The sequence below is a fragment of the Eucalyptus grandis genome, chromosome 6 (genome assembly GCF_016545825.1).
Source record: "Eucalyptus grandis isolate ANBG69807.140 chromosome 6, ASM1654582v1, whole genome shotgun sequence".
Taxonomy (NCBI): Eukaryota; Viridiplantae; Streptophyta; class Magnoliopsida; order Myrtales; family Myrtaceae; genus Eucalyptus; species Eucalyptus grandis.
In genome coordinates this window covers 11,475,689-11,618,301 of record NC_052617.1, presented here as the reverse complement: position 1 = coordinate 11,618,301, position 142,613 = coordinate 11,475,689, and the positions used below count along the sequence as shown (strand labels likewise).

General features: G+C 40.6%; 9 protein-coding genes, 2 long non-coding RNA genes and 5 pseudogenes across 13 annotated transcripts in view; 12 read left to right on the top strand and 4 right to left on the bottom strand.

The window, feature by feature from the left end:
* Positions 1-171: 171 nt before the first annotated feature.
* LOC108960441 lies at positions 172-1,843 on the top strand. The gene is made up of 3 exons (XR_001988244.2): positions 172-381; positions 475-550; positions 1,466-1,843. It is a non-coding gene; the product is annotated as an uncharacterized LOC108960441 (long non-coding RNA).
* Positions 1,844-3,390: 1,547 nt separating this feature from the next.
* LOC120295002 lies at positions 3,391-4,611 on the bottom strand. Its single transcript, XR_005552371.1, has 2 exons — positions 4,210-4,611; positions 3,391-3,666 (listed from the first exon to the last, which is right to left on the bottom strand). It is a non-coding gene; the product is annotated as an uncharacterized LOC120295002 (long non-coding RNA).
* Positions 4,612-9,856: 5,245 nt separating this feature from the next.
* On the top strand, positions 9,857-11,739 carry LOC108960439 (beta-1,2-xylosyltransferase-like). Its single transcript, XM_039315186.1, has 2 exons — positions 9,857-10,373; positions 10,497-11,739. Exons 1-2 carry the CDS (start codon positions 10,098-10,100, stop codon positions 10,608-10,610), a joined length of 390 nt encoding a protein of 129 aa, XP_039171120.1. The 5' UTR covers positions 9,857-10,097; the 3' UTR covers positions 10,611-11,739.
* An 18,154-nt stretch (positions 11,740-29,893) lies between these two features.
* Positions 29,894-39,894, top strand: LOC104448368 (probable disease resistance protein At4g27220). 2 transcript variants are annotated; one of them, XR_005552285.1, is made up of 5 exons: positions 29,894-30,024; positions 30,885-31,706; positions 34,116-37,118; positions 37,888-39,007; positions 39,637-39,894. XR_005552285.1 is itself a non-coding variant. In XM_039315986.1 (4 exons), the coding sequence occupies exons 2-4, from the start codon at positions 30,890-30,892 to the stop codon at positions 38,877-38,879; spliced, it is 4,812 nt and encodes a 1,603-aa protein (XP_039171920.1). In that variant the 5' UTR covers positions 29,894-30,024; positions 30,885-30,889; the 3' UTR covers positions 38,880-39,292. The 2 variants fall into 2 exon arrangements, 1 of the variants encoding a protein (XP_039171920.1); XM_039315986.1 differs by lacking the exon at positions 39,637-39,894 and having other exon boundaries at positions 37,888-39,292.
* Positions 39,895-41,741: 1,847 nt separating this feature from the next.
* On the top strand, positions 41,742-54,113 carry LOC120294311. The gene is made up of 4 exons (XM_039314335.1): positions 41,742-41,868; positions 44,973-45,782; positions 48,246-51,213; positions 51,935-54,113. The coding sequence occupies exons 1-3, from the start codon at positions 41,742-41,744 to the stop codon at positions 48,500-48,502; spliced, it is 1,194 nt and encodes a 397-aa protein (XP_039170269.1). The 3' UTR covers positions 48,503-51,213; positions 51,935-54,113.
* Positions 48,641-50,032, top strand: LOC120285984 (probable disease resistance protein At4g27220). The gene has a single exon (XM_039314334.1). It carries the CDS (start codon positions 48,641-48,643, stop codon positions 50,030-50,032), a length of 1,392 nt encoding a protein of 463 aa, XP_039170268.1.
* An 8,845-nt stretch (positions 54,114-62,958) lies between the features above and the next one.
* Positions 62,959-64,569, bottom strand: LOC104451480 (annotated as a pseudogene).
* A 160-nt stretch (positions 64,570-64,729) lies between these two features.
* LOC104448367 (probable disease resistance protein At4g27220) lies at positions 64,730-67,903 on the top strand. Its single transcript, XM_010062158.3, has 3 exons — positions 64,730-65,012; positions 65,103-65,569; positions 66,872-67,903. The coding sequence occupies exons 1-3, from the start codon at positions 64,912-64,914 to the stop codon at positions 67,870-67,872; spliced, it is 1,569 nt and encodes a 522-aa protein (XP_010060460.2). The 5' UTR covers positions 64,730-64,911; the 3' UTR covers positions 67,873-67,903.
* Positions 67,904-68,091: 188 nt separating this feature from the next.
* On the top strand, positions 68,092-69,396 carry LOC104451479 (probable disease resistance protein At1g12290). The gene has a single exon (XM_010066124.2). It carries the CDS (start codon positions 68,092-68,094, stop codon positions 69,394-69,396), a length of 1,305 nt encoding a protein of 434 aa, XP_010064426.2.
* A 20,200-nt stretch (positions 69,397-89,596) lies between these two features.
* Positions 89,597-93,469, bottom strand: LOC104451478 (annotated as a pseudogene).
* Positions 93,470-102,562: 9,093 nt separating this feature from the next.
* LOC120294310 lies at positions 102,563-108,530 on the top strand (annotated as a pseudogene).
* Positions 108,531-116,743: 8,213 nt separating this feature from the next.
* Positions 116,744-120,341, top strand: LOC104448365 (probable disease resistance protein At5g43740). Its single transcript, XM_039314333.1, has 3 exons — positions 116,744-116,866; positions 116,924-117,049; positions 119,461-120,341. Exons 1-3 carry the CDS (start codon positions 116,755-116,757, stop codon positions 120,339-120,341), a joined length of 1,119 nt encoding a protein of 372 aa, XP_039170267.1. The 5' UTR covers positions 116,744-116,754.
* An 852-nt stretch (positions 120,342-121,193) lies between these two features.
* On the top strand, positions 121,194-125,115 carry LOC104448364. Its single transcript, XM_039314332.1, has 3 exons — positions 121,194-122,454; positions 123,217-124,230; positions 124,882-125,115. Exons 1-3 carry the CDS (start codon positions 121,194-121,196, stop codon positions 124,980-124,982), a joined length of 2,376 nt encoding a protein of 791 aa, XP_039170266.1. The 3' UTR covers positions 124,983-125,115.
* A 3,003-nt stretch (positions 125,116-128,118) lies between these two features.
* Positions 128,119-132,194, top strand: LOC108960438 (annotated as a pseudogene).
* Positions 132,195-133,562: 1,368 nt separating this feature from the next.
* LOC120286178 lies at positions 133,563-136,625 on the bottom strand (annotated as a pseudogene).
* Positions 136,626-140,433: 3,808 nt separating this feature from the next.
* The window catches only part of LOC104451476, a 4,378-nt gene continuing 2,198 nt past the window's right edge, over positions 140,434-142,613 (top strand). The window contains exons 1-3 of one of the 2 annotated variants that reach the window (XM_039315350.1): positions 140,434-140,573; positions 141,465-141,954; positions 142,012-142,136. In XM_039315350.1, the coding sequence (XP_039171284.1) occupies positions 141,666-141,954; positions 142,012-142,136 (414 nt within the window). In that variant the 5' untranslated portion in view covers positions 140,434-140,573; positions 141,465-141,665. Of the gene's footprint in view, positions 140,574-141,464; positions 142,137-142,613 lie in introns of both variants that reach the window. The other variant, XM_018875776.2, reaches the window with a different exon arrangement.

The window sequence follows — 142,613 nt, the reverse complement described above, 5'->3', positions numbered from 1 at the left end:
GAAGTAACCACATCTATCTAAAATAAGGACCTCACCTCGCCAGCTGGCCAAATGTTATTTTTCCGGCCATTGGAACATGGGTATTTTTGTCATAAAAAGATGTACAAGTAGAAAAATATAAGCCCTAAAATTCAGAAAAACAACAAATTACTTTTTTTTCTTCTTCTCTTCCCATCTTCTTCATTACCTTCGGAGAACACCCATGGTCCATGATCTCCGATGCCATACGCACGACCTAGTTCACCATCACCGCCGTATCTCTTCAGATACTTCTTGATCGGTGTCGGATTCACCGCCAGATAGTGCGACTAGCTCCTTCAACCTCCTCAACACCTATGTGCATGAGACCCTCACTGCCCACACCGGCCTTTCCCAGTCTTCGTATGTTCCCATCTTCTTCCTTCCTTTACAATTGCTGCGTTCTCACTCACCCACTCTCTTTCTTCATAATTACTCTTTCTCTTGCTCAACCAGTGGTCTTTGCATCCTAAATGTGGAGTCGAAGCTTCTTATGTTGGCAGTTTCATTCATCTGCATTTTATACTAACAGGTATGCAATTTTATTGGCAGTGTCTCTGACCGGAACACCTCTGATCATGTGCAGAAATTGAAAAATATGCGTCTTATTATAAGGGTCATATAGAAGTTTAAATAGTACGTGCTCTTCTGCTCTTCCAGATTTTGGGACCTCTTTTGTTGGTCACTTCCTCAACCAGGAGTTAAGGCTCTGTTAGCAATTTGTGATGCATGTATTTCTTAGAACTAGAGTTCTAGTTGATAATTAGACAGAAGTTTTATATGAACTATAAGACCTTTAAGATTTAGTGAGAAACAGCTAAACAGTCAAGGTTAAAGAGTGAATGTGTGAAGCGGATTAGTTCAAGGCTTCTGGCGTGTGGAATGAATTGGAGGTAAATCAAGTATCTCGCATTAGCAATTCCAAATTAACCAGGAAATGACTGAATTAAGAAAAGCATAAAACATTTAATGGGGTATGGGCAATATCCTCGCCGTAACTTGTCTATCTTTGAGCTTCTTATCCTGGAGGACTAATTACTTGTCTTTTGGCTTTAAACATCTCGATCTGACCGTGTGCATGCCTATATCATTTATGTGGTTCTGTTTTCTGCCAAAAAAATAACCATTTAATTCAAGCCCAGATTTTGAGGATATGCCACATGTGCACGCGGCAAACACAACTCACACAGACACATTTCAGTATTTTATTTGTTTTTGGTCTGGGGCACTTACTGATGAACATTCATACTATTTCGATTATGATTTACTTGAAATTCTCTTATATTGTTGTAGACCCTCAGTAGTGGTTTTTAATATGGTTTCCAGTTAAACTGCTTTTGAATTTTTTCTGCTTGGCACAATTAATGATACTAATGAGTTTTGTGAAATGTGTGCCTTTTGTTGGCATGCAACTCTGTTTTTACCTATGTTAATTGAATTGTTTCAGAGGTGGTTGCTGTCAACTTATGAGATAGATGCTCAGATTGGCAGCAGAGCGCACCCTTGCAATGATCAACCCAACATTATCGTGTAATTTGAGTAGGGAGATGTAAAAAGAGATCAATTAGTCCTTGCCAATGGTGGATCGCCAGTCGCTTACACACCCGTGGCCAGCAAACCAAAAGGGTCCATTATGGGGTTATAAGATTGTCGGGACATTCTATCATTTAGTTGTGGGGAGTAGCCCATCACGGTCTTGGTCTATTTATAGTTACATATGGGGTCATTCTTGTATGTATGTTACCGGAAGGAATAACATGGGGTTATATAGTTGCCTAGATAGTCAGTATATAGGCTGGAGTTCCCAACTGAGTTTTCACTGATTCAGATAGGAGCTCCATGTCGATTTGTACAATTTTAAGTTTCTTTGTATCCAAGTTTTGCTTTCTCTGGCAATAACATATTTGATTGTTGCCATTGCCACTGTCTTGCTCATACACAAACTGTCTTGCTCTGCTCTGCTCATTTCTGGGCATTCTCGCTTTGGTCCAAGTTACTAATATTGAAGAATTCAAGCAAGGTACGGAGACAAAGAAAAAAGCTAGCTTCGGGCAATGTCAACAAATGAACAACCCATTATTGGTTCACCTTATTGTTTGTGTTAATGTGATTTCTTTGTGAAATAAGCCAAAATCTGAAAAATTACAAATGGAGAATCGATGCTACAAATGTGATGAAAAACAATTATTAAGGTCCTCAGGTAAATAGATATAGGGAACTTCAGTAATTGCACCACTAATTCACAAGGTGGAAGATATGTAAACATCAATAGATAGAGCTTGGCATAATTATCACTTCTCCCAATCCAAAAGATACATCTTGATTTATAAAAAATTTAGTGAATATTCTCTTCCTCGACTTGTCATTCTTATCGGCCTTGGGTATCTTCCTCAACTCCTCCTTGATTACATTGTCAAGATTAATTTCCATAGTCTTCTTGCTCGACATGTAGGAGCCCATGCAGTTGTCTTTGAGGGCCTGAGCCTTCACGATTCTTTTTATGTTTGCCTCCCATACTCTCTAGTCACCAGGCAGCAAGGCGAGACCACAATTCTGTCGGAGATGACAACCTTCCACCTTGTCCCGGAGAATGTCCTTAATGGTCTTGCACAGGTTCTTGCAAGACTTCTTTTTCTTCTCCTCTTCAGTCTTGTCGTCAAGTTTCAGTCCCTCATTAGGGACTGAGACCAGCTTCTTCCCATCATATTCCTTCAATTGGCCCATAGCATATTCATAAATGGGGTAACTGAGTAAGTCGAAATGCTTCTTCACAAGGTCCTTGATTTTTCTCTCCTCCAAATAATCCAACTTAACATCAATTATACTCAGTACCCGTTGAGACCACTATGTTACTCTGCTAAAAGCACACAAATGCTACATAATTCAATTGAAGATTGGAAAGTATCCTACTTCATCCTCCTTGAGGAACGGTGGGACTTTGTGTTAAGGAGTATAAATCAAAAACACCGACTGATATTAAAGGAGAAATAACAGAGGCTGAGATTAGAAAGAAGGGAGAGCTGCAAAGCAACAAAGTAAATAACACAGACTGGAGAAGACATGACAACTCAAATAAACGATCGTGATAAAGAGTGATATGGATCATCATCAACGGTTAAGAATTTGCGATGAAGACCGACAAGGATTGCCAACTCATGAAGACTCGTGAGCAGTTATTCAGTTGAGAAGTAAAACAGATTGAAAAACAGTCTTGTGAATTTCAGTTTTTCTGTTGTATCTTCGTCTTCTTCTATAGGAAAAATATATAAGGAGTCTTAGCAGAATCATTTGGTAGCTAAGCGAGAGAATGCAGAAAGATAGATAGAAGATTTCTGCAAACGAATGTTTTGCATTTTACAGACGAACAAGAGATAGAGAGAAAGAGCGTGTGTAAAGTTTAGAAGTTCAAATCTTCCTTGTTCATTGAAGATTCAAGATATACAGAGACTGTATTACAATCGTATTGAAATACATGAAATCAAAGCTTCTTGATTGATCTTCAGTTCTTCGATATATCTCTCCTTCTTCACATTGTCAAGTTCTTCAGTTCTTCAGTTCTTCAGTTCTGTTTCTTCATCTTCTCACTTTGGTTCCTCTGCCAAGTTGCTCTTTACTGACGTCCCTTGTGAGAGTGAAGGAAACTTTAGCCTGCGATTCCCAGAATTATTTCTAGTCGTCATTGTGCTTAATGGTCACAATAACTTTCTCAGTCACGAGGTAAGCTGAGTAAAACTCAACATCAAATTTTCCAATCATGCTAACATCAGCACCGGCTTGCAATGATTCCATATATTCCTTGGTCCCAGGCCTTGCGATCCCAGGTTACTCACAAGATCCGCTTAAAACAAAGAGCCAGAGCAGTAGTTGACAGCTATACACCAAAGTCAGAAATTCGTTCAAGGGCCTGAAGACGCAGGGGACAACTGTCTCTTGGTCTATGACTGAATATTACGAACTTCCATTATAACTGACTAGTTCTTCCCAAGTCGATGCAAGTAATTCAAGACGATAGTAAATTTGACCAATCTACGAGCTATCGACTTTCAAAATGACTAGTTCTTAATCTTTTAACCTTCAAACTCGTTCCACACCAGGTGTCCCATTCACTAAGCGACCTCAATGCAATGCAGGGCACGGATACAATCACGGACAAGCACTAATAAATAAACAAAAGGAGGCAGAGAGACGTACATGAGATCAGTTGTGGATTAGTTCGCGAAGGAACTCCTTGTTGTTGCAGAAAGTGTTGGTAATCAAGCTTAGGAGATAGTTGATCTCTGCCTGGAACACGAAGGTCTTTGCTTCGGCCATCTGCCACATCCTTGAAGACTGAGAAAGGCTGGTAAGGATCTCGTGCACAAAGGTGTTAAGGAGGTTGAAAGCTCGCCAGTTGCACTTCAACGACCTAATCCCCGGAAGCTACCTGTTAGAGATCTGGAGGTGAGTCTGATGCCGGTCAAGAAGTATCTGAAGAGATCCGGTGGTGATGGACCATGGTGACCCAGGTTGCGCGTATGGCGTCGGAGGCCATGGGTGATCTCCAAAGGTAACGAAGAAGATGGGAAGGAAAGAAGACAACAAAGCAATTTGTTGTTTTTCTGAATTTTAGGGCTTATATTTTTCTATTCATATATTTTTTATGACAAAAATGCCCACATTCCGATAGCCGAAAAATTCACATTTGGTTGGCTGGTGAGGTGAGGTCCTTATTTGAGACAAATGTGGCCATTCCAGTCTTTATTTGACATGAAAGTTTATTTCGGACACTCTTTTGAAAAAATTACCCATTTCGGGCCCTTATTTATAATTTTCTCATTAAATGATGATATCATCAAGGCTAAAGTGGTGTGATTTACCAATTGTCTGCTAAAGACTTTTTTATGGCGACCATGGATCCTTATGCTTCTCTGGAAATAAAAAACAACCCAGTAACCAGTTGCATGTTCATATATGAATCGTCTGTCAGCGGTTGATAAAAGGAAAGATCCTCGGAAAATTGTGTAATATTAGCCACGTCTAAGATGACGCGGTTGCTCCTTATCCCTCCTCCTGCTCGTAGTTCTCTCTCTCTTTCTCTCTCTCTCTGCGATTTCGCATGTTTCAATTCCGATAGTTAACGCGCTACTCTCTTCATTTCAATTGGCGGTGTAAAATGTTTATCGGGTGCGGGATATCCTCCAGTATCACTACGCCATGAAGCTTCACCTTGAATGGCTCTTGCCCTGCACAATCTTTTTATGTAGAGAAAGATTAACAGTGTACACAATTTTTCGGCTCTACATTATTTCTGTCCTATTTTGATGTTTGTTGTTGTTTCTCGGCTGCAGCTAATTCGCACGGAGGCAGATACCGTGACGTTTTAAGTGGTGGATTTGTTCCACCGCTGTGCAGTACCTATGTTTCCTTTTTATTAGAATGCCTCTGAGTAGGAGGATTTTGGTGAAGGGGCTCTGCCTGTAAGTATGCTATTACAATTGGAGATTCTCAGCTTTATCATTTGAACTTCCCACCTGAACAAGCTATGTAGATTATGTCTTGGAGTTTGTTGACTCAATATCTTGTTAATGGTTCTTTCAAGTATGCGCGTTTCCTTAGCGCCGCATAAAACATCACTTCTGCTAAATGATCCAGAAGAAGGATGGAAAAGAAACAGAACAAAACAAAGTGGGATGATGGGTTGAAGAATGTGATTAGTATGGGTTAGAGCTTTGCACACGCAATGCTTATTTCATGCCAAAGAATGATATTTGATTATCCCTTGTAACCTATGCTAGCACAGTGGGACATGAATTTTGTACAGAGCAAGCATTACTAAGTCCAGCAGAACTGATTTTGCCGCAAGATAGATCCCCTGGTTGGAACAAAATACGGTTCTTTCAGCGAAGGGAGCTATCCTAATGAAACTCTTCAGTTGAATTGAGTCTTTTCTCTCATTGTCATCTTTAGTACAGTAGTGTTTTGATACATCATTTTTAACCTCCCATGGTGCTAAAGCAGCTTCGGATATTTGACTGGATTGCTTATGCGTTTTTGCAGTTTGTGAGCGACATGGATGGAAAACTTGATGAACGACCTGCTATTTCGAAGCCCTCAAAAGTTGTTTCGACTGAACTAACTGGAAGTGAGTTCTGCCACAAGTGATGCATGGCATGCATGGCTTCCGACAACTAGAGTAAAGCCACATCTCACATTACCTCCTATAAAGCACTTTCAAGATGGAGGGAAGCACCACTTTGTTTTATTGATTCATTTATTTTTTTCTTCTTTTTTCGGAAGCCTAAGAAAAAAAGGACACGGCATATTGATGGCATGCTACCACCCTGTGATTGAGTAATTATTTCCGTTTTTCCTTATTTTAATACAAATTAATTGAATTTTGAGCCTTTTCTAACCTCCTCCCTTGGCAACGCTTGGTGCAAGTCTGTCTTTATTTATGAATTTGGTTGCAAAAACCTTTAACTTTGTGAAGATATGGAACAAATGAGGCATATCTCTACTTTGTGCTGTAATTAGATTGCATTGGTGAGTTTAATTCATACATTAATTATTCAATTGTTTGATGAATCTGCCTTCTACATGCATTGTGATTTGTAGTATCAGTGCAAGTCCAATGCTCATTGACATACATGGACTTCAAGGGATGTGCAGACAGCGCAGCAATTAAATCAAGAGTCACCCATGTCCCTAAAGCTTGTAAGGTTACATGCTTTAAATAGTTTGAAGGGTGACCAGAGACTGTCGGGTCTCTGTATCAATGTCGAACTATGTTATTATGCTCCAAAGGCAGTCATGGTTCGGAATCCTAAAGCATCTTAGCGTTCGTGCAGGCATATATAATGCCTGCTGGAATAAGAAGTAGTTTTTCTCATTGCTTTCTATCCACAGTGAGGATTCACCTGGTGATGCTTGCAATTCATCGAAGATACAACTTAGGGCGCGTTTGGTAACGCGTTTTATTCAAAACTGTTCCATTGTAAAAGGAAATAGAAAAAAGTGTTTCGTTCAGGAACAATTTTTGAATAAAAAGATGCGTTTGGTAAACTTGTTCCGGGGAATAAAAATGAATAGAAACACGTTTGGTAAATTTATGTTCATTTTTTGTTTCTTTTAATTTTTTAATATTTTTATTTTATTTTTCATTTTTTCCTTTCTTTTTTTTTTTCTTCTTTCGCCGATCGCCGGCCTCAATGCCCGGCCAATGGGGCGGCAGCCTTGCCCAGCCACGGCGAGGCTCGCCGGCCCGGCGAGGCTCGGCCTCGCCGGATCTAAGCGAGCCGAGCTCGCCCCGGCCAAGGCGAGGCTCGGCGTCGCCGACGCGGCGAGGCCGAGCCTCGGCTAGGCGAGGCCGAGCCTCGCCAGGCCGGCGACGCTCCGGCGAGGTCGCCGACCCTCGACGGCGTCGCCGGCCAAAGAGAAAAGAAGAAGAAAAGAGGAAGAAAAGAGAAGAGAGAGAAGAAGAAACAAGAAACAAAAAATCGTTTCTTCAAAATGTTTCTGGAACAAGAAACAATTTTTTTTTGTTTCTCATTTCTATTCTTTTTTTTTGAACGAAAAAAAAAAAAAAGAACAGAAACGCAAACAAATGCAAAAAACACAAAATCTGTTCATAAACACTTTTGAGAAATGAAAACATGCAGGGCCTTACTCACAAGATTGTAGTACTTATTTTGCTGGTCAAATGATAGTTATCACGTTGATGTACTTTTGCAACTAAGCATAATTGCATTGCAAAATATATCTATATGATCTGTTGGAGTATAGACTCATGTTTTGTACCTTTTGGAGGTATGGTGCGAGGATCAGCCAAGGCAGCAGAGCATTTGAAGCAAGACTGCGTGAAAAATGTCTGCCCTCAATTCTATGCTCTTTGAATCGAAGAAACAATTGATGTCAGTCTGATTTATTTGCTTATAAGTTACGTTTAAGACACGCTGTGTATTCCGAGCCATCGTGATGCCGCAAATATATGTCTTCTGAATCTTGTTTCGTGACAATTTGGCACAACTTTCTGAGAAATCAACAAGGAATGTGATTCTTAAAAGGTGAGCTCAGGTTGTAGTTGATCTTCATAAAACTTGATCGCCATGTTTCTTTTCTTGTTTGAGTATACGATAGTGATGGGTTACACAGCTAGGGGGATTATGAAATTGCTTGGATCGACGCTGAAGTTCGAAAGGCAGGAAACGGAATGTTATCTTTGCTTCCTCTGTCAACTTCAGCACCACCACATAAATCAGAACTCGTTGGTGATTTGAAGTAGGCAGATTTCAAACGGTTCCAAACCAGCTAACATGGCTTTTGCTTCTCCAACAGGAATAGCGATGATGGTTTTTTACCCAATGAGCAAGACAGTCTCACAGGACTTGACCCAGTCATATGTCGAACTTTCGGTGTTTGCAGGTAGAATTTGCAGGTACCACTCTGTCCCGAATCCCCTTCATCTCTGATCAAAGCAATCGGGACAGTAGAATTCTCCATGATTGAATTTGGCCGTGTCCGATTCATTTTGAGGGAAAGAATTATAAATACCTTCTACCTTTTGTTTTTCTACCCTGTCATTGATTCGGTGCATTCTAATCTTGCAGGGCGGTAAATTCGGCACTAAGCGGATTGTCCTCGAGCGACCTCTTTGTTAAGATTATTACAAGATTCGTGATTATTTGTAGTCACAATTTTATTTGCTTTGAGATTAGATACATATGTAATTCTACTCTACTTACGAGGTAAAAGGTAAGTGCCGTGTCAATATATTCTAATATGGGCTTATTTCTCATATTACCGAAGAGAAATGCCACCTCCACATGCTACTCTAGATGAGGTATGGACTAGTGACTAATGATAAGTATAGGGGTTAAAACCATGAAAAACTGTAAATTAGTACATATGTGACAAATTTATCATAAACTAATTTTTTTACCAACAAAAACCCCCAAATTGATACACAAGTGACAAATGTACCCCAAATTAATCTTTTAACAACAAAATACTCAAACGGATACATTTGCAACAAATTTACTATCAATTAGTTTCCATTAGATTAATACCACGAAAAATCACAAACCGATACACCTGTGACAAGCCGAGGATAAAAACCTAAACAAGTATATTCGTCAATTGCTATATATCATATAACTCAACAATTTGACAATAAAATTAAACGAAAATTAATGGAAGATAAATTTATCATATGTATATCAATTTTGAGTTTTTGTATTCAAAAATAATAATTTGAAGTAAATTTATCATAAATATACCAATTTGAGATTTTTCATGATATTAACTCTAAGTATAAATCTATAAACGGTGTGTGTATATGTTCTAATCCCATTAAAAGAAGTGGCACTCCACCATGGCTGGGAAACATCAATGGCCATCTCCACTATAGTGGATTCCATTCTTAAGTAGCACCACCACCTTAAGGATTTCACCATCTTTCTCTCTCTATCTCAACATGGACTTGTTTCTTCAAACGACCATTGCAAAGTAGTTTTCCTTGCATACTCGGAATCCTAGTCATGTCTTAAGTCTATTGAATGCTGGGCATAAGATGTTTGTCCCTTCCATATTTTCCAAACTAAGGACCCGAAACAAATGATCCAATCTTATCGGCTTCACATTATGTATGGTTGCCACGACATTGGCATTAAAAGATTATTCGAAATAATATTTTGAGTTAATATCACGAAAAATCCTAAATTAATATATATATATAACAAATTTAACTCAAATTAATTTTTTGACCACCATAAGTTCCAAATTGGTACACATATCACAAAATTTATTTTGTATTAAATTATGTTAAATTTTACCGTCAATTTGCATTATCATCTGTAATCACTACACCGCGACGGCAACTTCGATTCACCTGAAAAGATGGCCGATCCTCCTCCCCTCCGACCTCCCTGCTCCCCAAACCCTAGCGTCCGGCCCCCACTCCTGCGAGGCCTCCTTCGGCAACGGCTTCACTCGCCACCTCGACCTCCTCTCCGCCGTCGACGGCAGAGGAGGAGGCCGCGGGGGAGCATGGTTCCGGTGCTTCACGCTTGAGAGCTCCATCTGCGAGGGGAGGGCTGCCGAAGATGTCGCGGGAGAGGATCGGGATGGCGGTGGGAGGGGACAGGTTGGACGGCGTGATGGGGAGGAGCGAAGAGGAGGAGGAGATGCTGGTGTTGGAGGACGGCGCGTTCCAGATCGCCGAGGGCGGGGGTGGCCGCAAGTTGGGGTTTAGGAGAGGGCAGAGTCTCGCGAGCGATGATTTCTTGGAAAATTATGTGGACCAGGGTAAGCGGCATCCGGTTCGTAATTTGATGGGGTCGATTCGTGTTGTCAAACCAGGAGAGTCGCGGCGCGATCAGGTTATGCTTTCGATCGATCTGTTTGTCCTCGTCTCTGTTCTAGTTGTGTCATTTAGAATCCAATTTATCGAAATCTGGAATTTACTGATGGTCAATGGAATTCGACATTGCGCTTTTATACAGTTATATGGCAGAGAAGGATGTGATGATGATCAATGGCTATGGAGCTCCGAAGTTATGTCATATTTGTTAGGGGAGTGCAATGCAATTGCTTTGCATTTTTTGATATGGAATTAATTGAGTGCTATTAGAGTTAGGGGATCAGTGATAATGAAAAGCTGAATATGCTAACAAGTGATTAATTATCTCCTAGATTCTGGGAAAGATGGGAACCACACAGATTGGAAAGATCTAGATTCCAGGTAAATTCAGTTGGACTGGCAATCTTCTGCGGTAGGTCTTTCCATTCATCATTGATTATGTCTGCGTAGAACCAATGGTTATTGCAACACTTGAAAATCTGGCTAAACTGAAATTGCAATTGGCTGATTATGTATTTCCTAGATTCTGGGAAGGATGAGAACAAAAGTTTTGAGGATCTAGAGTCTAGACTGATCTGGTTGGACAGGTGGTTTTATTTCCTGCTAGCTGATTATCTATCATTTTACGTGGAATATTTCTACTCTTCTCTCTGTTTTCTCTGCTCTTCATTCCATTTTATCTCTCTCTAACGTTATCTCTCATGAAGCCGCAGTGGATCGAGAAGCCAATAATTCTTATCACCCGCTTTGAATATGCGAACTTTTCACACAGTTACTGATTGGTACAATGCGTGCATTTCCTCCACGGTCACTGCTTTACCGTATCGACCTCATGTTGTCTTTGTAGACGGCCATTGCATAGTATGAGAAGGATGCTTTGATCTACGAATTCATGCTCTGGTGCTTGTGAATTCTGCCTGTGTGGAATATTCTTGGGGGAGTATGAAATCATTTGTTATCTTCCTGTTTATAGCATAATGGGTGCATACTACACTGTTTTTAGCTCGTAGCACAGATTTTAGATAAAGTGGATCTATATGTGGTGGCATCATGCTGTAACAACATGGAGTATCCTGAAGTACAGAAAATCAGCTTTGGTACAAATGGAAAGAACCTTTGCTCTCTTTGTTTAGGGATTGTAGTGGGATGAGAGTAAAGAATTTTGGACGCATGTTTCTTTCAACAGTTAGTTTTTGATAGAGGATATAGATTGATCAAAGTTACCAGAATTATCTTCAGTCAAAACTCTGTAATAACCTTTTGAGTTTAGAGAGAATAATTAGTTAGCAAGGAAACTCAGTCTTTCTTACCATCATTATTCTTTCACGGTGTAACATTTGTATCCCAATTTGAGGAGTATGCTTGATATGCATTTTGTGCAGGTTTGTTGACACCTAATTTTGGAAAAATAAAATTGCATTTTGAACAAATAAAAGGAAGAAAAAATAAATATGGGGAAGATTGATTTGATTGATTATGTATGGAAGTTTGAAATTCTGATGAGTATTCAGATTTTGATAAATGTAGAAACAATTGAAAAATCAAGTGAATAAGATGCAAGAATTTTGCAAAATAAAAAAAATCTTAGAGGATCGGCGATGACGAAATCGCGTTCCGATTGCGAGCTTTAATTTAATGCGATAGAAGATGGAAAGTTGAAAGTTGCTATAAAAATGGCCATATGAAAATCACTATAAAAGGAGCCATAATTTTCGTGAGCCGGGGAGAGAGCGATTTTTGAAAATTGGAGAGCAAAAGGGTGAGAGACCTTCCTTCGGTTTTGGGGAGAAAAGAAAAGAAAAAGTCAAAAAAGAAAGAGCAAAAAGGGTCTGACAAGAAGGAGAAGAGACAAAAGAGAAGCGTAAAAGGAGAAGAGACAAAAGAGAAGCGTAAAGGCAGAAGAAAAGGGCAAAAAAGGGGGTGATTTGACCCCTACTGTTCATCGTCTCCCCAAGCTTGCTGCCCACGTTGCTGCTCCATCTGCTACGCCCGTTGCTGCTCCATCCGCGACTATCCAGAGCTGCTCCATCTCACCGTGCGATTACCGCCGTTCACCGCCACCGCCACGCCGGCGCCGCATCTCCGGTGAGGACCTTACGCCGAGCCGCTCCCTGCTGTCGCGACCAGTCTCGACGCCGGAGCCGATCGCCGATCCCTCGCGTGCCTCCACCTCGGTCAGAGCCCCTACCCCGACGAACCGAAGCCCCGACGCTCCACCCTCCGCGAGTAGGCCCGAGCCGTGCCACAGCCGAGCCGCCTTACCCACTGCAGCACCACCAGCAGCACCGAACGCCAGGCGCCCCGACGACCGCGCTCCTGCCCAGCCGACGCCGGAGCTCCGAAGCCTGCCGCTCCCAACCTCGCCGCGCCGCCGCGTCGCTCGCCTCAGCCAAGCACCCGGTGCCTTCGCCGCCCGTCTCCACTCACCGGACGCCGCGCCTGCACACCCGACGCTGCATCTCGAAGCCTGAGGCCTGCTCCGCTCCATTACTGTTCCGCAGCAATCGAGCTCTCACTGTTCACCATTGCCGCCGCGACCCACAAGCCCGACGCCGCCGCACCTGCTGCTGAGTCCTCCGTCCGAGCGCCACCCTACGGCTGCCAAGCCCATTTTGAGAAAAAATAAAATAAAAGAGAAAACACATTAGGTAGTTTTCTTTAGTTTGTTTTATTTATTTTATTTTATTTTATCTTATTCCTTTTAGTATAATTAGCCTTTAGTATATGATTGGAAATTCCAACATATTACCCGATTCCGCAACCGCGCCAGAGTTTTTATTTCATCTATAAGGCCTTAGATGAAATAATTAGTGTTTTAATAAAATTGATATTTTTTGATCTTTAAGGCTTAAGATCAATTTATCGATTTTATCGCGAAATATTACCCATTGATCTGAACGATAGGTAATATTTTTGATGATCTGTTTTGTCTTGATTGCTTTATTTATCTTGAAATGTGTTTGAGTTATAATATTGCATGATTTAGGATTCATATATTTAGAATAGGAATTTTATTTCGAATTTTAAAATAAAAAAATTAAAAAAATCAAATCAATCAATTTAGGTTGCTAGATTTTTAATTTGGATTACATGTTTAATTATTATTAATTTCGAAACTAAACAAAAAGAATCATCATATATATGTCATGTAGTGTTAAAGCATATTTTGCACGTCATTGCATATTATGACTAAATTGCATTTAGTTCAATTCTGGATAATATTTTTCCTAATTTGTTATAAGTTTAGGTATTTTCTAGATATATTGCATTTTAGGATTATTTTGGTTAAGATAATGTTTTAGTTTAAATTAGGATTTGGCCCAACCTAATTCCTAATATAAATTAAATAGGATCTTAATCTAATTAGGTAATTTTCACATTTCACCTGAAAAATACAAAAAAAATGTCATAGGTTAAATTAGTTTTATTATTTATGATAAAATGCATTCTCCTAGAAAAAAATGTCATATGCATGTCATTAGGGCTAGATTCACCGGGATGCATGTCATTTAGTATTTTTGCTAGGCCTATTTAATTAGAAATTGCATGTCATTAGAATTAGGTCATTTAGTTAATATTGTATTGCATATTGCATGATTTTTATTAATTAAGTGAAAACAAAAAGAAATTGTTTGTTAATTAGAAACCATATTCGGGGTTGTTGATGTGGTTTTTAACCTAACCTGCGATGCTTTCGTTGCTTTGAGGTAAGTTTTTGCAATTTATTTATTGTTTATCTGGGTGTTAAATTGGTGGATTGCGCACCCGCATGATCACCTCATATGTTAGGAAAATAGATTTAAAATCAATTTAAGCTGCCTGCAAAAGCATTTTTTGAAAATAAAAGAATGGTACCGAAAGGGCATTAGAGAAATCTAGTGTAACCAAGTCCCCGTACCCATAGTCTCTGGTTCGTAGGAGTAAAGTGAAACTCCCGTTACTTTACTTGGGTTTCTAATCGACCTACTAAAAAAATAGATTAGTGGCGACTCCTGATTAAAAAATCAATTGCATGTTAAGAATTCAAACCTAAGTCGCGAATTGGTATGGGCTTGGGAGAGCCCGAATTAAGTCTAGGCTTAATAATCCATTAACCAAATTTTAGGTGGTTCACACCTCGAAAAATTTAGGTCGCGACAGCTTGGCGACTCCGCTGGGGACTTGTGTTAAAACACTTAGTGGACTTAGACCAATTTTCTTCTTTTTGAAAAATGATTTTTGTTTGGCAGCGGGGATCCCAGGTACGTCCCTAACATTTAAGGTGTTAAATGTTTTTTGCAGATAGGGAGATATAAGGGGAGTAGTCTTTGCTAACCCTTGTCTTGCAGGTTGGAGTTAGGGATGAATGTTTTAAATTCAAGCTATTGAAGTGTTGTTTGATTTAAACTATTGTGCATGCCTTGCATCTTGCACTACACTATTGCACACACAACCTGTTGCTGGACCTGGGCCGCACTAGGATACATAGGATGGTATTGAGTTGGATACGACTTCGACCGCGAGGCCGCGTAGTAGAGGTTGCCCAACTCAATCCCGAAGTTTTCTTGGTGTCAAGAATGTTTACCTTTGCCCGCGAGGCTGCGTCGCATTAGGTATCATTCTTGACGAGCCGGAGTTAGGAGGACTTCGCTTAGTATGCGAGGCTGCAACTAAGTCATCCCACCCTTTTAACTCCACTTTGCTAAGCCGTCTAGATAGAAATCGAGCATCACATTTCATGTGCATGTCTATGAGATTGCCGTTGATTTTCTTTGGTGAAGTAAGTCTTCTATCCCCGTACCATGTAATTTATTTTGTCGTACTTTTGGGTCGGTCCATGACAATCTAGGACAATCATTGATTTAATCCATTTGTCAATTAGAAATGAAATGAGGAAATTGCCATGCAATGAATCATTTTTTTTTTTTAAAAAAGAGAGAAGAAAGTTTTGGAAAATTTGCTTTCAATTCATGTCTAGGAAATTTGATCTTGCTAGGGTGACTATTTTTCTAAATCTCTTTTAGGAAATTCCCTTATTATACAAACTTTTCATGAATAAATGAAAAAAAAAATGAAAAAAATCATATCATTGTCATGGATTGGCTATCTCTTTACACTTCGTGCTTATTCTTTTCATTTCTTCGAATTAGGTGATAACGGATCCTCCACGCTCACCCATCATCACACGATTAAGAGCAAGAATAGCCGACCAAAGCGAGATGCGTGATCGCATGTCCTCCGTGGAAGATCAACTCAAACAGTTAGCCGCTTCCATGCAGCTTATAACAGCTCAACTTCAATCCCTCCAAGTGAACCCGATTCCTCCACCCGATCTCCCTAAGATAGTAGTCCCGAGGCAGGCAAATAGAGCCCAAATGGGTGATGACGAAATGCCCGGACTGGAAGATGACATGGTCCTTGTTGGAAAGGCCAAGCTAGACAGTGTTCCAAAGACAGATCAGAATGAGCGCGTTGCAAAGCTGGAAGAGAAAGTGAGACAGCTGCATGAGTCACAAAGCTCACTCCCATTCGACCTCTCGGTCTATGACAAGGTTAAAATGCCGAGCAAGTTCAAGATGCCGGAGTTCGAGAAGTATGACGGGACATCTTGTCCAAAGTCTCATTTGCAGATGTATCACGTGCGCATGGCCCAGCACGTCAAAAATGAGCCGCTCATGATCCAATCATTTCATGCGAGTTTGATTGGGCCCGCACTAAACCGGTACGTGATGAAGAACGTAAACCTCCTTGAAACCTGGAACGAAGTGGCGGATGCGTTCCTTAAACAGTACAAGTTCAACATGGACATCACGCCTTCCCCAGAAGACTTGGAGCGGATGGAAAAGAAAAGAAGTGAGTCATTTAAAGAATATGCTGTGAGATGGAGAAACCTGGCGGCTCAAATTACTCCTGAGCCTACCAACAAGGAGTTGATGAAGTTGTTCGTGAAGACCCTTCCATCTGAGTTCCGTAATCGAATGGCTAGTACGTATGTCGAGAACTTCAATCAGCTTATTCCTGTAGGAGAACAGATCGAGATGGGGATAAGAGAAGGATGGTTTTCTGAGTCATCTACTAAAAGATTTTTTGCCAAGAAAGATAAGGAAGCTGTTGAGGATGTGAATGTGACCTATAGCCCAGAAGGTGCTAATCGCACCCCGGCTATCCAAATGAATCAAAGGCAACAACAAATTGCTGGTCGTCAATCATTTGCCCAAGCATATAATACAAGGCAATTCTCTTCTCTCCCTGGATCTCCATCTCAAGTGTTAGCGATTCTCCGAAAGAAAGGTTTGCTTTCTAGTGAATCGAAGCGTCCTAACCGCGAAAGCAATCGAGGTTACGACCCAATGAAGAAGTGTGACTACCATAGCGGTGAACTGGGGCATTCAACTGATGAATGTTTCACCCTCAAGCACAAGATCCAAAACCTCTTGGACACGAAGGCTTTTTTGTTTCAAACTGCTCAGCCGAATGTCCAAAAAAATCCGTTACCGGAGCATGAGGGTACGGTGAATGCTATCTTGGAACATGACGCCGGTCGAATCAAGAGCTTGAAGGTGCATGTGATGGACACCCTGGGGCAGCCTGAATGATGGATGGGGTCGCATGGATGAGCCAGGAGATGGAGAACCCAAATGATGTGCTGGAAGGGGTTACGAACTTGTTCGACGACCTCATCATAGGAGCTGTTGATGAAGGACCCCCTAAAGAGATGGGCCTTGGCCCATAAGAGTAACTTTTTTTTTTTTTTTTTTACTGCTTTTGCATATTCCCCTGCGTGGGAATTTCTATTATTTTCTAAGAGATGTTTTCAGTGATTAAGTGTGGCATTTTTCCATTCAATAAATGTAATTGATTGATGAATTTCAATGAAATTACAAATTTTAATTTGAGGGCATGATGAGGTATACCAAACCAGCCCGGTGATGATATCCAACTGATAAAAGAAAAGAAAAATCCAAGGAGAAATTCTGAGGCCTGGGCTTCATCATGCTTTCTCATGTCAAAATGTTTCAAAAAATGCTTTTCCAAATGCTTTTCAAAAACAGAAATTTTCAAAAAAAATTCAAAAAAAAAAAACTTGATTTACTCTGTTTGTCTTTTTGACCCATCTACTTTTTGTTTCAGAGACGGTTTTATAGCATGTAAAGGTGTGAAAATGGTCCAATCCAATTCTGGATCCTGGGGACAAGTTCGCTCCGAATTACAATGGCCCGTTTGTGGTAAAGAAGATACTTCCTTAATGTGCCTTGATCTTGGCATAAATGCATGGTCATGAGTTTCCCACTCCAATTAATTCTGATGTTGCTAAAAAGTATTATCCGTGATAGAATTTGCCATGTCATGTTTTGAATTGCAAGCGTTTCAATGATGAATAAATTGCTTCAATGAGTTCAATTGTTCAAATTTATTGCAAATCTTACATTTTTTCTCCCTTGATGAATTGTGTGAGATAAATTGAATGTGTCAAATGGGATACTTTGAAATGATGAAAGGCAAGCCTTGTTCCATACAGTGTTTCGTACACTAACCCTCAGTAAGTTGTGTGAAAAATTCCATGCCCGCAAGGAAGAGGGCTATCTCGCAAAGGGTACGTCAACCAAGGTGATGAGAGGCATTCTTTTCTCTATTCCAAACACTACAGGTGATCCATTGCTTAACCATTTTGAGCCCATACACTTATGAATATTCTTTTCAAATTACCCTGTCAAGAATCACCCCACATTGGGGCAAATGGGAGATGAAATGGCATCATGAGGTGAGAAAAATGAATTGAAATTTTCTTGCTCTCACTTGCATCAATCTTTAAATCGTGCTATTGCATTGAATTCATGGGTTAACTTAAGTGCCTTAGGATGACGAAGAGCATTTTTTTCTCTATCCTACATACTTATACCCTTTGCATAACCCACTTGAACCTGCAATTTTCATTTCTTTAAACCCAATTGGTGATCATCCCCCACCTTTGGGGCAAGGAAAGAAAAATCAAACCACTCAAATAGCATGATTTACAATGCTAATAAAAATGGAGACTTTGTCCAAAAAAAGTGCAAAAATGGGGCATGAAAAGCAAGTGTGCTCGGTAAAAGCAAGGCCAATGCCCAAAGAAAAAAATCAAACACTTGATGAAGTGAGTCGTATCCCCAACAAGGTGGTACAAAAAAAAAAATAATCAAATGTTAAGATGTTGCAATTGGTGGAGTTGTGATGTGAAGAAAATCTTCGACGATGGGGAGGAAAATTGTTGGAAATTTCCAGATGATCACCAACTTTGACCCCATAAACACTTTTTGAGCCAAATGATCCTTTCGTTTCTCAACCTATGAGCAAAGCCTACGTTACGTCCCTTGCAAAAGTCTCTTCAAATTAGGGCACTTGAATTAACCTAGGGGTTCACATGTTTTAAGCATCACTCGAAGAAGTGCGAGCAAGATTATTTCTTTCTCATTTTGCAGGGTTCTTGACTTGTAAACCCAGAGATGATTACAGAATATCACTCATTCTTTCAAAAGCCTTGACTCAAAGAGTCCCTTTTGTTAAGCCGTTGACCAAGCCCACATTACGGTCCTTGTTAAAGACCTCTCAGATTGGTAAAATCGTACCACTTGTGAGATTGCTCAGACCCTAGTTTGGGCATGACGATGGTGAGATAGAGTGATTGACAAAATCCTGCATCAAAAGTCAGGATTGAATCGCCATTTTAATGAGGATGAGAGAAAAAGTCCTTTCAGACCAAATGATCCCTCATTTGACACATCCATGACACTCATGTGTTGATTGGAATTTTCTTTTGAGATACTTCCCAATGGAAATTAGGTGATGCAAGATTAATGGAAATCATCATAAACCTCCATTATATTGATGCATGTTTATGATTACAAATGTATGTTGCCTCTCCTATGACCATGCTTTGCAGGAGACGTATCTTTGAAGATCGGAGATGTTACCAGGTAAGTACATCTCTATCCATATCTTGAATATTTGTCATTGCACAGGTATTCCCTTTTAAGCATACCGACACTCAATTGAGTTGTCCCATTAAAGATTTTTCCTCCAGATTCAATCTGATTAAGGCGACCGAAGAATGGTTCGGGTCCTGGTCGGATGATTTCTGTCGCAAGGCTGGGCGACCGAAGAATGGTTCGAGTCCTAGCCAAGCAAAACCTCGTCTAGGCGACCGTAGAATGGTACGGGTCCTAGACACCATTAAAGATTTTTCCTCCGATTCAATTTGATTAAGGCGACCGAAGAATGGTTCGGGTCTGGTCGGATGATTTACGCCGCCACCGAAGAATGGTTCGAGTCCTAGCCAAGCAAAACCTTAGTCTAGGCGACCGTAGAATGGTACGGGTCCTAGACACCATTAAAGATTTTTCCTCATTCAATCGATTAAGGCGACCGAAGAATGGTTCGGGTCCTGGTCGGATGATTTCGTCGCAAGGCCGGGCGACCGAAGAATGGTTCGAGTCCTAGCCAAGCAAAACCTCGCCTAGGCGACCGTAGAATGGTACGGGTCCTAGACACCATTAAAGATTTTTCCTCCAGATTCAATTTGATTAAGGCGACCGAAGAATGGTTCGGGTCCTGGTCGGATGATTTTTGTCGCAAGGCTGGGCGACCGAAGAATGGTTCGAGTCCTAGCCAAGCAAAACCTCAGTCTAGGCGACCGTAGAATGGTATGGGTCCTAGACAACCTCAGTTCAGGCGACCGTAGAATGGTACGGGTCCTGAAAAATCGTTTTTTCGTCAAGGCGACCGTAGAATGGTACGGGTCCTAGACAACCTCAGTTCAGGCGACCATAGAATGGTACAGGTCCTGGAAATTAGATCCCCGTTTAGGCGACCGTAGAATGGTACGGGTCCTGGAAAATCTTTTTTCATTCAGGCGACCGTAGAATGGTACGGGTCCTGGAAAATCATTTTTTCGTTTAGGCGACCGTAGAATGGTACGGGTCCTGGGAAAGCAGTCACTTTGTGAAGTCATGTTACTATTCTGGGCGACCGTAGAAGGGTACGGGTCCTGGACATGTAACACCAATCTATCTTGAGTTACTCCACCATCTCCGAAGGTAAGTAATTCCAGGTAAGTTCCTTTATCATTTGCATTAGCATTTCCATGCATCATATAAATTGCATTTCAAAATGGGATTCATCTTCCCACCCAAAAAAAAAAAAAGTCACTCAAGTACATTTGCATGATTAACATTTAGGTCTCAACTTATCTTTGAAGGCAACCTCTACGAGCTCACCTTCAAAGAGGGGCAGCCTGTTGACACCTAATTTTGGAAAAATAAAATTGCATTTTGAACAAATAAAAGGAAGAAAAATAAATATGGGGAAGATTGATTTGATTGATTATGTATGGAAGTTTGAAATTCTTATGAGTATTCAGATTTTGATAAATGTAGAAACAATTGAAAAATCAAGTGAATAAGAGGCAAGAATTTTGCAAAATAGAAAAAATCTTAGTAGGATCGAGCTGATTGCGAAATCACGTTCCGATTTGCAGGCTTAATTTAATGCGATAGAAGATGGAAAGTTGAAAGTTGCTATAAAAATGACCATATGAAAATCACTATAAAAGGAGCCATAATTTTCGTGAGCAGGGGGGGAGCGATTTTTAAAAATTGGAGAGCAAAAAAGGTCAGAGGCCTTCCTTCGGTGTTGGGGGAGAAAAGAAAAGAAAAAGTCAAAAAAGAAAGAGCAACAAGGGTCTGACAAGAAGGAGAAGAGACAAAAGAGAAGCGTAAAGGCAGAAGAAAAGGGAAAAAAAAAGGGGTGATTTGACCCCTACTGTTCATCGTCTCCCCAAGCTTGCCGCCCACGTTCTTGCTCCATCTCGCTACGCCCGTTCTTTGCTCCATCCGCGACTATCCAGAGCTGCTCCATCTCACCGTGCGATTACCGCCGTTCACCGCCACCGCCACGCCGGCGCCGCATCTCCGGTGAGGACCTTACACCGAGCCGCTCCGTCGCCGCGACCAGCCTCGACGCGGAGCCGATCGCCGATCCCTCGCGTGCCTCCACCTCGGTCGAGCCCCCTACCCCGACGAACCGAAGCCCCGACGCTCCACCCTCCGCGAGTAGGCCCGAGCCGTGCCACGCCCGAGCCGCCTTACCCATCCGCAAAGACCACCGGAAGAAGACCGAACGCCAGCGCCCGACGACCGCGCTCCGCCCGGCCCGACGCCGAGCTCCGGGCGCCGCTCCCAACCACGCCGCGCCGCCGCGCGCTCGCCTCAGCCAAGCACCCGGTGCCTCGCCGCCCGTCTCCACTCACCGGACGCCGCGCCCGCACACCCGACGCCGCATCTCGAAGCTCGAGGCCTGCTCCGCTCCATTACGTTCCGCGCAATCGAGCTCTCACTGTTCACCATTGCCGCCGCGACCCACAAGCCCGACGCCGCCGCACTTCCGCGCCGAGTCCTCCGTCCGAGCGCCACCCCAATTGCCAAGCCCATTTTGAGAAAAAAATAAAATAAAGAGAAAACACATTAGGTAGTTTTCTTTAGTTTGTTTTATTTATTTTATTTTATTTTATCTTATTCCTTTTAGTATAATTAGCCTTTAGTATATGATTGGAAATTCCAACATATTACCTGATTCGCAACCGCGCCAGAGTTTTTTATTTCATCTATAAGGCCTTAGATGAAATAATTAATTAAGCGGGAATAAAATTGATATTTTGATCTTTAAGGCTTAAGATCAATTTATCGATTTTATCGAAATATTACCCATTGATCTGAACGATAGGTAATATTTTTGATGATCTGTTTTGTCTTGATTGCTTTATTTATCTTGAAATGTGTTTGAGTTATAATATTGCATGATTTAGGATTCATATATTTAGAATAGGAATTTTATTTCTGAATTTTAAAATAAAAAAATTAAAAAAATCAAATCAATCAATTTAGGTTGCTAGATTTTTAATTTGGATTACATGTTTAATTATTATTAATTTCGAAACTAAACAAAAAGAATCATCATATATATGTCATGTAGTGTTAAAGCATATTTTGCACGTCATTGCATATTAGGACTAAATTGCATTTAGTTCAATTCTGGATAATATTTTTCCCTAATTTGTTATAAGTTTAGGTATTTTCTAGATATATTGCATTTTAGGATTATTTTGGTTAAGATAATGTTTTAGTTTAAATTAGGATTTGGCCCAACCTAATTCCTAATATAAATTAAATAGGATCTTAATCTAATTAGGTAATTTTCACATTTCACCTGAAAAATACAAAAAAAAAAAATGTCATAGGTTAAATTAGTTTTATTATTTATGATAAAATGCATTCTCCTAAAAAAAAAATGTCATATGCATGTCATTAGGGCTAGATTCACCGGGATGCATGTCATTTAGTATTTTTGCTAGGCCTATTTAATTAGAAATTGCATGTCATTAGAATTAGGTCATTTAGTTAATATTGTATTGCATATTGCATGATTTTTATTAATTAAGTGAAAACAAAAAGAAATTGCTTGTTAATTAGAAACCATATTCAGGGTTGTTGATGTGGTTTTTAACCTAACCTTGCAGATGCTTTCGTTGCTTTGAGGTAAGTTTTTGCAATTTATTTATTGTTTATCTGGGTGTTAAATTGGTGGATTGCGCACCCGCATGATCACCTCATATGTTAGGAAAATAGATTTAAAATCAATTTAAGCTGCTTGCAAAAGCACTTTTAAAAATAAAAGAGTGGTACCGAAAGGACATTAAAGAAATCTAATGTAATCAAGTCCCCGCACTCCATAGTCTCGGTTCGTAGGAGTAAAGTGAAACTCCCGTTACTTTACTTGGGTTTCTAATCGACCCACTAAAAAATAGATTAGTGGCGACTCCTGATTAAAAAATCAATTGCATGTTAAGAATTCAAACCTAAGTCGCGAATTGGTATGGGCTTGGGAGAGCCCGAATTAAGTCTAGGCTTAATAATCCATTAACCAAATTTTAGGTGGTTCACACCTCGAAAAATTTAGGTCGCGACAAGGTTCATTGATAGTTTGAACTTTTGGCAAAATTGAGTGTTTAACATGGTCTAAGTGCTCCACTCATGATTTCATTTTGTATTCCTCTTTGTTTGGTCAGTGTGCTCCTATTTTCAGCTATTGTGCTTATCCCCATCAATGTGGTTGTATCCACGTACTGGATAAAGTATAGCTGATATCGTGGGTAATGTTAAGAACCATGCTTACAAAACTGTGGGTACCGTTCCTAACAGTTAAGCTTTTGACAAAAACAATTTTGTAACATGTAAAAGAGTAGAAGAAGGAACTATGTCGATTTGGTCCCATGCTGTGAGGATTTAGAAACCTTTAAGTTTCCTTAACAGTAATTAACTAGAAAAGGTTTTCTGATAGGCTAATTTGAAGTGTTATTTCTTAAAAATTCCTTGACTCCTTGAGAATATTCAACACATTGATGATATACCAATGGATTTGTTCACCTTTGTGCTAGAGTATTATCACGATCACGTAGTTTTTGCTAAATGATGAGATTCTCATCTCTTTTTTCCCGGGGATTCTTTTTTTTTTCCCCTTCACTAATCTGCCTAAACATTTGTGGTAATAGTAAAGGGCCTAGCTAAATGGATCCTTTCCTTGCCATTACAAAGCAAGTTCATGTTGTAAATGTTCTCCAGGGCTCAATTAAGCAGGCTAGGGCTCTTAATGGCAAGCTTGCATTCATCTATACTACATGGAACGATGAGCATAACGACTTGACAAGAAATGTCAATTTGATTTCGTCCAGGTTCCCCAAGCATCGTGCATTATTCTCCCCTTCCTTCAATCTTGCACCGTGAATATTTCTCCTCGCCCTAATCCATCAAAACTAGGATTTCCAATAACAAACCTTTCCCAATGAACAGTATATTTCCTTTTCTTCTCCTTTTTTGGGCACCTGTAATAATTATAGTTATATATCTAGGGTGGATATGTACCTCATTAGCGTAATGAATCATGAATACTTTGTATCTATCATTCATTATAATCGTTCTTTAATTTAAAAAACATAGCGACGTTGTTAAGTAATTCCGGTAGCTTTGCGTCTCTGAAACAGTGTTTCCACTGAGTTTGTTCCGCGTTCAGAATTACACTGTATGATCGCGCTTTACTCTTTCTCGCTGTATGCGACTTCTTCTTCCACGAATATTTTCAGTCGCCTACGGAAGAAACATGGAAGGCATTGGTTTCAAGTATTGCAAATGCGAAAAATTTTCGGGGGTCGGTTTGCTTCCGCCATGCCACTAATGTCACCTTTGGGATATAGCGAAATTTGGACAAAAATAATATATGTTTTTACTCTAGTCCACGCTAGTATATTACGATATGAATATGATAGGATTCTGTAAATCAACGGAACTTAATTGAATGTATGTTAAATCTATAGCCACCGAAGAAAACATTCTTTAGTTATAAAAAAATCATCATATAATAATATCCAACGTGTACAAATTAGTTATGTCAAATTAATATTACTGGGAACCTAAAAAAGATCCCTCGATATTGACAATGCATCCCAACAAAATGTAATCTAGCCCAATCTAATCTTAGGCCCTAAAAAAGGTCACTGAGAGATTGTCATTTGACGAAGCGGACCCAATTGAAAATAATGCTCTAAATCCGGCCGGGGCAAGCCTAACTTTGGGCTATTTATTTTTATCCAATCTCGGCCTGGTCAAGCCTTACTCTACTCATTCTTAAAAGAACTTTTTTTTTGGTATGTTTGGGAAATTTGAAGCAGCTTGGCTCCGTTGTTTTACAAAAAATGAATGATTTGTAGAACATTTTCTTAAAAATGATTGTTTGTATCACTTGAAATAGTTAGTTAATAGAAAATAATTTTGTTTGTTATGGACAACAATTTATATTCTGATATTTTCATGGACGGTGAAATTTTTTTCATTTTCGTAAGAGATACGGATGATATTTTTAGTAAAATATTTTTTAAATCATTTATTCTTCGTGAAATAAACAGAACTTGAGTTGTTTTACATTTAAATAAAATTTATTGAATTAAAAGCGATGAAAGTGAGAAAATCGTATCATATTGGTGATCCCACTTGCACAATCCGACGGTGAATAAAGAAACATACAAAGAATATCTTAAAATCAAAATCCCCACACATTTTTTTTAGAATATTTCCCAACTTTCTTAGACATACATAAAAAGAAAAATCATAGGATTTTCAGATGTGCTATTGCTTAGTATAGTGAGGATGAGACACCGACCGGGTTATCAGGTCCGGGATTCATTTTTGGCAAAAAGCACATCTTGATAGCCGCTTTGGACAATAAGGTACAGCTGGACATTTTTCCCAAAAATGCAAAAAAAAATTGGTTCAACCCAATTTGGACCCAAAAATATCTAGGTTGGTTCGGATCAAACCGCATTCAAAGAATCCTTCTTTTTTTATTTTTTGTGCTTGAAACCCAATTGAAATTTTGGAATAGTTAGAAATATGATTTGACATAATTCTAATAACAGGCGTAGGAAGACTAGTGGATTGAATTTGTTTGTTAAGTCAAGTGATAGATTTTCTGTTGACTGGTTAAAAGATTTTGCTAATGAAAGTAGTTACTTACATATTGTCACTTCACTAAGTAATTAATTTACTAGGCAAATATTAGTGTCTCTAATGTTGGAACACTCCCTTCCTTCTAGAACTCCTAATTAGGAATGACCATGTCATGTTCTCCCAAATATGAAAAATTAGCATGCTCGTGGGGAGGGGCAATACAGTAAAAAAAATATTGTTTTTATTTACCATCCCAAAAGAAAAGGCGGTGGGTTTTTCATTTTATTTCTCGATTAAAGGGTAGTTCTGTCAAGTCGAATTGGGAAAAAGGGGCCTGACAGATGGAAATTAAATGGAATCCTATATATAAACTATGTAATTAACAATGTTAATTACCCCTACTTTCCTTGATTAAACCATTTTTACCAAATTTTTTATTTGAGAAAAGTTTTTTTAAAATTAAAGAACGACTATAATGAAGAGAGCCCTAGACAAATTACACCATTTGAGTCAGACGAGAGAGAGAGAGAAAGAGTTCAAATTCTTCCGCAACTCTTCTGTTTCCTCGCCTGCCTCAAGAAATTGCCGGCACACGTGCAGCCAGCCCTCGACCTCCCACCGCACTCCCCCAGGGAATGGCCACGGTGCCACCGCAATTGATGATAGCTAGGGTCTCGCACCTCTCCTCCCCATCTCGATGAAGCCTCACCTCATCGATTAGGATGGGAGAATTTTGGGCACTTAAATGTTTATTTGTGCCAAATTTTGACACTTACAGTATACTTTAGCCCAATCTTCTTTCATAGGGAAAATTACAACAACAAAAAAAAAAAAATCATGAACATATTGTAATCGTGCCAATCAATTATAAATTTATTTATTTTTTGGCTAATTGAGTCCTAAATCAATTACAATTATATTAATTTAGTTTGTTTATTGGTGTTGACGTGGAAGTTAGCTTCTACTAGTGAACATTTTTTTAATATTATTTTATTTTGATTTTTTATTTTTATTTTTATTTTTCCTTTTTCTCTTTCTTTTTTTTTCTCCTCCTTCCTTTGGCTTCAACAACTAGCCAGAGGGGGTGGTTGCTTGGACTAAGGCGACTCCATCGTTGGGCGGGGTGAGCTTGCTCTGGCTCGGGCGAGGCAAGCCCCACGCGGATCTATGGATCGGTGAGCTCACCCTCGCCTAGATCTAGGAGGGCTCGCCTTGCCCTTGCCCAAAGAATGGCGAGGTGAGCCCGCCACCGCGATCACCAGAGCTAGAGGAAGGAGAAGGAATGAGGAAAAAAAGGACAAAAAGAAAAGATAAAAAAATTTAATAAAAAATTTGGAAAAATAAAATAATATTAAAAAAATTGTTCATCGGCATTGGGGCATCCATGTTAATGCCAACAAGTTAAATTTGATCACATGAATTGAATTGGTATAATTACAAAAGATTTAGAATTCAATTTGTCAAAAAAATAAGTTTAAGACTCGAATCGGTACAATTATAATATATTTAGGGCTTTTTCGATAATTTCCTCTCTTTTCATAAATCCATTTTTTCTAGTGAACAATATGCTTCCATAAAGTATTATACGTATTTCCTCAATGTTAGATGCAAGGACAAAGGATGCTGTTGTGATTAGTCGACCAAGTAATTGTGGGCTTGTCAATGAGAATATGCCATCTCTTAGAAGAAAGCTGGGAGAGCGAAGCAATCGAGAAGTTGTCAATAATTGTTGCCATTGTAGCTTTCGAAAGTTGTCAACGGCACATGCTACATGATGTAGGGAAAGTTCACCCTTGTTAACAATAGAGCTAGTAGGCAAAGAAAGTAAGGTGACAAGATTTGTGATTATTGAGATTGTCATCGTTGGCACTTATGAAACGAGGGGAGTTGGCAAGAAAGCCACTCTAATGCATGTCCATAATAAAGTATTTGAGGATCCTACCTTTAATTATATGTTCCGGTCATTGTATCTCAGGAGTTTAGTGTCTATAAACTACAAGAAAAGATTGTCAATGTAGCCAGACTAGATAATCTCTCAAATGATAAGGATGTGAAGAGGAGGACGCGCGTATTGAATTTGAGAAGGATAATAATGTTATGGGCCAGTATGCCGATTGATTAGCAGCAAAGCATGGGAACACGGAGCTGCCGAATGGAGCTCCGGGTCAGCACAGATGTGTGGTCCGCCTCGCCAATTGCTGACGTCACAAGACCCAACCGCATTGGAGAGCGAGGGATGGCGGTGCATGCGCCGTGGGGCCGGCCGTCCTCCCACTCTCGGGCCCCACCACTGCCGTGATTTGCTAACTTTCTCGCAACCATGTCCCTATAAAATGTCTTGTCAAGGCGGATACACCCCCCTTCCCCGTTTCATTTCTCTCTCTCGATCTCCTCTGCTAACTCCCAACATAAATTTCGGTTATTGAGGAATTTAGTGGATGGCAGGGGAAGAGAAATAAAAATAAAAAACAATATATAATGGCCTGAGATATTCTCGTGTATTGAAATCTAAATTAAAATTAAGGATATGATTGGAGAAAAAGAACCAAAATCCATTTAAAATTAAAAAACACCTATCCTTTTTGCATTCGCTAAGAGCCGGAGGAATTTAAAACAATGATTAAATTTGTTGTTAGGTTAGCTGTTCAAGCTTGAAAAATAATGGTCAGTCAAGGGAGGCTCCATCTTCTCAACTAAGATTATTTATTCCGATATGATCCAGGAATGTTTTATTGTTTTCATCTAATCTTTTTTTTTTCTCCCTTGCTCGCTACCCATACTCTTCTTTGCTCTCTCGGCATATTTTTCACTTTCATTGTTAGGTATCAATCAATTGTTTCAGATCCTCCAAATTAAGAAGGTTAACAAAATCGAGAAGAAATACGATGAGGTCCTATTACCTTGGAAGTGGTGACTTCTCTGAGTTTTGGAAGCTTTCATCTCCCGATCTGAATCTAAATTTGTGAGTTCTTTAGAGGTGTTTTTGTGCTTGTCCAACCTCACTCTATCTAGATTTAGATATGGGAGCTTTTTTCAACTTGTTTTTAGTGTCTCTGTATCACAACGATGTAGAAATGTTGAGCGTGCATCGCCTATTGGATAAACAAGGAATTACGGTGGATGATGTGGGATTTAGTTATTGATTGCCCTTTGTTATGTTTTGATGCTAAGACAATTCCGTTCTTGTAAAATCAAAGCGTGCCAATCATAGCAACTTTGTGTTTTGTTGTTTTACTTTACTGTTTGGAATATGCTTTATTTTAAACTTCTTATATATCGTTTTGAGATATGAATAAAATATTTACTTTCAATAAAAAGAAGAAGAAGAAGAAATCCACTTTGGAAACATTTTTCCCAACCTGCCAAAAAATCAAGTCTATTCAACTTAGACCTACAAATTTCCACGTTGTTTTGGGTCAACCAACCTTGAGCGGACTCGTGAAGAATCCTTTTTTTATTTTTTGGTGATTAAGTGTTGATTGAAATTTTGTGATAGTCAGAAATATGACAAAAATAATTCTAATACTCTAGGCATATTAACATTCGTCGACTGAATTTGTTTGTGGAGTCATTAATAGATTTTTTTTCTAAAAAAAGGTGACAGATTTTCTATTGGGCAGTTAAAACGTTTTGCCTAGTCAGTACAATTCACCCATCCGGAATATACATACATATATGTAGATCACCTTTTTCTCGAGGCGTTTTAGACGTTTTCTTAATTCTTATTATTATAAATAAAGGCCCTACTTTCTACTGGCAGTCGAAACGTTTTACTTAGTCAACTATGGACCCACCCCTCCGAAATATATATACATACATAGAGATGACCTTTTTCTTGAGGCGTTTTAGACGTTTTCTTAATTTTTATAACTAAAAATGAAGGCCTTACTTTCTACTGGACAGTCGAAACGTTTTGCTTAGTCAAGTATGGACCCACCCATCCGGAATACATATAGATTACCTTTTTCTTGAGACGTCTTAGACGTTTTAAGATTTTTATATATAGATCGCCCCAGGCAGGTCTCCGATATTCGTCGAGGCGTTCGGCTCCTTCCTCTTCACGAAACCAGTTCTTCACTCCGCTTCAGCTATAACCTTGTTTTCCATCTCGGACGCTCTCTTAGGGTTTCAACCCCAAGCCCTCTTCTGGCCAGCTTGGAGGTACTCGCTCTCTCTCAATCTATCTACTCCCTTTTCGTTCTCCCATTTCTCTTCTGTGAACCCAAATTTTTGCACTTCGGTCTCTAGTTTATGTCGCTCCGTAATCGTCGATTTATGGGTTGGCTGGGTTTTTCGTTTATGTATTCTCTACTACATAATGGTGCCGGTGAGCCCAGAACGAAGACTTTTATTGCTTTATAAAAAATAAATCATCATTAGCTGAGTGGTCAGTCAAGTGTTTCGTCCCAGATGCTATAGATCCATGTCTGAACTACGTTGCAAATCTCAACTCAAACTAGCTTTTGGAAGCCACCGGTCAAGTCATACTTGACGCTTGTAAACTGGAGAGTTTACCATGTATCCTTAGAATTAGTTTGTAAAGAACCCAACCAAGTGAATGGAAAAACTTAAGGGTGCAGCTGAGCCCAGGCTATGAAATTTTGCTGAAAGCGGAGTCAAGGGGCAAGATTAGGGGCTGAAGGGAGATGCATGATAGAGATATTACCCAAGAAAGAGTTCGCAAGCCCATGAACAGTGAACAAGAAAGAAAACCACGTTCCCAAAGATAACAGTGAAAAAATAAACAAAAAAGTAGCTACAAATTTAAAGAGCAAAATTTCCAGAACCCAGTTAAACATGCCATCTTCATATCCGAGAGTGAAAAGAGAACTTGGGTAGAAATGATGGTGGGAGTCACTGAAGCAGGGCCTTTTCTAAAAGAATTGGGGATTGATGAAGATTTTGACCCAATTCCGAAGTCCAAAATTAATTAAATATCTTACAGGCCTCGGCGCCATTCTTCACCCAAAAATTCAAGGTCTTCCTTGAAACTTATCTGTCCATTCTTTTGTGGGATACAGAGAAAATGCCTAGAGAGACGGACCCCTTTTGGAAGTATGTGAAATTGCTGCCTAACAAACACTGGAACTGCAACTTCTGTGGGAATTCGTATGCTGGAAGCGCGACCAGGATCAAGGCCCACTTAGCTGGAGTTGGAGGATATGGGATCAATGACTGCAAGAACGTTGATGGCCGAGTGAGATCGGAAGCCCGGAAGGCGATGAAGGGTAAAAAAGTGGTGGAATCGAGCAGCAGACCAGATAACGATGAAGTGGGTCTGCATCAGCCTGTGATTGCAAGCAATGAAGATGGTCGGCCTGTGATTGCAAGCAATGAAGATGGTCGGCCTGTAATTGCAAGCAATGAAGATGGTCAGCCTGTGATTGCAAGCAATGAAGATGGTCAGCCTGTGATTCCAAGCAATGAAAATGGTCGGAGAGAGACTTCATTTGTTGCCATGCCATACCTGAGCTCTAATGCCATAAGCAATGGTCGGCCTGTGATTGCAAGCAATGAAGATGGTCGGAGAGAGACTTCATTTCTTGCCATGCCATACCTGAGCTCTAATGCCATAAGCACTGTAGGTGCAAGTTCATCAGACTTTCATCCATCGCATGAGATGAATGTGCCCAGTCAGTATCTTCCTACTCAAAACATGACGACACATGGGGACTTTTCATTCTGGACACAACCTCCTCAATCTCATGCCGTTGATTCTAACATTCAGCCATGGAATTTGAGTTATCCTGGTGGCGGCGGAGACCTTGCACCTGAAGCTTTGACTAACATGCCACCCCTAGTAAATGTAGAAGGGGGAGAACCCAATGCAGAGGTTCCACAAGGTATGTGCAACTTCGAAATTCACCATATGTCAAAAGCTCATGCAGGATACCGAATTTGTTTTCTAATCCTTACCTAAGAATTTGGATATAGCAGGACATTTAGATTCCTAATGGTAATAGAAAATGAACAGAGGAGTTTAAGAGTCGGTCAATAATACTCAATAGTTCTTTGAAAAAGAACAGACAAATGCTTTTCAAGTGTGACTTTCAAATCTTGAAAAGCCATGGCTCTCTATATCCCCTCAAATCACCTACGTGAAGACATTTACTTTTAAACAAATGAACAGAGTCGTGTGAACCATGGGAGCTTCGAGAGAGAGAGAGAGAGAGAGAGAGAGAGAGAGAGAGAGAGAGAGAGAGAGAGAGAGAGAGAGAGAGAGGGAGGTGTATAGGAGATCGCTTGATCAGTGAACTTTCCTTGCTAGTGGGCTGACTTTGGCGATGGACAATTATATCAGTTTGCATAGGCATCGGTTCAATTTCAATCTCATGTGCCAAAATTGTGAACATCATTTCATATTTCATCCATGTTTCCCTTTCGTATTACCAAAAGCACTTCCAAATTAAAAAAGAGGATGCATAGAAGGGGTAAGCATGCATTTGGTAGGCACTTTCCAGTTTTCAAAATATTTTCGATGTGTCGAGGGGACTGGTATTGTCTCGACGGCTTCACAAAATTCATGAAAATTTCCTTGTTTCCCCTTCAACGAGTCCAAATGTGTTCTGATCTCATATTTCTTGGCCAAGCAACGCATTTATAAAATTACGAGGGTTTATATGCTAATTACTGTTGGTGATTTAAAATAAAGTGCTGCATAAAAGATATGTCATGGGAACCTTTGATGTCTGTCAACCGCACAGAGATAGGAATTATCTTTGATCATGCATTTGATCATATCTAAATACTTTAATTTCAAACTAAAAAGTATTAGATGAACCTAAAATTTAAATTGACTGTTTCTCGATGGATCACAAAATATGTAATGACAGAAAAGAAGTCATCATAAACATATAATTATTTTCTGACAGCGTACAATAAATTATTTGCTCTTTCAATGATTCATACTTACCTCCAAATCATCCTTTAATTGATTGTTTTCACATTCAAATGCCGCCTATATGAGACTTTAACTAACAACACCTTCATTCATCTTAAATTTAAATGATATGAATATTGCTTGTTTTCATATTTTTGAATGAGTATGGTTGGAATTGTTGGGACATTAACGCAAGTATGATAATGGGACAAAATATTGTCATGCATTGTCTCCAAGCCATCGATAATATATGGTTCAGTTTTCTCCTGGTGCTATTAGTTACCATCGCGTTTGAGTGACGTTCAAATGGGTCACCCACCAATCAATGATCCAATTGAAAGCAAGAATAGTTCTTTTTTTATAGAACAGTTGGGATATTAGTCTTCCTACCTTAGATGTAGATATGAGGTATATCTCCTTTTTTTTTTAAGGTTTTAATTTCAAAATTCAACTTAGGGTCTGGTTAAGGGGACTTTTATTTTTAACTTTTGGGGTTGATCTAAATTTTTCTAGTATTGTACCGCTCAAACATTTTGAAAGAATAGATACATCAATGTTAGCATCTATAAAAATATATAATAACAAGCTCATTCTTGAGTGTTGCCTTTAGGAGTGACACTTAGGAGTCTAAATTGAAAGAGATTGCTTATTCTCTTTGCAAGTAGTATTTTCTTGCACTCTCTACTCATTTTGCCTTTAACTAGGATACTTACCCCATTCAATCCCATGAGTTTTATCCGGAAAAAGGATTAGTTTTAATAATCTCAATGTTGCAGATTAGCAATTATTGAAATCTCAAACATTTTTTATAACGCTTTTTTTTATAAAATATTTCTTTGAAAGATTTTATTATTTTCTCTTAATACGACAGTAATGGAGTTGATTTCATACACGTTTCTTTATGTCATGTAATAACTACCATGAAAAATTCCTAACTGTTATCAAGTTCATATATTTTACACTAACATATATTATGAACTTGGAATTGCTCTTTGTTTAAAACATGAAGATTCATATGAAATATGATACGTTTTCACGAGTAATTTATGCTAAAATTCATACTTCAATTTTCATTTGTTTATATTAATGTAAAATATAGGGAGAACCACTTTTCATACAGGCCTAAATATCAATTCAACCCATCCCATACAGGCCCAGATATTTCCTCAACCCATCAACAGCTCAAAGCAAACCGATAGCAACAGGGCAAGTGCTCTCGCCCAAACCCAAGGACCGCCAAACCCAACACCCCACACCCCCCCACACACTCTTATATATATTCTCTTATATATATTTACACTTCATCTTATTTCATTTTGTTCTGTGAACATTATGTTTCTAGAAAATACTATGAGTATTTCCTTGATGTTAGATGCGAGGACGGATGATGCACTCGTCGATAGTCAACCAATTGCTTGTGGGCTGGTCAACGAGAATATGCCATCTCTGAAAAGAAAGCTGGAAGAACTAAGCAATCAAGAAGCAGACATGGATGGGTTGGAGACATGGTGTAGGAAAGCACAAAGGATTAGTGGAGAATATTGGAGCACGTTCCAAGCATTCCGAGAAGGCAGATCTCTTTCTCCACAGCAGGTAGAAAGAGTAAATGATTTGAGCAAAGAAGTTAAAGATATTCTAGGCCACTGTAGCTTCCCAAAGGGGTCGACAACACATGCTGCTGGATGTAGGAAAAGTTTGCCCTTGGAAACAACAGAGCTAGTAGACAAGGAAAGTAAGGAGACAATCGAAAAGATATGCGGCTATTTAATGGAGGATGAGATTTTCGTCATTGGCATTTGTGGAATGGTGGGAGTTGGCAAGACAGCCATTTTAATGCATGTTTATAATAGAGTACTTGAGAATCTTGCCTTCAATGATGTGTTTTGGGTCACTGTACCTCAGGAGTTTAACGTCTATGCACTGCAAAATGAGATTGCCAATGCACTAGGACTAGACAATCTCTCAAAGGATAGGGACGTGAAGAGGAGGGCGTGCATATTGAATAGGCATTTGAAGAGCAGGAGAGCTGTCTTATGCTTAGATGGTCTGTGGATGCACTTTGACATTGAGGATGTGGGAATTCCAGTTGAGAATGCAGGCATTAGGTTGGTACTGACAACTCGATCACTAGATGTATGTCATAAGATGGTCTGCCAGAAACAAGTCGAAATAAGCCCTCTATATCGGCCAGATGATTGTTGGGTCTTATTTCTAAAAACACTTTGCTTTGGGAGAGACCTCCCTTCAGAAGTTAAAAAAATTGCAAGCTCCATTTTGGATAAGTGTGGGGGTTTGCCACTTGGGATCATTGAGATTGCAACTCACATGAAGGAACTAAAGGCAGTGCATGAATGGAAAGGCTTGTTGCAGCGATTAGAAAATTCGATGATGGAACTTAATGTGTTAAAGAAACTGAAACTCAGTTTCGTGAACTTGGGGAATCTTCAAGTGGAGCAGTGTTTATTGCATTTAATACTCTGTTTTGGAGAGTACTTCTCTGAAGATGAAATCATCAAAAAAGTTTTGATAGAGTCTTTCATAGATGAGGGCTTGTTAAGTGGAATGGCCACCCGGCAAGAATTGCACGATAGGGGAAACACCATATTGGACAAAATAAAAAGGGCTTGCCTGGGGGTTAATATAGACGAAGAGCGTCTCTTAGTACACCCCTTGATAAGGGACATGGCATTGCAAATAGTGACGAGCACAACTCACATGGTCAAGGCCAACATGGGATTGAAAGAAATTCCAGAGGATAAGTTCTGGACCGATCACCTAGAGAAAGTCTTCTTACAAAGCAACGATATAGAAGAAATCCCATACGGCATATCGCCAAATTGCCCTAAACTTATGAGGCTGTCATTGAATAACAATGTCTCTTTGGAAGCCATCCACAAATCTTTCTTCAAGCATATGAAGGGGTTGAAGGTTCTAGATCTCAGCAAAACGAAAATCACGGAATTACCGGACACCATGTCTCACTTGGAGAGCTTGGAAGCACTGTTACTTCGAGGGTGTGAGGAATTACGTTGTGTACCTTGTGTTCGAAAGTTGGGTTCCCTAAGAAAGTTGGACATGAGTGGGTGTACCATGCTGGAAGAAGTGCCAAAGGGGATGGAGATGTTGGTAAAGTTAATGTACCTCGATCTACATGGCACAAAGATCAAGACACTACTAGAAGGAGTGTTGGGGAAGCTGGTGAACTTGCAATATCTGGTGATTAAAAAAGTGACGGCAAAAGAAGAGGAAGAGGAAGAGGAGGAAGAGGAAGAGATAAAATTAACAAAGGTGGAAGGATTCTATTGCTCTGTTCTAAATGTTGAAACATTCAATGCGTGCGTGAGGCTTCTCGAGCGAAACAGCTCCCAACCATATGAACTGTGGTTGAACGAATTAGGAGAGCACTCCTTTAGAAATATGCATGAGAGGCATATAATCATCAAAAGTTGCCGTAGTATTGCGGCAAGGGTAGATGGAGAAATTGGTGGGGATGGCCACGCTCTACTTCCAAAAAATGTGCGAGTACTGGAAGTAGGACGGTGCAATGGGGTGACAAGTTTGTGCGAGGTAGGCCCACTTTATGATCTAGAGGAGCTGAAGATAGAGAAATGGGAGAAGCTGGAGGAGCTGGGTGCTGTCCACTTCCCTCGCCTACGGAGACTATATATCTCTGGGTGTTCCAAACTGAAGCGTCTCTTGAAGGAGGGGCATGATCTCCAATATCTACAATGGTTTAAAATCGAGGGCTCAGAGGAACTAGAGGGGATTGATATAGTGGCACCTTCTCTTTATAGTATAGAAGTGTACGGGTGTCCTAAAATGAAGAGGGTGGTGGAATGGGAGTGGCTGGAAACTCGCCTTCCAAATCTGAGGTCCATTAAAATAAAACATTGCGAGCAATTAAAGGAGATAATAGGTGAGCGAGCAGGGCCTGCCGGTGCAACTTATTGTCTTGCAAAGATTGAAATAGAAGGATGCAAGAGGCTGGAGAGGGTGCTGATGATGTGGGGCCTCCCGCTGAGCGTCCCTTTCCTCCGACATTTATCAGTCAAAGACTGCAAGGGCATAGAGGTGATAATAAGCTCTGCTCCCGCCACAATGCATCTCAACTCAAATTTAACACACCTGACTCTATGGAAACTTCCGGCGCTGGAGGCCATATATGATGAGACCGTGAGTTGCCATTCAATCGAATGTATCGATATAAGAAATTGTCCAACGCTGAAGAGGCTTCCTAAGATTGACGATGGGCTCCCTTGTCCTCCCCGCGTTGTTAAAAATATTTGGATAGATCAGCAGCTGTCGCGGTTGCGGTTGCTGGAGTGGCGCCAGTCCCTTTTCCAACCTGTACTTGAACGCTTAGCCCGGATTCATGGTGAGTGACCCGCAACTTTTTACTTTCTTTTATCCTCTCCATCTCCTGCCGGTCCTTCTAAGGATCCACTTCAGTGATACAGTAAGTTTCTTTTTTTTTTTTTTTTTTTTTTTTTAACTTTACACCACATGGTTAGACCCAGTGCGTATGACTTTTATCACAGCTCGAAAGAATGCCAAAATGGTTATATTATTATTAAGATTTCGAAAAAGAAAACACTCCCTTCACTTTGAAAAAATAATACTGGCAACAGTCCTCGCTCTTTTTTTTTTCCCTCTTTTTCCCCTGTTGTACCTTAAAAATACCGCACTTCTTCTTCATTTTGGTAAATTACGACGTTTGATAGTGCCAAAATATCAAGTCGATTCTTAAGTTGTACCTCATGAGTCAGGCGAGTATAGGAGAGCGTGTTAAATGTTTTTCACATTTTCTTTTTGTTGCCTATTCTGTTTTAACTCATCTAGTGCCTCTATTTTCGCTTTCAAACTCCCCTCTGATTTTTAAATTAATCACTGTACTTTAATCAAAAACTAAACCAGTGTAAATTAGTCTTTTCTCGTTTTTAGAAAGGAACACCTTTCTTGGACTTCCAATTGCATATTTGCACATATTGAATTTCTTCGTGTTTAATTTGATTAAGTTTTTTTGGTTGGTAATCTGATTAAGTTCAATTGGCCAGAAAAGTCTCTAATTTCTTCAGATTGTTTACATTCTCTGTTTAATTTGATTGTCAAAGAAGTGTCTAATTTCTTTCATTTGTTTTCTTTAGAACCTCGTGAAGAAGAGCTTTCCGATCAAAGCATTGTTAAATATATTGACCGTATTGCGGCAAGGGTAGATGAAGAAATCGGTGGGGATGGCTGCAATCTACCCCGGAAAGATGTGCAAGTACTGACAGTAGGAAGGGGCAGTGGGGCGACAAGTTTGAGCAAGCTAAGCTCACTGAAGAATCTAGAGGAGCTGACTACAGAGGATTGCGAGAAGTTGGAGGAGCTGGGTGCTGTCCACTTCCATTGCCTGCGGGTACTGAAAATCGCTCGGTGTTCCAAATTGAAGCATCTCTCGGTGAAGGGGGATGGGTTTCCACATCTACTATGGTTTGAAATCAATGGTTTGGAGGAACTGGAGCAGATCGATTTAGCTGCGCCCAGTCTAAAACTTATGGAAGTGTCCCAGTGTTCTAAAATGAAAAGAGTGGTGGAAGGGGCCTGGCTGGCCACTAGCCTTCCAGATCTGAAGTCCATTAGAATACAACGTTGTGAGAAATTAGAGGAAATAATAGGCGGGCCATTGCCAACCAAGCACACTTGTCTTACAAAGATTGAAATAGATAGATGCAACAACATGAAGGGGGTGCTGCTGACGCATGACGTGTTGCCCCACCTCCCTTCCCTCCAACAGATTACAGTTGAAAACTGCGAGGGCATAGAGATGATAATAGGCACTGCCCCCGACATGACGCAATCTTCCTTCCCAGAGTTTACACGCCTGACTCTAAGGAATCTTCCGGAACTGAAGGAGATATGTGATTGGATCAACACTTGCGATCACATCCAATTTATTGAAATAACAAGATGTCCGAAGCTGAAGAGGATTCCTTTGCCACTGCGCCCACGTGACAGTGGCCTCCTTTCTCCTCCCCCCTCCCCTGGACAGATTTTGATGGATCAGGAGACGTGGCAAGCACTTGACAGTGGCCTCCTTTCTCCTCCCCTCCCCTGGACAGATTTTGATGGATCAGGAGACGTGGCAAGCACTTGACAATGGCCTCCTTTCTCCTCCCCCCTCCCTTGGACAGATTTTGATGGATCAGGAGACGTGGCAAGCGCTGGAGTGGGACCATCCCCTTGCCCCTATCTCCCTTGAACCCTTCGTCGAGTTTATTTCTGGTGAGTTACCCACAAGTTTTACATTTCTTTTATTCTCTCCATCTAAAGATCGATCTCCCACGGTACGGTAAAATCTCTTTTTTTTTTTCCCGAACTGTATACCAACTATTAGGCCCAGTATGTATAACTTTTATTATTGCTTAAAAGTAAATCAAAATGGTTGTATTATTATTGAAAATTAATTGCCATGGCATCGTTCAAAGAATAATAACGGCAATTTTCTAAAACTTAAAATTGCCAAAATATCGAGTCTAATTCTTAAGTTCTACTTTATTAGTCGGGACAGTTTAAGAGAGCATGTGATCTGCTATTTTTTTCCTTTTCTTTTTGTTGCCTTTTCTATTTTTACCTTATCCAGTACTCCTATTTTCAATTTCAAACTCCTTTTGGTTTTTAAATTAATCGCTTTACTGTAATAAAAAAATTAAATCAATGTAAATTAGTTTTTCTCGTTTTCAGGCGTCATTAAGCAAATGAGCCAGAGATCATGTTTTTGTAAGCTCTCTCGAAATGCAGGGCCATACATATGTTGATAGATTTTCATTAATAGTCATGTGGCATGATATTTTTATATAGCATGATGATGATCTTTGCAAATGAGTAACAAAATTCAATCGTTCTATACCCAGAATGGTGAAGTTGCAGATAATCAGTTGAGGATGAATTGTCTTCTGATAGCAGTAGACATCAAAGCTATTGCCATTATCACGTCGTCCTGCTCGATTGATTTTTGAAGTACCTCCGATTCCTGTGATGACAGATGTTTAATTTGTTTATGCCTTCTTTTCCTTTCTGTGATAAGCATCTCTCTCTGTGCTTCTCGGTTTGTCTTCCTTGTCAATTATAAACCAATAGCTGGACCAAATGTATGAGACTCCAAACACGGGTTGGACTTTGCAATCACAATCCTAAGAAGAAAGCTAAAAAGGGCGGCCCGCAACGAGACGTCCATCTCCTCCCTGAAAATCAGCTCCTCCTTAAAAAAAGGGTTATTCGAATTGAAAAAGAAAAAAGAAAAGAAACTCCTCAGAACAACAAATTCATCTCTTCTATCGGTTCTACCGATTATCTCTCCTTTAACACATAGTTTAAATCAAGAATAACATTATAAATTTCCCGAAAAGTGTCTTCCTGACACTTACAAAACAATCAATCGAGAAAAGATTTACTTTTGCGCACTTTTAACATGATTCACCCGTCCATAAATTATGGAAGAGGCGTGGAGGGCGTCACATGCGTCGAGAATTGCCACTTCAAGTAAGGATGACACTAGAGAAAACACATCCGTTGAATTTTTTTTTTTTTTTGGGTAAATGACACCCATTAAAAAGTCGAGAGATCCCCACTCGAAGGAGAAAAAGTGCTCTAGAATTAGTAATAAGGGAAAAGCCGATGTCACAAGGGCGTCGTCCAAGGGAAATTCGACGTCTTTATTTATGTTTAATCCATTTCTTTGCACTATTTTTTTTTTTGGAAAAATTCCAAAAAAGGGCTCAAGTGTCTTTAATTTTTCAAATACAGGCCTGAAGTGAACTTTTATTTTAAATAAAGCCTAAGGTCAAGGACATTTTCATCAAATTTTTTTTTTTCCTTATTTCTTCTTTCTTTCCTTTTTTTTTTTTTTTTTTTTTTTTTCTGGTTCTTTCTTGCCGATGGCTGGCTAGCGGGGCATTGGTAATGCTTGCAAAGGGTTGGGCGAGGGAAGGCCTCGCTTGGGCGAGGCGACCCTCGCCCTAGGGGAGAGGCCGCCCCTCTCGGCCATCAATGAGGTCGGCTCTCGCCAACCGCAGGCGAGGCCGAACCTTGCTTGCTTGTAGCTAGTGAGGGCACCCGCAGCCAGCAAGGGCTTGATTACCCTCGTTGGTTGCGGGTGAGGCCACCTCACCAAATCTAGCCATCGACGAAGAAGGAGGAAGAACGAGAAAAAAAAAAAAGGAAAAAAATGAGAAAAAAGGAAAATAATGAAAATGTCCTTGATCAAGCCATTACTTGAAACAAGTATAATCATTTTGGGCCATGATTTGAAATAAAATCCATTTCAGGCCTTATTTAAGAAAATGAGGGCATTTGGGCACCTTTTTGGAATTTTCCCCTATTTTTTAGGCATAAGGAAAAGAGAAATCTATTTTTTTGGAGGCATAAGGGAAAAAAATCACATTACTTTTTAAAATTGTATTTTGATTCGATAATTGTGGTGATTCATTTGTGATTCGAAAAAATTGTATCCGTAATGATTTATTTATTTTACTTTTGGGATTGAGATTCTTTTTTAATCTTGCTGATACAAAAGCTCTTTATCATTAATTTGATGAGATTTTTAATGAATTTACAAGTAGAATTCTGAAATTTCGTGCTTAGGATGCATTATAATTACATTTGTTCACAAAAAAGAAAATTGATGATCAAATGTACTGATCATATTTTGTATAATTCAGAACTTCGATGATCAGACAGTGATTTCCTCTGGACTTATTACCTTATGTTAGCCGTTTATGCATAAAAAATTGCATTATAATTAATATTTACTTAACCGCGACGGTAACTTCCATTCACCTGAGAAGATGGTTGATCCTCCTCTCCTACCTCCCTTGCTCCCAAAACCCTAGCGTCAGGCCCCCGCTCCTGCGAGCCCTTCTTCGGCAACGGATTCACTCGCCGCCTCGACCTCCTCTCCGCCGTCGACGGTGGAAGAGGAGGCCACGGGGGAGGATGGTTCCGGTGCTTCCTCAGCGAGATGCTCGAGAGCTCAATCTGCGAGGGAGGGCAGCTGAGGATGTCGCCGGAGAGGATCAGGATGGCGGTGGGAAGGGAAAAGTTGGACGACGTGATGGGGAGGAGCGAAGAGGGAGGAGGAGATGCTGGTGTTCGAGGATGGTACGTTCCAGATCACCAAGTAGGGGTGTCAAAAACAAACCGAAAACCGAACTGAACCGAACCGAAAAATTCAGTTTTTTTGGTTCGGTTAAGTTCTCAGTAAAAACGAAATTTCTTTTATTGGTTTGGTTTTTATCAGTTAATTGAACCGAACCAAACCAACAAATCGATAAAAGTTTATTTCTTGAAAACGAAAAATATATACAACGAAAAGAAACAAAAAAACAAAAAAACAAAAGCTGAAAACCAAAAATCGAAAAACCAAACCGAACCGAACCGGGTCTCATTCGGTTCGATTCGAAAGTTTTTCCTAATAGTTCAATTCGGTTCGGTTTTTTTGAAAAACCTCTTATAAATCGTTTGAGATATGAATGAAATATTTACGTTCAATAATAAATAAAAAAAAGGAAATCCACTCTAGAAACATTTTTCCCAACCTGCCAAAAAATTGAGTCTATTCAACTTGGACCCACAAATTTTCACGTCGCTTTGGGTCAACCAACCTTAAGCGGACTCGTGAAGGATCCTTTTTTTTTTTTTTTTTTCCAGTGCTTAAATGCTGATTGAAATTTTGTGATAGTCAGAAATATGATCAAAATAATTCTAATAATCTAGGCATATTAACATTCGTCAACTGAATTTGTTGTGGAGTCAATAAGGGCGCATTTGATAATATTTATGTTTAAAAATTGTTCTAGGAAACATAAATAGAAAAAGTGTTTTGTTCAGAAACAATTTTTGAACAAAAACGCGTTTGGTAAATTTGTTCGGAAAAAAATGAACGAAACACGTTTGAATTTTTTTATTTCTTTTATTTTATATTTTATATTTTCTTATTTATTTTTCCTTTTTCTTTTTTCTTCTTTTGGCGGTTCCGGCCTCGGCCATGGCCGGCGACCGGCCGACAAGGGGGGCGGCCTCGCCCGGTCACGGTGAGGCTCGCCGTAGCCGGGCGAGACTCGACCTCACCTTGGCCGGGCAAGCTTGGCCTCGTTGGATCCGGGCGAGATCGAGCTCGCCCGGCCAGTAGCGAGGTCGACCTCGCCTTGGTCGGGCGAGCTCGAGCTTGCCAAAATTCGATGAGGCCGAGCTCACCCGGCCGGCCGGCGAGGCTCGGTGTTGCCGAGGCCACCGCTAGGCACCCGGCGTCGCCGCCGGCCGCCAGGCGAGCTCGGCTTCGCCGGGGCCGGCGATGCTCCGGCGAGGTCGCCGACCCTTGACGGCCGGTCGCCGACCCTGGCCGAGGCCGGCGACCGGCCAAAGAAAAAAAGAAAGAAAAAAAAGAAGAAAAAAAGAGAGAAGAAAATGGAAAGTGTTCCTAAATTTTGTTCCAAAAAAAATAAAACAACTTTTTTTTTTCTTATTTCCGTTCAGAGATGTGTTTTGGGAATAAAAAAATAATTTTGGAACAAAAATGCAAACAAACGCGTTTACGTTCCTTTTTGTTCTCATGAACAAAAAAATAAAAAAATTGTTTAAAAACAGAAAAAAGAAATCAAAACAAACGCAGCCTAATAGATTTTTTCCCGAAAAAAAGTGATAGATTTTCTATGGGGCAGTGAAAACGTTTTGCTTAGTCAGTAGTCAGTACAACCCACCCATCCGGAATATATATGTATATATGTAGATTACCTTTTCTCGAGGCGTTTTAGACGTTTTCTTAATTTTATTATTATAAATAAAGGCCCTACTTTCTACTGGGTGGTCGAAACGTTTTGCTTTGTCAGTACAACCCACCCATCCGGAATATATATGTATATATGTAGATTACCTTTTTCTCGAGGCGTTTTAGACGTTTTCTTAATTTTTATTATTATAAATAAAGGCCCTACTTTCTACTGGGTGGTCGAAACGTTTTGCTTTGTCAGTACAACCCACCCATCCGGAATATATATACATATATATAGATGACCTTTTTCTTGAGGCGTTTTAGACGTTTTCTTAATTTTTATTATTATAAAGAAAGGCCTTACTTTCTGCTGGACAGTCGAAACGTTTTGCTTAGTCAAGCATGGACCCACCCATCCGGAATACATATAGATGACCTTTTTCTTGAGACGTCTTAGACGTTTTAAAATTATTATATATATAGATCGTCCGAGGCAGGTCTCCGATTTTCGTCGAGGACCGAGGTGTTCGGCTCCTTCCTCTGCACAAAACCAGAGGGTTGCCCCTAGTTTTTAACTCCGCTTCAGCTATAACCTTGTTTTCCATCTCGGACGCTCTCTTAGGGATTCAACCCCAAGCCCTCTTCTCACCGGCTCGGAGGTACTCGCTCTCTCTCAATCTCTCTACTCCCTTTTCGTTCTCCCATTTCTCTCCTGTGAGCCCAAATTTTTGCACTTCGGTCTCTAGTCCTCTAGTTTATGTCGCTCCGTAATCGTCGATTTATGGGTTGGCTGGGTTTGTTGGTTTTTTATTTTTATTTTTTTTAATCGGAATGCATTCTCTACTACATAATGGTGCCGATGAGCACAGAACGAAGACTTTTATTGCTTTATAAAAAATAAATTTCATAATTAGCTGAGTGGTCAGTCAAGTGCTTCGTCCTAGATGCTATAGATCCATGTCTGAACTACGTTGCAAATCTCAACTCAAACTAGCTTTTGGAAGCCACCGGTCAAGTCATACTTGATGCTTGTAAACTGGACAGTTTACCTTGTATCCTCAGAATTAGTTTGTAAAGAACCCAAGTAAATGGACAAACTTGAGGGTGCAGCTGAGCCCGGGCCATGAAATTTTGCTGTAAGCGGAGTCAAGGGCCAAGATTAGGGGCTGAAGGGAGAGTGCATGATAGAAATATTACCCAAGAAAGAGTGCGCACACCCATGAACATTGAACAAGAAAGAAAATCACGTTCCCAAAGATAAGATAACAGTGAAAAAATAAACAAAAAAGTAGCTACAAATTTAAAGAGCAAAACTTCCAGAACCCAGTTAAACATGTCATCTTCATATCCGAGAGTGAAAAGAGAACTTGGGTAGAAATGATGGTGGGGGTCACTGAAGCAGGGCCTTTTTCTAAAAGAATTGGGGATTGATGAAGATTTTGACCCAATTCCTAAGTCCAAAATTAATTAAATATCTTACAGGCCTCGGCGCCATTCTTCACCCAACAAATTCAAGGTCTTCCTTGAAACATATCTGCTCATTCTTTTGTGGGATACAGAGAAAATGCCCAGAGAGACGGACCCTCTTTTGGAAGTATGTGAAGTTGCTGCCTAACAAACACTGGAACTGCAGCTTCTGCGGGAAGCCGTATGCTGGAAGCGCAACCAGGATCAAGGCCCACTTAGCTGGAGTTGGAGGATATGGGATCAATGACTGCAGGAACGTTGATGGCCGAGTGAGATCGGAAGCCCGAAAGGCGATGAAGGCTAAAACAGTGGTGGAATCGAGCAGCAGACCAGATAACGATGAAGTGGGTCTGCATCAGCCTGTGATTGCAAGCAATGAAGATGGTTGGAGAGAGACTTCATTTGTTGCCATGCCATACCTGAGCTCTAATGCCATAAGCAATGGTTGGCCTGTGATTGCAAGCAATGAAGATGGTCAGCCTGTGATTGCAAGCAATCAAGATGGTCGGAGAGAGACTTCATTTGTTGCCATGCCATACCTGAGCTCTAATGCCATAAGCACTGTAGGTGCAAGTTCATCAGACTTTCATCCATTGCATGAGATGAATGTGCCCAGTCAGTATCTTCCTACTCAAAACATGACCACACATGGGGACATTTTATTCTGGACACAACCTCCTCAATCTCATGGCATTAATTCTAACATTCAGCCATGGAATTTGAGTCATCCCAGCAGCGGCGGAGACCTTGCACCTGAAGCTTTGACTCACATGCCACCCCAAGTAAATGTAGAAGGGGGAGAACCCAATGCAGAGGTTCCACAAGGTATGTGCAACTTCGAAATTCACCATATGCTAAAAGCTCATGCAGGATACCGAATTTGTTTTCTAATCCTTACCTAAGAATTTGGATATAGCAGGACATTTAGATTCCTAATAGTAATAGAAAATGAACAGAGAAGTTTAAGAGTCGGTCAATAATAATCAATAGTTCTTTGAAAATGAACAGACAAATGCTTTTCAAGTGTGACATTCAAATCTTGAAAAGCCATGGCTCTCTCTATCCCCTCAAATCACCTACGTGAAGAGCATTTACTTTTAAACAAAGGAACAGAGTCGTGTGAACCATGGGAGCTGAGAGAGGGAGGGAGGGAGGGAGGGAGGGAGGGAGGGAGGTGTATATGAGATCGCTTGATCAGTGAACTTTCCCCTCAAATCACCTACGTGAGAGAGAGAGAGAGAGTATATTTCAATCTCGTGTGCCAAAATTGTGAACATCATTTCATATTTCATCCATGTTTCCCTAACGAATTACCAAAACCACTTCCAAATTAAAAAGAGGATGCATAGAAGGGGTAAGCATGCATTTGGTAGGCACTTTCCAGTTTTCAAAATATTTTCGATGTGTCAAGGGGACTGGTATTGTCTTGACGACTTCACAAAATTCATGAAAATTTCCTTGTTTCCCCTTAAACGAGTCCAAATGTGTACTGATCTCATATTTCTTGGCCAAGCAACACATTTCAAGAAAATTAACAACACGAAATCTTTATTGGAAATAAAATTACAAGGTTTATATGCCAATTACTGTTAGTAATTTAAAGTAAAGTGCTGCATAAAAGATATTTCATGGGAACCTTTGATGTCTGTCAACCGCACAGAGATAGGAATTATCTTTAATCATGCATTTGATCATATCTAAATACTTTAATTTCAAACTAAAAAGTATTAGATGAACCTAAAATTTAAATTGACTGCTTCTCGACGGATCACAAAATATGTAATGACAGAAAAGAAGTCATCATAAACATATGATTATTTTCTGACAGCGTACAATAAATTATTTGCTCTTTCAATGATTCATACTTACCTCCAAATCATCCTTTAATTGATTGTTTTCACATTCAAATGCCGCCTATATGAGATTTTAACTAACAGCACCTTCATTCATCTTAAATTTAAATTATATGAATATTGCTTGTTTTCATATTTTTGAATAAGTATGGTTGGAATTGTTGGGACATTAACAAAAGTACGATAATGGGACAAAATATTGTCATGCATTGTCTCCAAGCCATCGATAATATATGGTTCAGTTTTCTCCTGGTGCTATTAGTTACCATCGCGTTTGAGTGACATTCAAATGGGTCACCCACCAATCAATGATCCAATTGAAAGCAAGTATAGTTCTTTTTTATAGAACAGTTGGGATATTAGTCTTCATACCTTAGATGTAGATATGAGGTATATCTCCTTTTTAAGGCTTTAATTTCAAATTTCAAATTTCAAATTTCAAATTTCAACTTAGGGTCTGGTTAAGGGGACATTTATTTTTAACTTCTACTTTTAACTTATGGGGTTGATCTAAATTTTTCTAGTATTGTACCGCTCGAACATTTTGAAAGAATAGATACATAAATGTTAGCATCTATAAAAATATATAATAACAAGCTCATTCTTGAGTGTTGCCTTTAGAAGTGACACTTAGGAGTCTAAATTGAAAGAGATTGCTTATTCTCTTTGCAAGTGGTATTTTGTTGCACTCTCCACTCATTTTGCCTTTAACTAGGATTACTTACCCCATTCAATACCATGAGGAAAAAGGATTAGTTTTAATAATCTCTAATGTTGCAAATTAGCAATTATTGAAATCTCAAACATTCTTTGTAACTCTTTTTTTTCCTTTTTAAATATTTATTTGAAAGATTTTATTATTTTCTCTTAATATGACAGTAATGGAGTTGATTTCATACATATTTCTTTATGTCATGTAATAACTACCATTAAAAATTCCCTAACTGTTATCGAGTCCATATATTTTACACTAATATATATTACTTGGAATTGCACTTTGTTTAAAACATGAAGATTCATATGAAATATGATACGTTTTCACGAGTAATTTATGCTAAAATACATACTTCAATTTTCAACTTTTTATATTAATGTAAAATACAGGGAGAACCACTTCCCATACATGCCTAAATAACGATTCAACCCATCCTATACTGGTCAAAATATCAATTCAACCCATCCCATACAGGCCCAGATACTACCTGAACCCATCAACAGCTCAAAGCAAACCGATAGCAACTAAACCCAGCAACAGGGCAAATGCTCTCGCCCCCTTTCTTTCTCTTTCTCTTTCTCTCGCCCAATCCCAAGGACCCCCAAGGCACCCCCCGCCTTTCTTTCTCTTATATATACACAACCTTACATTTCGTCTTATTTCATATTGTTTTGTGAACATTATGTTTCTAGAAAATACTGAGTATTTCCTTGATGTTAGATGCGAGGACAGATGATGCACTCGTGGATGGTCAACCAGGTGCTTGTGGGCTGGTTGACAAGAATATGCCAACTCTGAAAAGAAAGCTGGAAGAACTAAGCAATCGAGAAGCAGACATGGATGGGTTGGAGACATGGTGTAGGAAAGCACAAAGGATAAGAGGAGAATACTGGAGCATGGTCCAAGCATTCCGAGAAGGTAGATCTCTTTCTCCACAGCAGGTAGAAAGAGTAAATGATTTGAGCAAAGAAGTTTAAGATATTCTAGGCCACTGTAGCTTCCGAAAAGGGTGGACAACACATGCTGCTGGACGTAGGAATAGTTCACCCTTGGTAACAACAGGGCTAGTAGACAAGGAAAGTAAGAAGACAATAAATAAGATTTGCAACTATCTAATGGAGGATGAGATTGTCATCATTGGTATTTATGGAATGGCGGGAGTTGGCAAGACAACCATTCTAATGCATGTCCATAATAGAGTACTTGAGGATCCTAACTTTAATGATGTGTTCTGGGTCACTGTACCTCGGAAGTTTAGCATCTATAAACTACAAAACGAGATTGCCAATGTAGTCGGACTAGACAATCTCTCAATGGATAAGGATGTGAAGAGGAGGGCATGCATATTGAATAGGCATTTGAAGAGAAAGAGAGCTGTCTTATGTTTAGATGGTCTGTCGATGCACTTTGACATTGAGGATGTGGGAATTCCAGTTGAGAAAGGAAGCATTAAGTTGGTAATGACAACTCGATTGCTAGATGTATATGAGAAGATGGTCTGCCAAAAACAAGTCAAAATAGGTCCTCTAGATTTGCGAGATGATTGTTGGGTCTTATTTTTAAAAAAGCTTTGCTTTGGGAGAGACCTCCCTTCAGAAGTTAAAAAAATTGCAAGCTCCATTTTGGATAAGTGTGGAGGTTTGCCACTTGGGATCATTGAGATTGCAACTCAGATGAGGGGACCAAAGGGAGTGCATGAATGGAAAGACTTGTTGCAGCAATTAGAAAATTCGATGATGGAACTTGGTGTGTTCAAGAAACTGAAACTCAGTTACATGAACTTGGGTAATCTTCAAGTGCAGCAGTCTTTCTTGCATTTAATACTCTGTTTTGGAGAGTACTCTAAAGCTGAAATCATCGAAAAGGTTTTGATAGAATCTTTCATGGATGAGGGCTTGTTAAGTGGAATAGCCACTCGGCAAGAATTGCACAATAAAGGTAACACCATATTGGACAAAATAAAAAAGGCTTGCCTGGGGGTTGATAAAGACACAGAATATCTGTTAGTACACCCCTTGATAAGGGACATGGCATTGCAAATAGTGACGAGCACAACTCACATGGTCAAGGCCAACATGGGATTGAAAGAGATTCCAAAGGATAAGTTCTGGACCGATCACCTAGAGAAAGTCTTTTTACAAAGCAACGATATAAAAGAAATCCCATACGGCATATCGCCAAATTGCCCTAAACTTATGAGGCTGTCGTTGGATAACAATGTCTCTTTGGAAGCCATCCACAAATCTTTCTTCAAGCATATGAAGGGGTTGAAGGTTCTAGATCTCAGCAAAACAAAAATCACGGAATTACCGGACACTATATCTCACTTGGAGAGCTTAGAAGCACTGTTACTCCGAGAGTGTAAGGAATTACATTGTGTACCTTGTGTACGAAAGTTCAAAGCTCTAAAAAAGTTGGACCTTAGTGGGTGTGTTATGCTTGGAGAAGTGCCGGAGGGAATGGAGATGCTGGTAAAGCTAACGTACCTTGACCTGCTTGGCACATAGATCAAGGGGTTACCAGAAGGAGTGTTGGGGAAGCTGGTGAACTTGCAATATCTGGTGATTAATTACGATATGGCATGGGAGGAAGTGATAGAATTAACATTGGTGGAACGATTCTATTGCTCAGTGGAAGGATTCTATTGCTCTGTTCCAAATGTTGAAACATTCAATGCATGTGTGAGGCTTGTCGAGCAAAACAGCTCCCAATCATATGACCTGGCACTGAGTTTATCAGGAAACTACTTCTTTAGGGATAATAAGCACGAGAGGCGTATAATCATCGAAAGTTGCCATAGTATTGCGGCAATGGTAAATGGAGAAATTGGTGGGGATGGCCGCGCTCTATTTCCCAAAAATGTGCAAGTACTGGAAGTGGGACAATGCGATGAGGTGACAAGTTTGTGCGAGGTAGGCCCACTTAATAATCTAGAGGAGCTGAAGATAAAGGAATGGGAGAAGCTGGAGGAGCTGGGTGCTGTCCACTTCCCTCGCCTACCGAGACTGAATATCACTCGGTGTACCAAACTGAAGCATTTCTTGAAGGAGGGGCACGAGCTCCGATGTCTACAATGGTTAAAAATCGAGGGCTCAGAGGAACTAGAGGGGATTAATATAGCGGCACCTTTTCTTTATAATATAAAAGTGTACAGGTGTCCTAAAATGAAGTGGGTGGTGAAATGGCAGTGGCTAGCCACTCACCTTCCAAATCTAAGGTCCATTAAAATAAAAGATTGCGAGCAACTAGAGGAGATAGTAGGTGGGCTACCGCCGATCGGTGCACCTTGTTGTCTTACAAAGATTGATATAGAAGGATGCAGCAACTTGAGGCATGACGTGTTGCTCAACCTTCCTTTCCTCCAACATGTAGTGGTCCCAGGCTGCATTAGCGTAGAGCCGATAATGAGCTTCGTTCAGCCCCTACATTTAATAAACCTGACTTTCAAGGATTCTTCCAGAGCTGAAGACCATATGTGAAGGGACCGTGAGTTGGCTTTCAATCCAATATATGAAGATAGAAGACTGTCCGAAGCTGAAGAGGCTTCCTCTGCTTGACAAGGGTCCTTGCGATGATTATGGTATTTGGATAGATGATGATATTTGGATAGATGAGCTGACGTGGCAGTCGCTGGAGTGGGACCATTCCCCTTTCCATCCTTCACTTCGACACTTAGCCTGGGATTATGGTAAGTCACCCGCAAATTTTTAATTTTCTTTTATCCTCTCCATCTCCTGTGGGCCTTTCGAAGGATGCACTCCCGCGGTACAGTAAGTTTCCCTCTTTTTTTGGGGAAACTTAATACCACACTGTTAGACCCAGTATGTATGACTTTTATCACAACTCGAAAGTATATCAAAATGGTTATATTATTATTGAAATTTCGATAAAGAAAACACACCTTTCACTTTGAAAGGATAATACTGAACAGTCCTCACTCTCTCTCTCTCTTTTTAACCTATTGTACCTTAAAAATACTACACTTCTTCTTCATTTTGGTAAATTATGACGTTTAAAAGTGCCAAAATATAGAATCAATTCCTGACTTCTACTTCATGGGTTGGGCGAGTTTAAAGGAGCATGTTAATTGCTTTTTACATTTTCTTTTTGTTGCCTATTCTGTTTTCCCTCATCTAGTACTTCTATTTTCGCTTTCGAACTCTAACATGCTTTTTAAATTAATCTCTGCACTTTAATCAAAAAATTAAACCAGTGTAAATTAGTCTTACTCGTTTTTAGAAAGGAACACCTGTTCTTGGACTTCCAATTGCATATTTGCACATATTGAATTTCTTTCTGTTTAATTTGATTAAGCTTGATTAGTCAGGGAAGTCTCTAATTTCTTCATGTTGTTTACATTCAAGTATCTAATTTCTTTGAATTGTTTTGTGTAAAACCTCGTGAACAAGGCGTTTCCAATTGGCATGAGCAGAGGATATGTGTACGTATTGAAAGTCGCGATGCTATTACGCCAAAGGGTAGATGGACTTATCGGTGGGGAAGGCCGCAATTTGCTTCCGAGAAATGTGCAAGTACTGGAAGTAGGAGGGGGCAGTGGGGTGACAAGTTTGAGTGAGGTAGGCCCACTGGAGAATCTAAAGGAGCTGACTATAAAAGATTCTAGATTGCGAGAAGTTGGAGGAGCTGGGTGCTGTCCACTTCCCTCAGCTGGAGGGACTGGACATCAATTGCTGTTCCAAATTGAAGCGTCTCTCAGTGGAGGGACAGGGGCTTCCACATCTACGCTGGTTTACAATCACAGGCTCAGAGGAACTGGAAGGGATCGATTTAGCTGCGCCCAATCTAAACTCTGCGGAAGTGCAATGTTGTCATAAAATGAAAAGAGTGGTGGAATGGGACTGGCTGACCACTCGCCTTCCAAATCTGAAGTCCATTGGAATAATTTATTGTGAGAAATTAGAGGAAATAATAGGTGGGCCATTGCCAATCGGTGCCACTTGTCTTCTTATGGAGATTAAAATTGTAAGATGCAACACCATGAAGGGGGTGCTGCTAACGCACGATATGTTGCTCCACATCCCTTTCCTCCGAGATATAATAATCATAAACTGCGAGGGCATAGAGGTGATAATAGGCATTGCTCCGAACATGACGCAATCCTCCTTCCCAAAGTTAACACACTTGACTCTAAAGAATCTTTGGGAACTGAAGAGGATATGTGATCGGATGGAGAGTTGCGATCACATCCAATATATTGAAATATACGATTGTCCGGAGCTGAAGAGTATTCCTTTGCGACTGCACCTACTTGACAATGGCCTCCTTTCTCCTCCCCCCTCCCTTGGAAAGATTTTCATAGATAACAAGGCGACGTGGCAAGCGCTGGAGTGGGACCATCCCCTTGCCCCTATCTCCCTCGAACCCTTCATCGAGTTTATTTATTGTGAGTTACCCAAAATTTTCACGTTTCTTTTATTCTCTCCATTTAACCATCGATCTCCCATGGTTTCTTTTATTCTCTCCATTTAACCATCGATCTCCCATGGTACGGAAAAATCACTTTTCTTCTTTTCCGAACTTTATACTAACTATTAGGCCTAGTGCATATAACTTTTATTATAGCTTGAAAGTATATCAAAATGGTTATATTATCATTGAAAATTAGTTGCTGTGGCATTGTTCAAAGAATAATAATGGCAATTTCACTTAAAAGTGCCAAAATATCGGGTCTAATTCTTAAGTTCTACTTTATTAGTTTTCACGTTTCTTTTTTTTTTTACCTTTTCATTATGTTACCTTTTCTATTTTAGCTCGCCCAGTACTCCTATTTTCAATTGCAAACTCCTTTTCGGTTTCTAAACTAATTGTTGTACTGTAATAAAAAATGAAATCAATGTAAATTAGTTTTTTTCTCATTTTTAGGTGTCATTAAGGGAATGGGCCAGAGATCGTGTTTTTATAAGCTCTATCAAAATGCATTGCCATACATATGTTGATAGATTTTTCATTAATAGTCATGTGGCATGATATTTTACATAGGACGATGATGATATTAGCAAATGACTAACAAAATGTAATCATTCTAAACCCAGACTGCTGGGGCGAGCGTATCTATAACATTCCGGGCCCCACTGTGTAATATTGTCCGCTTTGGGTCACCCGTCCTAGCGCGGACGAACCGCCATCCCAGCCATGGTCTTTTCCCTCACGGCTTTAAAACGCGTTACAAATATTAGAGGAACCCAAGCCTTATAAGCTAACCAAAACCTCCCTCCCTAGGCAATGTTAGACAAGAGAAGAGAGGGACCCTTCCTTGTGCACGTCCTAGGACGATCGCTCGGGCCGTCACAGTATCCGTATATGATCAGCTGAGGATGAATTGTAGCAGTGGACAACAAAGTTATCAGCATTTCTACGTCGTCTTGCTCGGTTGATTTTTGAAGTACCTTCGGTTTCTGTGATGACATATGCTTAATTTATTTTTGTCTTCTTATCCTATTTGTGATAAGCATCTCTCTCTGTATTTCTCGATTTGTCTTCCTTACTTGTCACTTCCCTCTATTTTCGTTGCTTGAATAGATACTCTCTCAAGTCTCAACCCGATATGCCATAGTAGGTTTGATTTTAGAGTAGCTAAATTATATCCATATCAAGCTTTGATATTGTGTACATGGCTATAGCTTTCCTCGCACCTCTATGTGGGCATCCGCATATTTTATCGTCATACTTTAGTGTTATCCGGTGGCCCTATAAGCTGAATTTGATCGAATTTGGTGTTGGGGGAGTTAATTAAAATAATTGAAAAGTAGAAGGGCTTGATTAGGCATATTAAAGAATAAGAGCGTAATTAGAAAAGCATAGGCGTTAGCCGTTTAACAAATTTTATTTTTTTATCAATTTTTATTTTTTAAATTTCCTTTTTTCTTTTCTTTCTTTCTTAGTTCAAAGGGTTAGCCATGGTCGGTGGCCACTAGGTGAGGGCCGACAACCCCCTCTAAGCAAGGGCCACAAAGCCCTCAATATATCATTTTTTAACATATTTTAGGTATAATAGTATAATATATTATTTGATAGAATTTTTATTAAGGAATGTTGGAGGGAATAAAAGATTTAAGTAAATAAAAATGAAGTAGAAGAACCTAGATTTTAAATGAACCAATTCAAACTTAAAAGATCATTCTAATGCTCGAAAAATGAGGGCAACGAAATTTAAATAAATAAATAAAAACCTACCGTCTCCATCTCCCTCTCCATCTCCTTTCTATCTCTAGTTCACGTTGAAATTTCCATGACTCCTCCATGGTTTTAGTTCACGTCAATGTTCCGTGAAAATGGCAAAAGAGACGAAGCTTCTTTTCTTTCGTAACTCTCTAGTTCATGTCAAAAGTTCAAGAAAGAGTCGAAACTCCTCTGTAATTTTGTGGTTATTATTGAAGTTTCAAAGTAGCGAGAAAGTCAAAGTACTATTTTTTATAATCACAAAAATGAATGATTATATTTTCTCTCTTCTACTAGAATTGGCTGTGAATTATAAAAGATTATTATAATCTTTGTTTGCGCATTTTTAAGTTCATTTATATTGATATATCATTAATATTAAATAATTTACATGAAAGGATATAAAAATATCCATCTTGATTTCTACGATTCACCAAATCGAGAGTGCCCTCGATTGTGCAACCTCCAACGTTCCTATGGGTTGACCAATAATCATGCTCGGCACATCTACACCGTTTGTTTTCAAACAAGCAAAGACAATCGTCGGATTATGTAAGAGGAAAGCAACTCCAAAACTGCTATTCAAATTTCCAGTTAGATTCTTGAGACATTTATTTCTTTGTGTTCAAAATTTCCGGAAATTGATTTTACGAAAATTCTATCCGGCGTTCCCAAATCACCGATGATTTAGGAACTTTACTAGTATCTGCAGATTACTCATAAGTTGAGAAAATAAGTTGCCAACTCCATACCAAATTTAGTAATTGCCAAAAGGAAGAAATTTACAATTGCAATTTCAAAATCACAAAAACATGGGAAAAAAATATTTGATAGGATATATTTAGGGATGAGCATGGTTCTATAGTAGATTTGAGAACCGAGAGAACCAAACCTATGGGAATAGGTCTGGTTCCAGGAGCTCCATTCGACCTCGGTGGTTTCCAACTACATCATTTTAGGAACCAAAACTGAAAACCAAATCGGGAATTGATAAAACCCTAATTTTCCGAGACCATTATATCTATTCTAGTTTCATTTCCTCAAAACAAACATATAACATTCATGTCTTGTTGTAATCGATATCATTCTACGTTGTTGATAGATTAAGATAAATTACCCTACAGTAAGTTATCCGGTGAAAATAACTAAATGACTGTCATCACTAGGTGGTACGACTAACTTTAATTTCTTTAAATCGTTTTCTGTAGTGAAAAGGAGATGAGTGGTTAACTTTCTTTACGACTTTGTGAAATCTCTGAGGGCTGATCTTTTGGAAGCAATATTGGATAGAAATTAGATGGGGTTAGCAAGAGAATGGGCCACAAGTCAAGTTCTTGTAAGCTAATGTGTGTGTGGCATGACATTCTATCTAGGACAAAGACGATCTTGGTATGATTACGGTGAGGACGTTGCAGACCAATCACCCTCGCATCCAGATCGATGAAATCCACAGATGATCCCACCGATGAATCGTCATTTGAGAGCAAAGTGGACATCAAAAGTTATCGCCATTGCTAAGTCATCGCTCGATTGATGTCTAGGTACTTCTGGTTCCCGTAATAAGATGTGCTTGATTTATGCCTTCTTTCTTTTTTTAATATTCACAGTTAAATGGTTGTCCAAGCTAACTTTGGCACATCTTGCCAAGTCTATCTCCTCAAAAGATCTTAAAGGCGCACTTTCCCATAACAGTCTAGGACATTCAAATAGAATTTTACTTGTGAAATACTCCCAACGAGGCTTAAACCTCAAGGTCACAAGAAGAGGAATAAATTTCTTGCCATCTAAGTTAATATTTTGTTGATTTCTTTTCTTGTGTCCATACATGACGGCCCCACATCGTGTTTTTTGTTGAACAAGTCAATGTTTCTGGTTTGTTTTTTATGTGTTAATAGTCTATTACGCACTTCTATTATGTGGATTGGTTGCTGTACGTGTGAAGTTAGTGGGCTGTGGTGGTTATTTGTTTTTGTAAAGCCTATATAAAGGCTATGGTGTCAGTTTTTTATGTGTGTGGTTCTGCAGATGGTTCCTCTGTTCTTGTGAATATCAACATCTCCTCTGTTCTCCTCTGTTTTTAACGCTGCTCTTGTGCATATCTACATATCTGCATCTCCTCTGTTTTTTAACATTGGTATCAGAGCCGAGGTTAGGAAGAAAAGTGTGTGTTTGAGTGCTGTAAAAAGGTGAGAACCAAAAGAGAGTTTTTATTACAGCAAGTACTTTCGTTTGCAGCAGTCAAAGGAGAGTATTGCAGCAGGTTATTTTCGTTTGTAGCAGCAGCAGGTTGCTTTTGTGGTGGTTCTATTTTGCAACAGCAGTAATGGCCTCAGAAACATTTGTACAACCTGCTATTCCACACTTTGATGGTCACTATGATCATTGGAGCATGCTAATGGAGAATTTTCTCAAGTTCAAGGAGTATTGGGATGTTGTTTCTTTGGGAGTTGCCGAACCTGATGAAGGAGCTGTGTTAACGGCAGCGCAAAGAACGGCTTTAGATACATTAAAATTGAAGGATCTCAAGGCCAAAAACTATCTTTTCCAAGCAATTGACAGATCCATTTTGGAGAAAATTCTTTGCAAGGATACCTCCAAGGAAATATGGGATTCCATGAAGAAAAAGTATCAAGGCTCAGCAAGAGCAAAGAAGCAGCAGCTTCAAATGCTTCGTTCGGAGTTTGAAATGCTACGAATGAAGTCGGGAGAGACAATCACAGATTTCTTCTCTCGGACAATGGAAATAGTTAATAAGATGCGGATTCATGGCGACAAGACGGAGGATGTCATCATCGTTGAAAAGATTCTTTGATCTTTGACACCAAAGTTCAACTTTATTGTTTGTTCCATAGAAGAAGCCAAGGACATTGAAGAACTTTCCATTGATGAGTTGCAAGGATCCTTGTTAGTTCATGAACAAAAACTACTACAACAAGAGACGGAAGAGCAAGCTTTGAAGGTCTCAACCGGAGATCATTCTTCATCAGCAGCAAGGGTGAACAAAGGAAGAGGCAGAGGAAGGGAGAACAACGATCGCAGCAGCTTCATCTTTGATCAAAAGTCTGAAAGCTATTCCTATCGTGATTTCCAAGGGAGAGGAAGAGGTTGTGGAGGACGACATTCAACTGGTTTTAGGCCAAGGTCGAGACAAATCCAAAGTGGAGTGTTTTAGATGCCACGAGGTATAGGCATTACAAATCTGAATGTCGAACTAATTTGAATAAACAAAGAATTGAAAGAACTAACTTTGTTGAAAAAGAAGAAGAAGTATCTCTTTTGATGGTGTGCCATGAGAATGAAGAAACTCAACCAAACATGTGGTATCTCGACACTGGTTGTAGCAATCACATGTGTGGAGACAAGAAAATGTTTTTTTGATCTAGACGAAACGTACAACAACATCGTAAAGTTTGGTGATAATTCCATTGTGTCAGTGATGGGGAAAGGAACAGTGGCAATTCATCCAAAAGGGACTTCGGTACAAACTATCTCAAATGTATTGTATGCCCCTGAATTGAAGACTAATCTGTTAAGTGATGGTCAGCTGCAAGAGAAGGGATATGAAATCTCTATTAAAGGTGGGATTTGCAGAATCCAAGATGAGAAGTTGGGTTTAATTGCCGAAGTCAAAATGACAGGCAATCGGATGTTTCCACTGTATCTCCACAACACTACAAATTCATGTTTCTCTGCAAGATTGAAGGAGGAAGCTTGGTTATGACATTTTCGCTATGGGCATCTTAATTTCGGTGGGTTGCGAACACTATATAAAAAAGAGATGGTGGAGGGTCTTCCTCAAATCTCTACTCCTTGGAAATTTGTGAAGATTGTGTTGTTAGCAAGCAACATCGTGCTCAATTTCCACAAAGAAAATCGTGGAGAGCAAAAAGTCCGTTGGCATTGGTTCATTCAGATATTTGCGGACCAATATCTCCAATTTCCAATGGAGGTAAACGGTATATCATTACCTTCATCGATGATTTTAGCCGGAAGATTTGGGTGTATTTTTTACAAGAAAAATCTGAAGCTTTTGCAGCTTTCAAGAACTTCAAAGAACTTGTTGAAAAGGATGGAGGAAATCAAATAAAGGTCCTTCGCACGGATCGTGGTGGAGAGTACAACTCACTTGAGTTTATAGATTTTTGTGTAAAGCATGGCATCAAGAGACAACTTACAGCAGCCTATACACCACAGCAAAATGGCGTATGTGAGAGGAAGAATCGTACCATTCTGAATATGGTGCGAAGTCTCTTGAGGGGAAGTGGAATTCCAAAAAATTTCTGGCCAGAAGCAGTTAATTGGAGCATTCATATTTTAAATAGAAGTCTCACTCTAGCTGTTCAAAATATGACACCGGAAGAAGCATGGAGCGGCCAAAGACCTGCAGTAGATCACTTCAAGATTTTTGGGGTGTATTGCCTACGCCTATATTCCTGACCAAAAGAGGAAGAAGTTAGATGACAAGGGAGTCAAATATGTTTTTCTTGGCATTAGTGATCAATCAAAAGCCTATAAACTTTATGATCCTATGATCAAGAAAATCATTATCAGCTGTGATGTGATTTTTGATGAAGAACAAACTTGGCCGTGGGGTGAGCAAGGTGTTGGTAAGCAAATTCCAACGAATTTTGAAGATGAAAATGAGCTGGTGTAGCAATCCACAACAACCCAAATCGCCACAGGCAGTGTCCAAAGTACAGCAGCAGCTGCGAAACCTGAAGATCAGCCTCATCGTGTTCGACGGAGGCCTGCATGGATGAGTGATTATGAAGTAACATGAGTTGATCAATATGAAGATCCACTTATCCATTTTGCTTTGTTTTCAGATTGTGATCCAACAACTTTTGATGAAGCAGTACAAAAAGAAAATTGGAGGATAGCAATGGATGAAGAAATTGCAACTATTGAGAGGAATAACACTTGGGAGTTAACAGATCTTCCAAAAGGACACAAAACAATCGGAGTCAAGTGGGTGTACAAGACAAAATTGAACAAGAATGGTGAAGTTGATAAGTATAAGGCGCGCTTGGTGGCGAAAGGCTACAAGCAAGAATTTGGAGTGGATTACAAAGAAGTATTTGCACCTGTAGCAAGACTTGACACAATCAGATTAGTAATTGCATTAGCAGCACAAAATTCATGGCCTATCTTCCAATTGGATGTGAAGTCAGCATTCTTGCATGGTGATCTTCAAGAAAAGGTATTTGTTGATCAACCTTCTGGTTATGTGAAGCTCGGTAGTGAATATAAAGTTTATAAATTAAAGAAGGCACTATATGGGTTAAAACAAGCTCCCCGAGCTTGGTATAGTCGCATTGATGCCTATTTCTTGAAGAAAGGTTTTAGAAAATGTCCATATGAGCATACACTCTTTATTAAAATTGGTGATGGTGGAAAGTTGCTTCTTGTATGCTTATATGTGGATGATTTTATTTTTCCGGGAGTGATAGTGCCATGTTTGACAAATTCAAGGAGTCTATGATGGATGAATTTGAGATGACTGATCTTGGATTGATGCATTATTTCTGGGCATAGAAGTAATTCAATCTGCAACTGGAATCTTTATGTCTCAAAAGAAGTATGTTCAAGAGATTTTGGACAGGTTTCAAATGAATAATTGTAACCCCGTGACTACTCCAATTGAAGTTGGATTGAAGCTCTTGAAAGATCCTAATGGAAGTAAGGTGGATAGCACTCTCTACAAGCAAATTGTTGGAAGCCTGATGTATTTGACGGGGACAAGACCAGATATCATGCATGCTGTGAGCCTTATAAGCAGGTATATGGAGCACCCAACAGAGTTACATTTACAAGCTGCAAAAAAGATTTTTCGCTATTTGCAAGGAGCTAAAAATTTTGGGCTGTTCTATAAAAAGGGAGAAAAGTAAGATTTGTTTGGGTTTACAGATAGCAATTATGCTGGAGATGTTGATGATAGAAGAAGTACTTCAGGGTATGTATTCATGCTTGGTTTAGGGGCGGTTTCATGGTCTTCAAAGAAACAATCAATTGTTACTTTATCAACAACTGAAGCAGAATTTGTTGTTGCAACTTCATGCGCCTGTCAAGCCATATGGTTATGGAAGATTCTTGGAGAGCTTCAGTTCAAATAGCAAGAAGCAACTATAATCTATTGTGACAATAGCTCAGCTATCAAGCTGTCCAAAAATCCAGTTCTACATGGGAGGAGCAAGCATATAGATGCGATGTACCACTTCTTAAGAGATCTTACAAAGGATGAAGTAGTTGACCTAGTTTTTTGTAGAAGTGAAGATCAAGTGGCTGATATATTCACCAAGCCCCTAAAGTTGTCCATGTTTCAGAAGTTGAGAAAGCTCATTGGTGTTCGTTTGTTGGATATTCCAAATTGAGAGAAGGTCCTTTAAACTGATTGTTTGCAACATCAGTTTAAGGGAGGGAATGTTGAACGAGTCAATGTTTCTGGTTTGTTTTTTATGTGTTAATAGTCTATTAAGCACTTCTATTATGTGGATTGGTTGTTGTACGTGTGAAGTTAGTGGGCTGTGGTGGTTATTTGTTTTTGTAAAGCCTATATAAAGGCTATGGTGTCAATTTTTTATGTGTGTGGTTCTGCAAACGGTTCCTCTGTTTTTGTGAATATCAGTATCTCCTCTGTTCTCCTCTGTTTTTAACGCTACTCTTGTGCATATCTGCATATCTGCATCTCCTCTGTTTTTTAACATTTTTGTCCTCTAAATCCATCTTTTGGTTTCCCCTGCATGCATCTTGTTCGCTAAGAGATACAACTTTTTGCCTATCCATTTCGGAGTTAGCTGTACCACCTGGTGATGGTAGTCCTTAAGCACTAAATATTGTTGTAGAGTCACCTTTTATTGCAGTCGACGAAAAACAAGTCAGTCGATTGTGTCGAACTTTAGACGATTGGCTCCGCAGTTTCATGCTCAAACACAAAATATGCAAATGGGATTTGGATGTAGTGATGAATCAACTCGAAACCAAGTGCCAATAGAGACAAATGTATCGAACTGAAGCTACTTTAAAGGGAAATTCATGGGAATTGAAGTACATCGGAAAGGAAAACAAACAGGAATTGAAATTGCGAGGAAATGAAAGGACAAAGAGAATGTGAAGAGAGGTGAAGCTCTCAAAGAGTATATGTCTACTTCATGCGCATATGCGCACCTTTGTCTATTTGAGACTCCAAGTTCTATAACATCACGATTGTTAGGATTCGTCACACAATCACAAAGAAAGTAGAGAGTAAACGCGAGAAAAAGGAACTTCACAATTGAGTTCCTTCACCACTTTGATTCTGCATGAACCCTACTTTGGATTTCTCACAGTTGCATGTAATTTCCTCAGTATGGAGAACACTGGCCAACTGTCCCATTTGTTTTTCTTGAACTGACCCGCCTTTTCCTCCTCCATCATGCCAAAACTCACGAGATTCTATCCAGCTTCGTCAAAATATTTCTACTTTTCATCCATATACTTTTACGCTCTTTTTTTAAATCAATTTACTTTTCTTTTTTTGTCTATCTTCACATTTTCTATTTAAGTCCCTCCAACATCAAATTTGGTCAAATTCAGCTGACACAGCCCCGGACAACGTCATAGTGTGAGGGGATAATATTTCTGTAATGTAGACGTCTGCATGACCGTTTACATGGCAAAAGTCTTATCCACATCAACTCCGACGTCTACATTGGCTATATTTTTCCACCCATGTCCACATAAGTATCCGCCTCATACTTTGGTATCATCCAACGGCCACGTCAGCTTGGTTTGGTCAGATTCGGTGCCAAGACGATAAAATATTATGAAACTAAAATAACTTGATTAGTAAATGTGCGAAAGTACAAGATGAAAAGCAGAATCTTTTCCTCGTCTAAGAGATGTAATTTTCTGCATATTCAGGATAGAGTCGACTGTACCACCTAGTGGGGGTAGTCCCTTAAGCACTAATCTTGCGGTGAACTCGCCTTTTATTTCAAAGAACCGGTGGGTTTGATGCTCTTGCACGAAGGCAGAATGATCAGACACAAACGTTTTCTTTTCAACATATCGATAGTAGGATCAGTGATGCTGATAGCAACATTATGTGGAGTTTAATGCATTAATCTGACAACACTAAGAGTCGAAGGTCAGCATAATGTGTTCTCATCACGTGATGGCAACTGCCTTAAGGCAACATGAGTGATTTGAAAGATACACTTTTACAAACGTTCTCCCCTTTTATAAGAGACAGATTCTGCCATCCTGCACTCTCATGTCCCAAAGGAAAAAAGGAAAATCCTATCATCAAGAAGAGTCATTTAAGCCTACATTAATCAAGTTTAGTTTGAAGTAAGAGGATTGAGCTCCTTCATACACTCTCCCCACCTTCCATTCCAGCCATTGTATCATACAAAGGCCGATTCAGTGTCTCCGGGAGGTAAAATGCTAGTATCCCTCCCAGAATTGCACAAACCGCAAAGACCGCAAAGGGGAAGCCGCCTCCTAAGACCACCACTAAAGGCGCCAAAATCGCACCCATTTGCGCCGCCTGAGCTCCACAGCCAAGAGCCGCATTCCTCACCACGGTCGGAAACAGCTCAGCCATGTAGATGAAGAGCAAATTATACGTGCCGGCCATCCCGAAAATCCCAAGAATTCCGCACACCATCCTCGCCACTTTCCATTCCCCGTGTATCATCACCAAGCTCCCTATAAGACAGAATATTCCACTGAACCACTGTGTTCCGATTGCCAGCGGCTTCCTCCCGAACTTATCAAGCAATAGGGCCGTTATTGTAAAGGCTGGCATTTCAGCCACGCCGTTGAGGAACACACTAAGGTAAAGGTTGGTCTGGAGATTGACAACGTTTAGGCTAATGCCGTAGTACACGACCGAACAAAGAAAGTTGATTGCCACCGCCAAGAAAAGGCGAATCCGAGTGACAGGCGACTTCACCACATCGATGAGAGACCCTGTTATTGCATCCTTTGTGTCCATCTGATCTTTGCAGGATGGACCATCGTTCGAGTTTTCATTCACTTCCTCATCAAGTGCGAGGATGACCCCATCGGGGAGGTGTTACTTGTTGGCTTTGGCGATAGCTCGCATAAGCTTCATGGCCTCATCAATCTTTCCCCGGACGAGATACCACCGTGGGGACTCTGAGATGAAAGGGAGGACCCCCACGAGGAAGAGCATGGACGGAATGGAGGAAGCGATGTAGAGCTCCCGCCATGAGCAAAACACATAAGCGATGCCGGAGAGAAGAGCTATGACGCATGAGAAGAAGTAGAAAGTGGACATTCCTGCCGCCCCGCGCTTCTTTGGGCCAATAGGCTCGGTGGCCAGTACGAAAGCGCATAGGCCGACCCCGCCCGTGCTAAATCCAGTAATGAAGCGGAGGAGGCAATAGGTCCAGTAATCCGGAGACAGGGCCGTCAAATAACCGAAGATGGCATTCAAGATACAGACCACCGTTAGAGAGTCCGATAGATGGCCAAATGTCGTCAGATCATGAATACAATCCCTCAGAAATTGAAATTTATCCAAATTAAGAAAGCATGAGACGATTAGTAATTTCCATACATCTTTAGTGAAAGAGAGTTTGTCGTATTTATTTGAAACTTTTTTTTCGATTGAGAAAGTAAACTCTCTCCTAAGATAAATTAAAATCAATAATATTCTAGATAATTAAGTAATCGCGATGCTAAAAAAGAAATAAGAATCTATCCTAAATCAGGTAATAATCTTTGAAAATCTTATATAATTTGAGATACATCCTACCAGATAAAATTTTTCCCATGTTAATCTGTAATTTCTTCTAAGCTGTAATCTATCCAACGATGCTCCTTGCTTCTTCGAAACTAACGGCGTGGATGGCCCCATTACCATTAGCACGTTTCCGTGAGACAACCTCGGGGACGGTGACGTTCCGAACGCCACGTTCCCTATCGATTTATTTTGGTTATTTTAATCTCTCTCCCTCTCTGTTTTTTTTTTAAATCTTCATATATACGCTCGGCAGGCAAATTCCAGGGCGAGTCTCGCAGTATCGCACCGCTTCGTATTTTGCGGTAAAGCGGGATTCAATGGCGAGATTTGGGTTGGGGCGAAGGGCGAGATCTTTTGGAGCTCGGTCGAGGGGGATTTGCCAGTGAGATTGCATCCTCTTGCAGAATTTTCTTTCGGCAACGGCGGAACCGGTGCCTGGAGGAACGCAGCAAGGCCATGGCGACTGAGAAATCTCCGAACAGAGAGATTGCAGAAGCAGAACAAGAGAGGAAACCGCCTTCGGAAAGGGAAGAAAACATTGATGAAGACACCAAAAGGTTAGTTTCCAATCTGAGGAGCAAAATCTGATAACTGCTTCATACGTCTTGCCTGTTCTCCAGTCACTCGAACTCTTCTTCGTGATACAGGACATTGGCGATAGCCGCCACGGAGGTTGTTGGGGCCGGAGCTCTGCCTGATTATGATTATGGGTGGAGCTGTAAATTATGCGGGAAGCAGTCTGTGGGACTGCAGGCATTGATGGGCCACTTCCTCTTTCATAGGTTCCTGTTGGGCGACGACCGAGTTAGATCAGAAGCCGGAGAAGCGTTGAAGGCTAAAATAGCGGTGGAATCGAGCAACGGGCGATGCGATGTTGAGGAGGGTCCGCACCAGCCTGCGACCGCGAGCAATGAAGATGCAACGGCTGCCATGCCTTACGTGAGCTCCGGTGTCATAAGCACTGCCGTTTGTCCATTGCCTCAGCCGTTCCCATTTACTCCTGCTGGACGCATGATGACCGAGACGCACTCTTCATTCGACCCAGTATCCTTGGTTAAAATAATCCCACCGAATGCAGATGAAGGTGAATCCAGTATAGGGGTTCTTCCACATGGTACGTGCATCTTCAAATTCACCATTTTACCATTTTTCTAAAGCTCATTCGGACCCGTAATCTGTGTCCCAATCCTTACCTGGTAATAAGGATAAAGGCAGGACGTCTAGATTTCTAATTGTAATAGAAGACACAGAATAGAATAGGAAGAGAGGAACTTAAAAGTCCGTCATTGATGATTAATAGATCCTTCCAATATGAAGGAACAAATGCCTTTAATCCTGACGTTCAAATCTCGAAAAGCCATTCATTGCTCTCTATCTAAGCACGTGATAATCTCGCACTTGTATATAAGTTGCTAGTGGGCCGACTTTGTTGGAGATGGACGATTGTATCAGTACACACAAGAGCACCAGTTTAATTTCATTCTCATGTACCAAAATTTTGAACATATTTCAACTATGTGGATATCACTTCAATCACTAAAATTACTTCCAAAGTGAAAAGGAGGATGCATAGAAGAGCGCTAGCGTGTATCTGGCTAACCACTTTCTGGTTTCTACTTTTCTTCGTAATAGAAAAAGGGTTGTAGATGTTGTAGCGAATTATGCGTTGCTGAGTTTGGAAGCTTTCAACGTATCGAATTGGTCAAATTGTGTGGGGTTTTGGGGAACTATCCACACTCGAACATCTATCCATATCTAATATAATGGCTAATGAAGTTCGCACAAGGTCGACGTCCGAGCTTTACGTAGTAGTTCATTCTTTATGCTCGCTTTCGCACATCTTTAATCCTAGCAAATCTCCAATTCTGCATATATCTATAGAAGTGGCTAGTAATTCTGCGCGAGGTTGAGGCACGTCGCACGTGCACTTGTGAGCTTTCCCTGGTAATGCATTCATTCTTCATGCTCACTTTAGCAAATCGTTAATCCTAATGAATCTCCAGGTTCTTATGCATGTTTTGATAAGAAATCTATAATCATCCATATGTTCCATCTCAAAGATCTATAGTCAGAAATATTAAGTTGACCGAACAAGTTCCTCCATCGGAGTCATGACAATAAATGTCAAGTATTTAAAAAATTATGTTCCACACGATTGCGCATATTTTGCATTTGAAACTGTCCCAGAATATATAGTTCAAGAATTCAGGGACATGATTGAATATTTTGCAGAGGATTGGGGATTAGCAGTGCCTTTATTCCTTATATATTTGATGGGAGGTTGTAAATGATACATTTGTTATGAAAGTGTTGAATACACTGTTACAAACGAATTATTTATCTGTGAGCGTCACATTTCTATAAAAACTGTCTAGGAAAAAGCACATATTGAATTTTTATTTATGATTGACGTTAGATGCCAGAACACAGAGTAAACCAAGTACTTGTGGGCCTGCCATCGAGAATATGAAATCTATCAAAAGGAAGCGGGAAGAACTTACGAGCAGGGGCGTAGAGAACATGAATGAGTCAAAGTGGAGGAAATTAAAAGGATGTTGCAGCTTGGGGCAGGCAGTCAAAGAATTTAAAGAGATTCTTCCAATTCTAGAAAGATTCCTCCAAGAGACAACGACACTTGCTAAAGGATGCAGCAGAAGATCTCCCTTAGTGACAACAGAATTAGTAGGCGGAGGGACTCACCGAAAGATTAATGAAATTTATTCCTATTTAGTGCAGGAGAACATTTCCATCATTGGTGTTGTTGGAATGGTTGGAGTGGGCAAGACAGCCATTTTGACGCATGTCCATAATAAACTCTTGGAGAATCGTGCTTTTGATGATGTATTATGGGTCAATGTGCCTTTGGAATTTAGCACATATGCACTGCAAGAAGAGATTGCCAATGTGGTTGGGCTACACAATATCTCAAATGAGAAGGACGTGAAGAGGAGGGCAAGCATACTGTATGGACATCTGAGGATGAAGAAATCTGTTCTAATTTTAGATGGCCTGTGGATGCATTTCAAAGTTAAAGACGTGGGAATTCCAGTTGAAATGGGCAGTGTAAAGTTGGTGCTCTCTACTCGATCACTAGATGTGTGTTTTATGATGCTCTGTCAAAAGCAAATCAAAATAAAACCTCTTGAGAGGGAAGAGTCTTGGAGGTTATTTTTAAAGGTACTTTGCTTCGCTGGAAAACTCCCTTCAGATATTGAAGAAATTGCGAAGTTTATCATGCACAAGTGTGATGGTTTGCCACTTGGGATCATTGATATAGGGACTCGCATGAGGGGAGTAGAGAAAGTTCACGAATGGAAAGGCATGTTGCAAAAATTCAAAGACTCAAGGATAGAACTTGAGGCGTTCAAAGGACTGAAACTCAGTTACATGAACTTGGGTGATCATCAAGTGCAATAGTGTTTCTTGCATTTAGCACTTTGTTTTGGTGAAGACCTTTTAGAAACTAGTAGAGAGCATTTGATAGAGTCGTTCATAGATGAGGGTTTGTTAGATGGACTTGCAACCTTGCAAGAACTGCATGACCAAGGTAACACCATATTGGATAAAATGAGAAAGGCTTGCCTGTTGGATGATCTAGAGGTAGAGTGTCTATATCTACACCCATTGACAAGGTACATGGCATTGCATATGGTGACGAGCACAACTCACATGGTTAAGGCCTATATGGGGTTGAAAGAAATACCAGAGGAAGTATTCTGGACCGATTGCCTAGAGAGAGTCTATTTACAAGGCAACAAAATAGAAGAAATTACACACGGCATATCGCCAAATTGCCCTAAACTTACCAGGTTGTTGTTAAATAACAATGTCATGTTGGGAAATATCCACACTTCTTTCTTCAGAAATTTGAAGGTGCTGAAGAATCTAGATCTCAGCAACACCCGAATCGCGGAATTGCCGGAGTCCGTCTGTCACTTGGACAAATTGGAAGTACTGCTACTGCGGAGGTGTCGGGCATTAAAACTTATTCCTCATGTAGGAAAGTTGGGACACCTCAGAAAGTTGGACCTCCAAGGGTGTTCAAGCCTTGATGAAGTGCCGGAGGGAATGGAGATGTTGGTCAACCTGAGGTACCTTGACTTAGATGGCACAAAGATCGAGACATTAACACAAGGAGTGTTGGGGAATCTGGTGAATTTGCAATACCTTATGATTAAAAAGGTGAGGGCAGGAGAAGTAGCAAAATTAAAGAAGTTGGAAGCACTTGATTGTTCTGTTCCCGACGTGGAAACATTCAATGCATGCATGAGGTTTCTTGAGCAAAATAGTTCCCAACAATACAAGCTTGTGATGGATGCACCGTATCACTGCGAGTCTCAGACTTACAGGCGTATATTCATCAATAGTTGTGACCATATCATTGCAAGCATAGATGGAACAAGCAGTGATCACTGTGCTCTTATTCCAGAAAGTGTGCAATCATTGGGAGTGTCCAGGTGTCATAAATTGAAGAGTGTGATGGGATGGGAGTGGATGATCACTCGCTTTTCAAAACTGGAGGAGATTATTGTATATAACTGTGATGAATTAGAGGAGATAATTAGTGGGTCACTACCAAGCGGTGCCACTTGTTTTCTCACATATCTCGAAGTAAACGGATGCAACAACATGAAGAGGCTGCTGACGCAAGACATATCGCTTCACCTCCTTTTCCTCCTAGAGATATCAATCGAAGACTGCAAGGGCATAGAGGTGATAATAGGCACTGCCAACATGACGCACTCTTTCCCAAAGTTAATTCACCTGGGTCCATGGAATCTTCCGGAACTGAAGAGCATATGTGATGGGACCATGGGTTGCAATTCCCTCCGGTGGATTTCTATATACAATTGTCCGAAACTAAGGAGGATTCCTCTGCAGCTGTCCCTACTTGACAATGGGCTCCTTCTCCTCCCCCCTCTCTTTGGGAGATTCGGATAGATCAGCAGACGTGGGAGTCGCTGGAGTGGGACAATCCCCTTGCCCGTGATTCATTAGAACACTTGGTCGAAGGTTCTTGGTGAGTCACCTACAAATTTTACTTTCTGTTATCCTCTCCATCTCCCACGGGGCCTTCTAAGGATTGATCTCCCGCGGTACAGAAGTTCGGTTTTTTCCCCAAAATTTTTATACCAAGTTGTATACCACATCACTACTTAGGAACTGCCCGTACTACTCACTGATAAATGACTTATTACAGCTTGAGAGTATAGCAAAATGGTTATATGATTATTGAAACTTAATAGTTACGGTGTTGTTCAGAAACTAGAAATACTCCCTTAACATTGAATGAGTAACAACGGCAATAGTCCACGCTTTTCCTTTTTTTGGGCAAGGTTCTCTTTGTACATTTAAATGATGGTCTTCTCGCCGACTTTACTATAAGAGCCATTCTAAGAATACAAAAATTTTGGATAGACTGATACAAATCCTTATACGTCAAACAGTCACTTTTTGGGTCAAAATGATCACAATAAGGAGATAACAAATAATTAATGGCTGCAGAAAAGTTACTATCAGTGTAGGAATATTTTCTCTGTCTTCCATTTCTCATATATACAAAATAATTGATTATGACACCCTTGTTAGAAAGATGCTGAAGCCTAGAAATGTAAAATTTGTTTTTTTTTTTTAAATTTCATTAAACTGGAATAAGAAAAATGTTTCATTACTTTAACAATTAGATACGTGTCAAATGGGCCACTGACAAATAAAGTAGACCAAAGGGCTATGCATTCAGGTAAATTATTATAACACTTAAAGTGCTAAAATATCGGGTCAATTCTTAACTTATGCTTTATTAGTTGGGAGTGCTTAGATAGCATGTCAATCCATTCTTCCTTTTCTTTTAATTGCCTTTTCTGTTATAGCTCATCCAGTACTATCTATCTTCACTGTCGAGTCCTTTCTGATTTTTAAATCAATCACTATACTTTAAGCCAAAATTAAACCAGTGTAAATTAGTCTTTCAGAGAAATGCTTACTTTTCTCGGACTTCGTATTTCCAATTGCATATTTGCACACTAAATCACTTTCTGTTTTATTTGATTAAGTTCGATTGGCCAGAGAAGTCTCTAATGTCTTTAGATTGTTTACATTCGTTCTATTTAATTTGATTAGGTTTGATTAGCCAACATGAGCACTCCTCCTTCCCAAAGTTAACTCACGTGGCTCTATGGAATCGTCTAGAACTGGAGCATATGTGATGGGACCACGATTTGCAATTTTATCCAGTGGATATATATGGAATATACCAAAATTGAAGAGGGTTCCTCTGCTTGAGAGTGGCTTCCCTTGTTCTGTTCTTTTGTGATTATCCACTCTGAACATTGGCATTCATCAAATGCAATTTGAAGTTTTTAGGTAACAAGAACTGCATTTTACATAATGCTTCGTATACCATCTGCCTCATTTTCTGTGTAATGTGCTTTTGTGGCTACATGTTAGCCAATTGAATCCTCAGTTTGTAGTGGAAGAATGGTGACTACCCTAAAATGGGATTCGATACATGAAATTTGTCCACTTGTTTATTGATCACCTGGTGTTCATGGAGTTTGGCTTACCCATCATTTTGATTTACTCTTGAAAATTGTGTTATGAGATGTTTTTATCCTTGCCATTACTATTCCTACCTCAGGTTGATTAATTTTGAATTTGTTAGCAATTAAGCTCTATCAGATATATCATTGCAAGCTGCTGGACCCTTTTGTGGAGTATGAGTGTATCACTCTCATCCTGCTTCTCTTGTTCATACTAGAAATGACCAAACAAAAAGGAAGAGAAAGAAGTGATCGTGGGTTCCGATTGTCTATACTCCTGGAAATAAACCCCTCAATGCTTGTAAAGGGAAGCTCATTTAAGCAGTATAAAAAGAAGTTTGGTTGATATTTTATCCTCTGTGTTTGAACTTTTAAGTATCTCTGATTTCTGTGTTGAAATGGCTGAAGAATCTGTTCCAAGGAGCATTACATCCTCTTTAAGACACTCTTCCTTGGCTTTTCCTCAGTTTATATTGCTCATAGATCAATACCACGATTTTATATATGAAGTTCACTCAATTTATCTCACACTTTGGTGAACACCTTTATAATGTTGCTTGAGTGCCCTCCTCGACCCTACAGGACATGCCATGTTCTCTGGAGTATCATAAGTTAAGGTTTTCATTTAGAGTGATGACCTTGCGGATGTTTGCTGTGTATATCCCTTTGATATTGCTCAATGTAAGATACATTTGTTCGGGTGACATTCTAAATTGATGCAATTTTCCAGCTGAGACATGCAATTTCCCTGTTTGTAGTTGATAGTCAGGTAACCTAGTGATGGTAGTCCTTAAGCACTAAATTTTGTTGCATTGGTGTGGTTGGAACTTATAGGTGAAGGCATAAATGGTGAAAAGGGGCAATCAAAGCTAGTGATCCTTTTGAGACGGGACACGGACCCCTGGAGTGCCAAAAGTTGGCACAAAGGGACACTTAAGTGCCAAAAGTTACGAAAGGTACACTTAAGTGCCAAAATCGGAGCAAAATTGATCACTTGAGTGCCAATCCGGCTAAAATCCGGCCAAATTGCATACGTGGCGTTTCCCGACGACTTCTTTTACCGAGGTGGCAAACGTTTAAAAAAAAAAACCCACGTGGACGACAAAACGACGTTGTCCACCCACACCGAGTGAGCTGACCTAAACGACGTCGTTTTTCGTTGGTGTTAAACGACGTCGTTTAGGTCATTTTGGCTTAAGCACACCTAGCCGTCGTTGTTCCTTCCCATCTGCGTTCACATTAGATCTCAGTCGTCGCCGCCCTTCTCTCCATCGCTGTTCACGCCGTCGCCGCCCTTCTCTCTGTCGCCGTTCACGCCCATAGGTGGTCATCGGTCGCCGTTGTTGGTTGTCGTAGCCACTCAAAGCATCGTTGGTCGTCATCCCGCTCACCATCGTCACTCCTCTAGGTTGGGCCCCTTTTCCCCCTCCCTCGTGATGAAATTAGGGCTCGATTATTTTATTAGGGCTCGCTCGATTATTTTATTAGGGCTCGCTCGATTATTTTATTAAGGCTACGATGGAAATGCTGTTGAAATGTGCGCGCTCTGTTTGGTTACTCCCTTGTGTGGAGATGCTTGCCTCGATCGATGATTTATGCAGTCAAGGCTCGAGTGAGACAAAATATTGACTAATGTGGAACTAGGAACTAATGTGTTTGAGTGAAAAGTTATTGAATCAGGTGGCTGGAATAATGGCCTTTAAGTGCTCTGCAAAGAGCACGCAACTTTGCTATCAATCTGCTTTTGTTCCTTTGATTCCGATCTTTTCGTTCTTTTAGTCTTCTTTCCGATTGTTGTTTCTAATCGATAGTCGACATATATGCGGGGCATTGAGGAGTGCAAAATTTGTTTTGATACTTTATATAAGTTCATTTACCCGCAAGGGACAAATTTGAAACCACATGTAAGTACCTCATTTTAAAGTTTATAAACTATGAGCTCTTTTGACATGTAGTATTAGTCTACTGTGCAATGGATAAATTTAGGGCTTGGATTGTGTAATGACCTCTTGACACAATATATTAATGGCCAAACATTATAGATTAGGGTATGATTTCTCCTCTTGGCTGGATGAGAAACAGAACTTTTACCCTATAATTTTACATCAAGCTTGCTTTAATGAAATTCTATGTGTTTTCACAGGAAAAATAGATTTGATTAAGTGGATGTACATTCTCACATCGCGAGGTTTAGTTCAGCAAAAGATAGTAGACAAAATTGCTTGGGCTGTGCTTGTTGTGGGGACCTATGCTTGTTGTGGGACCTCTCGTTTTTGGTTTTATATTTTAAGGGAATGGAAGGCAAGGCAAAATAATTAAAGTGGCGACCTCTTAGCTGTCATGAAGGGGCATATTCTCGGTGTGGGCCTCTGTTTTTATTAATATTGTAGAGGAAGGGAAGGTAAATTATTAAAGTGTCGACCTCTTTTTTGGCTGTCATATATGGGCATATTGTCAGTGTGGGGACCTGTTTAATAAAGTCTATGAGAGTGGGGGGACTCCCTTGTGCGATTGTCTATTGTTCTTTGTGGATGTGGTCCCAAAACTAATTATTCTTTGTCTTGTTGTTGGTGCAGAAATGGCTCATGCCAAGGATTATGTCGCTGTCATAGTTTGCTATCTTTGGGGAATTTGTAATTGGGGAGGATGAGTGGGAGTATGAGGGTGGAAATGAGGGCACCATTTTTGTCGACATTAAGAAGGCATCTTATATAGGATTTGTTAGGGATATACTAACTTATTTGCCTTGTAAAGTTTAGAAGTTGTTGTATTGTATTCCTGGGAAAGGTTTAAGAGATGGTTTGCGAACCTTAGAAAACGATAACGGCTTTAGGGATATTCTATACCATTATCTTCATGGTGAAGAGGTAAAAATATATGTTGAGTACAATGAAAGTGAGGATAAAGATGATGATGAAGAAAGTGCCCAAATAGAACAAGAAGGAAATGGTATTCAAGGTAGTACCGAGGTTAGGGTCGAAGAAAGGGGATAGACATGATGGAGAGGAGAGGAGCGCAGATGCAGTTCACCATAGTGATGATGACATAGGTGATGTCACAATCACTGGATTAGATTGGGAAGTAGCTGAATCAAGTGATGATGATGATGAAGGGTTGCCTACTGCAAATTTCACAAGTGATAACGACGACGAGGAGCTTGTACAGTCAAGAAAAAGGCAAAGGGATTTTTTGACAGATAAATTTGCAGCTTTGCGAGTAGGCGATGAAGTTCCAAATAAAGCCGAAGGCTCTGATGATCTTGTTGCCATTGGTGAGGAGGCGATTATGAAGAAAGCCTTGAGAATGTTACTTCCCGGGATGAGCTTGAAGAAGATGAAGGAGTTGTGCATACAAGGAGAAGGAAAAGTAAGTTTCCTTCTTATGATCCATCCGTTGCCTCTCCTACTTTGTCGGTAGGTATGAAATTTCAAGATGCAAAACAATTTAGGAAGCTATCTTGAAGAACTCCATTGCTGCACGAGAGAACATTGACTTCATTAGAAACACTAAGGCCTTTGTAAGAGCTAAGTGTTCGCAGCAAAATTGTCCATGGAGGATCTATGGTGCATTTGTTAGGAGAAGTGGATCTTTCAGATTAGAGCGTACGAAGAGGAACATACTTGTTCCATTAATTTTGAAAATAAAAGGGTAACAAGTGCATGGTTGTGCAAGCACTTCTTTAATATGATTAAGATGATGCCTCAGATGAATAGTACTCGGTTCGGGTTCTGGTGAAGGAGCAGGTTGGCATCAATATAAGCAAGAATCAATGCAAAAGAACGAAGCAAAAGGTGATGAAGATACTCATTGATCAATACGGCGAATATGGACAGTGTGGGATTATGCTTGGGAGTGTAGGCTGCAAAATCCTTCAAGTAGAGTGTATGTAGAGGTTGTGGAGAGACCACTGTTGGAGAAATCTTCTTGAAGTGTTTTGAAGCTGACAAAACGTTTCCATCAGTCTAGTTTGAAGGCTTGCAGGCTCTGCTATTTAAAGTCTGAAGACCTCCGGACAGCCAGACTCAAGACTCAAAGTCTATCCTCATTGACATCTCTAATCCGTTGAAGAAAGGTTATTCGAATCTGGATGTTTCGTCAAGGATTTAACCTTATCAAGCTGGAGAAGATCTCGTGGCTGGAAAAGACGTAATGGAATCCTTTGATTGATCGAGATTGATTCGATGATTGAAGATTCGATGATTGCCTAAATATTCTTGGAAGGTTCTACTTATGGAAACCGAGATCTTGATTGTATGGGTGAACAGGATTGATGGGCTATCGACACGTTTCTTTAATAGCTCGAACAATCTTCCTAATTGATTCCGTCCAACGGGTAGATTGGAGGAATTCCTTTGGTAAGTGCCAACGGGTATGATGGCATAAAGGAGTATATAAGGAAGACAGTCTTAGTTGTTCAAGGTGTGCGCGATAGAAGAATTCCAAAGTCTGAATCTCCTTTTTGTTTAGATAATCACTTTGAGCGAATACTTGTATACAAAAGAGAGTATATTTGTGAGAAACCTTGAGGAGGTGAGGTAGAACATCTACACCTTTGTGGAATCAAGGCAAGGCGTGCTGTAACTTCTCTTTTGATCATAGTGAAATCCAGCCGGTGGGTTGTCGGTGCGGAAGAGTGGACGTAGGCTTGGAATAAGCCGAACCACTATAAACCCTGTGTTCAATTTTCTCTTACTTACTCTCTTTACTTTGATCGTACTTCATTTTCGTTAATCATAGTAAACTTCCTTTCTATCATTTGCCAAGAATCGCTTCCGTATCTCGATAAATTGTTTGTGCACCTATTCACCCCCCTCTAGGTGCTTATACTAGCTATCTCAATTGGTATCAGAGCTCGTGTACTCACTTTTTTTGAAGTATTTTACTTCAGAGTTAAAGATCCATGGCTAGTATGTTGGCTCCAGGGCTGGTAGAAGGCAAAGCAACACCAGACCACCTTATTTTGATGGAAAGGACTACAACATATGGAAAAACAAGATGAAGGCGTTCTTAAGATCAAAGGATCCTCTCGGAATGGGACGTTGTAGAAAAATGAATCGTTCCCAAAGCTGCTCTGTCTCTAAAGAGGAAAAGACTCGTTGAGTCTAGCGAAATGACTCGGGAAGAGATAATCAAGAGACAAGCTCTTGATGCAAAAGCAATTTATTCTTTATATTGTGCTTTATCACCTCTTTTGAATATAACAGAATATCTTCTTGTGATACAGCCAAAGAAGTGCAGGATAGATTACACATTACTTATGAAGGAACCGATCGAGTGAAAGTGACAAGAATCAACATTCTTCTCGGTCAATACGAAGCCTTCGAGAATGAAACCGGGAGAATCTATAACCGACATGTTTAGTCATTTTGAGATATCGTGAATGGTCTTGAAAATCAAGGCCAACCAATTTCGATCCCATGAAAGTAAACAAGTTACTGCGTGGACTCTCCAAGGATTGGAATCACATAAAGACCTCAATCGGGAGACCCAAAGAATCATGCCACATGTCTCGTCGATAAGTTGGTTGGGACTCTTCAATCCTATGAAGTGGAACAAATCAATGAAGACGAAGACCCTAAAGGTAAGAAATCTATTGCATTAAAATCTAATGATGATTCGATGTGATTACGAAGACGACGTGGATGATGAAGAACATGCTCTTATGATAAGAAGATTCTAAAGCTGAACGAAAAGGAAGAAGATTCAATGCAAAGAAACAAAGTTTTCAAAAGCAACGAGACCAAGTCTTTGAAGATGAAGAATCAAACAAAGATGTAGTCCGCTTTGAATGTAAGAAAAAGGGACACATCGGACCCTAACTGTCCTCTTCTAAGGAAGAAGAAAGGAAAACCGAAAGATATCGAAAAGCTGTCAAAGCTGAAACACGGGAGTGATACGAGTGCGAAGATAGTGATGATGATTATGCCAACATATGTCTAATGGCACACCGGATTCAGAATCAAACTCCGAGACCGATTGATTCGGAAAGTGAATTCGAGGTAAGTAACTTTAAAATCCCTATTAAAGTTTCAAAATACATTGATGAATTATGTTTTAGTCTTAAGACTTCTCTTAAAAGAATTTCCGAACTCAAAAAAGAAAATTCTGCTTTAAAACAACAAGAGAATGCTTTGGAGGAAAAAGTGAAATGCTTAGACCGAATGTTTCTTCTCTCAAAGAAAGTGAAAATAATCTTTTAAAAGAAAATGCATTCTTGAAAAATGATATTTCAAATATTTCCAAAAGATTTTCTTTAGGTTCTGAAAAACTGGAGAAAATACTTTCTGCTCAAAGACCTTATTTCAATAAATCTGGATTGGGAATGATGCTGAAACCATTCCTTTAATCGATTTTCCTAAAGTAAAAAGAAAGAATCAAACAAAGACCCACAAGAAACGCTTACAAAAATCATTTTGAAATGAACTTTGTAAAACAGTAGATCGCAATGCTCTTAGATGTTCAAAATGCAATAGTGCGAGATCATTTTGAGAAAGAATGTCCTATGGTTTGGAGACTGTCAATAAAGTCGGGGCAAAAACCGTATATCGAGACTAACTCAAAAGGACCCAAGAAAATATGGGTACCAAAGAAAGCTTGAGTTTCTTTTTGAATGCGAGATCACTATCAAGAAAAAGTGAAATGGTATGCGGATAGTGGATGCTCGAGACACATGATAGGAGATTCAAATTACTTCATAAAGCTCATTCAAGTGAATGGTGGAAAAGTCTCATTTGGAGGAAACAGCAAAGGAAAAATAGTGGGAGTTGGAACTGTAAAGATTGGGAACCTCACAATAAGCAATGTTTCTTTAGTTGAATGGCTCAATTACAACCGCTCGGTGATCGTCGGCTTTGTGATGCCGGTTTTAGAATCAACTTTCAAGAAGGTATTTGTTCGAGAACCGGTAAAGACTCTACTCGAGTCATTCATGGGTCGAAGACATGGGAATATCTACCTCTTGGACGTGAAACCGGATGAATCGCAATGTCTAATCTCAATCCAAGACGAAGCGAACTTATGGCACAAAAAGCTTGGGCATATCAACATGAAGCAAATAGCCAAAATCTCAGCAAAGAAGCTTGTTCGTGGTCTACCCAATTTATCATATCAAAAGTCCGATCTATGTACACCATGTATATTGGGAAAACAGGTAAGAAATTCCTTTAAACCAATAAATCAAGTTTCCACTAACCGTGTACTGCAGCTCTTGCATATGGATCTCTTCGAACCAACAAGAACGCAGAGCATTGGAAGTAAGAAATATTGCCTAGTAATTGTGGATGACTACTCACGATTTACTTGGGTATATTTCTTGGCAAGTAAGTCTGAAACTTTCTCTTACTTTGAAAAATTTGCTAAGAAGGTTCAAAATGAAAAGGGTATGTCATTTCAAGTATAAAACAGACCATGGAGGTGAATTTGAAAATCAAGACTTTGCAAAATTTTGTGATGAATCTGGTTTTCAACATTTGTTCTCCTCTCCATATACTCGAGCAAAACGGAGTCGTGGAAAGGAAGAATAGATCTCTTCAAGAAATGGCTAGAACTCTTTTAAATGAAAGCAATATCTCTTTACGATTTTGGGCTGAAGCAGTTTCAGCATCATGTTATATTATCAATAGAGTCTTTCTAAAGCCTATTCTAGAAAAAACCCCTTATGAACTATTTAAAGAAAAGAAGCCAATTGTTTCATATTTTCATGTTTTCGGATGCAAATGTTTCATATTGAAAAATGCAAATGATCGAGTTGGTAAGTTTGAAGAAAAGTCGATGAAGGCATCTTCCTTGGATATTCAACTACAAGTAAAGCGTACGAGTCTACAACAAGAAGACTCAAAGCGTGGAAGAATCAATGAATGTCAAATTCCAAGATTCCATTCAAAATGAATCCATTGAGACTCATCTTGAAGAGACTGAATGCGCTCCGAACTCAACAAAGTCTAAATATCAAGAAGCAGCTCAGATTTTGAAGGATCAGCAACAAGTAACTGTTGAAGATTCAAGTGAAGGAAGTGATCATCAATTAATCAGCAACTGGAAACATAAGTCCAGTCATCCCAAAGATCTTATTATTGGCGACATCAATGAAGGAATACGCACAAGATCCAAAATGCGAAAAGAGTCTAGTGCCGTGGCTCTTATTTCTAAAATAGAACCCAAGAGCATAGAAGAAGCTTTATCCGATGAAAGCTGGATTGAAGCTATGCAAGAAGAACTCAGACAATTCAAAATTAATGATGTCTAGGAATTAACTCCAAAACCGAAAGGAAAATCAATTATTGGAGCTAAATGGGTTTTCAGAAACAAGATGGACGAGAAAGGTAAAGTCGTAAGAAACAAAGTAAGACTCGTGGCCAAATGATACACACAAGAAGAAGGGATCGACTATGACGAGACTTATGCACCGGTAGCAAGGTTAGAAGCAATTCGTTTATTACTTGCATTTGCTTGTCATAAAAATTTCAGGTTATTTCAAATGGACGTCAAAAGTGCTTTCCTAAATGGATTCATCCATGAGGAAGTCTATGTGGAACAACCACCAGGGTTTGAAGACCCAAGGAAACCAGACTCAATATTCAGACTCAAAAAGGCCTTATATGGCTTAAAGCAAGCACCTCGAGCTTGGTATGACAGATTAAGTAAGTTTTTAATTCAAAATGGATTTGTTAAAGGTAAAGTGGACACTACTCTTTTTATTAAAAGCGAAAGCAAAAGTTTTCTGCTTGTTCAAATATATGTCGATGATATTATCTTTGGATCCTCTAATGAAAGTCTGTGCAAGAAATTTTCTAAGATTATGCAGGAAGAATTTGAAATGAGCATGATGGGTGAGTTAACCTTCTTTCTTGGACTTCAAATAAAACAATTGGAGGAAAGAACTTTTATTCATCAAGAAAAGTATGCAAATGATCTTATCAAAAAGTTTGGTCTCGGACAATTGCAAAAGGCTGACATACCAATGTCAAGTTCCTTGAAGATAGACTAAGATGAAGAAGGGAAGAAAGTTGATCAAAAGCTGTACAGGAGTATCATCGGATCTCTTCTTTATCTTACTGCTTCTAGACCTAACATTTTGTTTAGTGTTTGCATCTGTGCCAGATTTCAATCAGACCCAAAAGAATCTCATTTAAATGCAGCAAAGCGTATTATCAAATATATCTCATCAACTTCAAGCTTTGGTCTCTGGTATCCAAAAAGGGGAGACTTTACTCTTCTTGGATATTCAGACGCAGACCTTGCTGGATGCAAAGTCGATAGAAAGAGCACCTCGGGTACTTGTCAACTATTTGGAGGCAGGACAGTGTCTTGGTTTTCAAGAAAGCAAAGCACAGTAGCTCTCTCTACGACGAAGCCGAGTATGTAGCTCTCGGAAGTTGTTGTTCGCAAATTTCCGTGGATGAAACAACAGCTAAGAGACTTTGGAATTGAAGACTCATGCACGGAGATTAATTGCGACAACACCAGCGCTATCAATCTCACCAAAAATCCAATTCTACACTCAAGAGCGAAGCATAAAGAGATTCGACATCACTTAGAGACCATGTTCAAAATGGAGATGTTTCAATTCAATTTGTTGACTCAAAGAACCAACTGGCGGATATATTCACAAAGCCGTTGGAGAAAAATCAGTTCGAAACCATCCGTTCCAGACTCAACATTTTGAGGTATGAGGAAATCAAAGTCTAAAGACTTTCAGACTCAGACATACAAGACTTTAACTGTAAGTTAGTCTTGGTACGACCGTCAGACTGTAAGTTAGTCTTTCTCTCTCTCTCTCTCGAATCTTATCTTGAAAAGGTACGATTGGTAACCGTGTTTTATTGCTATCTTTAATCGACGTAATTATTGCATCATTTCATTTTCCAAAAAGAAGTTATTTTTAAAATGACTATTTTCACGGAAAAAGACAGTTATTTCAAAAAGGCATCTTTTTACCTTCCTTTGTGACGATTCATTTATCTCTCTTTTTAACCGATCGTGCACTTGTTGATTCCTCTTCACTTTACTCTCAAAAACCCTAGAAAGCATCGATCCTCCATTCTCGTTTGTCTTCTTTGTTTAATCTTCAAAAAGTTGTCATCTTTCTTGGGAAAGTCAAGCAAGGAATCTTCCAAAAGCGAGAAAGATGTCATCTTCAAGAAAGTCTTCTAGAATCGCAAGCGGGGACCACGGCGAATGAGTGAGGGCCTACGCACTTCGATCTTGCGAGGAAGAAGTGTCTCGAACGGCAACCGAGCCCACAACATTCTCGGCGTCATTCTCCTCCATCTAGTCCTCAAACCGTTGATCATCAACAACAGGAAGAAATCATCGAGGATGCAGACCCTGTAAGAGTTCAAAAGCCCGCTTATATTTACAAGCTATATCGTGCCTTAAAAGGAACTCGTACTCCTTTGAACTATGTTGATGATTTTCTTAAAGACAAAGGATATAATAACAAATATATCTTTCGAAAAATGGAAAGTTTGGGAATTGCTCGTAAAGGGGTGGGCGAGGAAACCCTTGCGAATATCCCAAGTGATCCTCGTGGATCGAGGGCCGAATCGTAGATGGGAATGATGATGACAATTTGTACAGCCTATTTCAACCGAAAATGGGTATTGCGGTTGAAAATCAAGGAAAAATGGGAGATTTGTTCAGATCGAAGGAACAAAAGGATCTGTACTCGAAATTGCTGAAGCGTGGGGTAATAAACCCTAGGAGTGTGGATTTTGATTTTGGATCTTTGTGAATGTGAACTTGAGGGAAAAGTTCAATTATCTTCAACTTGAAAAGTTACGCTCCGACACTACCGAGGCCTATCTTTGGATTAAGCTGCATATTTCTATTCAAATCTTAACTTTTTGGATGCGAATAGATTCTCTTTCAGCGTTAAAGACCAAGACTATGTTGTGGATATGAATATCTTTGGCAGATGCGTTAGGAGTTGAAAGAGGAAGATATCGCCAATTAAAGTTTCCATTGCTCGAGCCACTTTGGGAACCGGTGAAGGACAGAGAACAGATGAGAAGATCACCTACTTAAGGATGAGTGCATTCAATATCTTACTTCACAAGATTGTGATTAATTGCCTCCGACCGAAATCAACTTCCAAACCGATGTTTCAAGTTCGAGGAGGCAAAGCCGATGTATGCCATCCTCTTTGGGAAAAAAGTTTTCTCTCCCTCACACTTTGTTATGTTTCACATGTATAGAGCAATGATGAAGGATTTAAGTCAACTCCTTACCCAAGCCTTGTTACGAAGTTATTCGAGACATATCCGAATATTCAGCCTCCGCAAATCTTTTGTGTTCGACCATGTGATCATATGGTGGTAGGACTGAAAATGGTGACCAAAATGCGTCTGAAGGAATTGAGAAAGGAGTTGGAAAAATTCAAGGAGAAGACTCCTGCCAAAACTCATCAAATCTCTTCTGCAGCTAAAAGAAAAGGGAAGGAGCCCATGGTTGCTCCATCCAAGAGAAGAAGAGCTCTCCTCGTTGAGGATGAAGATGATGAGGAAGACATCACCATCTCTCCGCAATGGCTTTGAAGAATTTAAGTCGTCTGTTCCACGAAAGAATCGGAACAAATGACAAAAGAAGCGAGAGGAGAAGGATGCGGAGGAGAAGGAAGAAGACGAAAGAGAAGCTGAAAAAGAAGCAGAGGAGGAAAGACTGAAGAAGAAAGAAGAGAAGAAGGAGAACGAGGAACTCTCTTCTCCACCGTAGGCATGAAAAAGGGGAGATCAAGAGAAAGGAGGGAAGTCTTCATATCCCGATGCAAGTGAAGGAGTCGGTCGCTCACCCGCAAACCCGGAAGATGTTTATGCCTCTCGGTTTCCAGGAAGAAGGTCATGAAGTTTCATCGCCAAACTGCTGAGATTATGCGATCTACCATCATCCGCATTTACTCCATCGGATCGGGTCGAAGCAAGTACTCGGATTGATAATACAAAGAGATTTTCACAGAATCATAGATATTCTCTTGGAGATGCGAGGTCAAATTTATGCCTTGGGATGCGAGGTTCAAAACTTGAAGAATGCGGGTCAAGTTTCTTCATGTTCATTGAATGATAAGATCCAAGCCCTCTCTGTTCGATTCGAGGCCAATGCCAAGGGTGAGGAGATTGCACAACCGAAGGAAGACTTGAAAAGGCTGGAAGGCATCGTTCGATCTATGGAAGATTTCGGCTTGTCCGCATTCCCAAGCAATCTTGACTTCATCTCAACCTTTTTAATGCGACAAAAAGGGGGAGAGATGCAAGATTTGATCAAACTTTCAAACATTCAATCGTTAAACTTTTAATCGTGTGGACTGTTTGTTGGATTGTTTTGTTTGACTTTGACTTTGTGTCTGGATGAGAACTGAACTAGACTTGGACTTGACTGCTTTTATTAACTACTATTGATATCTTATGGATGGCTTTATCGTATACTAATCTAACCTATTTTCTGCTAACCTATTTTCGTGGTTGCAGATTCTATTGTTATTCATTTAGCCATTTATCTCTATAAGATATGCATATGTGTTTGATAAATGTTTTGCGAGTCAAAGTTATCCAAATCTGCAGGAAAGTTTTGTCACCATCAAAAAGGGGAGATTGTTGGAGAAATCTTCTTGAAGTGTTTTGAAGTGACAAAACGTTTCCATCGATCTAGTCCGAAGGCTTGCGGACTACGCTATTTAAAGTCCGAAGACCTCCAGGACAGCCGAGACTCAAGACTCAAAGTCTATCCTCATTGACAATCTCTAATCCGTTGAAGAAAGGTTATCAAAACTGGATGTTTCGTCAAGGATTTAACCTTATCAACTGGAGAAGATCTCGTGGCTGGAAAAGACGTAACAAAATCCTTTGATTGATCGAGATTGATTCGATGATTGAAGATTCGATGATTGCCTAAATATTCTTGGAAGGTTCTACTTATGGAAACCGAGATCCTGATTGTATGGGCGAACAGGATTAATGGGCTATCGACACGTTCCTTTAATAGCTCGAACAATCTTCCTAATTGATTCCGTCCAATGGGTAGATTAGAGGAATTCCTTTGGTAAGTGCCAACGGGTATGATGGCATAAAGGAGTATATAAGGAAGACGGTCTTAGTTGTTCAAGGTGTGCGCGATAGAAGAATTCCAAAGTCGAAGCTCCTTTTTGTTTAGACAATCACTTTGAGCGAATACTTGTATACAAAAGAGAGTCTATATTTGTGAGAAACCTTGAGGAGGTGTGGTAGAACATCTACACCTTTGTGGAATCAAGGCAAAGCTGTCTTTGTAACTTCTCTTTTGATCATAGTGAAATCCAGCCGGTGGGGCTGTCGGTGCGGGAAGAGTGGACGTAGGCTTGGAATAAGCCGAACCACTATAAACCATGTGTTCAATTTTCTCTTCCTTACTCTCTTTACTTTGATCGTACTTCATTTTCGTTAATCATAGTAAACTTCATTTCTATCATTTGCCAAGAATCGCTTACGTATCTCGATAAATTGTTTGTGCACCTATTCACCCCCCTCTAGGTGCTTACACTAGCTATCTCAACCACTTCCTGATATTGGGACCAAGTTTGATAAGTTCTATGTTTGCTTCGATGCATGCAAACGAGGATTTTTATCTGGTTGTAGACGGATTATAGGATTGGACGGGTGTTTTGAAGGGCTTGTGCAAGGGAGAATTGTTGGCTGCAATTGGAATAGATGCAAACAACCAGATGTTTCCACCGGCTTGGGCTGTTGTAAAGGTAGAGAACAAGGACAATTGGTCCCTGGTTCCTAAAAATTTGATGGCTGATTTGGAGATAACAAATGGTGCGGGGTGGGCGTTCATGAGTGACCAACGAAGGTACTCTTTGAAAGATTTGGTCAATTGTTTGCTTGTTGATATGAACATGTCGTTTGCTTACATTTCTTTTTTTTTTTGAATTATTGCGGGATGGTTCCAGCTATAGCTGAGTTGTTGCCTTATGCCGAGCATCGAATGTGTGCGCGGCACATATATGCAAATTGGGGAAAGAACTATAAAGGGGATAAGCTGCAGTTCAAATTTTGGCAGCTAGCAAAGAGCACGAATATGGCTGATTTTAGGATGGCCAAAGAAGAACTGCTTCAATTGACAAGGGAATGTTATGATGCACTATTCCAAACAGAACCAAAGTATTGGTGTAGGGCGTTCTTCAGTGAGGAATTCAAGTGCAATAACATAAATAACAACATCTGCGAATCATTCAATGGAAGAATAATAGATGCCAGATGCAAACCAATTATCTTGATGCTTGAAGACATAAGGGTTATGGTTATGACTCGGTTGCACAAACAAAGGGATGAGGCTGCAAACCGGACTAGGCAATGTGGTCCTAGGATTGCTAAAAAATTGGATGAGAACTTGGCTACGAGTAGGTATTGTCATCCCATTTGGAATGGGGATGAAGGATATGAGATAATGAAGGGCTCTGATAAGTATGTTGTCCATTTAGGTACGAGGAAGTGTTCATGTGGAGCATGGCAAGTAAGTGGAATTCCTTGTGCACATGCCATATGTGCCATTCAATTGAAGGGCCACAACACAGAAGACTACCTTGATGATTGGTACAAGAAACCGAGATATCTTGCTTCGTACCAATGCATGTTGCAGCCAATCAGAGGTGCCAAGTTCTGGGAGCCAACAGATCATGAAGCACCTCAACCTTTGCCATTAAAGAAGAGAATGGGAAGACCAAAGCGAAAACGAAGAATGGCAGAAGGAGACGTCTCAAGTCAGTGTAGGATGAGTAGGACAGGTGTAAAGATGAAGTGCTCTTTTTGCCACATAGCAGGGCACAATACTAAAGGCTGTCAATTAAGGAAGCGGCGAGGAAGTTGAGGCCGGTCGAAGGACCTAGTGAAGGACAATTGGAGAAGGACAAACAGAAATGCGAAGTGAGTCGAGTCGTCTGTTCTTGATCGACAACAATAAACCCAGATAAGTCATGACAATTGTGTTTATGTTGTTTTATGGTTTGTATAAACAGATATGTACAACTAATTGACATAATGTTTTTGTCTTTGTCGGGTCGGGAGAATGACACGTGAATAATTGGTCGAAGCCCCTGCTATACCTGAGCGAAAGGGTCTGTTCAAACAAGGCCGGGTAGACAGCCAGCTCAAGGATTGGCCGAAGCAAGCGGAGGGCCGTTAAGTCGATTTGTTCTTCAGCGAAGCGAGAGAAAAATACCCGGTAACTTAAATAATTTGTGTTTAGTTTTCCTTTACAATGGCCTGATGTTATATTTATGATATCATTTGTCTTTTTCTCAGGTTCGAAGAAGGCAAGCTAGAGCTCAGCTGTCAACAAAGGGCCCAGCGAAAGGTCACCACAAGATCCATCACCAAGGTCACCACAAAGGCCACTAAAGGGTCATCACAAGGGCCACCACAAAAGCCAACAGAAGGTGTCATTGAAGCTGAAGGGCTAAATAGAAAAACAACCAAAAGAAAGCCAAATCATGAGCCACCTACAAGAAGGCCATCTACAAGACGTCTAACATTCGAATGCCCAGAAGAAGCCCCTGCTGTAGCTAAACAGCCACAATAAGAGCCCAAGAAATCACATGAGAAGAAGGGCTAATCAATCACAAGTACCTGAAACTGACGTTCCCCTTCGAACAAGAGGAGCTCTTGGAAAGAGGCTAAAACAGTATGGTTATGGGCTTTATACAGATGAGCGTTTTGGAACAGTTATTCTTAATGTAAGTTTTATAAGCTTACTAGGCTGTATTTAATTTAATTTATGGTGCAAAATTTTGTTAATAATTGAGTTTTCTTTTTGAAGCCTGGGAGAAGTTCAGAGGTTCTTATCTCTCAAGGCCAAACTCAAGAATCAACGGCTGCACCAACAAAAAAGAAGAAGACATTGGTTGCGCCAACAAGAAAGAAGAGTAAGAAAAACCTAGTTCTGAGGTCCATCTGGAATCGGTTCGGCCTACGACGGTTGCAGCTCCGGCTCCTTCTCAATCAGCTCAGCCTAGGACAATTGCACCTCCATCGGAATCAACGCATCCTGAGACAGTTGAAGAAGAAACCTCACGTCCAGTTAGAAAAAGCACAAGGATTATGAATCAAGTGAAAGGAGCACGAACAGGAGGCATTGTGCATATTGATTAATGAAATGGGATGGGATATGGTTTGTGGGGCGACGAGTCAATTGTTTTTCTTGTGGATGTTTTCTTTTAAATAGTTTGTCATCGACTTTGTGAGACTTCATTTCAATATCAATGAAATGATTTTGTTGCTTGTCATCTTTGGTGCCTTTTTCATTTTTTGTATTTTGTTTTTACTTTTACTTATTGCTTTACGCTTACGGTGGTGGATCCGTGGTGGTGACCGGGTGCTTGTGTGGGTGGTGGTGGCGGTTGGTGAAACTTGATGGTGGTGGGTCCGCTATGTGGATTGGGTTGGGGCCTTTTCTGTAACTAGTATAGTTTGCATGAACCCCTTTTGCAACAAACCCACGACCCACCACCAACGGTGGCTGTTAATGGTGGGTTTATGGTGGTGGCTACGTCTTTGGTGTGGTAGCTAAGATGTTGGTGCCGATGCCTGCGATAGGCTGGTGGGTCTATTATAGGGGTTGGGGTTGGGGGTTTGTGCTGCACTTGGTGCAAGATGTAAGTGTGCAATATGCACATCTTGCACACATCTTGCTCCAGTAGTGTTGGTGCAAGCGATGTAAGGCACTAGGAACTTCTGCCTGCAGAATACCAGCAGCATAGTAATGGCTCAAGTGGATGCCCGGAATGCTTGATGTGGCTGGTGGTGATGGCTAGAGGCCGATGGTGGCCGAGTGGTGGGCGGTCGTGGTGGCTGATAGCGGTGATGGCTGGTGTGTAGTTTATAGATGAAACGTACAAATAAAATTGACACTTAACTGATCACATTCTAAAAAACTCGGCACTTAAGTGTTCACTTTTAATCACAAATGGCACTTAAGTGTTCACTTTTAATCACAAATGGCACTTAAGTGATCACTTTTGATACTAACTTGACACTTAAATGACTTTTTTTTAATCACGACTGGCACTTAAGTGATCACTATATACAACTTATAGCACTCGAGTAATCACTCATGTTTGTCCTATGTAAATGATGATTTGCAGCAAACCAAAGAAGCTGCTGGTTTATATATACGAATGTTCAACTTATGCCAACTCCATTCGATTCATTGCTACTGGTTTACATTCAGTTGAAGAAAAGAAGTCACCACAACACATCCACCCAATATACATTCCATCATCACCGATTTATATTCGAGAATAAGCAAAATATAGTACAAATAGCATCTCATTCATTCAAACAGCATCTCATTCATTCATTCATTCCCTTTCCTTGACCTCATTTACAACTATGGCAAGTCGGAGAAACTTTTTTCATTTTCCAATACTTTACATTTCATCATAAAATAGGATAGACAAAAAAACAGCAACACAATAAATGCTCGGTAACACTTTCGTTCAATATTCATCTTTGAAACTTCATTCTTCAAATGGTTAGCAGAAGATGCTTGAGCTTGCATTGAGTCAACCTCGTCCAAATCGTCCACAGGTGTAGATGGAGGTTGATGACATCCATCAAGTAGGTCCAATATCACCTCTGTGGCTCGGTGAGAGAATTTCGCATCAACCCATTCGAAATATTTGCACTTCGACCCTTCTGTATCGGGCACATCCATAGAATCTTCTCACAGGATTCCTTCGCGTCCACGATGTTCTTCTTGGACTTGGTAACCCACAAAAACAGAAACGCTCGCCTTCTCCTTCGCTTTGGCGAGAGAAATTTGAGTCGCTGCTGAAAGTCCTACTCTCCATTCTTAATATCCAACCGTAGAATTTGGGGCAAATCAAGTTAAGGTTCGAGATTAGGGCTCCAACGCTCCAATGGCAATTTGCTGGATTTAGGGTTTTAGATTTGGGGCAATGGGGGAGACGATGTCATTTTGGTTGATTTAAGGGCTCCATTTTGGCCAACCTGAGGAGACGACGTCGTTTTGGTGAATTAGAGCTGACTCGGCTCTCCGGCGAGCCACCTCGACGAGAAATAATCTTATTTAATTGCCACGTATGATTTCCGGCTGCCTTCGTCGGAGGTGGCACTCAGGTGTCCCACTTTTCTTACAAAGTGGCACTTAAGTGTCACTTTCATAACTTTTGGCACTTAAGTGTCCCTTTGTGCCAACTTTTGGCACTTGAAGCGTTCTTATCCCCTTTTGAGACTTAATAAGGAATAATCAGTTTGAGTTTTAGCTACTTTGTACCAACCACGACCTGAAGATCTGAGATTAGCTTCTGAGATTGGCGAGTCTATCACCAGGGTCTCCACCAAGATGTTAACAATCAGGAGGTCAATGTAAATGAGGTCTGTTTCAGCTAGGGAACACAATACGAGCCGATTAGAGATATGCTCATGAGATGAAGACAGAGATTATTAAGACATTCAATGCTAACAAACCATTTACAGCTACACAGGCTCAACTGATAACATGAATTCTAAAAATCCATGATGTATATTAATGAACTAAACAAGTACAGAATAATGCAAAACTGTGGCAAGTTCCTGTCTTCTCATCGGGCCTCTAGAAGTGTAAAAGTGATTTCATTGACTATAGACGAGTCCAACGCTAGACGAGGAATTTCCTCTGTGCGGATTACTCTCCACGAGGAAACCTGGTTGTTGAGGCACAGCCAATGCGTTGTCACTACTCAACATTGTCACAATCGACGACATGCTAGGCCTATCCTCAGGATGTTCTTGCAGACATAGGAGACCAATATGAACACATCGTAACACTTGAGATAAATTGGATGTGTCCACCAAGCATGAATCGATCAGTTCGGAAGACTTGCCAGCTTCGGACAACTTCCATGCCTACAAAATGAAAAATTGCACGAACTTCATTGGACCATAAAGCTACTTAAGATTACAAAAATTATATAAAACAAATTACTCACATGGCCGACCAGACTGATTCGAATGATATAATCCCCTGTTCCTTTTTCCACTTACAGTTTCGAGGACCAAAATGCCGAAGCTGAACACATCCGATTTTGCTGAAAATAGCCCATCAATAGCATATTCAGGTGCCATGTAGTCACTGAAGAACAAAAGAAAATATTACAACATGCATTAAAATGGAATCAGAACCACCCTTTTTCACTCTATGCAGACCATACTGTAAGATAACTGTAAGATACTTACTATGTCCCAACCACTCTGTTGGTATTTCCTTCCATCTCATCCCCTCCAAATATCCTAGCCTCCCAAATCTGAAATTTTTGGATTCATCTCGTTGTCAAGTAGGACATTACTCGCTTTGAGGTCCTGGTGGATTATCCTCAACCTGATGGAGATAGAGTAGGCCCCTAGCAACACCGCAGAGGACATTGAACCGCTTGTGCCAATCCAATAACTTACTTTTCTCTTTATCCGTCAAGGTTTAGTCAAGTCAGTCCCATGTCTCGTGATATTTTTTTCTTTACAGGCAATGGCTACATTTTAAAATTAACTAGAAATACATCAACTAGGTTACCAAAAATAAAGGCATCCAAGCTTTTGTTGGGCATGAATTCGTAGATCAGCATCTTTTCGTCTCCCTGAATGCAACAACCAAGAAGCTTTACAAGATTTCGGTGCTGAAGATTTGCAATTAGTAGGACCTCATTCTTGAACTCCCTCAGTCCTTGCCTAGAGCTCCTTGAGAGTCTCTTCCCAGCGATTTCTCTCCATCTAAAAGTATACCCTGGATAAAAACAACAATGGGAAGATTCAATTCTGATGGCCGGATCTTTGTGCTATGTTTCGGATAGTCCACTCCAAATTTTGTTTTATCTTGCAGGTCCAAAACCGCCTTCACCTAGGTTGTTCCTCATCGAAAAATTATTTGTGGACTCAACAATTGAGTGTAGGTCGAATAATGGGAGCTCCAAGTCATCATCAGGGTGTTTACTCTCTTGACCTTCAGATATATCTTCTGCTATCTCTGATGTGGAAAATCGGAGGTACTTAGCTCAAGCAAAAAGAAGGCAGGGAAGCATGTGTAGTAAGTCCCACTTCTAATAATTTTCTGACTATGCAACTCTCTGACTATGCCAAATTTTCAGTTATCAAATCAAGAGTAATAATTTTCGATATTCTCTCTCTTTTCTTAGACCACAAATATTCTCTTTTGCATGAAAACATAGTATTGTGAGGAAAGTCATGAAAGGAAATATGTACTGCCGAAGTTTTTCCTTCTTCTGCGGGCGTAACAGATGGCGACTAGCATGGCAATAGCTATGGCAATTGCTAATACAACTACCAGAGCTATCCACACCTTGGACTTACTCTTCCCTGCTCAATTGAAAAGTCAGCATTAAAAACATATAAATGCCAGATATAATGGGTAACTATGGAAAGGTTTGTGCTCACATTTGAAAGGAAAAAGAATGATAGGTGAAAAGGAAATCTAGTGCAAGACCTACCTTTTTCAGAGATGCCAAAACAAGATAGTACCTATTTCAGAAGCTGGCATTCGCACATACAGAAACTGTCCATCATCTGGATACTGTCTCATACCTATCAGATCACCGAACCACATTGCACATCTGCTTCCTCGTCCTCTGATATCTGAGTTTGCATATGCTGCACATGAACAGTTGTTCAAGCATTTGGTCCTGCAATCTTCGAGGCTCAAGGTACTATCCACTAAACAATGAGTAGTATCTGGCAATTTCATGTTAGAATACTTTATGAATCCGTCGCTGTCGCGGGTGCTGCAGTTCAGAGGCTCGTTCCGAACACATCCTTGCAACCAATCAGTGGAGTTCCATTCATCCGGGTTTTTAGGTGTGAATCCTTTTAAGCATTGGCAATATGGCAGCTGGTTAGTCATGCATTTGCTGTGGGTACTGCAAATGCCATAGGTGTCGCAGCAGTCCTTCAGAACTGTTAGGAACTGTTAGGAAGAGCCTCCAGCTTTGAGTCGCTTTGCTCCCTGTGGACCGCTCCCACAAGTAGTTCGTTTGATCAAAGATGCTCCTCACAAGCACAGATTTGTTGGTGACATGATACATATAGTAAATTTCGTATCCATCAGATACAAAATTATACCAGAAAATGGAATTGGACCCTTGCTGCAGTGTGCTGCTGAAACGAAGGCCATTCCATGGTCCGCTCCTAAAGTACGTGTCGGAGCCCTTCCATTTTACAACGTCAGGGAAATTACTGTTGGCCATCCCCCAAGTGAAATCTCCCGGTGACAGGTCATCTGGGCTCTTCCAGGAAGATAACTGCCAATCGAGACTGGTCTTTAAGTCACATCCAAGCTTCATTTCCGGCAAAAAAGTGTCGGTTGGGTAGTCCAAGCTTTGCCACAAATGGGTATCCAAACTGTCATTCTTGTCATCTCTCAGCACAAGATTTCCATAATCTAAGAGCTGTAAAACTGGATTCTCGGCCCATCCAGCAGTGTTCACGGACCAAACGACACTGTTGTTGTGGCGTAGGACTATATCATCTGTGTTATATCATCAACATGCCACTACAGTCATTGATTGGATTGCTTCTATTTGCAACCCAAACAACAGTTCTAACTGGGATGTTCTTCTACCAAATTCCCACGTGACGGCCCCTTGAACTGCCTGGACTGAAAAATCCCAGTTCAAAAGTTCCCCCACTCGAAGCTATTGTCTCCCTGTCGCTTAACGATTGAGATGCATCAATGGTGTCAACTGCCACCGTGAAGCCTGAGAAGAGCAGAACCTAACTTCCTGTCACAAGCCAAAGACACAAGCTATCCATCCTGCGGGTGTTCAAGGTTTGAGCTTTGTTTCTGGAGGGATAAAGAGACTGCCATTTGTCGTAATTAACGAAGTTTAAGGCGAAAAATATGAGAAGCGTGGACTTGGTGAATGGTTGTTCAATGGGGACTAAAGTATGTGTTTTCAACTTTAAACGTCAGAATTTGACTTACGATAGCGGAAATAAGAGGGAGGATCACGGGTAAGATGTTCATCTGACAATGATACGTTGACCAAAGTTCATTTCTTTGACTAGTAAAAAACGGATTTCCCCTTATCTCATCTATTGTAGAGGCAACTATATCGACCCTTCGAAGTCCATAGCATCAATCAATACCGTGACACCAGTCTTCAGTGCTCATCTCATCTGAGCTGGACAGAGAATCCGAAGCCTGGTGATGGATGGAATTCAGTCTGTTGAAACCATCTTGCCATCCAGAGAAAACGTTAACACTAGTTACTTTTAAGGTCTTCGCTTAAATGCTTTGCAACATGTCAGATCACTGCATATTGATTTTCCGAAGTTTTCGAACCATAAATTAGTGTCGGAAACGCACCCATCAACAAGATCCAATATAAAAATTCTCAACTTTGAGACTAATGGTTTCCATCTTTCCATCTTTCTAGGGGTCATTATTCTAGCATGAAGCTCAACCAGGGAAGTTCCGGTCTTGGACCGAATTTCGACCATGTTGACAAAGTTGTTCATATGCAGCTAGAAACTTCATCACGTCACCAAAGAAAAGAGATCTGCAAAAGCGCATGCAGTCAAATTCCATTAAACTACATTATCTTATCTTTGTTCCTGTTTTCAGTCATTGACTAAGAAATACATGATAGAATTCAAGTGGAAGAACACATCCGACAGATTGGTCACAGTCAGGAGCCAGAGGAAGCATCGAGCGATTGCACGCATTTGTCGACCTCGGACGGAAGACTTTTTTAGGATATTAAAGTGGAACAAGTTATGTTCATGCGCTCTAACTGTTGGCACTTCTAAGCTACTCCATTAATAAGGTTGAAGCTTGAATTCGTGGTCATTGGGCGAGGACAGAGCGAGTTAAAATGTTGTAAAATCCCTAGCACGTTTCAAAGATGACAAGTTTGGCAAAAATAGTATGACCAAGAAAGAAAAGTTTGGCAAAAATAAATAAAATAGGCAAATTCTACCTGAAAAAAAAAAAAAAAAAAAAAAAAAAAAAAAAAAGGGGAGAGCATTCGGCGACATGGATAAGAATGGGCTCTCACATGAGTAAGATTTCATAAACTGGACAGCCTAGCCCAATCTTTATTGGGCCAAGCTGACCTGCCCTTCCGATTCATAGATTTATTTTGCTATCTCATAAAAGGGTAAAAAATAAACGAATGGGAATTGTATAATCCTGTATAATCCGTCGACACACCATTTCTCACAAAGGTGGTGTCTGTCAAATGGGAAAAGTATTAAAAAGTCTTAAATCTATTACATTTATACTAATTCAATTCTAAATTTTTAATTAGATAATTTAGTCATAAACGTTTCATATTACTATTAATTCGATCCACCCGGTCAATTTAAGTTGGAAATCGATGATGTGAAAATTGACCGTCCTATATGGCATAGTCGACACTAATGTGGATAAATTTTAATAATTTTTTTATTGATTTTTGTGAATTTTTTCTTATTTCCCTCTTCTTTTCTTTCTTACTTTTTATCGGTGGCCACCGTAAAGAAATCAAAAAATTATTTAAAAATTCACAAATATTAATAAAATTTGCCCACGTCATCATCGACCATGACACGTAAAATGGCTGGTATCCATGTTAGCCATTTTTAATCTAAATTGGCCGGATGGATGAAATTGGTACTAATATGAAAAAGTTTAGGATTACATTGTTTAATGCAAAATTGGTATCAACACGATAAGTTTATGACTTTTTCAGTACTTTTCTTTTGTCGAACTTTAAAAGAAAAGGACTCAGCCGTTGATTGAAAATGTCAAGTTTTATGACACTTCATATAAGAATTACCATAAAAAGTGTGATTACGGTTGCATTATGATTGAAGGATCGACCCTTCAGAAAAACCATACAAGCTCTCATTGAAAGATCTGTCAGACTTAAATACATAAATATATGGAGATCCACTTAAAAGAGTATGGATTGCCAAAATCAGAAACATAGCGTGGCCAGCCGGATGGTTTGCGAAAATTTTCATTTGGCGGACGGGGACAAATGGCTGCCACATCAAGAAGCTTGAGGTCTTTACTGGGACTATGCTCAAAGGGAAAAGTTTCGCCTGTGTCTCGACCAATAGAACGGATGCCATTTGAATTGTCGATTAAGTGAGCCTCCCATAATCCACAATGGAAACGATCCCGACTTATGGGGGTCCAAATCCAGGCAAGTCTCGCCCATCGGCGGTTGTCCAACTTAATGGAAGAATATACATCGTCTGGAACAAACTAGATCAAAGAAATAAAGAACTTTGGCCATTTAAAACGTAGTCTCTCCCATTGCTCATTAGTAGCCGCCTTGATTTCTTTTTGTCCTCCTGCTCCTCTTACGAAGGCTCATCCTTTTGAATGGAATCAAGCGACACCATCAATTCCTTAAGGCACCGTTGGCAAATATCAAAAATGTTCCTTATTCCACCTTTTGAGAGTTCTCTCGATTTTAGCTTCCTATGCCATGAGGTCATTGAATTATTTACCGTATCGTTGTTCCAAGCCTTTTCCACTTCGTTAACATTAGTTGAGTCCCGCAGCTATACGGCTTCAAATTTAAAAAATTGTCTCGAATTATCCTCAGGAGAAGTTGACTTCAGTAAAATAGGAGGGCGATCCATGTTTACCACCGGCAAGTGGACAACCCCCAATTAAGGAATTTCTTACACTACGGTGTCGAACAAATTGCCATTCTGTTCCGAATGCTTGCAAAGCCCTCTAGGCCATTTGTCCAATTATAAGGTTTGCCTCTGAAGCTAAGATCAACACGCCCCACTAGACCTATAAAGTCCACTAAAGAGTGACGAGATGGGCTCAAGCCCCTTTAATAGGATGCCTGAGGACAATAAATAGTCTCATTAAACTCTTCCCAAGCCACTCGTTTAAGACCACAATAAAGAGGTGAGTACAACAATGAAAGCCATCACAACTATTTCGGATTTTCTATGTTAGAAACCTCAATATTAATTCAGTTTTTATCTGCAAAAAAAAAAATGATAAAACTACAAGATATTTTCACATGACTACTAATCCTCCTGCAATATTTTCTGTGGGAATCAAGAATGACTAACTAAATCCAATCCTTTTACGAGTCTTTATCCGTCTAATATCACATTTTATCTTTGACAGAAACACAATATCTAGGTCACAAGATCGGCATGTGGCCTTCAACTATCATTCCAAGCTATAATATATATGGCAACAATAGGGGCATAATTTGGCCCGCCTCCATATTTCCGCTTAACATAAAAAGGTAGTCACTCCTCAGATATCTATCAGACCCAAAAAACAAAAACCATCTGTCACCGCCAACGAACGAACCACAGCTCTCCAACAGCACTCCAAGAAATCAAACCATATGTATCTGAATAGAGAGCCAACCGCTGATCTATGAAATTACCTTTGTACTAGAAAATCAACCAAACACCTGGCGTGCACACTCTTCCACATATCTCAGCAAGATACGGAGAAAGTAGGTGGACGTCTCAAATCGGTTGTCGGAAGGAGGGTTAGATCCCAAACCTTTTAAAGATGGAGGAATTCGTGGCGTGGGATCTGGTATGGGTCCAGGTAACTGGTCTTTAAGGAGAGGGTTTGGTTTTCCTTGTAGGGTGAGCGGGGGAAAACTCTAAAACGTGGGGGATCTCACTCATTCGTCGAATCGGCCACCTTCAATGGAGGAGCATCCGCAGCACGCCAAGAAAGAAAGAAATAATATACGGGATGCAAATAAACTCCCAGATCGAGATCGGGAGAAGAAAGCTCCCATGAAAGGGAGAGAAAAGCTCTCAGGCCACAGAGAGAGAGAGAGGGTTTGGAGTGCAGGGTTTTGTTCACATTGAGGAGTTTGCTGTGTTGGTTGCCCTGTCATTGATGTCGGATTTGAGGGACAAAAGGAACCCACCCACCAAGCAAACGAGTGGAATCCTATGATACTGTCTACTTTTGAAAACTGAGGAAGGCAGAAAGATAGTCATTTGTTCCTAAATCCACTATGCGAAATTGTTTTGCTGGAGTTCGACTCGAAAACGAAAGTGGAAGCGTAACTTCTGCGGGAGGGAGTAGGGTGGCGGCGAAGTGGTGACAAGGATCAAGGGCAGTTAGCAGAGAAATTCCTGGATATTGGATTAATGAGTGCAGGGATGTCCATAGGCGAGTGCGCGGGGAAGTCCCCAAAGCAATTGAGCGTAAGGAGTTGAGGATAGAATGGAAGGGAAAGTCGAAGGCTGATCCTACATTCAGTTATTGAATTCCAACATTCCACCAATTTAGCATCGATCCATGAGCAAGAAAGACAGCTCCAAAGAACCTTCATTCGCCGTGGGTGCAACTGCATCGTCTTATCTTATATTAGATGAGTTGAATTCATCTGATCCTCAGTTGCTGGGTGGCGTTCCAATCTCTCCCTCATCAGAACAAAATTGGACAGAGCGGGAGTTTCTCATTCCGTCGACAGCAGAATTCCATCGTTCCCAGCTTCCATCTAGAATGTGGTACCAGAAGCTTTGGTTGACATTGCACATCCACCAAAATGATGAAGAGAATGGAACCAATTAGGACGTTCCCAAAAGGTTCGTGCAGCTCCCGAATTCACCATACAAGTAGCAGAATCTAAAGGCTCATGCTACAACCGAGATTTCAAGTTGTCTTAATTATCTGCACAGAATTTAGTTGAGAATGCAATGATGTGCGATTGATCATAAACATACAAATAGGAAGGATGATATAATAATGAATGGAAACGAGGAAACGGGGAGTTCATATCCATTTGCTGTATTCCTTTCCAAATCGCATCCAGAGTAAAAGGCCACCCCAAAAATTGTTGTCGACTTGAGTAATGCAGAACTGAAGATTATTATTATTTACCTTCTAGGGGCTGAAGCGTGGTTGAAGACTTTGACCATGGCCAAGTCTCTTTTCTCTGTTTTCTCATACGCATTCAGCAAGCCTTTTTTTTTTTTTTTTTTTTTGACTTTTTCCAGGCCAGACGCCCATCGTTTGTTCCCCAGGGAACCTATTTTGGTTTGACTACGACAACCTTTTGCCTTTTGCTCCTCTTAAAATTGCACTGGTGCAGACAAACCCAACTCTTTGTCGGAATCTTGGATGGTAATGACGATCTGTGCCTTAGAATTTCAAGAGCAGCTTTGGTTCTTCTTCTGGTACGTTTCATATCATACCCACTTGTAAATATCGTTTTAGCGATCTCTCAAGCTCTTTTTTGGCACTTCAACTAACAACAGATTAAACAGAAAGAGTTGCGGTGACCAGGTCTTACCAAAATTTTGTCTGGTCTTTTTCGGAAACAACTGTTCTGGAGTTTATTTCCAGAATGCGCTCTTAATTACTTAAGATAATCAACGTTTCCGGTGAGCAAAGAGCGAGGACTTTTTTTGCTGTGTCAAAATAACTTTCATAAATTGCTGAGCGGTCAGTCCAGCGCTTGGTCAGAGATGCTATATAATCTAGTCTGCATCACATCGCAATCTCCACTCATGTAAATCGGATAGTTTACCATGCAACCTTAGAATTAATTGACATTAAAAGAACTCGAGTAAATGGAACTTTTGCAGTAAGCGGAGTCAAGGGCGAGATTTTGAGCTCGATGAGTGTAGATTTGCAAGTGAGGTTGCACTCCTTGCAATCTTTAATTGGCAATCACAAGACCAGCGCTTGGCTGCGACAAACTGCCATATTCAGCGCAACAAGGCCATGGCAACTGAGAAATTATCCAAGAAATAGACTACACGAGCATGAGCAGTGAACAAGACAGAAAACTGCCTTCCAAAAGAGAAGAAAACATTGAAAACAACAAAAAGTATTTCCTTGTTGGTACCCAGTCACTTGAATTATGTCTGTTTATTCTTCTGTGGGATACAGAGGAAATGCCGAGAGCGATGGATCCATTATGGGAGCTTGTTGAGGTTCTGCCTAGTAGCAAGTGCATTTGTTGGGACACTACCGAAAATACGATAGCAGGACGAAAGATTTTCTTCGGGCGATTAGTTATCGTCATTTGAATGGGTCACCCACCAATCAAAGATCAATTTGAAAGCAAGTATAGCGCTTTTTTAATAGGACAAGTCATGGCGCTGGTCATTGTGGATTAGATGTGGAAATCATATGTATCTTATCTTTTCAATTTTAATCTCAAGATACAATTTAGGGTCGTTACAGTGGCTTTTACTTTATAAGTTCTACTCTTAGCTTATGGGGTTGATTTGAATTTGTCTAATGTTGTAATGCTCAAAATTTTTAAAATAATAGGTACATGAAAGCCAGTATCTAAACAAGTACATAATAATAAGTTTGTGCACTCACTACTTATTTTGCTTTCAATTAGGATTTGTACTTGCCTCGTTCAATCCCGTGAATTTTGTCCAATAAAAGATCGTGAGTTTTAATGAGTTTTAATGTTACATAACAATTATCTAAAATTCTAACATGTGTTGTAACTCTTCCTATAAACTATATGTTTATTTCTTTGTTAAATATTTATTATTTTCTCTCAATATTATAGTATTGCAGTTGTCTGCAGCCTTTATGGATTTTTTTAACTATGATTGTATCCTCATACTATTTATTAAGAGATAATAGGAACTAGGAATTCCACCTTTATTTTGTTCGAAAGAGGAAGATTCATATAAATATGATACAATTTAATGAGTAATTTATGCTAAAATACATATTTTAATTTTCATATTATATATTAATGTAAAGTGTAAGGAGAGTCACTTCCCATCTGGACCCAATTGTCAGTTCAACCCATCTCATAGAAACCTAAAGAGCCGAAAGGTTCAACCCAAACCTCAAGTAATAAAACCCAACAGACCCAAAACCCATAGTAGAATTTAAACCCAATATCCCTCAGACATGCAGACTGATCAACCCATTAAGAGACCATGCCCCCAACAACAAGGCAAGTGCTCGTACAAACCACCTCGGGGAAAAATCCTCGATCCTTTATTTACACCCTTAATCCTTTATTAAATTTTCACGTCGACATAATTGCTTAGTTCTTCTTTTCATAAATTTTCATTTAGCTTTATGATGCACTCGTGGATATTAGATACGAGGATTGATGATGCACTCATGGATAACTAACCAGGTACCCGTGGGCTTGTCGGTGAGAATATGTCAACTCTGAAACTAAAGCTGGAAGAACTAAGCAGCACAGAAGCTGACATGGATGAGTTGGAGACGTGGTGCAGGAAAGCGAAAAGGATAAAAGGGGAACAATGGAGCGTGGTGCAATCATTCGGAGAAGGTAGGTCTCTTTCTCCGCAGCAAGTGGAGCGACTAGATGACCTAAGTAAAGAAGTTGAAGACATTCTAGCTCACAATAGCTTCCAAAGAGGGTCGACGACATGTGCTGCAGGATACAGGAAAAGCTCACCCCTGGTAATATCAAAGCTAATAGGCAATGAAAGTGAGAATTAATTAAAAAGATCTGTGACTATTTGACGGAAGATGAGATTTTCATTATTGGCGTTTATGGAATGGGATGAGTTGGCAAGCAGCCGTTTAAACTTATGTCCATAATAGAATGCTGCTTGAGAATCCTAAGTTCAATAATATTTAGATGGCCTATGGATGCACTTCGAAGTTGAGGATTTCGGAATTTCAGTTGAAAAGAATGGCCTTAAGTTGGTTGTAAGGACCCGGACAGAACCCAAGTCTTATAAACTAGCTTAAGAGACACACCCCCTCTCTGCACACTTTGGAATTCCAGTTGAAAAGAATGGCCTTAAGTTGGTTGTAAGGACCCGGATAGAACCCAAGTCTTATAAACTAGCCTAGGAGACGCACCCCCTCTCTGCGCACGTCCGGGGACCGAGGGCGCGGACGTACCGCCATCCCTCCTACCCTTGGGAAGGGACCCTCACTACGGCCCCACACGCGATCCGAAGTTGGCTCTGATACCATATATAAGGACCCGGGCCTCCCAGTGTGTAATATTATCCGCTTTGAGTCTTTGGCCCTCACGGCTTTAAAATGCATTACACAGGTTAGAAAACCAAGCCTTATAAACTAAACCGTGACTCTCCCCCCTAAGCGATGTGGGATAGGAGACGCGCCCCCTCCCTGCGCACGTCCGGGGACCGAGGCCCAGACGCACCACCATCCATCCTTCCTGTGCACCGCCGCCTGGGCTGTCACATTGGTACTGACAACTCGATCTCTTGATGTGTGTCATAAGATGCAATGCCAAAAACAAATGAAAATAGAATGACTAAATGAGCATGATTATTGGAGCTTACTTTCGGAGAAACTTCACTTTGAGAAACTTCCATCAGAAGTTGAAAAAATTGCAAGGTCTATTATGGATAAGTGTGGGGGTTTGCCACTTGGGATCATTGAGATTGCGACTCCTATGAGGGGAGTGGAGGAAGTGCACAAATGGAAAGACCTGTTGTAGAGATTAGAAAACTCGAGGATGGAACTTGACGCGTTCAAGAAACTGAAACTCAATTACATGAACTTGGGTAATCCTCAAGTGCAACAATGTTTCCTGCATTTGATACTTTGTTTTGCAAAAGATATTTCTTAAGCTCATAGGGAGGATTTGACAGAGTCTTTCATAGATGAGGGCTTGTTAGGTGGAATTGCCACTCGGCAAGAACTATACGACCAATGTAACACCATATTAGGTAAAATCAGAAAGGCTTGTCTATGGGATAATCTAGAAGAAGAGGTGCCTGTGCACCCCCTGATAAGAGATATGACATTGCAAACAGTGACGAGCATAACTCACATGAACAAGGCCTGCTGGGGATTGAAAGATATTCCACAGGAAGATTACTGGACTGTTCATTTGGAAAAAGTATTTCTACAAGGCAACAAAATGGAACAAATCCCGTACAGTATATCACCAAATTGCCCTAAACTTACAAGGCTCTTGTTGGGTGGCAATGTCAAGTTTGAATTCATCCATAAATCTTTCTTCAGGCATCTAAATGGGCTGAAGGTACTTGATCTCAGAAACACTAGAATCATTGAATTACCGGACCCCATCTGTTACTTAGAGAGCTTGGAAGCACTGTTACTGCAATGGTGTACAGCATTATGTCGTATTTCTTATTTAGGAAAGTTGGGATCCCTAAGAAAGTTGGACCTCAAAGGATGTGCAGGTGTTGAAAAAATGCCAGAGGGTTTGGAGATGCTGGTAGAGCTAACGTACCTCGACCTAGATGGCACAAAGATTGAGATGTTACCAGAAGGAGTGCTAGGGAAGCTGGGGAACCTACAATATCTTGCGATTCAAGAGATGGGGGCAGGGGAAGAGGCAAAATTAAAGAAGATGGAAGCACTCTATTGCTGCGTTCCAGATGTGGAAACGTTCGATGCATGCGTGAGGCTTCTCGGGCAGGACAGCTCCCAACAGTAGTCTGGCGTTGAATGTATTAGTAGAGGATTACCGTTGGCATGATCAAAAGAGGCATATAATAATTGATAGTTGCGGCAGTGTCGCAGCAAGAGTAGATGGAGGGATTAGTGGGGATGGCTGTGCCCTACTTCCGAAAAATGTTCAAGTACTGGATGGAGGATTGTGCGATGGGTTGACAAGTTTTTGCGACATGGGCCCACTTGAGATCCTGGAGGTGTTAAAGATATATGGATGTGATAACTTGGAAGAGCTGGGTCCTCTCCACTTCCCTCACCTACGGAGCTTGAATGTGACTGGGTGCTCCAGACTGAAGTTAGAAGAGGGGCAGGGGCTTCCAAGTCTACTACTTGTGCATATCAAGGGCTCAGAGGTACTACAGGGATTAATATAGCAGCAGCTAGTCTTCAAAACATTTCTGTGGGTGAGTGTCCTAAAATGAAGCGAGCGGTGGAATGGGAGTGGCTGACCACTTGCCTTCCAAACCCGGAGTGCATTACAACATGCTATTGTGAGAAATTAGAGGAGATGATTGGCGGTCCATTTCCAAGAGGTGTCACTTGTCTTCTTAAAAATCTCATAATAAAAGGATGCAACAACGTGAAGGAGGTGTTGCTGACACACAACATGTTGCTCCACCTCCCTCTCCTCCAACAGGTGTTGAAGAGTGCGAGGGAATAGAGGTGATAATAGGCACCGTTCCCAACATGACGCCCTCCTCCTTCCCAGATTTAACATGCCCGACTCTATGGGATCTTCCGAAACTGAGGAGCATATGTGATGGCATGATGGCACCATGAGTTGCCATTCCCTAGGATATATTAGTGCGAAACGATGTCCTCACCTCAAGACCATTCCTGTGCAGCTCTTCTTGCCTGATGATGGCCTCCCGTCTCCTCAGCCTTCTCTTCGAGTGATTACAATAGACAATCGGCAAACATGGGAGTCGCTGGAGTGGGACCTTCTTCTTGCCCCGTATGCACTTGAACGCTTCCTCCGGTTCTATCCCTTGTGTCGTACCACACAATTACTTTCATTTCAGCTTGAAAGTGTCGCGTAATGGTTATCTTATTATTGAAATTTCATTGTTATGGCGCTGTCTGGAAATTAAGGGAAAAAACATAGTCCCTAATTTTGAATGAATAATAGTGGCAATGGTCCTTGCTCTTTTGTTTTGTTTTGTTTTTTGCAGCCAAGGCGCTCCTTGTACATGCAAAACATGATTCTCGCACTGACTTTACAAAAAGAGTCATTCTAACTATACGAAAATTCGGCATCAACTGATATACAAATCCTTATGTGTCCAACAATCACTTTTCGTGCTCATGAAACGATCGGAATATAAAGATGACAAAGGATTAAGGGCCGCAGAAAATTTAATATCAGTTTTAGAAATATTTTGTATGTCCAACATTTCTCATTTAGTAAAACAAAATGAATACTGACAACCTTGTTGGAAAGATGCTGAAGTCTAGAAAAGTAAAATTTGACTTATCCTTTTTCAGATCTCATTAAACTCAAATAACGAAAATAATTCTCTGTTTTAACAATGTAGATACATGTCAAAAGGGCCACTGAGAAATAAAGTAGACCAAAGAGCTATTCATTTAGGTAAATTATTCTAACACATGAAATAACATCTTGTTGGGAGAGAGGATAGGAAATTTCCTATATTTCGATGCATAGAAAAGAGTACATGGAGAGTCTATACTATCAAAGACAATTAAATTAGATATGTATAATCAAAATAGATATAGAAAATCAAAAGAAATATGACAAATATCTCTAGAGGAACAAAGTTTAAGAAGAGAAACGATAGGACGCGAGAGGAGATATGAGGAGTTTCTTTTTCTTTTTTCTTTTCTGATGTGAATAAATCCTTGTAAGTAGAACCGATTTTCAGGTGGGCATCTTGTTAGGGAAATCCCTTATGATGTTTTGAAGATGACAAAATAAATCAAAGGCTACTAACATGTTTGATGGTTGAGTAATAGACCATGCGGATGTTAAAACATGTAGAGGATATTATCAAAGTCGGAAGACGACCGGAAGACCGAACGTAACACATGTCCAAAATATATAAGAAGATTTCCAGACTTCGTGTCAAAGTACGAAGACTGCTAGACTCGAGACTCAAAGTCGAAGGCGCGACTCGAGACTCAAAGCCGAAGACGAGGACTCAAGACTCAAAGTCCGAAGACGGACTCTATCTTGAAGCTGAATTGGTGAGACCTTAAAGTCTACGGACCAGGATTGTAAAAGTCAGAGACCCAGTTTGTAAGTCTCAAGACTCATATCGTAAAGTCTCAAGACTTAGACTTTACATCAGATTCGATGAATCGTAACTCAAGCCCAATCATACAACGGCTAGTGATCTGGTTTGGATTCCACATCAAGATTGATTTGATTGATTCAATCTAATTGATTGACAATTGGATGATGAAGACAAGAACTTTCTATATGAAGAAGCTTTACTTATGGAAACCAAGATTTTGTTTGTATGGGCGATCGGAATCAATTTGGGATTTTACCTTTGTCACTCAACGGCTACCAAATCTTCTAGATACGAGCTGTCCAATGGGTATATTGGAAGACGATTCTCGGGATACTGTCAACGGTAGTTTGGAAGTGGAGGAGTATTTAAGGAGATCATGGACCGATGAGCAAGTAAGAGACGGAGCGTAGAATTTATAATTCCAAAGTCTAAGCGACTTTAGATCATATACTTGTCTCTTGAGAGCTTAAACGTTTGTAATCATGAGAGAAATACCAAGAGAGTGACTTAGTGAGATAGTGTGATCTACTACTAAGTGTTTGCACTCGGAGTTGTAATCTCTTGTTGATTGCATAGTGGAATCCAGCCAAGAAGGCTGTTATCGTGGGAGAGTGGACGTAGGCTTGGATTAAGCCGAACCACTATAAATCTTGTGTTCTTATTCTCTTCCTTAACTCCTTTATTTTGTTCATACTAGCACTCTCACATCTTGTCGCGGAACACTCTTTTTAACTTTCTTCTTGGGTTATGTTTGCCACGTCCTTCTTTACGTCCTTAGAGTCTTATGCATTAGGACAGCTGGTGATATAAACGTGACTGTTGATTGGATTTGACATTGATCGCAAATGCAAGTGTGTGTGGGGATGAGAGAGAGCGCATTGACGAAGTGCTCCTTTAGGCACAAAGCGGAGATGTAATTTACCTACAAAATTGTCACGGCCCGGATTCGGTGACCGTAGTCCGAGGACTAGCACCAGCACCTCAGGCACTTAGCAGAAATCAAACCAATGATAGACGTAGATGATGTATGCAGAAGGGAAATTGAAAGGTCCTCCGAATGGGCCTTGTCATGATTCTTTAGGAACTTTGTGATATATAACCAACAACTTAAATTAAATTATCCTTATCGAATGTATGACTGGCTGTGGTTAAGCTTCATAGAAAATACTCTTCAATCTCACAGATGCAGTATAATTCTCAGCTTGGGCTAGTTGATGGAAAAGCAGTCAACTCAATCAGTCTCTTTCTTTTCATCATCCTTTTTCCTAAGAACAATCGTCTAATCTTGACTCGAGCGTCAAACGATAAATGGAAGCAAAATGAAAAACAAATAGTTCAATTTAGATTCGATTAATTGGATTTCCTCCTCATGCAAGAAACTGTAGGAGGGTGCATTATAAACAGAAGCAATTACAAACGTCTACGCATAAACTTGTTATCTATCTGCTTAACGAGACGCTATTTCTGAGGGATTGATTCATAGTCTGGTGGCTTCTTATGCCGTATGTCGCAGGAGCCGGAACATTTGGCCGTGCCTCAGACTCGTTCTTGAGAAGAAAAGGCTCTCTCAAGGTGGTTGTATGTTGAACACCACCTTTGTTGCTTGACGACCCTACGGATTACTAGACCTATTGCCCCGTCCGCTTCATTACCGGATTCAGCACGGGTGGGATCGTACGCGCTTTCATGATATTCACTGAGCCTCGCGGGGCAGCAGGAACGTCCACTTTCTATATCTTCTCGTACGGCATCATCTATGTGTTTCCGTCTAGGCGGGCTCTCTACATTGCTTCCTCCATTCCCTCCATGCTATGTCCTCCCTTACAACTCGGAATTCCCACAGTGATATCTTTTCCGTGGGAGGATTGACGAGGGCGTGAAGCTTGTGCGAGCTATCGCCAAAGCCAACATGAAAACCTCGCCGATGGGGTCATCCTTGCACCGGCAAAAGTACAACTCAAGTGCCATAACTTGGCACCGGGGACATTTAAGTGCCATAACTTTAAAATGGTACACTTGAGTGCCTGTTTTGAAGTTAAATGAGACACTTAAGTGCCACTCCGGCGAAGATCCGACCAAATGACTTACGTGGCGAATTTCCGGCGAATTTAGTCCAAAACGGCGTCGTTTTGCACGCTGACGTGGCGGAGAAAATGCAAAAACGACGTCGTTTCGTGTCTACGTGTAAATAATAATATAAAAATTAATTAAATTAGATTTAAAATTAAAATATTCAAAAATTTAAAAAAAGTTTAAAATTTTAAAAAATTAAGAAAATTTTAAAAATTTTAAAAAATTTTAAAAATTAAGAAAAATTTAAAAAGGGGGGGGGGGGAGGATGAACGGGGCGGGCGAGGGCGAGCCCTCGCCGCCGCCGCCTCCGCCGTCGCTAGGAAGGGTCGGCGAGAGGGGAGGGTCGGCGGGGTCGCCGGCCCCGACCCGGGACGGCGAGGGCTCGAGCCCTCGCCCCAGATCTGGGCTAGGGCTCGTGGGCCCTCGCCGCCGGTCGGCGGCCTCACCGGCCCCCGGCCGGGCCCGGCGACCCGGCCGATCCTCCCCACTCCGTCGCCGACCCTTCCTGGCGGCGGGAGGAGTGAGGGCCCACGACCCCTCACGGATCCAGGCGGCGCCGCTTGGGTGCGGGCCGCGGCCTCGCCGCCTCCCCCGCCGCCGGGAAGGGCCGGCGACGGAGTGGGGAGGGTGGCCCGGGGTCGCCGGGCCCGGCCGGGAGGCGGCGGCGAGGGCCCGCGAGCCTCGCCTAGATCCGGGGGCGAGGGTCGCGGCCCTCGCCGTCGGCTCGGCCGAGGGCGCGCGACGGCCGACCCTCCCTCCGTCGCCGCCCTTCCCGGTGACGGCGGGGAGGCGGCGGCAGCGAGGGCTCAGCCCTTAGCCGCCCTGTTCAACCTCCCCCCCTTTTTTCTTTTTTTTCTTTTAAATTTTCTTAATTTTTAAAATTTTTCTTAACTTTTTAATTTTTTAAATAAATTAATTTTAAATATAATTTAATTAATTTTTATATTATTATTTACACGTAGACACGAAACGGTGTCGTTTTTTGTATTTTCTCCGCCACGTCGCCGTGCAAAACGACGCCGTTTTGGACCAAACTCGCCGGAAAATTGCCACGTCAGCCCATTTGGCCGGATTTTACGGGAGTGGCACTTAAGTGTTCCATTTTACTCCGATATTGGCACTTAAGTGTACCATTTTAAAATTATAGCACTTAAATGTCCCTCCGTGCCAAGTTATGGGCACCTGTGTGTCCCAACCTCTCCTTGCCTTTGGATGAGGAAGTGAATGAAAACTCATATCAGGTTTGATCCTGCAAAGATCATATGGACACGAAGGGGTCTCTCATTGATGTGGTGACGTTGCCTATCACTTGGCCGTGGCAATCAACTTCCTGTATTCAGTCATGTACGACGGCATAAACCTAAATGTCGTCAATCTCCTGACTAACCTTTACCTTAATGTGTTCCCCTAGGGGGTGGCTGAGGTGGCGGCCTTTACAATAACGGCAGAGCTTGATGATGTTACACGGGTATGGAAAGTGGTGAGGATGGTGTTGAGGAATTCTCCGGATCTTTGGCATGCCAGCACGTTTAATTTGCTCTTTCTCTACACGGTGGAGCTGTTTCTGACCGTGGTGAGGAATGCAGCTCTTGGCTGTGCAGCTCAGGCGTAGGCAGCTCAGGCGTGGCAAATGGGTCCGACTTTGGCACCTTTCATGGTGGTCTTAGGAGGCGGCTTCCCCCTTGCACTCTTTGCGGTTTCTGCAATTCTGGGAGGAACACTAGCGTTTTACCTCCTGGAGACGTTAAATCAGCCTCTGTATGATACAATGGCAGAAACGGAAGGTGGGGAGAGTGCATGCACGAGTGTATGAAAGAACTCAATTCTCTTACTTTAAACTAAACCCGATAAATGGAGACCTATATGACTGTTCTTGATGATTGGATTTTCCTTGTCTTTCGGTTTCACTCAATTACTTCCTTTGTAGAAGATTTTAAGGGTCGCGGGCGATGACAGCAGCATTGACTACGGGAACACATGATCGTCTTAATTTTTCTTGGTTATGCCTTTCGGACGTGAGAAACGAGGATGACAAAATCTGTCTCTAAAAGGAGGAGAGAATGTTTGCAAGAGCATCTCTTTCGAGATGTTGTGTTGCCTTAAAGCAGTTGCATCGCCTGATGAGAACACCTTATACCGAACTTCGACTCGTAGTTATTTTCAGATGAAGGCATTGTACTCGACACAATGAACCGTCCATATCTCAACAGCATTGCCATGTTGTCCAAGGCAACATATAGCTTACGATTAGAGACTTACGATGGATCAAAGTTACTACCCCTGCTATTGAAATGTAGAAAAAGAAATGTCTAGCCATTATGTTACTAACAATTTTACTCTAATCCTCTTATTTAAACATTTAAGTACCAGCGTGAATGGTAACCTGCCCTTACACAAGAGCAAGAACCCCAGTAGTTCATTGACATGAAAGGTGAGTTTACCGCAACATCGGTGCTTAAGGAGCTCTCTCACTAGGTGGCACAACCAACTCTATGTTGAATTTGCGGAAAATTGTATCTCTCGGACAAAGAAAATTTCTACTTTTAGCCCTTGTACTTTCACACTTTTTCTGATTACATTATTATACTTTTAATTTGTCTAAGTAATTCCTTCTACTTCAACAAATTTACTAATCAAATGCTTCCGAGACCAAATCCGACCAAATTCAGCTAACGTGGTCATCAAATGACTCCAAAGTATGATGTAGTAATATATGTGTGAGATTTTGTGATTATTGTCAACTATTTTGAAAAATCAAGTTGTTAAATGAAAATATGATTTTTTATTTAAATATTTTAATAGTCTTCCTCACGAGTAAGCTGAACTTTAATATTAGCTTAAAGTATGGAAATATATGATTGGGGAAGTAAATAAAAACCTGGCAAGTTCGAACATTTTGGTACCATTGAGATTTTATGGACTTTGAAAAATAATCCGAACGGTCATATTATTTTCATTTAGAAATTATATTATAGATTTTTGTGAAAAAAGTTGTTATCGTAGATTTAATTGAGCACGTGTCTTACAAGACGCTGGTCAACAAGGCTATGATACTATTTTCCCTCACCTTCTCTCAGGTCGACCAGATCTCACGACACGACACTGCCCACCATTCTTGACCTATCCATAAAGTATGTAAGTAGCGTACAGGGCGTCACATGCGTTGCCAGTTTACCACCAGAAGTGATGATGAAACCAGACAACACACATCCATTATATTCTTTCTTTCTTTTTCTTTTTTCTTTTTTTTTTTTTGGGCGGAGGGGAGTTGTAAATCACATCCCTTTGGGATGTCGAGGCACCCCCATCTATCGATCTGAACGGTTCGTAGAAAAAGTTACGCTCTAAATTAGCAAAAGAAGTGTTAAAAAAAAAGTTTCAGCCAAAACCCAAATAAAATGAATAGATATCACAAGATCGGCGTCGTCCATGGGAGATGGAGAGCCTTATGAATGTGGTTTTTTTTTTGGTGAATGTGTTTATTAAAATAAAGGGAACCGACGGAGTTAAGAGTTTTGTTCTCGTCCACAAAAGATGTTGTGAGGACCAAGGAATGCATTGCTTTACTTCTTGTGGGGAAAGTTGAACCTTTGGCAAAATCTGATTTGCCTTTTGAGCAAGATCGAGGTATCGAAGGAAATGCATGTGCTAAGTACTCTTCAAGTAAGTCCTCCTATATATTTTTCTTATTTTTTTATGGTCCAGGCTTGCTTTTATTTTTTTTCAAATTATATCAATATTTCACTCCTATAATTATTTATTTGTTAAGACATTTCAAGTACCTCCATGAATCCCTAGTATTCTTATTACCCCGTGTTCATTTTGTACTCCCTTGTTTCCCTGTCAATCGCATGCACCTCTTCAAGTCATTTGAATGGGTTAATTTCGAGTACTTAGTAATTGTGCTTGTCATGGTGAATTGCTATTTTTCTCATACTTAATTTAACTCTTTTGTGGATTTCTAGAATGTAGGTGTCTTTTCTAACATTTTTGTATAGTACTTTTATGTCAATGTTCATCACAAACTCAAGCTATATATGTGTATTTAGAATCTAGTAATATGATATTAATAAAGAATAGACTAGTAAATCACAGATTTCCCATAATCTTATCCATTGTAAAGGCAACTATGTGGACCGTTTCATAGTCCATAGTGTCAATCAACCCCGTGACTTCAGTCTTCATTGCGAATTTCCTCTGGGGTGGACAGAGAACCCAAATTGCCTTTTGCATCAGATTCTTCCAACTGAAACCTAGCGAGGGATGCAATCTGTTCCGGCCATCTTGCCATCCGGACAACATTAAAACCAGTTCCTTTTGAGATTTTGTTTAAATGCTTTTGGGCATGTCAAATGACTACATATTAATTTCCAGTGTTATCGAACCATAATATAGTCATCAAAACGTACCCGTCGACAAGCTCCAATATAAAATTGGCAACTTCGAGACTAATGAGTTCCTTCTTTCCATCTTTCTGTGGGGTCATTATTCTAGTTTGAAGCACACCATCCGAGAAGTTCCGGTCCTTGACCGAAGTCCTACCGTGTTGACAAAGAAAAGTCTGTTCACATACAGCTAAAAACTTCATCACATTACTGAAAAAGGAGATGTGCAAAAAAAAAAAAAAAAGGAGATATGCAAAAAGGGCACACAGTTAAGATCCATTAAACTCCGTTATGGATCCGACCCCAAAAAAAAAAAAAAACTCCATTATGGAGGTCAAGTGGAAGAAGATATTGGTCAGATTGGTTGCAGCTACAGGAAGCATTTCGAAAGCAGACCGCGCGGGGCGATCGCACACGATAGTTGTCCTCGGATGGAAGATTTTTTTAGGAAATTTTCGTAAGGACGAGTTATGTCGACGGTCCTCTGATTGTTGGTGCTTCTAACTTTAAGCTACTCCGTTAATGGGGTTGGAGCTTGAATTATTGGTTACCGGGCCAGCATGGATCCAGTTTAGGACATGATCGATCAAAACGTTGGGAGTTTCCTGGCACCTTCCTCGGATTGCGAAAGCTGTACGAATAAATCGAATTGGCGAATTCAACGTGAGAAACGAAAGAATAGGACGCGCGCTTGTGTCTGAAAGGGCGACACGTGAGCGGGACTTGACAGACTGGACAGCCTGGCCTATTACCTTTCTTGGACCAAGCTAGATTGACCCTCGTGATGCGTAGAGCAATTAAATAAAAGGGGCAAAAAATATATGGAGGGAATCGTAAATGATTTAATACCAATTGATAAAAAAAAATTTAATACTGAATTAATACAAATACAAATACAAATAATTCTTCTTTCCTAGAAGAGTTGGCATTTGTAGAATTATGAAAAAGACAGAACTTGGTCAATGATTGAAAACTTAGAAGTTTTATTGATACTTTCCATAAGACTTATGACAAAAAGTTTGGAATTGCAATGGGATTATGACGGAAGAATCAACCCCTTAAAAGGACCATATAAGCTCCCACTAAAAGAATGTGTTGAGATCCAAGTACATAGATGTATGGAAATCCACTTAAAAGAGGATGGATTGCCAAAATCAGAAACACAGCATGACATGGTCGGATGGCTTGCAAAAAATTTCATCTGGTGGAAAAGTTAATGCCAAATAATTCCCAAACCATTTACTTTACACACGTAAAATTTACAACTTCCTTCTCACATGAAAATAAAGCTCACGGATCAACGTAATACGATGCAATGCTAATGCGTCAACCGCTGATTTATATAAGACGCTACAGTAGACGGTTCACATGCGATGAAACAAGATTAGAAGAAAATGTAGGAATTTGATCATAAGCTTTGGACCAACATACTAAAGGACGTTTTGAAAGAGTTTAGTTTTCCTACGTGGATGTTGTGTTTGAACAAAAATGTGTGGGATTTTGATTATGATCAAAATAATTCTAACAATCCAGGCATAATAACACTCGGGGCCTAAATTTGTTGGCCAAGTCAAGTGACGGATTTTCTATTGGGTGGTTAAAAGATTTTGCTAATGAAAATAACTAATTACAGATTGTCCCATCACTAAGTAAACCAATTTATTGTGTAAGTCTTAGAACGCGTTCGGCAACTTGTCAAATAATAACAATTTTTATTATTTTTTTTTTCAGGAATAGTTTTGGAACAGAAGTTTGTTTGGTAAATTTTTGTTCTCGAGAACAAAAATCAATGAGTAAAATAGAGTTATTTCTTTGTTCTTGAGAACAATTTCAAAATTAAGCAATCCAAATTTTTTTCTTTTCTTTTCTTCTTCTTTTGTTCTTGTTCTTCTTCCTTCTCTTTTCTCCTTCTACCATTACTGCCGTTGGCTGCCACAGCTACCGCCATCCACTGGTGACGATCATTACGACCGATTGGGCAAGATCCAATGAGCTCTCTAGAGACTCGCCTAGACACCCTCAAGGGTGCCAACTCCCCTTGTTCCATAAATGCCTACTAGTAAAGAAAGTCATGTTAATGATGTGTTCCGGTCATTGTATCTTAGGAGTTTAGCATCTATGAACCACAAGACAAGATTGTCAATGTAGCTGGATTAGATGATCTCTCAAATGATAAGGATGTGAAGAGAAGGGCGCGTACATTGAATCTGAGAAGGATAATAATGTTATTGGCCAATTTGCCGATCGATTAGTAGCAAAGCATGGGGACACGGAGCTGCCGAATGGAGCTCCGGGTCAGCACAAATGTGCGGGCCGCCTCACCAATTGCTGACGTCGCAAGACCCAACCGCATTGGAGAGAGAGGGATGGCGGTGCATGCGCCGAGGGGCCTGCCGTCCTCCCCTCTCGAGCCCCACCGCCGCCGTGATTTGCTACTTTCTCGCAATCATGTCTTGTCAAGGCTGATACACCCCTTCCCTATTTCATTTCTCCCTCTCGATCTCCTTGGCTAACTCCCAACATAAATTTCGGTTATTGATGAATTTAGTGGATGGCAGGGGAAGAGAAATAAAAAATAATAATAATAATATGTATTGAAATCTAAATTAAAATTAAGGATATGATTGGAGAAAAAGAACCAGAATTTGTTTGAAATGAAAAAAACACCAATCCTTTTAGCATTCGTTAAGAGCTGGAGGAATTTAAAACAATGATTAAATTTGTTCCCGTTCAAGCCTGAAAAATAATGGTCAGTCAAAGGGAGGCTCCATCTTCTCAACTAAGATTATTTATCCTGATATGATCCGAGAATGTTTTATTGTTTTCATCTAATCTTTTTTGTTTTTCCTAGCTCACTACCCATACTCTTCTTTGCTCTCTTGGCATATTTTTTGCTTTCATCGTTTGATATCAATCCATTGCTTGAGATCCTCCAAAATTAAGAAGGTTAACAAAATCGAGAAGAAATAAGATGAGTTTCTATTGCCTTGGAAGCAGTGACTTCTCCAAGTTTTGGAAGCTTTTATCTCCCAATCTAAATCTAAATTTGTGAATTCTTTAGAGGTGTTTTTGTGCTTGTCCAACCTCATCCTATCTAGATTTAGATTTGGGAGCTTTTTTCAACTTATTTTTAGTGTATTTGTATGATAGTGGTGTTAAAATGCTGAACTTAAGCGTGCACCGTCTATTGAATAAACAAGGGGATTACGGTGGATGATGTGGGATTTAGTAATCGATTGCCCTTTGTTATGTTTTGATGCTGAGACAAATTCATTCTTGTAAAATCAAAGTGTGCCAATCATAGCAATTTTGTGTTTTGTTGTTTTACTTTTTGGAATATGTTTATTTTAAACCTCTTATATATCATTTCGAGATATGAATAAAATATTTACTTTCGATGAGGAAAAAAAAAAGAAATCCACCCTCGAAACATTTTTCCTGACCTGCCAAAAAATCGAGTCTATTCAACTTGGACCCAAAAATTTTCACGTTGCTTTGGGTCAACCAACCTTGAGCGGACTTGTGAAGAATCCTTTTTTTTTTTTTGGTGCTTAAATGCTGATTGAAATTTTGTGATAGTCAGAAATATGATCAAAATAATTCTAATAATCTAGGCATATTAACATTCGTCGACTGAATTTGTTTGTGGAGTCAGTAATAGATTTTTTTCCAAAAAAAGTGATAGATTTTCTATTGGGCAGTGAAAACGTTTTGCCTAGTCAGTACAATCCACCCATCCGAAATAAATATACATATATGTAGATCACCTTTTCTTGAGGCGTTTTAGAAATTTTCTTAATTTTTATTATTATAAATAAAGGCTTTACTTTCTACTGACAGTCGAAACGTTTTTCTTAGTCTAAGTATGGACCCACCTATCCGGAATATATAATATATATATATATATATATATATATATATATATATATAGATCACCTTTTTCTTGAGGCGTTTTAGACGTTTTCTTAATTTTTATTATTATAAATAAAGGCCTTACTTTCTACTGGACAGTCAGAAACGTTTTGCTTAGTCAAGTGTGAACCCACCCATCCGGAATACATGTAGATTACCTTTTTCTTGAGACGTCCTAGACGTTTTAAGATTATTATATATAGATCGTCCCAGGCAGGTCTCCGATGTCCGTCGAGGTGTTCGGCTCCTTCCTCTGCACAAAACCAGAGGGTTGCCCCCAGTTTTTTCCTCCGCTTCAGCTAACCTCGTTTCCCATCGCGGACGCTCTCTTAAGGGATTCAACCCCAAGCCCTCTTCTCACCGGCTCGGAGGTACTCGCTCTCTCTCAATCTCTCTACTCCCTTTTCGTTCTCCCATTTCTCTCCTGTGAACCCAAATTTTTGCACTTCGGTCTCATGTCCTCTAGTTTATGTCGCTCCGTAATCGTCGATTCATGGGTTGTCTGGGTTTTGTTGATTTTCTTTTTATCGGGATGTATTCTCTACTACATAATGGTGCCGGTGAGCCCAGAACGAAGACTTTTATTGCTTTATCAAAAATAAATTTCATAATTAGCTGAGTGGTCAGTCAGGTGCTTCGTCCCAGATGCTATAGAGCCATGTCTGAACTACGTTGCAAATCTCAACTCAAACTAGCTTTTGGAAGCCACCGGTCAAGTCATACTTGATGCTTGTAAACTGGAGAGTTTACCATGTATCCTTAGAATTAGTTTGTAAAGAACCCAACCAAGTAAATGGAAAAACTTGAGGCTGCAGCTGAGCCCGGGCCATGAAATTTTGCTGTAAGCGGAGGCAAGGGGCAAGATTAGGGGCTGAAGGGAGAGTGCATGATAGAGAGATTACCCAAGAAAGAGCGTGCACACCCATGAGCATTGAACAAGAAAGAAAACCACGTTCCCAAAGATAAGATAACATTGAAAAAAAAAAAAAAACAAAAGAGTAGTTACAAATTTGAAGAGCAAAATTTCCAGAACCCAGTCAAACATGTCATCTTCATATCTGAGAGTGAAAAGAGAACTTGGGTAGAAATGAGGGTGGGGGTCACTGAAGCAGGGCCTTTTTCTAAAAGAATTGGGGATTGATGAAGATTTTGACCCAATTCCTAAGTCCGAAATTAATTAAATATCTTACAGGCCTCGGCGTCATTCTTCACCCAAAAAATTCAAGGTCTTCCTTGAAACTTATCTCTCCATTCTTTTGTGGGATACAGAGAAAATGCCTAGAGAGACGGACCCTTTTGGAAGTATGTGAAATTGCTGCCTAACAAACACTGGAACTGCAACTTCTGTGGGAAGCCGTATGCTGGAAGCGCGACCAGGATCAAGGCCCACTTAGCCGGAGTTGGAGGATATGGGATCAATGACTGCAAGGATGTTGATGGCCGAGTGAGATCGGAAGCCCGAAAGGCGATGAAGGGTAAAACAGTGGTGGAATCGAGCAGCAGACCAGATAACGATGAAGTGGGTCTGCATCAGCCTGTGGTTGCAAGCAATGAAGATGGTCGGCCTGTGATTGGAAGCAATGAAGATGGTCGGAGAGAGACTTCATTTGTTGCCATGCCATACCTGAGCTCTAATGCCATAAGCAATGGTCGGCCTGTGATTGTAAGCAATGAAGATGGTCAGCCTGTGATTGCAAGCAATGAAGATGGTTGGCAAGCAAGAAGACTTCATTTCTTGCCATGCCATACCTGAGCTCTAATGCCATAAGCACTGTAGGTGCAAGTTCATCAGACTTTCATCCATTGCATGAGATGAATGTGCCCAGTCAGTATCTTCCTACTCAAAACATGACCACGCATGGGGCAATTTTATTCTGGACACAACCTCCTCAATCTCATGGCGTTAATTCTAACATTCAGCCATGGAATTTGAGTCATCCCAGCGGCGGCGGAGACCTTGCACCTCAAGCTTTGACTCACATGCCACCCCCAGTAAATGAAGAAGAGGGAGAACCCAATGCAGGGGTTCCAGAAGGTATGTGCAACTTCGAAATTCACCATATGTTAGAAGCTCATGCAGGACACTGAATTTGTTTTCTAATCCTTCCCCAAGATTTTGGATATAGCAGGACATTTAGATTCCTAATAGTAATAGAAAATGAACAGAGCAGTTTAAGAGTTAGTCAATAATAATCAATAGTTCTTTGAAAATGAACGGACAAATGCTTTTCAAGTGTGACATTCAAATCTTGAAAAGCCATGGCTCTCTCTATCCCCTCAAATCACCTACGTGAAGAGCATTTACTTTAAACAAATGAACAGAGTCGTGTGAACCATGGGAGCTTCGCGAGAGAGAGAGAGAGAGAGGGAGGTGTATATGAGATCGCTTGGTCAGTGAACTTTCCTTGCTAGTGGGCTGACTTTGGAGATGGATAATTATATCAGTTTGCATAGTCATCGGTTCAATTCCAATCTCATGTGCCAAAGTTTTGAACATCATTTCTTATTTCATCCATGTTTCCCTAACGAATTACCAAAAACACTTCCAAATTAAAAAAAGAGGATGCATAGAAGGGGTAAGCATGCATTTGGTAGGCACTTTCCAGTTTTCAAAATATTTTCGATGTGTCGAGGGGACTGGTATTGTCTTGACGACTTCACAAAATTCATGAAAATGTCCTTGTTTCCCCTTCAACGACTCCAAATGTGTACTGATCTCATATTTCTTGGCCAAGCAACGCATTTCAAGAAAATTAACAACACGAAATCTTTATTGGAAAATAAAATTACGAGGGTTTATATGCTAATTACTGTTATTGATTTAAAATAAAGTGCTGCATAAAAGATATTTCATGGGAACCTTTGCTGTCTGTCAACCGCACAGAGATAGGAATTATCTTTGATCATGCATTTGATCATATCTAAATACTTTAATTTCAAACTAAAAAGTATTAGATGAACCTAAAATTTAAATTGACTGTTTCTCGACGGATCACAAGATATGTAATGACAGAAAAGAAATCATCATAAACATATGATTATTTTCTGACAGCGTACAATAAAATTTTTGCTCTTTCAATGATTCGTACTTACCTCCAAATCATCCTTTAATTGATTGTTTTCACATTCAAATGCCGCCTATATGAGACTTTAACTAACAACACCTTCATTCATCTTAAATTTAAATGCTTTGAATATTGCTTGTTTTCATATTTTTGAATGAGTATGGTTGGAATTGTTGGGACATTAACAAAAGTACGAGAATAGGACAAAATGTTGTCATGCATTGTCTCCAAGCCATCGATAATATGGTTCAGTTTTCTCCTGGTGCTATTAGTTACCATTGCGTTTGAGTGACGTTCAAATGGGTCACCCACCAATCAATGATCCAATTGAAAGCAAGTATAGTTCTTTTTTTATAGAACAGTTTGGATATTAGTCTTTATACATTAGATGTAGATATGAGGTATATCTCCTCTTTTTTAATGTTTTAATTTCAAAATTCAACTTAAGGTCTGGTTAAGGGGACTTTTATTTTTAACTTCTACTTTTAACTTATGGGTTGATCTAAATTTTTCTAGTATTGTACCGCTCAAACATCTTGAAAGAATAGATACATCAATGTTTGCATCTATAAAAATATATAATAACAAGCTCATTCTTGAGTGTTGCCTTTAGGAGTGACACTTAGGATTCTAAATTGAAAGAGATTGCTTATTCTCTTTGCAAGTAGTATTTTCTTGCACTCTCCACTCATTTTGCCTTTAACTAGGATTACTTACCTCGTTCAATCCCATGAGTTTCATCTGGAAAAAGGATTAGTTTTAATAATCTCAATGTTGCAGATTAGCAATTATTGAAATCTCAAACATTTTTATAGTCTTTTTTTTTTTTTTATAAAATATTTATTTGAAAGATTTTATTATTTTCTCTTAATATGACAGTAATGGAGTTGATTTCATACATGTTTCTTTATGTCATGTAATAACTACCATTAAAATTTCCCTAACTGTTATCAAGTTCATATATTTTACACTAACATATATTATGAACTTGGAATTGCACTTTGTTTAAAACATGAAGATTCATATGAAATATGATACGTTTTCACGAGTAATTTATGCTAAAATACATACTTCAATTTTCATTTTTTTATATTAATGTAAAATATAGGGAGAACCACTTTTCTTTTCATACAGGCCAAGATATCAATTCAACCCATCCCATACAGGCCCAGATATTTCCTCAACCCATCATCAGCTCAAAGCAAACCGATAGCAACTAAACCCAGCAACAGGGCAAGTGCTCTTTCTATTTCTCTCGCCCAATCCCAAGGACCCCCAAACGCCCCCTTTCCCCCATATATATTTACACTTCATCTTATTTCATTTTGTTCTGTGAACATTATGTTTCTAGAAAATACTATGAGTATTTCCTTGATGTTAGATGCGAGGACGGATGATGCACTCGTCAATAGTCAACCAGTTGCTTGTGGGCTGGTCAACGAGAATATGCCATCTCTGAAAAGAAATCTGGAAGAACTAAGCAATCAAGAAGCAGACATGGATGGGTTGGAGACATGGTGTAGGAAAGCACAAATGATTAGTGGAGAATATTGGAGCATCTTCCAAGCATTCCGAGAAGGCAGATCTCTTTCTCCACAGCAGGTAGAAAGAGTAAATGATTTGAGCAAAGAAGTTAAAGATATTCTAGGCCACTGTAGCTTCCGAAAAGGGTCAACGACACATGGTGCAGGACATAGGAAAAGTTTGCCCTTGGTAACAACAGAGCTAGTAGACAAGGAAAGTAAGGAGACAATCGAAAAGATATGCGGCTATTTAATGGAGGATGAGATTTTCGTCATTGGCATTTGTGGAATGGTGGGAGTTGGCAAGACAACCATTTTAATGCATGTTTATAATAGAGTACTTGAGAATCTTGCCTTCAATGATGTGTTTTGGGTCACTGTACCTCAGGAGTTTAACGTCTATGCATTGCAAAACGAAATTGCCAATGCAGTCGGACTAGACTCTCTCTCAAAGGATAGGGACGTGAAGAGGAGGGCATGCATATTGAATAGGCATTTGAAGAGCAGGAGAGCTGTCTTATGCTTAGATGGTCTGTGGATGCACTTTGACATTGAGGATGTTGGAATTCCAGTTGAGAATACAGGCATTAAGTTGGTACTAACAACTCGATCACTAGATGTATGTCATAAGATGGTCTGCCAAAAACAAGTCGAAATAAGTCCTCTATATTTGCCAGATGATTGTTGGGTCTTATTTCTAAAAAGCTTTGCTTTGGGAGTGACCTCCTTCAGAAGTTAAAAAAATTGCAAGTTCCATTTTGGATAAGTGTGGGGGTTTGCCACTTGGGATCATTGAGATTGCAACTCACATGAAGAAACTAAAGGCAGTGCATGAATGGAAAGGCTTGTTGCAGCGATTAGAAAATTCGATGATGGAACTTAATGTGTTAAAGAAACTGAAACTCAGTTTCATGAACTTGGGGAATCTTCAAGTGGAGCAGTGTTTCTTGCATTTAATACTCTGTTTTGGAGAGTACTTCTGAAGATGAAATCATCAAAAAGTTTTGATAGAGTCTTTCATAGATGAGGGCTTGTTAAGTGGAATGGCCACCCGGCAAGAATTGCACGATAGGGGAAACACCATATTGGACAAAATAAAAAAGGCTTGCCTGGGGGTTAATATAGATTGAGAGCGTCTCTTAGTACACCCCTTGATAAGGGACATGGCATTGCAAATAGTGACGAGCACAACTCACATGGTCAAGGCCAACATGGGATTGAAAGAAATTCCAGAGGATAAGTTCTGGACCGATCACCTAGAGAAAGTCTTCTTACAAAGCAACGATATAGAAGAAATCCCATACGGCATATCGTCAAATTGCCCTAAACTTATGAGACTGTCGTTGAATAACAACGTCTCTTTGGAAGCCATCCACAAATCTTTCTTCAAGCATATGAAGGGGTTGAAGGTTCTAGATCTCAGCAAAACGAAAATCACGGAATTACCGGACACCATGTCTCACTTGGAGAGCTTAGAAGCACTGTTACTTCGGGTGTGAGGAATTACGTTGTATACCGTGTGTTCGAAAGTTGGGTTCCCTAAAAAGTTGGACATGAGTGGGTGTACCATGCTGGAAGAAGTGCCAGGGGGATGGAGATGTTGGTAAAGTTAATGTACCTCGATCTACATGGCACAAAGATCAAGACACTACTAGAAGGAGTGTTGGGGAAGCTGGTGAACTTGCAATATCTGGTGATTAAAAAAGTGACGGCAAAAGAGGAGGAAGAGGAAGAAGAGGAAGAGGAAGAGATAAAATTAACAAAGGTGGAAGGATTCTATTGCTCTGTTCTAAATGTTGAAACATTCAATGCATGCGTGAGGCTTCTCAAGCGAAACAGCTCCCAACCATATGAACTGTGGTTGAGTGAATCAAAAGACCACTCCTTTAGAAATATGCATGAGAGGCATATAATCATCAAAAGTTGCCGTAGTATTGCGGCAAGGGTAGATGGAGCAATTGGTGGAGATGGCCACGCTCTACTTCCAAAAAATGTGCAAGTACTGGAAGTAGGACGGTGCGATGAGGTGACAAGTTTGTGCAAGGTAGGCCCACTTTATAATCTAGAGGAGCTGAAGATAGAGAAATGGGAGAAGCTGGAGGAGCTGGGTGCTGTCCACTTCCCTCGCCTACGGAGACTATATATCTCTGGGTGTTCCAAACTGAAGCGTCTCTTGAAGAAGGGGCATGAGCTCCAATATCTACAATGGTTTAAAATCGAGGGCTCAGAGGAACTAGAGAGGATTGATATAGCGGCACCTTCTCTTTATAGTATAGAAGTGTACAGGTGTCCTAAAATGAAGAGGGTGGTGGAATGGGAGTGGCTGGAAAGTCGCCTTTCCAATCTGAGGTCCATTAAAATAAAACATTGCGAGCAATTAAAGGAGATAATAGGTGAGGGCTACCGCCGACCCGGTGCAACTTATTGTCTTGCAAAGATTGAAATAGAAGGATGCAAGAGGCTGGAGAGGGTGCTGATGACGTGGGGCCTCCCGCTGAGCGTCCCTTTCCTCCGACATTTATCAGTCAAAGACTGCAAGGGCATAAAGGTGATAATAAGCTCTGCTCCCGCCACGATGCATCCCAACTCAAATTTAACACACCTGACTCTATGGAAACTTCCGGCGCTGGAGGCCATATATGATGAGACCGTGAGTTGCCATTCAATCGAATGTATCGATATAAGAAATTGTCCGACGCTGAAGAGGCTTCCTAAGATTGACAATGGGGTCCCTTGTCCTCCCCGCGTTGTTAATAATTTTTGGATAGATAAGCAGCTGTCGCGGTCGCGGTTGCTGGAGTGGCGCCAGTCCCTTTTCCAACCTGTACTTGAACGCTTAGCCAGGATTCATGGTAAGTCACCCGCAACTTTTTACTTTCTTTTATCCTCTCCATCTCCCGCCGGTCCTTCCAAGGATCCACTCCCGTGATACAGTAAGTTTCCTTTTTTTTTTTGGCAAACTTTACACCACATGGTTAGACCCAGTGCGTATGACTTTTATCACAGCTCGAAAGTACATCAAAATGGCTATATTATTATTAAATTTTCAAAAAAGAAAACACTCCCTTCACTTTGAAAAAATAATACTGGCAACAGTCCTCGCTCTTTTTTGTGTTTTTTTTCCCTCTCTTTTCCCCTGTTGTACCTTAAAAATGCCACACTTCTTCTTCATTTTGGTAAATTACAACGTTTAATAGTGCCAAAATATCAAGTCGATTCTTAAGTTCTACTTCATGAGTCAGGCGAGTATAAGAGAGCGTGTTAAATGTTTTCACATTTTCTTTTTGTTGCCTATTCTGTTTTACCTCATCTAGTGCCCTCTACTTTCGCTTTCAAACTCCCATCTGATTTTTAAATTAATCACTGTACTTTAATCAAAAACTAAACCAGTGTAAATTATTCTTTCTCGTTTTTAGAAAGGAACACCTTTCTTGGACTTCCAATTGCATATTTGCACATATTGAATTTCTTTGTGTTTAATTTGATTAAGTTGTTTTGGTCGGTAATCTGATTAAGTTCAATTGGCCAGAAAAAGTCTCTAATTTCTTCAGATTGTTTACATTCTCTCTTTAATTTAATATGTCAAAGAAGTGTCTTTCAATTGTTTTCTTTAGAACCTCGTGAAGAAGAGGTTTCCGATCAAAGCATCGTTAAATATATCAACCGTATTGCGGCAAGGGTAGATGAAGAAATTGGTGGGGATGGCTGCAATCTACCTCGGAAAGATGTGCAAGTACTGACGGTAGGAAGTGGAGCGACAAGTTTGAGCAAGCTAAGCTCACTGAAGAATCTAGAGGAGCTGACTGCAGAGGATTGCGAGAAGTTGGAGGAGCTGGGTGCTGTCCACTTCCATTGCCTGCGGGTACTGAAAATCGCTCGGTGTTCCAAACTGAAGCATCTCTCGGTGAAGGGGGATGGGTTTCCACATCTACTATGGTTTAAAATCGATGGTTCGGCGGAACTGGAGCGGATTTATTTAACTGCGCCCAGTCTAAAACTTATGGAAGTGTCCCAGTGTTCTAAAATGAAAAGAGTGGTGGAAGGGGCCTGGCTGGCCACTAGCCTTCCAGATCTGAAGTCCATTAGAATACAACATTGTGAGAAATTAGAGGAAATAATAGGCGGGCCATTGCCAACCAAGCACACTTGTCTTACAAAGATTGAAATAGATAGATGCGACAACATGAAGGGGGTGCTGCTGACGCATGACGTGTTGCCCCACCTCCCTTCCCTCCAACAGATTACAGTCGAAAACTGCAAGGGCATAAAGATGATAATAGGCACTCCTCCCGACATGACACTACCCTCCTTCGCAAAGTTAACACGCCTGACTCTAAGGAATCTTCCGGAACTGAAGGGGGTATGTGATCGGATGGAGAGTTGCGATCACATTGGCGATCGCATCCACTTTATTGAAATATCACGATGTCCGAAGCTGAAGAGGATTCCTTTGCCACTGCACCGACGTGACGATGGCCTCCTGCCATTGCACCGACGTGATGATTGCCTCCTTTCTCCTCCCCGCTCCCTTGGACAGATTTTGATAGATCAGGAGACGTGGCAAGCGCTGGAGTGGGACCATCCCCTTGCCTGTATCTCCCTCGAACCCTTCGTCGAGTTTATTACTGGTGAGTGACCCACAAGTTTTAAATTTCTTTTATTCTCTCCATCCAAAGATCGATCTCCCACGGTACGGTAAAATCCCTTCTTTTTCTTCTGAACTATATACCAACTATTAGGCCCAGTGCGTATAACTTTTATTATTGCTTGAAAGTAAATCAAAATGTTTGTATTATCGTCGAAAATCAAAATGTTTGTATTATCGTCGAAAATTAATTGCCATGGCATCGTTCAAAGAATAACAACGGCAATTTTCTAACACTTAAAATTGCCAAAATATCAAGTCTAATTCTTAATTAATACTTTATTAGTCGGGACAGTTTAAGAGAGCATGTGATCTGCTATTTTTTCCTTTTCTTTTTGTTGCCTTTTCTATTTTTACCTCATCCAGTACTCCTATTTTCAATTTCAAACTCCTTTTTGGTTTTTAAATTAATCACTGTACTGTAATAAAAAAATTAAATCAATGTAAATTAGTTTTTCTCATTTTTAGGCGTCATTAAGCAAATGGGCCAGAGATCATGTTTTTGTAAGCTCTCTCGAAATGCAGGGCCATACATATGTTGATAGATTTTCATTAATAGTCATGTGGCACGATATTTTTATATAGCATGCTGATGATCTTTGCAAATGAGTAACAAAACTCAATCGTTCTATAGCCAGAATGGTGAAGCTGCAGATAATCGTTGAGGATGAATTGTCTTCTGATAGCAGTGGACATCAAAGTTATCGCCATTACCACGTCGTCCTGCTCGATTGATTTTTGAAGTACCTCCGATTCCTGTGATGACATATGTTTAATTTGTTTATGCCTTCTTTTCTTATCTGTGATAAGCATCTCTGTATTTCTCGGTTTGTCTTCCTTGTCAATTATAAACTAATAGCTGACCAAATATATGAGACTCCAAACACGGGTTGGACATTGCAATCACAACGCTAAGAAGAAAGCTAAAAAGAGCGGCCCGCAACGAGATGTCCATCTCCTCCCTGAAAATCAGCTCCTCCTTTAAAAAAGGTTTATTCGAATTGAAAAGAAAAAAGAAAAGAAACTCCTCAGAACAACAAATTCATCTCTTCTATCGGTTCTACTGATTATCTCTCCTTTAACACATAGTTTAAATCAAGAATAACATTATAAATTTCCCGAAAAGTGTCTTCCTGACACTTACAAAACAATCAATCGAGAAAAGATTTACATTTGCGCACTTTTAACATGATTCACCTGTCCATAAATTATGGAAGAGGCGTGGAGCGCGTCACATGCGTCGTGAATTGCTACTTCAAGTAAGGATGACACTAGAGAAAACACATCCGTTGAATTTTTTTTTTTTTTTGGTAAATGACACCCATTAAAAAGTCGAGAGATCCCCACTTGAAGGAGAAAAAGTGCTCTAGAATTAGTAATAAGGGAAAAGCCGATGCCACAAGGGCGTCGTCCAAGGAAATTCGACGTCTTTATTTATGTTTAATCCATTTCTTTGCACTATATTTTTGGAAAAATTCCAAAAAAGGGCTCAAGTGTCTTTAATTTTTCAAATAAAGGTCCAAAGTGAACTTTATTTTAAATAAAAAGCCTAAGGTCAAGGAGATTTTCATCAATTTTTTTTTTTTTCTTCCTTATTTCTTCTTTCTTTTTTTTTTTTTTCTGGTTCTTTCTTCTTTGTCGATGGCTGGCTAGCGAGGCATTGGTGATACTTGCGAGGGTTTTGGGCGAGGAAGGCCTCGCTTGGGCGGCGACCCTCGCCACAGGGGAGAGGCCGCCCCTCTCGGCCATCAATGAGGTCGGCTCTCGCCAACCGTAGGCGAGGCCGAACCTTGCTTGCTTGCGGCTAGTGAGGGCACTGCAGCCAGCAAGGGCTCGATTACCCTCGTTGGTTGCGAGTGAGGTCACCCTCGCTAAATCTAGCCACCGACGAAGAAGGAGGAAGAACGAGAAAAAAAAAAAAAAAAGGGAAAAAAATGAGAAAAAGGAGAATGACGAAAATGTCCTTGATCAAGCCATTATTTGAAACAAGTATAATCATTCTGGGCCATGATTTGAAATAAAATCCATTTCGGGCCTTATTTAAAAAAATGAGAGCATTTGGGGACCTTTTGGAATTTTCCCCTATTTTTAGGCATAAGGAAAAGAAATCTATTTTTTGGAGGCATAAGGGAAACAAATCACATTACTTTTTAAAATTGTATTTTGATTCGATAATTGTGGTGATTCATTTGTGATTCAAAAAAATTGTATCCGTAATGATTTATTTATTTTACTTTTGGGATTGAGATTCTTTTTTAATCTTGCTGATACGAAAGCTCTTTATCATTAATTTGATGAGATTTTTAATGAATTTACAAGTAGAATTCTGAAATTTCGTGCTTAGGATGCATTATAATTACATTTGTTCACAAAAAAGAAAATCAAAGGTACTGATCATATTTTGTATAATTCAGAACTTCGAGGATCAGACATAGTGATTTCCTCTGGACTTATTACCTTATGTTAGCCATTTATGCATAAAAAAATTGCATTATAATTAATATTTACTTAACCGCGACGGTAACTTCCATTCACCTGAGAAGATGGCTGATCCTCCTCTCCTACCTCCCTTGCTCCCAAAACCCTAGCGTCAGGCCCCCCACTCCTGCGAGCCCTTCTTCGGCAACGGATTCACTCGCCGCCTCGACCTCCTCTCCGCCGTCGACGGTGGAAGAGGAGGCCACGGGGAGGATGGTTCCGGTGCTTCCTCAGCGAGATGCTCGAGAGCTCAGTCTGCGAGGGAGGGCAGCTGAGGATGTCGCCGGAGAGGATCAGGATGGCGGTGGGACGGGAAAAGTTGGACGACGTGATGGGGAGGAGCGAAGAGGGAGGAGGAGATGCTGGTGTTCGAGGATGGCGCGTTCCAGATCACCGAGTAGGGGTGTCAAAAACAAACTGAAAACCGAACTGAATTTTTTTGGTTCGGTTAGGTTCTCAGTAAAAACGAAATTTCTTTTATCGGTTTGGTTTTTATCGGTTAATCGAACCGAACCAAATCAACAAACTGATAAAAAAATTTTCTTGAAAACGAAAAATATATACAACAGAAAAGAAAAAAAAAAAACATAAGCTTAAAACCAAAAATCGAAAAACCAAACCAGGAACCGAGCTTAGTCTCATTCGATTCAATTCGAAAGTTTTTCCTAATAATTCAATTTGGTTCGATTTTTGAAAAACCTCTTATATATCATTTGAGATATGAATGAAATATTTACGTTCAATAATAAAAAAAAAAGGAAATCCACTCTGGAAAGATTTTTCCCAACCTGCCAAAAAATCGAGTCTATTCAACTCGGATCCACAAATTTTCACGTTGCTTTGGGTCAACCAACCTTGAGCGGACTCGTGAAGGATCCTTTTTTTTTTTCGGTGCTTAAATGCTGATTGAAATTTTGTGATAGTCAGAAATATGATCAAAATACTTCTAATAATCTAGGCATATTAACATTCGTCGACTGAATTTGTTGTGGAGTCAATAATAGATTTTTTTCCAAAAAAAAGTGATAGATTTTCTATGGGGCAGTGAAAACGTTTTGCCTAGTCAGTACAAGTACAACCCCCCATCCGGAATATATATACATATATGTAGATTACCTTTTTCTCGAGGCGTTTTAGACGTTTTCTTAATTTTATTATTATAAATAAAGGTCTTACTTTCTACTGCCCAAGAAAATATTCAGTGGTTCGTGCGCGCCACGTCATCCGCTGACCTGGCGCGCACAAACCACTCACATACCGAAACCTGTCCCAAGCGGGACCCCCTCGAAAATGAGAAAAGAGCTCGTTTTCGGCTGGCTCGGCTCGGCTCCTGCAGTAGAAAGGACGGTCAGCGATTCCTCCCGCTCAAAATTTTTTCTCTCTCCTCACTTAAATGGGCGGGTTCTCTCTCTCCTCTCCTCGTGAAAGAAAAAAAACGCTCAGAGCCTCCTCTGTTTCCTTCTCCGCGCATCCCACCTCCTCCGGCTCCGTCTCCGGCTCCGCCTCCGTCTCCGGCTCCGCCTCCGTCTCCGGCTCCGTCTCCGCCTCCGGACCTCCGCCTCCGCCTGGGTCGCTGGTCATCTGCCTCTGGCATCTCGGTCTCGTTCCCGAGCGGCACCAGGCTCCCCGCCGCTGACTGGCCGTTGTTCCTGACGCTGGCCCGCTCGGTCGCGAGGGAGAGAAGAAGGAGAGGCGCGGGCTGGAGAAGGATTGCCGCTTGCTGTGGAGGAGGTACGTGAACCGACTGTACCAGCACCGGGAGCTAGGGCTTTTCCTGGACGTGAGCCGGATTGGCTTCACGGACGAGTTCATGGAGGAGATGGAGCCCCAGTTCCAGGCCGCGTTCAAGGAGATGGAGGAGCTGGAGAAGGGTGCGATGGCGAACCCGGACGAGGGCCCATGGTCGGGCACCACTGGTTGAGGAAGTCGGATCTCGCGCCGACTGGATCCTGAAGGTGCAGATTGAGAGCACGCTCGACGCCGTCTGTAATTTCGCTGCCGACGTGGTCAGCGGTAAGGTCAGTTCTGGAATTCCGTTCGTTGTTGCTCTCCGTGTGGTAAGAGAGGCTGTAGTTCCTTGTGTTTTTTTTTTTTTTTTTATCGGTTTGCTATCATAGTTGCCTGTGTCAGATTTCTGGTAAATGTGAACATTGTCTTAGTCGCTCCAGAAAGTGTGAGCTGAGGAATCAACAATAATCTTCCCTTAGTCGCTTCAGATTTCTGGTAAATGTGGTCTGACAGGCAAAATAATCCATAGAACTTAGTCAGATTCTCACATTGTTTCCCGTCTTGAACAGCTCCTCCAGATAGTTTTTTTCAACTAAGAGATCTGTATTTTTGATGCAAAGGTAACACATGTTAAGAAATCAACAATAATCTTCCCTGGCCTGGAACAGATATTGCACACGGAATGTGATATCTTAGAATTCTTTCGAAAACACATGTTCTTTATATCACTTTTTCTAGTTTCTGTAGTTTGAATGGGTTCCCAAGTCTATTCTGCAATTTGCTATATATTCTGAGCAATTTTCTGCTGGGATATTCTCAGGATTGTGGGGTTCGTTGCCATGGTTCTTGTTCTCTGGTCGCCTGTTGTTGTTCCTCTATTTCCAACACTTGTGCAGAGCTGGATGTCGCATAGCTCCTCCGGAATTGCTGATTTTGCTTGCATTTTTGGCCTTTACATTGCTGTTACGATACTTGTTATGTTATGGGGCAAGCGGATCCGTGGGTATGAATATCCCCTTAAGCAATATGGGCTGGATTTGATGTCAATGCAGAAGGTATGGATTCAATCAAGTTCATATGTTTGACAAACATAGACCAGATGTTAGGCAGGTGCATTAACTGTGTATTGCATGTCACATGTCTTTGTCCCACACTTGCATCTCGGTTTCCCTATTGGTATATGCATACACTCAACTTATTATTAGCACTGTCATTTTTAGATTCAGTGATGACCCTGCATCAGAGAAGAAAATACTACCACAATATGACGATCCGGCTCAAGATGAGGTTAGTTTTTTTTCTCTTTTCTGATTACAAGTGTCATATCTAGCTATTGCGTTCCCACTTCTTTTGATGGTTTCAGGGGTACCTCTTGACTCAAGTGGATGTTTGACCTATAAGCTGAAAGGAAATTGGAAGAGGTAACTAGTTTTTATGCATATTGTGGTTCAGCATTAGTTAGAATAGGAATGAGGTCTGCTTGGTCGTTCTAAAAAAGTTTCATGTACTTCATATACAGCTAAGAAGGAGGCTACAGGGTGTTTATTCAAATAGTCATTGTAAAGATCTCACCTCATCTGCCAAGACCTCGTCCAATTAATACACTCAAGAAGAATTGCTTCGATTCAGAAAGCCCAAGAAAAAGAAATCCTTACGGAAGAAAGAGAAGTTGGACTTAGATGCCCTTGAAGTGGAAGCAGTTTCAGCAGGGTTGGGTGTTGGAGATCTTGGATCACGTAAGGATGGGAGGAGGCAGGCTAGCAGAGAGGAACAAGAGAAAATCGAGGCTGAGATGAGAAAGAATGCCTACCAATTGGCCTATGCTAAAGCAGAGGAGGCATCTAGGTTACTGCGGGTGGAGCAAACTCTTCCTGTTAAGACGGAGAATGACGAAAACATGGTCGTTGCTGATGATGATGAAGATCTTTATAAATCTTTAGAGAGAGCTAGGAAATTGGCTCTAAAGAAGCAAGAAGAGGAGGGGGCTTCTGGTCCTAAAGCGATAGCTCTTCGTGCCAGTAGCATTCCCAGCGCACAAAATGCAGAAAATCAGAGTGTCGTGATTGGAGAATCACAGGAAAGCAGGGTTGTCATGACAGAAATAGAAGGTTTTGTTTCAGGCCTCGAGGTTGATGAAGGTATACATTCGATTAATTCTGTGTTGGCCTGGACAATTTGCGATCACATTTTCTTTCTGAACTGTGGAACCCTTATTTTGTTCTCCAGATTTTTCAAATTACTGCCTTTTGCTGATTTGGATAGCATTGCTGCTTATTGGGTCAAAACTAGTTTAAGTTGGCTGTTTAGTTTAGAATCCTGGTATTGTTTGGATGGTCAATGAGCAACATTTCTTGTTCTTTCACTGTATGCATACTGAAAGATTGTTTGTGAGTGACTTATTTTAGAATTTGCCTTCTGTGTATGTGCGAACAAGCAGTGCACTTGATGTGCCTCATTGAACAACATCCTGGACAACTTGCAAACAAGTGAACTTTTCACATACAACTTGCAGTCTGTTGCTCATGCAGTCACAGTAGCTTGTTTATTTGGGATGCATTTTAACTTCCAAACTAAATTCCTAATCGCTGGTCGAGGGGATTGCTGTCTTGAAGAGCGGTGGACTTATTCAACTGTTTTGGCCATATTGGAGTTGCTTAGTTTTAAAACCACGGTTAGTTTTCAGGATATATGCTGGCTAAGAATGATGTTGGTTCTACTGAGAAAGGGAGAGGGACATGCATATTGGGCTTGCATTGCAATTTTGAGATTTCATTCATGTAATTGAAGTTACTTCCTCTTCAAATCAGTGTTATATCCACCAATTGCTTGATATGGTCTTTGGTGTCTGAAAGAAATGTGATGTTATTTTCTTATCAAGTTACTGAAATTGTGCCATTACCCCTCCAGTTTCTCATAAGCCTGTCACAGAAGATGTCTTCATGGATGAAGACGAAGCAGATAATGAAGTATAAGATGAGCCCGGACGCTGGACAGAAGTTAAAGAATTTGGTAATGATGAAGGTCCTGTTAATGAGGGTGAGGAGGAAGTTGTTCTGGATGAGACAATTCATGAAGCTGCAGTGGGGTTAGGGCTGTCGGGTGCCCTAAAGCTGCTCAAGGAATGGGGAACACTTAAAGAAACTGTTGAGTGGGGTGGTAGAAACATGGATAAGAAGAAAAGCAAGCTCGTAGGCACTGTGCTCTGCTCAGTATTTGGAGTTCTTGCAGTTTGTCAGATGCCAAGAGGTAAGTGACGAGGGACTGCAGCATGTTATCCGCTTTCCTTCTTTGCGGACCTTGCGATTGGTAAAGTGCCTAGGAGTCACCGATGATGGCCTGAAGCCACTTGTGGGATCACAAAAGTTAGAGTTGCTTGTGGTGGAAGATTGTCCTCAGATTTCAGAAAGGGGCCTTCAAGGTGCTGCAGAATCTGTTTCTTTCAGGCAAGACTTGTCATGGATGTATTGAAGCCATAGGGGCACCCAATCCATCCTTGTGTCTATTGGATTTAGTGAAAATATGTTTTCTTGTAGTTGTTCAATAGATTTTTATATGATTCAAAAAATCGTGCTGTTTGTGGTTAGAGGAAAAGCAATTGTGCTGTCATTAGTTGCTGGACTGGTATTGTATGTCCATGCCAAGGCATATGCCTTGCCTTCTTTTTCGTTGATTAAGCAAAGCCCCTGTTGATGATGTACAGTATGTTAATTCATTATTAGGCTGCGTGAGTTTTTCTTGGCCTCCAAGTCTTCATTCATTGTCATTAGATGCCATGACAAGGCTCAAGTCATATGGGCAAATTCTCATCTTGGTCGGTCGAGGTGCTGTTACAGCAACTTCTGTTGCCCTTTCGGAAGAGTTGCTTTTCAGATCATGGTTAACTGAAGACATTGCTGCTGATCTTGGATATCACCCGGGAATTATTTTGTCAGGGCTTGCATTCTCCCTGTTCCGGAGGTACACTGCTTTAATGAAGTCATGTTCCTTCCAACTTTTTGACTCATTTTTGTCCTTGGATTTTCTCCTTCAGTTTTCTGTTCTTCATTTGTTGCGGGAAAATGTCTATTGGGGCCAGGAAAAGCATGTTACTCAAAATATGACAAGTAAATCAGCACTCCTGGAAATCAGGTTTTAACTTGGTGACCACCCTTTTCTATTTTAAAGTAATCATGCAACACTGCTAACCTGTTCTTACTAAAATCTTGGTTCTAGATTGAACATGCTTGCAAATTTTTTGTTTTTTTATCGAGAGAAGTTTACATAATAAACATTCTGACAATGAAGGCAAACTTATGACTTGCCAAACTTGCCTTCTTGAAAGGCTTAGATCTGTTAGTGTCATGTCACATTCTTTAGCAGCTACAATGAGGACAACGTTCTTTCTTCTTAGCTTGATCTTTCATCCTTTCTCTTTTAGGTTAAAGCATCTGCTTGGAACCTGGTTCATGTTTCCGTCATGCACTTGATCAATTTGCTTCTGACCTGATCTTCCCTTTGAGTCAACATCAAAGATACTTGACTTATCCGCCGCATTTCAGGTCTCCATGGGCAATACCTGGGCTGTGGCTCTTATCACTAAGCTTGGCCGGGCTTCAACAAATCGGTGAAGGTAGCCTGTGTTCCAATTGGGCTCCACGCAGGGATATTAGTCTCAAGTTGCACTCTACAATCAGGTGGCTTTTTGATCTACAACCCCAACTTCCCCCTTTGGATAACGGGGACTCATCCTTTCCAACCATTTGGCGGGATAGTTGGCCTTACATTCTCTTTGGTGCTGGCAATTATGTTCTATCCAAGAGAAGCCGCCATGAAAAAGGAACTTACAAGACCCATTGGGAGTAGCTACATGACTAGTGGATTGATGCACGATTTGGAGGTATGGAACTCTTTGCATTCTATTTCTGGGTAGGCGCATCGGTAATGGGAGATGGTTTTAGCCTCCGCCAGTTTTTTTCTTCTTTTACACATGAAGGTGTAGATAGAAATAGAATACCTCAGAAATAGAAGGCAATTTTGACAATGTGTTGTGTCGATGCAACACATTTGGATGCACATTGCTAGCTTAAAAGCGAAGGAAAAATGGTTGAACGTGAATTCATTGAATTGACTTTTTGAAGAACCTAACCCAACATACATTCACAGCAGAGAGAAGCAAAAGAAAGATTGACGAAAGCAGTTGCAAAAAGAAAAGCAAAAGAAAAGGCTCTCTTCCAATCCAATGCAATGGCAATTATTCCTCAACTCTCGAGAGAATTTGGAGCTGTCTGCCTCTTGAGATCTGCCCTTTTGTTCACCTCTAACTCACTCAACGGCAAGGGGAACCGACTCAGCCTGTCAAGACAAAGGAGCAGTGTGAATATCCGAACAAGGAGTCAAGATATGCATGCAGATTGTCGCGCTCATGATCAGATGAGAAGCCGAGTCTCTTACCAATTTCCGATACTTTAGGGCATAGAACATTTCCAGGTAGCGGAGGCTCTCGAGACGATCGAGATTCAAGACGTGCTTCCAGAAGCCGTACAGCGCCGTCAAGTTGAGCAGCCTCTCGAAGTAAATTTGCCATGTATACCTACCAAAAACAAAGCACCACATGTTACCCACTTGTTTCTTGAACAAGTTGAAATGTGCTCTTTTTTCCTATCAAAGATTGAACCTAACAAGAATCCCGGTCCTTACTTCTCCTCAATTCTCTGCATCGCCCCCTGTGAGATCTTGTCCCAGTGGCTTGGGTCCACCTTGCACTTCTCGAAGAAGTCCGCGAGGATCTCCGCTGCCTGATCCCTGTGATAAGGATCAATGTGGAATCCAGACTTGACGTGCGCAATGATCTGACCGCCTTTGCAAGTTGCAAAGGTCGGCAATCCACATGTCATGGCCTCCACCACGGTCAGTCCAAAAGCCTCGTAGAGAGCGGGCTGCACAAATGCTCCCCTCATGTCGCAGATGTACCAGTAAAGCTCTCGATTCCTCACCGGTTCATCTGGAAGGAGATCCACCTGAACTGGCCATTCAAATTGTACGTCTCAATCAGCCCGTACATCTTTTTCATCTCGGCTTGCTGTTCCTAGTCCTAAGATTCCTTCATTCGGTCACCACCGACCACAACCAAGTTGATCAGCTCTCTCAGGCGGGTTTTCTTTCCGTACCACTCGACCAGCCCGGTTAAGTTCTTGACCCGGTCCAGTCTTGCCATGGTGAACAAGATTGGCTTGTTCCAGTCCTTCAATACGCATCTGTTTTGACATTAACCAACACATCCATGTCAGCTTTTGTTTGAGCTTGAACATTATCATGCAAAACACAGGATGCTAATGTAGGTCCAAGTCCAGTATGGGAGGGGAAAAAAACTCCAAAAACTCACAGGTGTTCCTTGTTCTCCACATCGCTGAACAGAAGTTCTTCGATCTCAGCATGGAAAGATTTCAACCTCCGCTTCTCCTCCGTGTAGGAGAAATAAATGCTCATATCAGCTCCTGGTGACACGATGTTGAATTTGGGATCAAAAACATCAACGCCATGGACGACTCGGTACAGTCCAGGAAGTGTAAAAGCGATTGGAATGTCAACAAGAAATCCTCGTAAAGTATAATCTTATGAGCTAATATACCTCGGTGTATGTTTCCAAGTAAGGCCACACTTCAAATCGTGAAATCCGCTTTCACACCATCCCTTTCTCCGTTCTAAAGGGAACTCGAAGAATGTAGGAGTATTCTGTTCCAAAAACCTTTTCAAGACGCTGGTTGCACGTGGTTCCTACTGCATCAGGAAGAAGACGAGTGACCTGCAGCCAAGAGGGGCAGGACACAAAACAAACATAACGAGTTAGTTGGATTGACCAGCAAAAAACTATTCCAATATCAGTAAAAAAGCAAGAATCTACGATGAGGATCCGAGGAGTAATATCCAGCCCTCGTTGTTTGATACGGTGAAGCATCTCACTCTCCAATGCACGAACTTGGTCCAAGATGTACACAACCTACAAAATGTGAACAACGCATGATGATGGAATTGCATGTAGAAATACTGGCAAGAGATGCTAAATCAATATTTGAGACGATTAATGACCTGGCCACCGGTATCGGGATATCCAAGGACATCGTCTTGGGCAAAGTAACCGTGAGGCGACATGATAACAACGTTAAAGACCCTGGGGATTCTTCCCAAGAAATTCTCGAGGGTGCATGGATCGGGAGCCTCAAGTAGATCCAGAAGAAGCCGAATCATTTCAAGCACACGCTCGGCGGTGTCGCCCTGAGCCCCTCTCTAGCCCAATTTCCTGAAACTTGTGCTCGGGCGAGTGAGGTGTCTCAGGTTTGAGGGCAGAGAGGTACTCCTCTGCCTTCCTCAGGACATGTTGGGGCGAGAAGACATTTTGAATTCTTGTGTTGACCATCACGTTCTGCATCACAGATCAGCATAAATGAGTCTCAAGTAATTGTTAGTGAAAAAAAAAAGGATTCAGTCCATGCATCTAAAATATGAGCAACTCTGAACTGTCCTTTCAACAGTCATGAAGTTATGTGAATGTTGCAATGTTTCCTCTGAGTTGTCATTTACACAATCTTGTTAATACAATTGAGTGATACACGCGGCGCATAAGAAGTAGATCCGAGAGAGTGAGATGAGTGTTATCTGCCCATGGGCTTACCTTTCCTTTGTAGCAATGAACTTGAAGGAACTCAAGCAGAGGGTGCAAGCTCTCCTTGTCATGGAAGAGCTTTGCCGAAAGGTGGCGGTTGAGGAACTCCACTCCATTTCCAGTGGACTTCGAAAGAGTACAAATCACCCAACCAACATCTACCTGAGATATCTTGAGCTTAAAAGAAGCGTGGCCATGCAATAATTTGCTAGGTTTCTCATAGGAATCGAATTCGATTCCATCATAGCTTGTCAACGGCGGGGCTTCATCATCACTGGTTTTCTCCACCAGTGACCCACTGTTAGCATACAAAAGTGAAGCAACAACCTACCAAAAAAGAAACACAAAAAAAAGTCAATTATTAACTGCATCTTATCTATGATTTTTTTCTTTTTTTTCCTTTTTTTCTCTTATGATAGTTGTTTTTAGGTGGGGTTGGTGAGAGAGAGAGAGAGAGAGAGAGCCACAGTAAGAAGCAAGAAGAAGCAAACCTCCATTTCCTTATTCACAATCTGGCCAAAGGCATCTAGCAAGACAACATCAACACAAAGTTCCTCCGACACGATGCCTGCAATTCAGTAAACCAATTGTCACTGCATATTGGAAGAAGGCCGTAGCTAGAGCATGGCACCTGACTTTTAAGGAGCAAATTGAACATTGCATATAAGGAGCCTATTGGGTTTCAAAGAAGGAAGAACAGACTCATACAACCACGCTGAATGTAAAACACCATTGAGTAAGCTTTCTCCGCCCGTCTCATTTCCCAGACACACTTGCAAGGAAAGCTATGACCCAGTCAGTCAATCATTAATATAAATTCATTTGGATGGACAATTACAAAGGAATCTCCAATTCGCAATCTTGCTTTGGAAGCACAACGGGAAACAATTGGAAAAGCTGAAATTGCAAATACTTAAGCCATATCAGAAATTGATACTTTTTCCAAAGAGGCAGCTTTAGAGCCAACTTTTTTCTATTGAAAGAAAAACAACAAAAAAGTCGGAAGCTATTAATATAGAAATATTGCTTCCTGACGTCACAGAAAAAAGATTCAACTTCGTCAAGGCAGTTCAACGACAAATGCTTAACACTGGAGGTGACACTCAATTAGATTTTGTCAAAAAAAAAAATTTTAAAAAATGTAGTGGCGATAGGATTAAAAGGAAGATACAACGACTTACCTTTCCACCCACGATACTCCAGATACCATCACTACCTTCTTCTATGTCAGAAGCAAATGACTTGTCAATAGCTAAGTGTACAGGTGAGTCCTGGCATTACAGGAAAATATTCATTAAAGAAATCATATCCACATGAATAAGGTCAAACAAACTCGACAGAAGGTACCTTATAATGATCCTCAATGGATGAAGAAGGGTGCAAGACCTTTGGACTGTATAAATAACCTTCTATACCATCATCAGTTCCACTGGTACTAACCAAACTTATTTTCCTTAAAGGGCTAGGTTCTCCATCTTTTGTGGCACTTAGGGGCTTCTCATCCACCACTTCCCCGTCAATGTGAAGCCGTAAAAGTTCACTTGAGACCTGCCATGAAGATAGAACTTTGAGCAATTTACAAAGGAAAAAGGCCCTGAGTAAGAAACTTAGGAAAGACAATGACATCATAAGATTGACAAGAGACTTTCGGTTGAGCACCATTTGTGCAATCTAAAATTCTACTTTATCTCTTTCATCAGACCAACAATGAGAGACATAGACTTACATGAAATTTTGCAGATAACAATTCTTGTCCAAGATCCTCCAGATAATGCATGCAATTAGTTAATCACAGGCACTCCAATGAATATGAATAGAATCATACTCCATGTATGTACTCTATAAAGCTTGTTCTTTTCAGTCACATTGAAAGTGCAACAGTTCTACGTGCTATATGAATATCTATCAATACGCCTTACTTTTATATATTTGAAGATCATGCACCATTCATACAATTCCAATTACATCTGAAAATGATTGGTTAAAGGTAAAACAGACAGATAAAATGTTCAGTAACAACTTGCTTCAGCTCGACAGCTCGACAGCTCAAACCAATAAGTGGTAAACATGACAGACATTAATGTGCTCAGCTATAGCCATAAAAATTTCAGCAGTTATCAACTCAAAAGGAACGAGCAGTTTAAAAACCATGTGTAGAAAGAGTAATTCAGACACTTGATATACATACCTGACAGCCAACATGGACCCATTTTCCAGATGGAAACTCGCTATCTGAAGAAGCGTACAATTTTTCACTTGAAAAAGGAGAAACCTCAGAATCAGGAGATTCTTTTTGTGGAGGAAGCAGTGGCAGAAGCGTGAGTCTCTTATCTCCATTCAAAACGAGAATTGGAAAACCATCCTTGACATCTGAGTTCACCTGTGTGAAAGAATATTTTTAACCCCATTAACCATAGAACTTTGAGCTGAAAAGAGAAGTGACAGGCAACACTATTTGTGATTATGGTATACATCATCCCTTAATCACCATTTTTTACTAGTCCCTTGTGTCACAAACCAAGATAGATTGCGATAGGGGACGGAAAAAAAAAAAACAAGACTTGACGCATTACAAAGGATTGATCCCAGACAAATCCACGAAAATCAATAAGCTTTGGTTCCACCAACAGGCATTGACACTCAATATACCATCTAACAGGAACAACACAGCAATAAACTTCAGTGAACGTGAAAAGACACTCTTGGGAAAATTCCACAATAATTCAAACTCATCGTAATCAGACCAACAGACACAACCCGAGAGCCGAGCAATGGTGATCGATCCAAACCAACGCAAAGCATCCCTTCAAATCACAAAATCCAACAACCGGTGAGTGATCAATCACTAAAACAACCGCCAAACAAGCAACTCATAACACCCAACCTCTCCAAACATAAAAAAATTCACAGAATTGAGAAACGAACATCGTCCCTCCCATCAAAAACCAACGAACCAAAAATGGACGAAAAAAAATGGAAAAATGGCGGCTTTCCTCTACCTGACGGAAAATGGTACAAGGGAAAGTGGCGGACTTCAAGAGATAAACCCAGAAGCAGAAAAGCAAGGACCCATCTTCTCCTTCTTCTCCTTCATCTCGTTCTTGTTCTTCCTCCTTCTCTGCTTCGACGTCGAGCCTGAAATCACCGAGCGAAGAGTAACGACTCAGGTCGATCGTGCTCTCGCCGTCCGCCACCAGTATATCTAGCCTCGCAAACCTCTTTTGCTTCAAAATCCTTGGGCCCGAAATCGGGACCGAATAAGGAAGTAGAAGACAAAGAAGCTCGAGAGGCCAGTCGGCAGCCGGCGATTTCTGGAGCCACGGCTGGAAAGTCGATGACGGCGACGAGGACAGAGGCGAGGAGAGAAGCGCTTAGGGTGAGTGAGAGGGCTCGAGACAGAGAGGAGGGGCGCTTGGGGTAGTGAGAGGGCTCGGGACAGAGAGGAGAGGAGTGCTTGAGGAAGAGAGAGGCAGAAGCGGGAAGAAATAGCGCGCTCCGTTGAAAAAAAGAGAAAATGCAGCAGGCCTCTCCTTCTTCGCCGCGCCGTCGACCCCGCCCAAGTCCGCCGAGATCTCCCTCGCGACCGAGCGGGCCAGCGTCAGGGACAACGCCCGGTCAGCGGCGGGGAGCCTGGTGCCGCTCGGGAACGAGACCGAGATGCCAGAGGCAGATGGCCAGCGACGCTTTTGGGCAGGTGCAGGCCGAGGCGGAGGTCCGGAGGCGGAGACGGAGCCGGAGACGGAGGCGGAGCCGGAGACGGAGCCGGAGGAGGTGGGATGCGCGGAGAAGGAAACAGAGGAGGCTCTGAGCGTTTTTTTTCTTTCACGAGGAGAGGAGAGAGAGAACCCGCCCATTTAAGTGAGGGAGAGAAAAAATTTTGAGCAGGAGGAATCGCTGACCGTCCTTTCTACTGCAGGAGCCGAGCCGAGCCAGCCGAAAACAGAGCTCTTTTCTCATTTTCGAGGGGTCCCGCAGGACAGGTTTCGGTATGTGAGTGGTTTGTGCGCGCCAGGTCAGCGGATGACGTGGCGCGCACGAATGAACCACTGAATATTTTCTTGGGCAGTCGAAACGTTTTGCTCAGTCAAGTATGGACCCACCCATTTGGAATGTATATACATATATATAAATCACCTTTTTCTAAAGGCGTTTTAGACGTTTTCTTAATTTTTATTATTAAAAATAAAGGCCTTACTTTCTACTGAACAGTCGAAACGTTTTGCTCAGTCAAGTATGGACCCACCCATCCGGAATACATATAGATTACCTTTTTCTTGAGACGTCTTAGACGTTTTAAGATTATTATATATAGATCGTCCAAGGCAGGTCTCCGATGTTCGTCGAGGTGTTCGGCTCCTTCCTCTGCACAAAAGCAGAGGGTTGCCCCCGGTTTTTTACTCCGCTTCAGCTATAACCTTGTTTTCCATCGCGGACGCTCTCTTAGGGATTCAACCCCAAGCCCTCTTCTCACCAGCTCGGAGGTACTCCCTCTCTCTCAATCTCTCTACTCCCTTTTCGTTCTCCCATTTCTCTCCTGTGAACCCAAATTTTTGCACTTCGGTCTCTATTCCTCTACTTTATGTCGCTCCGTAATCGTCGATTTATGGGTTGTCTGGGTTTTGTTGATTTTCTTTTTATCGGAATGTATTCTCTACTACATAGTGGTGCCGGTGAGCCCAGAACGAAGACTTCTATTGCTTTATAAAAAATTAATTTCATAATTAGCTGAGCGGTCAGTCAAGTGCTTCGTCCCAGATGCTATAGATCCATGTCTGAACTACGTTGCAAATCTCAACTCAAACTAGCTTTTGGAAGCCACCGGTCAAGTCATACATGATGCTTGTAAACTGGAAAGTTTACCTTGTATCCTTAGAATTAGTTTGTAAAGAACTCAAGTAACTGGAAAAACTTGAGGGTGCAGCTGAGCCTGGGTCATGAAATTTTGCTGTAAGCGGAGTCAAGGGGCAAGATTAGGGGCTGAAGGGAGAGTGCATGATAGAGATATTACCCAAGAAAGAGTGCGCACACCCATGAACATTGAACAAGAAGAAAACCACGTTCCCAAAAGATAAGATAACAGTGAAAAAATAAACATAAAAGTAGCTACAAATTTAAAGAGCAAAATTTCAGAACCCAGTTAAACATGTCATCTTCATATCCGAGAGTGAAAAGAGAACTTGGGTAGAAATGATGGTGGGAGTCACTGAAGCAGGGCCTTTTTCTAAAAAAGAATTGGGGATTGATGAAGATTTTGACCCAATTCCTAAGTCCAAAATTAATTAAATATCTTACAGGCCTCGGCGCCATTCTTCACCCAAAAAATTCAAAGGTCTTCCTTGAAACTTATGTGTCCATTCTTTTGTGGGATACAGAGAAAATGCCTAGAGAGATGGACCCCTTTTGGAAGTATGTGAAATTGCTGCCTAACAAACACTGGAACTGCAACTTCTGTGGGAATTCATATGCTGGAAGCGCGACCAGGATCAAGGCCCACTTAGCCGGAGTTGGAGGATATGGGATCAATGACTGCAAGGACGTTGATGGCCGAGTGAGATCAGAAGCCCAAAAAGGCGATGAAGGGTAAAACAGTGGTGGAATCGAGCAGCAGACCAGATAACGATGAAGTGGGTCTGCATCAGCCTGTGATTGCAAGCAATGAAGATGGTCGGCCTGTGATTGCAAGCAATGAAGATGGTCAGCCTGTGATTGCAAACAATGAAGATGGTCAGAGAGAGACTTCATTTGTTGCCATGCCATACCTGAGCTCTAATGCCATAAGCATTGTAGGTGCAAGTTCATCAGACTTTCATCCATTGCATGAGATGAATGTGCCCAGTCAGTATCTTCCTACTCAAAACATGACCACACATGGGGACATTTCATTCTGGACACAACCTCCTCAATCTCATGCCGTTAATTCTAACATTCAGCCATGGAATTTGAGTCATACCAGCAGCGGCAGAGACCTTGCACCTCAAGCTTTGACTCACACGCCACCCCCAGTAAATGCAGAAGAGGAGAACCCAATGCAGAGGTTCCAGAAGGTATGTGAAACTTGAAATTCACCATATGTTAGAAGCTCATGCAGGACACCGAATTTGTTTTCTAATCCTTACCTAAGAATTTGGATATAGCAGGACATTTAGATTCCTAATAGTAATAGAAAATGAACAAATGAACAGAGTCGTGTGAACCTTGGGAGCTTCGTGCGAGAGAGAGAGAGAGAGAGGGAGAGAGGGAGGGAGGTGTATATGAGATCGCTTGATCAGTGAACTTTCCTTGCTAGTGGGCTGACTTTGGAGAAGGATAATTATATCAGTTTGCATAGGCATCGGTTCAATTTCAATCTCATGTGCCAAAGTTGTGAACATCATTTCTTATTTCATCCATGTTTCCCTAACGAATTACCAAAAGCACTTCCAAATTAAAAAAAGAGGATGCATAGAAGGGGTAAGCATGCATTTGGTAGGCACTTTCCAGTTTCCAAAATATTTCGATGTGTCGAGGGGACTGGTATTGTC

What these genes read in the sequence shown, in the direction of transcription:
- LOC104448365 (XM_039314333.1), top strand. Translation starts at nt 116,755, where the DNA reads ATGCCATACCTGAGCTCTAATGCCATAAGCACTGTAGGTGCAAGTTCA. An exon ending in TCTTCCTACTCAAAACATGA is followed by an intron (nt 116,867 to 116,923) that starts CCACGCATGGGG and finishes ATGGCGTTAATT; the next exon opens with CTAACATTCAGCCATGGAAT. An exon ending in CAATGCAGGGGTTCCAGAAG is followed by an intron (nt 117,050 to 119,460) that starts GTATGTGCAACT and finishes CCTTGATGTTAG; the next exon opens with ATGCGAGGACGGATGATGCA.
- LOC104451479 (XM_010066124.2), top strand. Translation starts at nt 68,092, where the DNA reads ATGGCATTGCATATGGTGACGAGCACAACTCACATGGTTAAGGCCTAT.
- LOC120294311 (XM_039314335.1), top strand. Translation starts at nt 41,742, where the DNA reads ATGCTCGAGAGCTCAATCTGCGAGGGAGGGCAGCTGAGGATGTCGCCG. An exon ending in AGAGGGAGGAGGAGATGCTG is followed by an intron (nt 41,869 to 44,972) that starts GTGTTCGAGGAT and finishes AATATCTTACAG; the next exon opens with GCCTCGGCGCCATTCTTCAC. An exon ending in CAATGCAGAGGTTCCACAAG is followed by an intron (nt 45,783 to 48,245) that starts GTATGTGCAACT and finishes CCTTGATGTTAG; the next exon opens with ATGCGAGGACAGATGATGCA.
- LOC108960439 (XM_039315186.1), top strand. Translation starts at nt 10,098, where the DNA reads ATGTCGCGGGAGAGGATCGGGATGGCGGTGGGAGGGGACAGGTTGGAC. An exon ending in GAGAGTCGCGGCGCGATCAG is followed by an intron (nt 10,374 to 10,496) that starts GTTATGCTTTCG and finishes GCTTTTATACAG; the next exon opens with TTATATGGCAGAGAAGGATG.
- LOC120285984 (XM_039314334.1), top strand. Translation starts at nt 48,641, where the DNA reads ATGGAGGATGAGATTGTCATCATTGGTATTTATGGAATGGCGGGAGTT.
- LOC104448367 (XM_010062158.3), top strand. Translation starts at nt 64,912, where the DNA reads ATGGCGACTGAGAAATCTCCGAACAGAGAGATTGCAGAAGCAGAACAA. An exon ending in ATTGATGAAGACACCAAAAG is followed by an intron (nt 65,013 to 65,102) that starts GTTAGTTTCCAA and finishes TTCGTGATACAG; the next exon opens with GACATTGGCGATAGCCGCCA. An exon ending in TATAGGGGTTCTTCCACATG is followed by an intron (nt 65,570 to 66,871) that starts GTACGTGCATCT and finishes GATTGACGTTAG; the next exon opens with ATGCCAGAACACAGAGTAAA.
- LOC104448368 (XM_039315986.1), top strand. Translation starts at nt 30,890, where the DNA reads ATGCCTAGAGAGACGGACCCCTTTTGGAAGTATGTGAAATTGCTGCCT. An exon ending in CAATGCAGAGGTTCCACAAG is followed by an intron (nt 31,707 to 34,115) that starts GTATGTGCAACT and finishes CCTTGATGTTAG; the next exon opens with ATGCGAGGACGGATGATGCA. An exon ending in ACGCTTAGCCCGGATTCATG is followed by an intron (nt 37,119 to 37,887) that starts GTGAGTGACCCG and finishes TGTTTTCTTTAG; the next exon opens with AACCTCGTGAAGAAGAGCTT.
- LOC104448364 (XM_039314332.1), top strand. Translation starts at nt 121,194, where the DNA reads ATGGAGATGTTGGTAAAGTTAATGTACCTCGATCTACATGGCACAAAG. An exon ending in ACGCTTAGCCAGGATTCATG is followed by an intron (nt 122,455 to 123,216) that starts GTAAGTCACCCG and finishes TGTTTTCTTTAG; the next exon opens with AACCTCGTGAAGAAGAGGTT. An exon ending in CTTCGTCGAGTTTATTACTG is followed by an intron (nt 124,231 to 124,881) that starts GTGAGTGACCCA and finishes ATCGTTCTATAG; the next exon opens with CCAGAATGGTGAAGCTGCAG.